The sequence below is a fragment of the Hippopotamus amphibius genome, chromosome 7 (assembly GCF_030028045.1).
Source record: "Hippopotamus amphibius kiboko isolate mHipAmp2 chromosome 7, mHipAmp2.hap2, whole genome shotgun sequence".
NCBI lineage: Eukaryota > Metazoa > Chordata > Mammalia > Artiodactyla > Hippopotamidae > Hippopotamus > Hippopotamus amphibius.
Window position 1 is genome coordinate 94,269,922 of NC_080192.1, and position 121,896 is coordinate 94,391,817.

Genomic DNA, 121,896 nt, shown 5'->3' on the forward strand with positions numbered 1-121,896 from the left:
GATGGGTGCATGGGTTTTGGCCAAACCTGGGGGCCCCTTTTCTGCCCAGACAGCAGGAAACTCTTCTAGCAGGCTAGTTGGATTCATTTGTTCTCTTTCTGAAGAATAGAGACACCACTCATCTTCCCTGGGCACGGTCACAGCCATTATCAGAGCTGGTTTGCTCCCCAGGGTGGGGCTTGAGGGTTTCCTGGGGACGAAGGTGATCTGTGCCCCAAGCTTTGTCAGCAAGTATCTGCCCAGCAAAGGAATGGATGGGCACTCTGGTATGTACAGGAATTCATGAGTCACTAGGTGGCCCCCTGGCTGACATGAGCGGGCCTTGCAGAATGATTGGGCAGTCCTGTCCCCTGTGGCCCCAAAGATAGTTGCTGTTCGACCTGTGAGGGAAGCCACAGGTGTGGTCACCACAGAGTGTTCAGCTCCAGTATTCACCCTAAAAGTCATTGATTAGCCCCCTACTTTCATTGTGACCATAGCCTCCCCGGGGGCCCAGGATCATGGAGCCCTGTCCTTCCTATCCTGATTCTACTTCGGCCAGGCCGATAAGGTCTTGGATGGCTGGCTCAGACTGGTACCTTCCTCTGCTGGGTTGACTGAACTTCTTTGACCCTTCAGCTGTCCCTCTATGATGGGGACATTCATTCTTCCAGTGTCCGGTCTCTGCAATAGATGCATTGGTCGCGACGTAGTGGCGGTCTCCTCTTGGCTTCCCCTTTCCACGGGGGAGCAGTCTGCTTTACTGGACCCGGGTTCCCCAGTGCAGCGGCCAGCAGGGACACCTTCTGTTTCATGTGCTTGTCAGCTACCTTTTGGGCTTCTTGGTCGCTGTTTACAAACATCTTGTTTGCGACTTCCAGCAGCTGGGTGGCATCCATTCCAGCAAAGCCCTCAAGCTTCTGAAGCTTACAGCGGAGTCAGCCTGAAATTGGGCCATGCACACCGCGTTGACCATGCGTTGGTTTTCCCGTGCTTCAGGGTCAAAAGGGGTATACACCTGGAACGTGTCACACAGTCTCTGATAGAACTCCGTGGGTGATTCATCTGGCTTTTGGTGCACTTCTGTTGTCTTGGACATGTTGGTTGGTTTTCTGGCTCCTGCCCTCAGTCCCTGCAGCAGGGCTTGTTGGTATTTATCAAGAGAGTCCTTCCTGTCCGGGGCTTTGAAGTCCCAGTTGGGTTGATCGTCCAGTGCAGCCCTCAGGGCCCAGGCTGCAGGATCTACTGTACCAGCTGGTGCCTGCCCTTGGAGCCATTTCCGTGCCTCTGACAGGATCCGGCAGCATTCCTTGGAGTTGAAGAGAGTCAGGAGGAGATGACAGCCGTCGTCCCAGGTAGGTTGGTGGGTGTAAAAAATGGACTGAAGGAGGTCAATCATTGCTTGTGGCTTCTCCAAATAGGACGGGGTGTGGTGTTTCCAGTTGAGAAGGTCAGGGTGCTGAAGGGCTGATAATAAAGGACCGGGCCTCCTGGCTGGACGGAGCTGTCCTCATTGACCTGGGGTGGGCCTCGGGCCTCTCACGAGGACATCTGCAGGGCTGTGGGCTTTTGAGGTGGTTGGTTGGCGGAGCGAAGTCACAGGCTTGGAGGGCGCTCTGGATTTGGAGGCAGTGGAGACACAGATGGCGGAGGGCTGTCTGGTAAAGGGTGAGGAGGCTGAATGGGAACTGGCGGAGCAGCTGGCATATAGGGCAGAGGCACAGGGGGCTCTTCTTCGGGGTCTTCTTGGTGGATACCCTTTGCCGGCTTTTCTTTGCTTGTCCTCGGAGCCAGTCGGGCCACGAGTGTCCTACACTGTCCCTGCCTATTTGCACAGAACCGAACCCAAGGAGGCAGCTGAAAGGTGATTTGCAACCAGGAATCTATGTATGGAAACTGGTTTGGGTGCCCGGGGGTCCCTGTCACCACTCAGTACACAGCCCTAACTGTAGGAAGGTTTAGAGGACCCTCCGCCGGCCATCCCACCCTGAAGGTGGGCCATTCTAACTCACAGAGGGTGCAGAGCTTTCCCGAGGTCATCTTAACCCCATAGTCTCCGGAAAAACCTTTCTTAAAGTTTTTCATCGTACAATCCAAAACAGTCAGCTTAGAGGAAGCTCCCCCCATGTTGACAAGTGTAATCTACCTCTTCGACCAGGGAGGAGAGGGGCGCGCACGGGAAGGGCCTTGTCTTAGGGCCTGATAACCCAGGTAGTGCTGATGTCACTACTCCTGGAAAGCCCAGTGTTCCCAGACAGCACATGTACGTGCCTCCTTGAAGATGGCCCTGATTGTTAAATGTCTCAGGGAGATAGGGCTGAGAGGAGGCGGGTTTTTTTGTCTTTTTTTGTAATGGGGTTTGTGGAGGAATGACTTCAGGTGGGGCTCCGGAGGGGGTCTGGGGTGACTGACCCTCTTGTGGGCACTGTGCAGGCGGTGGGAGCATAGCATGTGTACTCCTCACCTAAGTGAAGAGCCTGAAATCCTTGGGGAATCAGGAGGTTACGAAGGAAAGGTGACAGAGGAACACAGCCTCGTAATGAGAATCCGTCAGAGTGTGCCGCTCTGCACGGACTGGTCCAGGGGACCAAGAGGGAGGGAGGTACAGATCTGTCTGGCAAACGGGGCTTTTGGGGAAAACCTAATTTCTCAATAAGTCAGCTCAAAGAGTCAGCTGATGGAAGGGGAGAGTGAGCCATAAAATTTTAAGAAAATAATCTTGGCGGAGGGCCCTAGGGCAGAAGGGCCATTTGGACATACACAATTTCTAAATCAAATCAGTAATCAATTGTCTCCCCCCTTCTCTATCTGTCCCACCCTGTGTCGGTGTCACGAAAACAAACAAGGGTGGGTGCCCCCTCTAAAGAGGAGACTGTTCAGGTGCCCGCTTGGCCACGTCCTCATGGGGAACTTAGGTGCCTCTTAGCTTTGGCGGGCCAGTGCAAACTCCTGGCCTGGATCTGACTCTCAGGGAGGGACTGAGTCCCCCAGAGACAGACACCTCCCTGAGCTTTATGAGGTCACCATGGAACTGCAGGTTAGGGCCCACTCGGACTCCATAGCCATGAAGGCCTTGGAGCCACACAATTGCCCTGGAATGAGGACGAACCAGGATACTCACTCACATGCACATTCAGACCAGAGTTTATCACAGTGCCTCCCCACTCTGGGAAGGTCCCTAACTGGTGGTCTTCTTACTGAAGACCGTAGGAGGTGATCAAGCTCCTTTTCCGTCTGGAGACGGGACCTGACTGGGTTCTGTGCCCTGGGGCCTTACCTGATTCTGTGGCCATCCCTTGTGAGTTGGTCTGTCCCTCCAATGAGTCTGGTCAAGGCCTGGCCATCCAGAGAGTTAGAGCACTGGTCTGAAAGAGAACCTGAAATACCATCAGGTAGCGCACCTCCTCGTTTGTCTCAGAGCTCCTTTGCTCCAACTCAGCCGAGCCACCAGTCTGGTGGCTCAAGGGGCTGCCATGGTTGGAATCTTGCTGGGGCCTCCAGAAATGTTGCAGAAATTGGTCCATCAAGAAACCAAGCACCACATTTGGAAGGATGGAGAACTCAGGTTTATTAAGCCGGTGGCACCAGACGAGCTAACGCTCCAAAGTTCTGGGCCCCGAACTCAGGGTGAGCTTTACTCTTATAGTACACATGTTTATAGAGCATGGAAGTTTCCAGACAGAAACTTATAAAAGTAGGTGCAAAACATTCTATTTTTTAGCAAAACATCTTAAAGTTACATTGGATTGCTAGGTCATCCTGTTTTTTCTTGCTTTTCTTGGTGCAGCAAGCATATTTCACAAAAGCAAAACAAGCATGGAGTTATTTTTAGCTGAGTGTAAGTTTCTAACTTTCCTTTTCAAATCCTCTCCTTCTCTCCTCATTTCCCACAAACAATCACTGTTCTGATTTCTTTCATCATGGATTGACTTTGTCTGTTGTACAACTTTACAAAAATACAATCATTCAGTAGGTACACTTGTGTTTGCCTCTTTGGCTTAGCATCTTTTTGAAATTCATTCATATTGTTGTATGTTACAGTAGCCCATTCCTCTTTATTGCTGGGTAGTATTCCACTTTATGAATATATTTACTTTTTTTTAATCCATTCTCCTGTTAATAGACATTTAGGTTGTTTCCAGTGTTAACTATTATGAGTAAAGCTGCTATGAACATTCACGGACAACTTATTTTGTAGACATGTTTTTATTTCTTTTGAGTAAATTCCTAGAAGCATAAATAGTTGGGCCATGGGGTAGATTTATGTTTAACTTTATGAGAAAATGATTAACTCTGACAAATAAGACAAACAATTATATATAAGAATAGGACAAAGACTTGAACAGATTTTACAAAAGAAGAGATCCAAATGGACAATAAATTATATGAAAAGATGTTCAATTTTATCAGTTACCACAGAAAAGTAATTTAAAATTATAGCGTGACATTCTACAAAATTATAATGCAATACATTATACATCCACCACAGTGACTAAGTTAAAAAGATGGAAAATACCAAGTATTAGTGAAGAGATAGAATGACTAGAAAGAACTCTCATATGCTACTGGTGATGAGTGACAGAAATCAGACACAAAAAGTTGCTTTCTTTATGATTTTATTTACACAAAGTACAAAACCAGACAAAATTAACCTATGAGTTTGAAGTCAGCATAGAAATTATTCCTCTGTGGGAGTTATGGTAGTGACTGAAAGGGAACACAAGGAAGCTTTTAAAATAGTGGTGACATGCTGTTTCTGGATGTGGGTGCTTATGACACAGTTGTGTTTAGTTCATGAAAATTCAATGAACTCTATGCTTATTATACACGCATTTTTTTTTGGAGTCACTGCAGATCTGTTCCAGGCCACTGCAATAAAGGAAATATCAAAGTAAAAAGTGAGTCACGTGACTTTTTTTGGTTTCTCAGTGCATAGAAAAGTTATATTTATACTGAGGTCTATTAAGTGTGCAATAAAATTATGTCTAAGAAACCAATGCACATATCTTAATATAAAAATAACTTATTGCTGGACTTTTCTGGTGGCGCAGTGGTTAAGAAACTGCCTGCCAGGGCTTTCTAGGTGGCACAGTGGTTAAGGATCCGCCTGTCAATGCAGGGGACACAGGTTCAATCCCTGCGCCAGGAAGATCCCACATGCTGTGGAGCAACTAAGCCTGTGTGCCACAACTATTGAGCCTGCGCTTTACAGCCCATGAGCTACAACTATTGAGCCCACGTGCCGCAACTACTGCGTAGAGCCCATGAGCCATGGCAATGAGGAGCCCACGCACCACGACAAAGAGTAGCCCCAGCTCGCCAGAACTAGAGAAAGCACACATGCAGCAACAAAGACCCAACACAGCCAAGAAAGAAAGAAGGAAGGAAAGAAAGAAAGAAAGGAAGGAAGGAAGGAAGGAAGGAAGGAAGGAAGAAAGAAAGAAGCAAAGAAAGAAAGAAGCAAAGAAAGAAACAAAGAAGAAAGAAAGAAAGGAAGGAAGGAAGGAAGGAAGGAAGGAAGGAAGGAAGAGAGAATCCGCCTGCCAATGCAGGCGACATGGGTTCAAGCTCTGGTCTGGGAAGATTTCCACATGCCGCAGAGTAACTAAGCCCATGCGCCCTGGAGCCTGTACTCCAGGGCCTTCATGCCACAACTACTGAGCCCATGTGCTGCAACTACAGAAGCCCATGCTCCTAGAGCCTGTGCTCCGCAGCAAGAGAAGCCACCACACTGAGAAGCCCACGCACCTCAAGGAAGAGTAACCCCTGGTCTCCATAACTAGAGAAAGCCTGTGTGCAGCAACGAAGACCCAATGCAGCCAAAAATAAATAAATAAATAAAGACTTCTAAAAACACAAAACAACATTTAAAAAATAATTTATTGCTAAAAAATGCCTTAAATATAATCATAAAGAAAAAGTTTAAATACTGCAAGAATTACCAAAATGTGACACAGACACAATGTATGCAAATGCTGTTAGAAAAATAGCCCCAACAGACTTGCTTGACTCAGGGTTGCCACAAACCTTCAATTTGTAAAAAACGCACTATCTGCAAAGTGCAACAAAATGAAGTCCAGTGAAACAAGGTATGCCTTTATGTATAGAGTAATTCAATAAAAAGTTTAAAAAAACAACCTGACTACAACGCAATACCACTACATACCCACCAACAGAATGACTAAAATTAAAAAGACAGAGAAGACTAAGCTGGCGAAGATATACAGCAACAAGAAAGGTCATACAATCCTTCAGAAAACTGGCGGTATCTACTCATGCTAAAAATATGTATACATATGTGTATATGCAATAGTATGAATGTTACCCAGCAATTCCATTCCTAGGTATACATGCCAAAAAGAAATGTGTAGGAACTTCCTAGGTGGCGCAGTGGTTGAGAATCCACCTGCCAATGCAGGGGACACGGGTTCAATCCCTGCTCCAGGAAGATCCCACATGCCGCGGAGCAACTAAGCCCAGGAGCCACAACTACTGAGCCTGTGCTTTAGAGCCCGTGAGCCACAACTATTGAGCCCATGTGCTGCAACTACTGAAGCCCACGCGCCTAGAGCCCGTGCTCCACCACAAGAGAAGCCACGGCAATGAGGAGCCCGTGCACCACAACAAAGGGTAGCCCCCCACTCACCGTAACTAAAGAAAGGCCACACACAGCAAAGAAGACCCAACGCAGCCAATAAAATAAATTAATTAATTAAAAAAAAAAGAAATGTGTATATATATGTGTATATATATATATATGAGGTTTAAGAATGTTCAAAGCAGCAGTATCCATAATAATCCAAAGCTAGAAACCCCCCAATATCCATCAATGATACAAAGGGCAAATAAATTGTGCCATGCACACACCATCAAATGCTATGTATCAATGAGAATGAACAACTCCGGTTGCATGCAACAACATAGATGAACTTCACAAACTTAAAGTTGAGAACCCAGATATCAAAACATATGATTCCACCTATGTAAAGTTCAATAATAGGCAAAACTAATCTATGATGTCAGAAGGAAGATATGATTAACTTAGGGGCCTCTGTGACTGGTTAGCAGAGACATGAGGTCCCTTGGGGTTGTGATAATGCTCTGTTTTATGATCTATGAACATTACACAAGAGTGTGAAGTTTGTGGAAATTCACCAAGCTGAGCATTAATGGCCTGTGCTGTGTACTTTTTTCTGTATGTATATTACACTTCAATAAAAATTTACTTCAAAAATGCCCTCAGAGTTGAGATCCAATCTGGTCTAACCTTACTCACAGGTTACCTTGTCTCTTTGGGTCACTTTTACTTTTTTCCTTTCAGGATTACCAGAAATATAGTACTATCAAAAAGGGAAGTTCTTTTGTTCCTTGCAGCACTGTGAATATAATATATACATGTGTTCTAGAACAGTCTAGTGACAGCATTAAGCTATGTTATCAATGCAAAATAGCTGACTAGTTTGGAAAAACAGAAAAAATGCAGTGTTGCAGTGGCATATGGTATCTATCCCAGTTAGATAAATCATTAACCTAGGAGCTTTGTGGTACAGGGTATTTGACTAACCTTGCAAACCAACTCAGGGAGAAAAGTGAGGACACTGTGGACGCCTTCCTCTCTCAAGGAACCAGGGAAGAGAACTAACTTGGTGAGGAGTTCCAAGCATCTCCTGCCTCAGTCCAGCTGTTGCTTCCCTCACTAAGTATGCTTCCCTCTGATCTGTAAGGAAAAAAAAAAACACCTTCAAGAAAAGTTTTTAGGTCCTACTATATAGCACAGGGAATTATATTCAATATCCTGTGATTAAACCATAATGGAAAAGAATATTAAAAAAAAGAATATGTATAACTGAGTCATTTTGCTGTACAGCAGAGATTGGCACATTGTAAATCAACCATACTTCAATAAAAAAGAAAACTAAATTTTTAAAAAAAGGCTTTAAAAGGCTGTAAAGAAAAGTCCAAACAAAATATCCCTTTTTCTGGGATTCCTAGATGGGGCAGTGGTTAAGAATCTGCCTGCCAATGCAGGGGACACGGATTTGATCCCTGCTCCAGGAAGATCTCACATGCTGCAGAGCAACTAAGCCCGTGAGCCACAGCTATTAAGCCCATGTGCTGCAACTACTGAAGCCCAAGCGCCTAGAGCCCACGCTCCGCAGCAAGAGAAGCCACGGCAATGAGGAGCCCGTGCACCACAACGAAGAGTAGCCCCACTCACCGCAACTAAAGAAGCCCGTGCACAGCAACATAGACCCAACACAGGAATAAAATAAATAAATAAATAATTTGAAAAAAATATATCCCTTTTCCCCCCTCAATTAATTCATGGGAAACTTTCTGGGGGAGTTGAATGGGTTGTTGATTTATCTACTACCAACTGTTGAAAAATAATTTAAGGAAAGTTTGAATGATTTACCTTTTTCTTTTTCTTTTAATTAAATCACTGACCATAGGTGATTTGTTTTTAAATTTATTTACTTATTTATTTATTGTCTGCATTGGGTCTTCGTTGCTGCACACAGGCTTTCTCTAGTTGCAGTGAGCAGGGGCTACTCTACATTGTGGTGCTCAGGCTCCTCATTGCAGTTGCTTCTTTCGTTGCAGAGCAGGGGCTCTAGGTGCATGAGCTTCAGTAGTTGCGGCACACGGGGTCAATAGTTGTGGCTCATGGGCTCTAAAGCACAGGTTCAATAGCTGTGGCACATGGGCTTAGTTGCTCCGAGCCATGTGGGATCTTCTTGGAGCAGGGATTGAACCCGCGCCCCATGCATTGGCAGGAGGATTCTTAACCACTGCGCCACCTAGGAAGTTCCTGATTTACCTTTTTCTTAAACGAATTTCCCTGTCCCTTGGGGACGGCAATTCCTCCGTAAAGGACACGATTAGTGGCAGCTGCAATCAATGTAGATCATGCAGGGATGTGCGCTTACTCAGCTGGCAGGGGGCGCGCGGGAACGTTACGGAGGATTTCAATTCAATCAGATGGTTTCTGTTTATATCCCACTGTGGCTGCCAGATTAAACTACCCAAAGTGAGCTGAAGTGAAACTGCCTCAAAAACCTGGAGCAGCTCATCCCCGCTTAACAAAGTAAGCGGAAACTCTGTATTCTTCGAAGTTAGTTCAAGGTGATTGTATCAGTGAAAGGTGGTGGTGCATTTTGGTCCTTGCTGGGAAAGTGTGAAATCAGATACATATTGTAGGTGTCTGGGTAGTGGGAGCAACGTCAATTTTGTTTAGCTGCCTTACTTCCTCCATCCCTCTTCGGTGTTAAAAAGTCCACCCTTGAGGGAGAACAAAACAGAGAGCCAGCATTGGTAAAGAAATAACAAACGCCCAAAATAGATTCCTCCGGTATTTAAATTTAAGCAGTTATTCTCAGTTGTTCTCAATACCCATCCCTGAGCCTTTCATTACCTGGAAATAAACTGCAACACTTTCAGGACTACCACATGTTTCAAGTACCACTGGAAAAAAGCCTCAAATTAAAAAGTCCTCATCTGATTTCATTTTATCAAATGGTTAATATTTCTCAACTTCCTGCTAGCAAAATATCAAATGCTAGGCTAGCTGCTGCGCTAATTATTTTTAGTTGCTTTCTCAGCTATATAGGAAACGTTTGAAGACAAAAGTAGCTCCAATTTAGCTTTTCAAGAGAGTTGTTCAAACTCTCTCCCTGTCCAACCCAGGGTATTCATATGTGTCCCATGTGGTGTCTGGAATATGGTGCATTGCAAATAAATATAAATAGAAAAAATAAAATAATGAACATTAGAAGAAAATATGGGGGAATATTTAAATAACTTTGAGGATGGGGAGGTCTTCTTAAGCAGGACAGGAAACCCAGCGAAATTAAAGAAAAAAAAATAGACATGTTTGACTAACATTAAAATTAATATTTCTTTACAAGGCAAAATATATCATAAACAAAATGAAAAGAAAAAGTGAGGGAAAATGTTTGCAATGAAAATGACAGAAAATGGTAAATATCTTAATAAACTAAGCCTACTACAAATTAATAAACAAGACAATACAGTAGAAAAATGAGCCAGTGTATGAAAAAGTAATTCATGGAAGAGGAAATAGGAGAAGATGCTCAGTCTCACTGGGAGTCAGGAAAATGCAATTAATTCATAAATATAAGCATATGCAAGAAAGGCATAAAAATACCCAGTCTGTGAGTGGTTGCCTCAGGGCCCAAGGGGCCTAAGGGAGGGTAATAGACCTGGGATTTGAAGTCAAAAGGGATTTCAAATTTAACTGCAATGCTTTATTTCTTTTATTAAAATATATTAAGATTTAAGGGGAATGTAACAAAATGGTAACAGTTATCAAACTTAAGATGTGTTTCTTGGTGAACATGTATTTATATTTCTGTTGGGTGTATGCCTAGGAGTAGAATTGCTAGGTCATAGGAAATGCATATGTTCTAGTAATGTCCTGTTTCTTAATCTGAGGTGTTGGTTACAGGATGTGCTCGGATTATGAAAATTCACTGAGATATATACTGATGTGTGCACTTCAATAAAAAGTTAAACAACAAAAACAACAAAAAGTAAAGTTTAACAGCTTTATTGAGATATCTGACATAAAAATTGTATATATTTAAGGTATATAACTTGATGTTTTGATATATTGTGATACCATTTTTTTGTGTGTGATACCATTTTTAAACCATCAGATTGGGGCAAGAATAAATTGTGATAGATCAAAGGTATGAACTTTATACAAATTAAATCTGTATATATTTTTCCTGAGAAGCTAAGTGAACAAAGCAAGCTGTGTATAGACTGACCTCATTTCTGTAAAGATAAAAAATAAAGATAAAACTCCTTTTATATGCATTTGTATATGTAAAAGCAAGAAGAAAAGACTGCAAGTAAATAAATCTAAATTTTATTATGGAAGGGTACGATTAAAAGAGGAACGAGGCGAGAGATAATTAGCTTTTCTTTAGTCAGCTCTGTGTGGTCTGACTTGCTAAAACCAGAACTGCTTCTAGGTATTTTTTTATGCTTTTTTTTTTTAAGGTTTTAAGTTTTTTTAAAGTAAATTTATTTATTTATTTATTTATTTATTGGCTGCATTGGGTCTTCATTGCTGCTCACGGGCTTTCTCTAGTTGCGGCGAGTGGGGGCTACTCTTCATTGTGGTGCGAGGGCTCCTCATTGGGGTGGCTTCCCTTGTGGAGCACGGGCTCTAGGTGCATGGGCTTCAGTAGTTGTGGCACATGGGCTCAATAGTTGTGGCACATGGGCTTAGTTGCTCTGCGGCATGTGGGATCTTCCTGGAGCAGGGATCGAACCCAGGCATTGGCAGGTGGATTCTTTACAACTGCGCCACCTAGGAAGTCCTGGTTTAAAGATTTTATTTAAGTCTTTGATCCAGGACATCATCTCTCGCTGAGTTAGATTATATCCTCAAGTGTATTTTCACAAAGGCACATCAATCCTCTTTGCATATTTAGAATGCCTTTCTGCTGACTATTTTTATTGAGGTTTAGTTGCTGTACAATATATAAAAGTTTCAGGTGTACAACATAGTGATTCACAATTTTTAAAGGTTATATTCCATTTATATATATAATCTATATTTTATAATATAATCCCTGTGTTCTACCGTATATCCTTGTAGCTTATTTATTTTATGTATAGAAGTTTGTACCTTCAAATCCCCTACCCCTATCTTGTCCCTCCCCCCTTCCCTCTCTCCACTGGTAACCACTAGTTTGTTTATATCTGTGAGTTTGTTTCCTTTTTGTTATATTCACTAGTTTTATTTTTTAGGTTCCACATATAAGTGATATCATGCAGAAGTTGTCTTTCTCTGTGTGACTTATTTCACTTAGCATAATACCCTCCAAGCCCATCCATGTTGTTGCAAATGGCAAGATTTTATTCTTTTTAATGGCTGAGTAGTATTTCATTATATAGGTATACATGCCACATCTTCTTTATCCATTCATCTGTTGATGGACACTTAGGTTACTTCCATATCTTGGCAATTATAAATAATGCTGCTATGAACATTGGGGTTCATGTATCTTTTCAAACTACTGTTTTCATGTTTTTCAGATATATGCCCAGGAGTGGAATTGCTGGGTCATTTGGTAGTTCTATTTTCAGTGTTTTGAGAAACCTCTATACTGTTTTCCATAATGGCTGTACCAATCTGCATTCCCACCAACAGTGTACAAGGATTCCCTTTTCTTCACATCCTCGCCAATATTTGTTATCTGTGTTCTTTTTTATTTTTTATAAATTTATTTATTTATTTTATTGGCTGTGTTGGGTCTTCTTTGCTGTGCGCGGGCTTTCTTTTTAGTTGTGGTGAGTGGGGGCTGCTCTTCGTTGTGGTGCACGGGCTCCTCATTGCCATGGCTTCTCTTGTTGTGGAGCACGGGCTCTAGGCGCATGGGCTTCAGTAGTTGCAGCACATGGGCTTAATAGTTGTGGTGCACAGGCTTAGTTGCTCCGCGGCATGTGGGATCTTCCTGGAGCAGGGATCGAACCCATGTCCCCTGCCTTGGCAGGTGGATTCTCAACCACTGCGCCACCTAGGAAGCCCTGTTCTTTTTGATAATAGCCATTCTGACAGGTGTGAGGTGATAACTCATTGTGGTTTTAATTTGCATTTTTCTGATGATTCATGACGTTGAGCATTTTTTCATGTGCCTGTTGGTCATTTGCATGTCTTCGTTGGAAAAATGTCTCTTCAAGTCTTCTGCCCATGTTTTAACTGGGTTGTTATCAGAATTGTTTCTAGGTATTTTCGATTGAGAAATAATTCACATATGATAAAATTCAGCATTTTAAAGTGTATATCTATAATTCAGCAATTTTTAGTATATTCACAAAGTTGCATAAACATTACTGCTATCTAATTCCAGAACATTTTAACCACTCCCTGAATCCCCCCAACCCTGTTTCCATTAATAGTCACTCTCTATTCCTTCTGCCTTTCGGCCCTTAAAACCGCCAATCTACTTTCTGTCTCTATGAATTGCTTATTCTGCACATTTCATATAAATGGAGTCATATAATATGTACGTGCCCCTTTGTGCCTGGCTTCTTTCACTTAGCACAATGTTGCTGAGGTTCAGCCGTGTTGTAGTATGTATCAGTCGTTCATTCCTCTTTAGGGCTGCATAATATTCCCTTGTATGGATGTAGTACATTTATCTATCCATTTACCAGGAGATCATTTACATTGTTTCTATTTTTTGCCTCTTATGAATAATGCTGCCATGAACATTGTTGTGTACGTCTTTATGTGGACGTAGGTTTCCAACTTTCTTAGGTATATACTTAGGAGTGAAATTGCTGGGTCATACTGTAACCTTGTAGTTAACCTTTTGAGGAATGGCCAGACCATTTTTTCTTTTTTGACTCCTTTTTTGGCTGTGTTGGGTCTTTGTTGCTGCATGTGGGCTTTCTCTAGTTGTGGCAAGTGGGGGCTACTACTCTTTGTTGTGGTGCATGGGCTTCTCACTGCAGTGGCTTCTCTTGTGGAGCACACACTTGGTGCATAGCCTTCAGTAGTTGCAGCACACAGGTTCAGTAGTTGTAGCACATGGGCCCTAGAGCATCCGAGCTTCAGCAGTTGTGATGTGTGGGCTCAGTATTTGTGGCTTGCAGACTCTAGAGCGCAGGCTCAGTAGTTGTGGCGCACCGTCTTGGTTGCTCCACAGCATGTGGGATCTTCCGGGACCAGGAATAGAACCCATGTCCCCTGCGTTGGCAGGCAGATTCTTAACCACTGTGCCACCAGGGAAGTCCCCAGACCACTTTTTAAAGCAGCTGCATCATTTTACTTTTCTACTATCAGTGTACGAGGATGCTAATTTCTCCACATCCTCTATGACACTTGTTATTATCCGTGTTTTCCTGTATAGCCATTATGATGAGTATGAAGTGTATCATGTTTGTTTTTATTTGATTTTCCCTGATGGCTAATGATGTTGAACATCTTTTCATGGGCTTATTGACCATGTATGCATCTTCTCTGAAAAAAAAGTATATTCAAATCCTTTGCCTATTTTTCAATTCAGTTGACTTTTTGTTGAGTCGTGAGAGTTCTTTATATATTCTGTGTAGAAGCCCCATTTCAGATATATGATTTGCAAATATTTTCTCCCATTTTTCTTTTCATTCCCTTGATTAGTGTCCTTTAAGGCATGAAATGTTTTAATTTTGATAAAATCCAGTTTATTTTTTCTTTGATTGCTTGTGCTTTTGATGTCATATTTAATAAATCATTGTCTAATCCAAGGTCCTGAAAAGAACACCTATATTTCTTCTAAAAGTTTTATAGTTTTATCTCTTAACTATTGGTCTCTGGTTCATTTTGAGTTAATTTTTGTGTATGGTGTGTAATAGAAGTCTACCTTCATTCTTTTGCATGTGGATATCCAGTTTTCTCCAGCTTCTTTTGTTGAAAAGTCTATTCTTTCCCCCACATTGAATTGTCTTGGTACACCTATTGAAACTTAACTGATCATAAATGTATGGGTTTATTTCTGGACTCTCAATGCTACTCCATTGATCTATAAGGTCTATCCTTATGCCAACAGCACGTCTTGACTACTATTTAGGTAATTAGGAAAATAAACTAATAAAAAAATCTGATTGAATTTAGTCATGTAACATCAAAGGACTTATTAAAGCTTTCTCTGGGGATTTTATTGTTTTGAATTTTGTTAATCTCTGTATTAGTTTTCTTTTGCTGCTGAAACAAATTACCACAAACTCAGTGACTTAACACAAAACCAATTTATTATCTTACATGTCTCTAGGTTATAAGTCTGACATGGGTCTCACTAATCTTAAATAAAAGGGTGAACAGGGCTGAATTCTTTTCCAGAAGTTCTAGGGGAGAAGCTGTTTCTTTGGGCAGCTTTTTGCCCATATTCCTTGGCTCACCCCTTCCTTATTCTTCAAAGCGAGCAGCGGTGCATCTCTTTGACCACGCTATAGACACATCTCCTTACTCTTCTGCCTCCCTCTTCCACATTTAAGGACGCTTATAATTACATTGACCCACTTGGATACTCCAGAATAATCTTATTTTAAGGTCATCTAAATAGTAACCTTAATTCCATCTGCAACCACAATTCCCCTTTGCTAACTTATTCACAGGTTCTGGGGATTAGGATACAGACATCTTTTCTTGGGGAGGGGGGACCGTTATTCTGCCTACCACATTCCCCATTACAAACTTTGAATCATAACACAAATGTTTTTTAATGGTTTACATCAAAGTATGAGTAGCTTCAAGATCATACAGCAAGTAAATGACAGGGCTGAGAGAGGACACTGGTGTTTTAATTCCCTGTGTGGTGATCTACTTGCCTCATTTTTTATTCTAGAAATATTTATTGAGCATTTAGATCATGTGGCAGGCAACCTTATGTTGCTTTAATAAAGGCATTTTAGACTCAACCAGCTTGTTGGATTTTGAGTTCAAGATCTCCAACATTAAAATTTTAAAAATAATTTTGAAAGACTAATTAAGGATGACTGATTATTTCTAAAGAGCTAACAGTACAAAACTTACTAATCAAGTGAAGTCAAAAGTCACTCAATTCACAAAGATTGTGGTGCCAAGGCAGGAAATGCTAGTGAGGTTGGTAGGAAAGGAGCAAGGGGGGTGGGATGCAATCAAGGATGGATGGCCAGTCCTTGCAGGGATGCTCACAGAATGGATGTGTGGCTTTAACAAAACAAAACAAACAAACAAGCAAGAAAACAAACACACAAAAAACAGATGCTTTCACATCTAGGTGCTTTGTTGCTAGGGAAGAGCTTGAGAAAAAGGAAACTGTATCCACTCAATGGCAATAAGGAAAACTCAATATGTGACCTAAGTAGGGGGAAAAAAAATCCAACAAACTTGTAGAGAAGCATGTATTACAGACTTAGTTCATTCATTTACTCAATCATTCAACAAGCATAAACTCCAGGCATTGTGCAGGAGTCAAGAACATAGCTCGGAATGAGGCACAGAACCCTAAAGAAAGCACCTCCCGGCCAGGTCCTCCCTTGGTTGGGTGCTGCCCCTCAGAGGAAGGGCGGGCTGAGAAGGCTGTGTTCCTCCAAGCATGTCTCCTGCCTGCTGTGTCCTCTTCAATTCTGAGTGCCTCCACCGCATCTTCTTTCCACAGGGCATGGCTCTGCCCCTCTCCTGCAAGTACCAGGATAATCCTCAAACCATAATGATCCCAAACAGTCCCATTTCCCAGGCTGCATTTTTCAAATAACCATATCAGGGTGACACAGGAGTGGTATGCAGAACTGGAAAAAGCAGAGAGGGGGTATACAGGGCAGGGTGGGAAGGAGGAGGAAGAACCCTCTAGTTTCTGTCTTCTTAAAAGCGCAGTGTAGTGAAATGGGTAAAATCTGGTGCCTGGAGGTCCAAGTTGACTGGGTTCAAACCTGGGCTTTTCAGCTTGCCACCTGAGCACCTGAGCCACCTCAGACACATCCTCTAACCTCTCTGTACCTGTTTTCCCACTCATAAGTCAATATTGGAGGAATATTGTAGTTATTTCCTAATGCTGTATTCATAATATGGATAAAGCATTCCAGCAGCACTTCAAACATAATAAACGCTCTGTTAGCTGAAAGCATGATTTGGGGAGCCCTCTGCCACTGTGACATCAAGGTAGGTCAGCTCAGTTCTCTGTCTTCCTCTGCAGCTCTATTCCTGGTGGCTGGTGGGTAGCTCTCAGGCAAAACGCAACATACTCAATGTCTAACAAACTCCTAGGGACAACAGTCCAAATTCATACCAAGTGGAAAAAAGGAAGTTTGCATCAAAGGGACAAATCTGCAAATGTTTGCGTGGTTCCACTTGTGGATAACCTCTGAGGTTATTATGCAGAGTGATTTCATTCCTCTTTTGTCAACTTCCTGCTTCTAGACTTGGCCCAGGGGCCTACCTCTGCCTAACAAAACCCATTTCAGTGCCTTTCCAACAAGATACATCCCTTGGCAGCCCTTCTAGTATGTGCAAGCAGCTCATTTTAAAATAGAATGCTTTTTTTCTTTGGTCCTTCTACATTTAGTATTCAGTGTACTAAGTGGAAAAATAGAGTCATCACAGTCCTTCCTCCCATTTTCTTCCCTTCTCCATACCAACCCTTTTTTTCTGGGTCTCTTTTCTTCCTCTTTTATTGTCTTTGCTCTTTGTTTCCTTGAATTTCTCCTTATGACTCAGAATGGAGCTGATATTGTCCTGGACTTGATATTGTTCTGAACCAGACAGATGAAAGCCAAGGAAACCTTACTTTCTTTTCTGAACTTGTGCTTGTCTGGAAAAGGAGAGATGAAGAATCAGAGCTGGAGAGACAAGCAACAGACTCCAGGCAAAAAATTCCCGGAGCCAATTAGTTCATTTTTGGAGCAATCACTTTCTCGCTTCCCAGGATGGCCAGACTTATTTTCTCTTAGACTTGGAATAAAATGCATGATGCTGGACCCAAGTGTTCCTCTGGTCTTCAATCCAGTGTCTTTTATCTCTGGGTTTCAGGCTGTAGATGACATTGACTGTTTCATTATTTATTGTAAAGTGCCTGTCTCATCTTGGATCCACATATGATTTATTTTGTTGGTTATTATTTCCTGAGTCATGAGGGGAAGGGTTCCAGTGTTCAGGAAGCCCAAGAATGGATGAGATTTGCTTCACTGCTTAGCAACATCTGCTAAAAATGAATCTTTTCAGAGATATGCCCAAGGACCAAGTATGGGGTGGACATTTGCTCTTAACCTATAGATACCCTATTTATCTCAGTTGTGATTAGACTACGAACAGCATTTCAAGGGAAAGAAAATATTTTTAGTTTTTAACCACAGTTTATTTTGTGTAGGTAGATGTGAATAGCACCTTTGGGGAAAAAAAAGGGATAGATATGTGGTTAAAACAAAAAATCAAGTTGTCATCCAACTTTCTTTTTTTTTCCTTTAAATTAGTCTCTGAATTGATTGATTTGTGTTAGGTTTGAAAACTGAACTGATTTTTCACCAGTTCAGACAGCCATGTTGAGACTTGACCTCTTGATCCTGTAGAGGAGGAAGAATAATTTTTCCTCTACTCTTTTGAGTTCTTGGCTGAGACCCCTGTGATAAAAGACAGATTAATGAGAGAAAAGCAAACAGAAGTTGATTAACAGGTATACCTCATGTAGACATGGGAGACACCCAGGGGGAAAATGAGTAACTCTCAGAGGTGACTTAGAATTCAGGATTAAATTCCATCTTAGTAGGGAAAGGGGAGAGAGAATGGAAGTCTCTTACGGAGAGGAACTGATTTTTAGGAAAGATGAAGGGCCCTTAGAAGAACAGATGGGAGACAGGATAGCTTGTGACCGAGTCTAACTGGGTGTGGCTTCGACTTCTCGTCTCCTCTCGTGTGATAAGAGTCAATCTTCTTGATGAAACTCCTGGGGCAGGAGATTTATGACAACTGAGTTCCTTTTGGAGGGTCTGTCTTTAGGCAGATAAGAAAAGTCTGTCCCTGCATTTGCTATGTTTCAAGTGCCTTCAGCTCAGAATAATCAACCTAGCAAAGCGGCATGTTTTGTGGTGGCATATTCTGCTACCCTTCAACCCTTCATGGACTGGGGGCTTATTAGCTTGCTCATTAAAACAATCCAAGGGAGTTAGCAGACCCCTCTCATGATTACTCCTGTTTTAAGTAGACCGAGGAAAAACTAAATTATCAGTTCCACAAGCGTGAAGGAGAGAAACTCTGAAGTCAGAAGGACAAATCCCATGAATCGCTTTTCTCTCTGTCTCTTTACAGTTGGGTGAAGGTGAGCCTTCAGATGAGACGGTCTGCCGCTGTACCACAGCCACACTCCTTTCTTGGTTTTTCCCTCCCTCTGTGGCTACTCCTTCTTGTTTTTCCTCTTCTCCCAGAACTCTTACCCTTGGGGGAGCCCCAGGGCTCTTTTCTTGGCCCTGGTCGCTCTCTGCATTCATTCCCCGGTTATCTCACTCGGTCTTGTGACTTTACATTCCGCTCGGGAATGCAGGAGTGTGCATGCAGGAGTGTGCGAATGTGAAGCGACCAGACGCCTGCAACTCTCAAATGGTTCCTTTAAACAAAGAAAATACGAGCATATGTAAGTAGAGAAACATAATGCCAATGTGGCAAAATGTTAATTATTGAATGGAAGTAGAAAGTATATGTACTGAATATATGTACAATTCTGTATGTTTATAAACGTAGATGTTAAAAGAATGGATATAAGTAAATAAATAGCATCTATGTACTGAAAACTCCCAAATCATGTCTCCTGCCCAGACCTTTCTCCTGAACTCCAGACTCCTGTTGCCCCCTGACTTCCCCATTTGGAAGTCAAAGTAGTAAACCCCAAACTGAACTGATCTGCCCTCCACCTGAAAGGCTGCTCCATGGGTAGCTTCCCCATCTTATTTGATGACAGCTCCATTTTTTGTAGCTGTTAAGGCCAAAAACCTTGGAGGCACGTAGACCCGTCTTTCCTTCCCAGCCCAGATCCCATCCCGCGGGAAGTCCTGTAGGTTCTGTTTGCAGAGCGTATCCAGGAGATGATCACTTTCCCGACCATCTCTTTGCATCCAATCTAAACCGCTTCCAGCCCTTCTTTGGATCACTGCAGTGGTTTCCCAGCTGGTCGCCCTGTTTCTGCCTTGTCCCTCTCCATCTATTCTCAACTGAGAAGCCAGAGAGACTCTTTAAATGTGAGGTCCAACTGTGTTTCTTCTCTGCTCAAAAGCAGAGTCTCAGCCAGAGTAAACAAGGAAAGAAGAGAAGCTGAAATCCTTCAACAGCCCCGGGCCCTGCGTGGTCTCCTTCCTCTTCCCTCCTGGCCCGCTCTGCTTCAGTCACCCAGTCCCCCTCGCTGCTTCTGGAAGAAGCCAAAATGCTCCTGTCTTCTTGGGACTCTGTACTGCCTGCCACCCTTTCCTGGAAGGCTCCTCCCCCACACATTTACACCTCTTCCAAGCTCTCCTTGCAGTCACTTCTTAACAAAGCCGCCCCTTGTGACTGCAGCCTGCTCTCCACACAGCCTAGCTCCATCTAATCCTGCTCTCATTTCCCGACAGCACTCACCACATTCTCACTCACTCCCTGTTTCACTTACATACTGATCCCTGTCTCTGCCACTTGGATATCAGCTCGGTGAGGCTAGGGATATTTTGCCTGCTGTTACATGCCCTGTGCTGAGAATACTGCCTGGCCCCACATGGAGCCTGGGAGGCAGTCAATGTTTGTAGAAGAAACGAATTTAATGAATGGTGACACTTTGCTTGTATTTCTTGAGCCAAGAACCTATACTGTGAACTTTAATAGGTCATACATTAAAGTCAAAACTCTTTGAAGTTCTGAATCCTGAGCTAAACTCTCCTGTCACTCCAGTTTGTTCTTTATTTTCTTAATCCAGTGGGGCAAATCTGTCTGTGAATGGCCTCTTCTATGAACGATTTCATTGTTCTTTTTATTCGTTATGTTGCAATTCTTGGAACTCATATCAATTCAGCTGTTTCATTGATTGAACTTAGTGCTTCCTTAAGGTGAAACGACACTACTCAATATGTGAGAATCAGTGTGAGTTAAAGTCAGAGTAAGAATAATCTTCCTTTGAACTGGCAGAAATAAAACAATGTCCCGTGGGATATGAAGATGCACCTTTGATATGTATTCTCCCTAAAACTCACCCCCACCTCTACAGCCAATGACATGCCAAATTCTTCCTAAAAGTTATTGGTCCCTTGGACCAGTATGAAAAATTCTTTTTGATCACATAATAGAATGTTCTCAACCTTTCTTGCTGATTCCTTAAATAGGAGACGCAGAAGTATCATTATGCTCCCAGAAAGGGCTATTTATGTAATGCAACACCGTTCTTTTCTATAGTAATTCTGCTACTAAAACTAGTCTATTCTAGAAGACAGCCACACTTTTTTCTAGCTTGACCATATTCATAGACATTTTAAATGCCTTTCTTGGTTTCTCAAACTAAATCTTAAGTTTTAAATGGATGAAAGCCCAGTGGCTACTGAATAGAATAAGTTCACCTTATCCTTTCTACTCCATCTCTTCCCTTTCTATTAGGACATAAAAATTGGTGAATTCGGAGAGAAAAGACAGCTAATAAAGGCACTAAAGGGAAATAAATTTTACAGAAGTAAGTTGAACAGAAGGTTTACAAAAGATCTGATCCCTGAGAGAGACAATGGTAGCATGAACGTGGCAAAATCCTCACCAAAGTTCAATTGGTGAATCTGGGCAGAGGGTATCTGGGAGTCCTTTGCACAGTTCTTGCAGCTTTTCTCTAAGCTTGGAATTATTTCTAAATAAAGAGTTGTTGTTGTTGTTGTTAAAGGTTTGATCCTTTGGGGCTAAGTATTAGTGAATAAGGCGCCTGCATGTGTTAAGCTTCTAGCAGTTGCTGGGGATACATAAAGATGAATGACATTCAGATCTTGTCCACATGTTGTTCCCAGTCCAGAAGGGGAGAGAGAGACATGTAAATAAATGTCATGGGATAATAAAGTGGGGCATCTCTGTTTTGGCTTCAACTGAGGTATCAGTGAATAGATATCAGTGCAATGAATTAAGTTGATGATAAGACTCACCTCACCCCATGCAGAATTTATATAGGAAATGAAAAATAACTTGTCTTACACTTCCTAGACTCCTTAGTCAGTTCAGGGCTATAAAAAAGGGAGAGAGGAGAGTTGGAATGCCACCTTCTTAATCTCATGCTTAAGAGGTACTCCCAGTGGATACCTTGGAGGGCGTTCAAATGTGTTTCTTTAGAGGAAATAGACAGAAAATGAAAACCCAAACGACAGACGTAAGCCCTAACATATTGTTCATGTAAATAGTCTAAATAAACCAATTGAAACAGAGGGCTTGGTGGAGTCAAGTTCCACAAGAAACTCACTTCAAATATAACCATACAGGTGTTTCTTCCAGTAAAATGTGTTTCTTCCAGTTGATAGATGCAGAACTCAGGCCTAAGACATTTCAAACAGACCACAGAACAGGGTTTGAGAAAAGGGGGGTGCTGCTCTGATGGTAGGGTCAGGAGACTGCCCTGCATTGGAATCGCCCTGCACTTCTTGTGTCCTGTCCAGTAGGACTGACTGCCTAGAACAGAGGATGCTGGAGGGGTCCCCAGAGGCCAAGGGGCTGAGGATGGAGGCACATGTGACTCTCCAGAGGAGAGTCCATCCTCTTGGGTAGGGAAATGGCAAGGAAGGGGCCCACTCACCTCTCCCCTAGATCCAAACCCTGGCAGTAGTAGGGAAGGAAGGAAGCAAAAAGAGAGCACAAAGAAGATCTAAGTTGTCCATCCTAGTGCAGTAAGAAGGTATACCCTAGTTGAGGCTCTGAGTTTTGATTATTACAGGAAATTGGACATTCTGATTTCTGAAATGAGACTGTATTTGCGACTTAAGTTGACTGTAGGAAAAGCGAGAATAAGTCTATCTATTTTGTAAGACTGAGCAGGGGCATCACAGGCCAGCTGGAATTTTCAGCTAGTGCCAGGAGAAGAGGGACTCGATTGAATAAAAATGACAGCATTTTTATGAACATTGATACTGTCAAGATGTTATGGTTAATTTTTTAAAGAGAGGCATTAATATCATTATTATGCTTTTTAAAAGATTTCTCATCATTTAGAGATACATTCTGGGGTACTTAAAGATGAAATGATATGGAGACTGGTATTTGCTTCTGAATAATACTGTTGAGGGGAGGAAGTGAGTACAGGCATAGAGGAACAATTTTGCCGTGAGGTGATCATTGCTGAAGCTGGGTGATGACTGCCTGGGGATTATTATACTCTTTTCTCTGCTCCTGTATATGTGAAGTTGCCATTATAAAAAGCTAAAGAGAAAGAAGAGTGGAAGAGGGACTTCCCTGGGGGCTCAGTGGTTAAGAATCCGCCTGCCAGTGCAGGGCACATGGGTTCAATCTCTGGTCCGGGAAGATCCCACATGCCAGAGCAACTAAGCCCATGAACCACAACTACTAAGCCTGCGCTTTAGAGCCCGTGAGCCACAATTGTTGAGCCCATGTGCCACAACTACGGAAGCCTGCTCACCTAGAACCCATGCTCCAAAACAAGAGAAGCCACCACAATGAGAAGCCCACACACCGCAACAAAGAGAAGCCCCCACTCTCCGCAACTAGAGAAAGCCCCCGTGCAGCAACAAAGACCCAACACAGCCAATACATAGATACATACATACATACATACATACATTAAAAAAAGAAGAGTGGAAGAAAGAAAGTTAGATTTTGATCACAATCTATGCATGATGCTTGCTACTGGTTCAACGGGCGAGTTAAATATGTGACACCAAGGGCATAAGATAACAACAAAGGGTGATAGCTGCTTAAAAGAGAGAAAACCTCATGCAGGGGAGTTAAGACCACTTTACACAGGGGGCTATTTGTTTTGGGTCTGCAAAGTGAAGTAGGAGTTTCTAGGCCAGAAGTGGGGGATGACATTGCAGATGGAAGAAATCACCATGATCTGAGGCAGGCAAAGGGACGTGGTGTGTTCACAGGATGGCGGCAAGCGGAGCATGGCTGCAGTGAAGGATATGTGGGTGCAAGGTGGGGAGTGAATGGTCTGGTAAGGATGGGGCAGCTTTGGAAGCCTTGTGTACCATGTTGGGGAGCTGCTGCTGTATCCTATAGCAGATAGAGCAGAGCTTGCAGAGACTTTCAAACAAGAGAGTTACGTGACTCAATTAGGTTATATTTTAAACAGAGACTCTAGTGACAAAGAGAATGAAAAATGTCCCATTGGGCGGGTGAGGCCAGCGACAGGGAGACCAGTAGGGAAGTTACTGCTGCAATGCAGTGCACACAGGAAAAGGGATAATGGAGCCAAATGGAGTCTTATCAGAGCCCCAGGCATTATTTCATCCTGTCTTCTAATAATTACTCTTTCTCCTTGACTTTCACAAACATCCTAATTACTCCTCACTAGAAAACCCACCTAAACGCTCAAGCCACTTAATAACAACAAAGGCAGAACGTAGAAAATCCAGAAGCTGAAAGGAAAAGACAGGGAAGAAGATCAGGTAAACTGTGTTGGACACGTGTCCTGTCTTCTGCCTGGGCACTTGCTAATGTTCCACTAGGGACTAGGCACATAGCAGGCCATTAATAACTACTCTTTGGGGCAGCCAGATATTATTATGTCTTCTGAGGTAACACAAGGAAGTACCCATATCACCTATGATGTAGTCTAGCCAAAAATGATTAATTAGAACACATGAAACATTTCGATCTAATTTATAGTTTATGGGAAGTACAGGGGATCGAGGATCAAGCTAACATACACCAGCAAGCAATCAGACAAAAGCCAGGAGCTGGGAAAGCTGGCCGACTCTCTTCATTAAGGCAGTGCAATGCTGCAACAGACTAGGCTAGATTAAAAAAGATTTAAGGGGCAGAATAACATGATGGGATGGAAATCCTGGACTGAATCTTCTTGAACAAGGTGAGTGATAAAGACAGTTAGGGATCTGGATATTGAGATGAAATTTACTAAAATGAAAAGATAGAAAACATTGACTGAGAAAAGAATTAGGTTACAAAACAGTATGTAAAATATAATTTATTATGGAGTTAATAATTACAAAGATAAAGATTTTGAATGTGAGCTAATGTGACGATCTCTGGTTTTGATTTTTGCTTATCTGCCTTTCAGTTGTTTGACTCCATGTATATTACATCTGTAATAATAAGAGGTCATTTTTTAAATGTTAGAAAATATATATTTTTTAATTCAGTAGGCTGGAGTCAGCTCCATTTCCTCTCCCTATGATTTCTCACAGTTTATTCACTATAAAAAATAATACTGCCACTCAAGAAGACAATATTTAATTGGTTTAATTGTGAGGGGAATTCAACTTCATATATAACATTGTTGAGTTAGTTATTCATTGAAATTAATGACTGTTATACCAAATGATGTTTAATAGTGTGCAGACAGCTTATGCCCAGCAATTGCTTGGGCTTCCGTTTATGCTCCAGTGGCTTTATTTATTGTTATGTATTTGGTGACAATTCAATAAATACGTGTTGATTATGTGAAGGAAAAGTGAAGTTAGAAGATTTGCTCTTCCTTTTCCATTAGCACTACAGTTTGGAGACCAAATTGTGTGTTTCTATCCTCATTTTCATTTTATTCCGTGGTTGAAGCAGATGACCCAGTTACTGCTTCCTGATTTTGAAGCAATTATATGTAGGCATTAGTGCTATTGCTATTTTGACTTCTAATAATTCTATGGAGCAGAAATAGCAGTGGACTCACAGCTACCATACTTGAATTCTAATCCCAGTTCAGTCACGAGCTAGCTTAGTTTTTCACTTATTTGAACAAGGCTAGATGACATCTAGGGTTCTTTCTAGCTCCAAAATTCCATAATTCTAAAACATTGCATGTTTTTTCCAAGGTGAGATTCTCCAAGCAAAAACAAACAGACCAACAAACAACAGCAAAACCCCATATATATTGTGAGGCTTTAGTCAGTAGCAGTTTGTATGAATGGCATCCCATAATTTGCATATGATGACTTCATAAAGAGATTGAAATAAGAAATTATTGTTATTTTTTATATTTTCAGGGCAAATAAAAGCGGTAGGTTGCCTCTAGATCTACACATGATCTAGTAGATTCCAAAATAACTACAGTCTCAAGCAGACTCTAATAAACTTAGCAATATAAAATGACCTATTAACCACCACAGGGAAATACAAGTTTATAATTCAGGTTCGATAATGTTAACAAAGGTAAGATATCCATCTTTTATTTTCGTGGGCTTTGGGGTGAGTCTAACTTGTGTTTAAATGACAGTTTTGATACTCTGCTTCATTTTCCAAACATTCTATAGAGTTGTTTTGTTTTGTTTTATTTTTTATAAATTTATATATTTATTTATTGGCTGCACTGAGTCTTCATTGCTGGGCACAGGCTTCCTCTAGTTGCGGCAAGCGGAGGCTACTCTTCATTGCAATGCATGGGCTTCTCATTGCGGTGGCTTCTCTTGTTGCAGAGTATGGGCTCTAGGCGCAAGGGCTTCAGTAGTTGTGGCACCTGGACTCAGTAGTTGTGGCTCACAGGCTCTAGAGTGCAGGTTCAGAAGTTGCAGTGCACGGGGTTAATTGTTCCACGACACGTGGGGTCTTCCTGGAGTAGGGATCGAACCCATGACCCCTCCATTGTTAGGCGGACTCAATTACTGCGCCACCAGCAAAGTCCTTCTATAAAGTTTTTTACTTTTAATTTCCAAGACCATTCTCTGAATGTTTTCTTTTTATCCTAGTAGCAAACTGTTCTTGTTTCACAGTTATTGAGTGCCTTCTCCCTGTATCGTCACTGTTTCCAATAGTTTCTTTTTCCTGTTTGCTTGTCCTGGTCCACATCTTTGACACTGAAAGCTTTGTTTTGATGTCTGTTAATCCTCAGGTGTCTGCTTTTTTTTTGATTGGATTGTTTGCTTTTTTGTTGTTGAGTGGTAAGAGTTTATTAAATATTATGGATACTAGACCCTTATCAAATACAGGATTTGCAAATATTTTCTCCCATTCTGTAGGTTGCCTTTCTACTTTCTTGACAGTGTTCTTTAAAACAGAGATGTTTTAAAATTTGACAGTAATTTATCTATTTTTTGTTTTGTAGTTTATGCTTTTGAGGTCATATCTAGGAAACCATTGCCGAATTCATGGTCATGCTGATTTTCCTGTTTTCTGCTAAGAATTTTATACTTTTAGCAGTTATATTTGTCTTTGATTCATTTTGAGTTACTTTTAAAAATATGATGTGAGGTAGAGATCCTTTTTCTTTTACAGGTAAGTATCCAGTTGGCCAGGCACCATGTGTTGAAGGGATTGTTTTTCCTCACTGTTGGGAATCAGGCACACTTGCTGAGACTCAGTTGACCTTAGCTGTACGGATTTATTTCCGGAATTTGATTTTATTCCATTGATCTGTGTATCTGTTGGTATGCCATTTCTACACTATCTTGATTATTGTAGCTTTGTAGAAAGTTTTAGAATCAAGAAGGGTGAGTCCTCAGACTTTTTATTTTCTTTTTCCAGACTGCTTTGGCTCTTCAGGGTTTTTTACAATTCCATATGAACTTTAGGATCAGATTTTCCATTTTTGTGAAAAACGCTGTTGAGATTTTGATACTGAATCTGTAGATCACTTTGGATAGTATTGCCATATTAACAATATTGTTTTCCAAATCACAATCATAGGGTGTCTTGCTATTTATTTGTCTTTAATTTCTTTTTAAAATCAATTTATTTATTTATTTATTTATTTATTTATTTATTGGCTGTGTTGGGTCTTCGTTGCTGCATGTGGGCTTTCTCTAGTTGTGGCAAGCAGGTGCTACCCTTCATTGCCATGTGCGGGCTTCTCATTGCAGGTGGCTTCTCTTGCTGTGGAGCACAGGCTATAGGCATGTGGTCTTCAGTAGTTGTGGCACTCAGGCTCAGTTGTTGTGGCTCACGGACTCTAGAGCATAGGCTCAATAGTCATGGTGCATGGGCTTACTTGCTCCACAGCATGTGGGATCTTCCTGGAGCAGGGATCAAACCTGTGTCCCCTGCATTGGCAGGCAGAGTCTTAACCACTGCCCCACCAGGGAAGTCCCTAGTTCTGTAGTTTTTTTTTTTTTCCAGCAATTTTTTTTTTAGTTTTCAGTGTACAATTCTTATACTTCCTTGGTTAAATACGTTCCTATATATTTTATGCTTTCTGATTTTATTGCAAATGGAATTATTTTCTTAATTTTATTGTTGAATTGTTCCTAGTGTATAGAAATGTGACTAATTTTTGTGTGTTGATCTTATATTTTGTAATTTTGCTGCATTCCTCTGTTAGCGCTAATGGTTGTATGTGTGTGTGTGTGTGTGTGTGTGATTTCTTTAGGATTTTCTATATATATGGTCATGTCATCTGCAAATAGAGATAATTTTATCTCTTCCTTTCCAATTTGAATGCCATATATTTCTTTTCTTACCTAATTACTCTGGCTAGAATTTCCGGTATGATATTGAATAGAAGTGGTGAAAGTAGGCATTCTTGTCATATCCCAATCTTATAAATACTCTTATTTGCAAGTGTGGGAAGATGGAATCTCTGACTTGAAGCTTTGAGAGCATACATGGACCTTACTGACTGAAATTCTCTGTAGTTAATCTGGCTGGGCCAGTTAGTTGGTAGACCTTTCAGGTTTCTCTATTCTGCTAAATCTCTTGCCCCCTGCTTTCCAGCTTCCAAAACTGTGATGTGTTGTCTCTTCTCCCATTCTTCCTGTCCTTGTGAGTTTTTGCCTTTAAAAAAAATCACTTTAAAATGTATTATTATTGTTTTATTGGGCAAAAGTATTTACGATCTTTCCCTGGAACTCTGGGAATGAGAATAATAGGCTTTGCGACATTTGCTATCTGTCATTCCTGACTCAAGCACTCAGGCCTAATTCAGTTCCATGGATAAAATATGCTTTTCACTTTAAAAAAAAAACTATTTATTTAGGCTGCGCCATGTCTTAGATGTGGCACATGGGATCTTTGTTGTGGCTCATGGGATCTTCAGCATGCAGGGTCTTTTAGTTACAGCATGCAGCTTCTTAGTTGCAGTGTGCATGCATGCAGGATCTAGTTCCCTGACCAGGGATCAAACCCAGGCCCCTGCATTGGGAGCACAGAGTCTTACCCACTGGTCCACCAGGGAAGTCCCTGCTTTTCACTTCTTAGTAGACTTTCGAAGTTTAGAATGGCCTGAACTTTCTCCTTAGATCTTTTAATGACCCGGAGACACCGCTGAGATGACCTACTGGTCCTGGCAGGAGTTGTGTTGGACTGCGCCTTGGGAACACCAGAGTTACCCAGCAATGTGGAAGGAGCTAGTCACCAGCTAACGGGAGCCTCCTGTGTGGTTTCCATACGTGCTACTCTTGTGCTCCTTTTGCTTATCTGCACCACAAAATAACTCTAATTACAAAAACTACTTGTGAATTGGCCTTATATCCCATCAGAAAAAGCCCTTCTAGTAATCTAGCTCATTGGAAACTGTGGCACCAGGAAGCAACCTTAAGCAAAGGGCCTTAAGCAGAGCCATATTTAGACATTTGTCTTCTGAGCGTTCCTGGGACTCATTGGTTTCTCTGGTTTTAGTGTGTGGGCTCTGAATCCTGACTACATGTGAGAGTTATCTCAAACTTAAAAATAAAGAAAAACAAAAGCTTGTCCTTAGTCCTCACTCCACATGAATTAATTCAGAATATCTGGGGATGGAGCACAGACAGTGGTGCTTTTTTTTTAAAAGTCCTCTGGTAATTCTAAAGAATAGCAAGGGTAACAGCCCTGACTCAAGGGGCTACTGGAGGAAAGTGATTGGCTGAAGTTTTGGGGGCTTCTGCAGAGCTTATTAAGGTAGTTCCTCTAGATAGGGCCAAGCCAGAGGAAACCAGGCCACCTCACTTCAACTCTGAGAGTTTGGAAATGAAGCAACAAGATCTTTTGATTTTTTTCCTTCTGAGGAAATTGTTTGACCTATGCATGCTTTTTTTTTTTTTTTTTAAATTAATTAATTAATTTATTTATTTTTGAGTGGCACACAGGCTTAGTTGCTCCACAGCATGTGGGACCTTCCTGGAGCAGGGATCGAACCCGTGTCCCCTGCACTGGCAGGCGGATTCCCAACCCCTGCGCCACCCAGGAAGCCCCCTATGCATGCTTTTTAAGGACTTGTCCCTTGAGTGTGGCAAGGAGTGTTTAGGAATTGTATGACACTCTTGAGCAGGCAGTATAACATCTCTTAGCCTCAGTTTCCTCATGTATAAAAAAGAATCAAAATCTCATAGAACTCAATAAATAGCAGCTCTTCCATTGTTTAAAAAATAAAAATAAAATAAGAGGCAAAATAAGAGCTTAAAAATGGTACTATCGAGTTCAAAGATGCTACTGAAAAGCGGCTCTGAACATAATGTATCTGATTAGCACTGTGTCTGGCAGGGATGTTGCAAGGACAGTGTTGCGTGACAGTACTTTGCATACTTTGTTTCCTGCAAATCACCTGGGGATTGTGTTAGGATACAGATTCTGACTCAGTAGGTCTGAGGTAGGCCTGAAAGTCTGCATTTCTAACAAACTCTAGGTGATGCTGATGCTGCTGGTACAGGGACCACACTTTAAAGAGTAAAGCAGAGCACAGGTCGGCTAGCCATGGTATCTGCCGAAACTGACGGTCCTCCTCCATTGTCTTCCATTCAGGACTTTTGTGAGGGGTGGGGAGAGGAGGATACTGATTGGACTCTTGATGAGCCTCTGACTCAAGAGCATATCCACAGGCTGGGCTTCAAAATATAACCTGGCAGAGTGTAAGAGGGGTTGGTCATTAGCTGGGCCACTCAGACTAGGAATTTGCACCAAAGCAAAGGCCAGGCCCCAAAGGCAGTATCTGTAGCTCCCAAGGAGCCACATAGGCTCTAGAGTTCCATTCCATGTGTATCTAAAACACCCCTCCCTTTCCTTCAAAGAGCCTGGAAACATTCAGTCGCTCATCATTGGTTCAACAAGTATGTTTCGAGTACCTACTTAGCTCCAGGCACAGTTCTGGATTCCAGAGATACAGCAGAGAGCAAACCGAGGCCCCTGTTCTCAGGGAGCTTGCATTCTAAGGGAAGACTTCTTGCAACCAAATAGGAGAGCTAAATGCAAGAGGGAGCCCACCAAAGGGCCTCCAAGGTCACTCTGTCATGTTCTATTAAACACTTGGAATGTGTTTAACTGCGTCAAGGGAGCTTGTTATAGGGGAGACTGTGTAAGCCAAAAGTGTGAACACATTTTAGAAGGATCAGACAAAATAACGTATGATGGAATCTTAACTATCAAGGTATGAAGTATATATGCACTCAGCTTACAAAAATAGTGGGAGGTGCATGGAGGCACTCTTTAACTTTTCAGAATTGTACTTTAGAGAGCATTTGTTTTTAAACAGCTATCTGAAAATGGTTTGGGATAGGCAGTTGGCCCCCACTTTTATTCTGAATATTTTAAAAATATTTGTTTACTTATTTATTTTTGGCTGTTTTGGGTCTTTGCTGCTGCACGCAGGCTTTCTCTAGTTGTAGCAAGTGAGGCCTACTCTTCATTGAGGTGCACAGACTTCTCACTGCGGTAGTTTCTCTTGTTGCGGACCATGGGCTCTAGGCTTGCAGGCTTCAGTAGTTGCAGCACGCAGGATCAGTAATTGTGGTGCACGGGCTTAGTTGCTCTGTGCCATGTGGGATCTTCCCAGACTAGGGGTTAAACCCATATCACCTGCATTGGCAGGCGGATTCTTTTTTTATTTTATTTTACTTTATTTTGTTTATTATTATTATTTTTTACAATAAACTGCATAAATTTAGAGCGTACAATTTGGTATCCCAATCTCCCAATTCATTCCCCCCCAACCCTCCCTGCTTTCCCCCCTTGGTGTCCATATGTTTGTTCTCTACATCTGGGTCTCTATTTCTGCCTTGCAAACTGGTTGATCTGGACTATTTTTCTATAGTCCACATATATGTGTTAATATACAATATTTGTTTTTCTCTTTCTGACTCACTTCACTCTGTATGACAGTTTCTAGGTCCATCCATGTCACTACAAATGTCTCAGTTTCATTGCTTTTTACAGCTGAGTAATATTCCATTGTATATATGTACCACATCTTTTTTATATATTCATCTGTTGATGGACATTTAGGTTGTTTCCGTGTCCTGGCTATTGTAAATAGTGCTGCAAAAATAAAAAATAAAAAATAAAAAAAAATAGTGCTGCAATGAACATTGGAGTGTGTGTGTCTTTTTGAATTATGGTGTTCTCTGGGTATATGCCCAGGAGTGGGATTGCTGGGTCATATGGTAGTTCTATTTTTAGTTTTGCAAGGAACCTCCATACTGTTCTCCATAGTGGCTGTATCAATTTACATTCCCACCAGCAGTGCAAGAGCATTCCCTTTTCTCCACATCCTCTCCAGCATTTACTGTTTGTAGATTTTCTGATGATGCCCATTCTAATCAATGTGAGGTGATACCTCATTGTCGTTTTGATTTGCATTTCCCTAATAATTAGTGATGAGCAGCTTTTCACGTGCCTCTTGGCCATCCGTATGTCTTCTTTGGAGGAATGCCTATTTAGGTCTTCTGCCCATTTTTGGATTGGGTTGTTTGTTTTTTTGATAGTGAGCTGGATGAACTGTTTATATATTTTGGAGATTAATCCTTTGTCTGTTGATTCGTTTGCAAATATTTTCTCCCATTCTGAGGGTTGTCTTTTCATCTTGCTTATAGTTTCCTTTGTTATGCAGAAGCTTTGAAGTTTCATTAGGTCCCACTTATTTATTTTTGTTTTTATTTCCATTATTCTAGGGGGTGGATCAAAAAAGATCTTGCTGTTATTTACGTCGAAGAGTGTTCTTCCTATGTTTTCCTCTAGGAGTTTTATAGTGTCTGGCCTTACGTTTAGATCTTTAATCCATTTTGAGTTTATTCTTGTGTATGGTGTTAAAGAGTGTTCTAATTTCATTCTTTTACATATAGCTGTCCAGTTTTCCCAGCACCACTTATTGAAGAGGCTGCCTTTTCTCCATTGTATATCCTTGCCTCCTTTGTCATAGATTAGTTGACCATAGTTTATCTCTGGGCTTTCTATCCTGTTCCATTGATCTATATTTCTGTTTTTGTACCAGTACCATACTGTCTTGATCACTGTAGCCTTGTAGTATAGCCCTGGCAGGCGGATTCTTAACCACTGCACCACCAGGGAAGTCCTGATGCTTACATATTGAATATGTAAACTTGTTAGAAAGACAGTCTTTTTCTACAGCATTTAGTAGCAAAATGACAAAACCATGCCTATATGCAACCTGCAGCATTCTTAAAAGTGTTTTGTAAAGTAAGAGTTAATGCATAAAATGGAACAATTAGCAGTATTTGGAATTCTGATGTTCCCAACCTGTCCTTGTTCCCTGCTTTAGGAAGCAGTAAAGCATAGTAGTTATGGACATAGGTTTTAGAGTCAAACATACTTGAGTTCTAATCCCAGCTCTGCCTCTTGGGAGTCATGTGGCCTTGGGAAACTTACCTAACCTTCCTGAGCCTCAATCTCCTCATCAGTAAAATGGGAATAATAAAAATACTACCCTCACAGAATTATTATAGGGGTTAAATTTAAAAAGCTGTATGTAATTCAATACTTTCTGACTTTTATGAATCACTATACTTGCAAAAAAGTACTCCCATCTCCTCCCTGCACAGTGACCCAGCATTACTAATGGGAGCATTTTAGTAGTGTCTGTCATGACATCCTCCCCCATCTTCTTCTCCAGATTTGGATTCCCTTTATCCACTGCTGCTGTCTGTAGCCTCATGGTGGTACCCTCTGATTCCCATCCCTAAGCTGGTGTCTCTGGGTTTTCCCGACATTTCCAAGTTCTCAGAGCCCAAGAACAGTGCTGAAGCACACAGAAGGGGGAGGGAGGAGCCTCCTCCTCTTCCTTCCCTGTTACAGACAGGTCTCCCAAAGCCCCTGTTGAAAAGTTCCATCAACTTCTGCCTCTAACGCTCTCTCACTAGTGAGCTCAAAACCAGTCCAAGGAACTAGATGGATGCTGGAAACCCTTCTGTCTCCTTCCATTCCTCAATTCCTTACCCTCAGCCTCTCCCTGTCCCCAAACTTCCTCTCCACATCCTATCACAAAATAAAAACTCATTACATATGAATGTGTAACATGCTAACTGATATGAACCTGGGTGTAGCACTGCTGATGGAAGTAGGGTGCTATGCTGAGAGTAGCCAGACAATAAATGCCCTGTTTTATATGGAAGTGTTTGGATAGTGACTGCACTTCATCCCACATATGACAACTCTCTTTTCCAACTTTTAATTTCATTGGTTAGTATAGAGTATCATTTTGTACACAATGCACTCTGCTAGAGACAGACACTATTTTTTTTCTGTTCTTGACAGAACAAATCAATTCCACAGTGTCAGATATTTATTAATAGGGTTTTGGGCAATGAAAAGAAATGGGGTCCCCTTGCTTTCCCAGTGGGTGAGAGAAGCTAGATTCATTCTCAACTCTTAATGATCTGAATGGTTTTTGAGACTAATGAACTGAACCCAAGGTTGGCACTCGGAGGAAAAAGCACAGAGAGGGCAGTTTTTTTTTTTTTAATTGTCCAGATGAGCTTAGTGAGTTTACATGGACTTGATGTGCCTCAGCAGTTTGATTTCAGGCCTGACTGAAGTGGCTGGATTGGCCACAGTGCCGTCCATCAGAACAGCTGGAAACACATTCAACCGAATTCCGAGGAACAATGGGTGTGTCCCTGTGTATCACAGTAATGCCATGCCCTTTGCGCCAGAGAAAAGGGCTTTTTGTGGATGAGGTATTATAGTTGCACATTCTTTATGTACATCGTCTTTTTTATATTGCTAAATGCTCCAGATTAATTCTTTTCTTGTGACAAACATGAAATCTGTCATTTTTATCACTTGAAGTATACAGTTTGTTGGCATTAAGTGCATTGTTGTGCATATCATCACCCCATGCATCTCCAGACCTTTTTTTATTGTCCCAGAGAGAAACCCCGTACCCATTAAATACAAACTCTCCATTCCTCCTTCCCCCAGCCACTGGTAATCGCCATTCTACTTTACGTCTCTGTGAATTTGACTATTCCAGGTACCTCATATAAGTGGAATTGTACAATATTTGTCCTTTTGTGACTGGCTTATTGCACTTAACATAATCCTCAAGTTCATTCATGTGGAAGCATGTGTCAGTTTCTTTCCTTTTTAAGGCTGAATAGTATTCCATTGTATTTATATTTCACATTTGGTTTATCCATTTTGTCTATCTGTTGATGAGCATTTAGGTTAATCCCACCTTTTGGCTATTGTGAATAATGCAGCTGTGAGAACACAGGTGTAGGGCAAGCCGAAAGGTATATTTCCTACGGAGCACTTTTAAATTCTATCAAAGAATCGATACTTTGAAAATTACTTTTGCATGAAAAAATTAAAAAGAATTTGTGTAAATTCCTCAGATAATATAGTTGTTATACTTAAGAAAAAATGAAAGAAAATGTTATAAATCTAAAACAAACATAAGCAATTATTGAAAATGTTATAAAAATATCAAGAAATGGCACTCTATGAGTCATAATAGGTAGATGAATGCAAACCTGTTGTTAGATCTGTGAACCACACAGTTCAAAGATAGGTATCTGATCTTGGCTGCCTGTCTGCTTTAATAATTCAAGTTGCATTCAATATCCAGTCAGAGAAGATCATGAGTGAAATTTTTAATCAAATTATAGAGTTCTCTTAAGGCGAGAATCCTGTATTTTCTTTTCTATACCAATTCCAGTCCTTGGCTACAACTTTTGATCCTTGGGTATAAAATGGATTGACTTTGAAAACATATTTAGAGCAAACAAACTAGTGGTTCTCAATTGGAGAACTGTCTGAGGTGTTTGGCAATGTCTGAAGACAGTTTTGGTTGTCACAACTCCAGGGGTGCTATGGACATCTAGTAGGTAGAAAGCAGGATGGTGTTAACATCCTGCAATGCACAGGACAGCCCCCACAAGAAAGAATTATGTGGCCTAAAATATCAAATAGCAATAGCACCACTGCTGAAAAAGCTGGCACTTAACAGACAAGTAGATTGAACAATTACAATCAACTCAAACAGAACTGAAGTTTGAAAATAGTTGATCACAATGTGGCTGTATTTCCACTTCTCATAAAGAATACTGATTATGAGGCTCTGATATTTCCTCTCTCTCTCTCTCTCTCTCTTCCCCTTCAACTTTCCTTTTTTCCTTTCTTTTTGTAGTGACATGAAAGAAACGTGTCTACCATCTTCTCCACTCATTTTGGACTTTCAGCATTACTGTAAAGTGGTAGGAAGTGCGGTGGGAGGGAGGGGGTTTGGGTTGGAAGTCAGGCAGCCTAGAACCAGTCCTACCACCTTGAAGTGGAAAATATTGACTGTGTGACCATAAGGCATAGTTTTCCTGACCCTCTATTTCCTCCTCTCACAAATGGGTAGGGCTGGGTTTCCTCGTGGGCTCTGCTCCAGCTGCGCTGTGAGTTCACTGCCAGTGTCGCTTCTGATTGTTGCATGCCTCGTTTAGACCCATGGTGCCCAAGCCAGATATTTTCACTATTGCCACAGAAAGTGGATACAATAACTATACTGCCCACCCCAAAGTGTTTGGAAGGATCTTGTACAGTAACTAAAAATACTTTCAAAGAATAACAATCATATAAATGTAAGGTCTTAGGGAATGAAAGGATATTAAATTACCAAGGATGGCAACCCACAGATCAAAATGTGCATGGCTGGATCTGGGGGTTCAGGATGAGGCTATTTTAAATTTGCTTTGCTTTTTAAACTGAATCTTTGTTTCTGCTACCATTTAATTTTGGGAAAACAAAACAAAGGCTGCTACGGCCTTGAACTTTATCTCAGAGTAGTTTTGTTGTTGTTGTTGTTCCTTTGGTCACAGGAGAGTAAATTACGACAGAAAAGAAAAAAATTTAAATAATTGGGTCATCATGGCATGGATCCATGTGAGTCCTTCTGGGACAAGATTTAGTCACTTCGTAAATTGTGTATGGAGAGTGTGTTATAGATAATAATCCTGTGTGCCTCATTAAGCCCCAAATGCATGTCCTTGCATGAAACTCATTCCTTTCCTTGCCACCCTGACTAGGTGCATTATCTTTGCGGTTGTCTTGGGACACAGGTGCACCTGACTGAGAGTTAGGCAGGTGTGAGATGTGTCGAGAGGAGTGAAATTTTCTGCTCACCAATGCTGACAATCCGTGCTGTCGATTAACTACCAGAGTGCACTGTCTCTCCCCCCTCTCTCTCTCTCTTAATTAACTGGTGGATCAATTAATAAAAATTGCCAGATAAGAAAAGTAGCTTGCCCCCTGAGATTCTGGGCAATCTTTCATATTCTATATTTAAGGCTTGAGATGGAGTTTTACAAAATGCCAGCCTGTTCTAATTTCTTCCACCAAAACCATTTAAAATATATTTGCTTAGAATGAGCCAACTTCCTTTGATGTAGCAATGAAAAATAAGCATACACACACAGATGTTGAGTTCCCACCCTTCTATAGTAACTCATTTGCAAGAGACCTATTTATTGTGAAACTGGACAGTACGAGATTTGCTTCCTAAGACAGCCTCGAAGGGCAGTGCTATTCAAGGTGGGATCCATTGACTGCGACCAGTTGGCAAACTGTTTGTTACTTGTCCCTGACAACATAAGCATATAAATTGAGAGTAAGCATCTAGGAAGTTTTACAGCAATCTAAGCAGGTGATTGTCTTTCTAGTGCTTTATTGTCATTTCATTTGGCGAAAGCGACAGGAGACATTGGATTGGAAATGAAAAATTCTGGTCCTTTACTGAAAATACTTTGAGAAGTGCTGTTGTTGGGAATCTTTCAGCACTATGCTATCCTCTCCAAGGATAACTGTCTTCATAAATTTTTCATAGGCTACAGAATAATACTGTTCCGTCCTTCTGGTCTGCTCTACTTCGAAGTGTGAAGACACGTAACACCCAGTGTTTTCACCTGCAAATACCAGCTCTTTGATGGAGAACCAGTTTCCACTCCTTCTGCCCTTCTAGCCTCCTCAATCCCTTCCTGGTAGGACTCATTTCCTTCCAGATCTTCTGCAGTATAAAAGTGAGCCCTTCGTAAAGGTGTCTGTGATACACTGGCTGGGCCCCTGTGTTCAGAGGGTACTGAGGAATATCTCCTCTCTCTGGTGCCTCCACATTCCTCCGTCCCATTCCAGGAGGAGTTGTGTGTTGTTATCATTCTTGCATCAAAGACAAGTTAGGTTAGCAGAGATATGAGGTAACCTGTGAGATGACCTTCCCACATTCTGTCACACACTGTGAAGGAAGTGGTGCTGACGTAGGCGCCTTCCTGACCTCTGTTATCCTTTTAGCCCACATGCTCTTCCGCACCCTGAGAAGCACAGACAGGACCCTCTCAAGGCTCCAGGGCGCCTCTGGCAGGTGACATAGTATCTGATTAAAACTGATAGGTTTAGGGTCCCTTTTGTAGACCTATATCTGCTTTTTGGAAGAGTATGTGTGTATCGCGAGGTAGGGGGAAACTGGACACTTTTTTTATTAAAAACTTTGAAACCTAGAATTAACAAATGCTAATTTTAGATTTCTTCCAGATATTTATTTTTGTTTGTATTTTAAAAACTAACACATTAAGCTCTCCCCAGTCTAAATCTTTTTCCTTCCCTTCTCAGATATATTTACTATCATGAAGTTGGCAGGCACACTTTCTGTCTCTGTTTTTATACTTTTATTATTTTCTTTATTTCACTAAACACCTATATACACCATACAGTTATCTGTTACTGCATTACAAATCACCCCAAAACTTACTGGTGCAAAGCAACAACCATTTTGACTGGACTCAGCTGGGCGGTTCTCTCATAAGGTTGCAGTCAGGTGGTGGCTGGGGCTGGAGTCATACTGAAGGCTTCCTCACTCGCAGATCTGGTGGCTGAGGCTGGCTGTTGGTTAAGACCTCATCCGGGGCCGTCAGCTGGAACACCTACACGTGGCCTCTTCGTGTGGCCTGGGCTTCTTCACAGCACGGTGGCTGGATTCCAAGAAGACCAGGTAGAAGTTGTATCACCTCCTGTGGTCTGTGTTTGGAAGCACATGACATTATTTCCACCATAGTCACAGGCCCATCCAGATTCAAGAGGAGGGAACATAGACCCTCCCACTTCTTGATGGGAAGAATGTAAATGTCACAATGTTGGATGAGAAGTCTTGCTGTGATTATCTCAGAAAATACAACTGCAAGCATTATGTGCCAGGTACTAAGTGTTTTACAAATTGCACATATCCACAATCAAGATGTGATACAATTTTGCATGTTTTTAATCTTTTTATAAATGGAGGCATACGTTATATATCATTTTGTGACCTTTTTTGCTTAGCTTTATAGTTTTGAGCTCTAGCTGATACGAGGGCTAATTCATTTTTTTAATTGCTGTTTTGTATTGCATTGTAGGAATATATCACAATTTATTCATTCCCCATTTCCATATATCCTCATTTCTTAATTGAAATCATATAGTATGTATTACTTTGTGACATCCTTTTAAAAAAACTATAGTAAATGGTCAGCACTTCCCCATACCACCAAATACTCTCCTAACACAAAAATATTAGTGGTTACATTGTATCCATCTATCATACAAACGGATCTTAATCTTTGACTAAATCCTTAGAGTTGAAACTAGGTTGTTTGTAATTTTTCCCCTATTATAAATAAAGCCAACACAGCCATACATATATATAAGTATTTGTGTACATTTTTATTATTTCCTTAGGAAAATTCCTTATAATGGGAATGAGCAGATAAAGGATATAAAAATTTTGAGGCTTTTAATAGAAATTGCTGATCTTGGATCCACTTTTGTTTATTTTGACATTATGATCAATACCAGAAACACCTATGTATTCCTCATGCAACTTAAGTAAAACAATGCCAACAGTGGAAGCCTTCTGTATATACTTCCCATTTCATCCCCTTCCTCTTTCCAGAGGCCCCCACTCTGCCAAATTTGGTATTTGATATTCCCACATATTTTTATATTTATAAAAATTAATCTACATAATGGATATATTTTCAATAAGAATACATGTTTCTTATTTTTATATAAATGAAATCATAGTATATGTATCCTTGTGCCACTTTTTTTAAGATTTTTTTTTTTTTGCTGTGGACCATTTTTAAAGTCTTTATTGAATTTGTTGCGGTATTGCTTCTGTCTTACATTTTTTGGGTTTTTTAGCTGTAAGGCATATGGATTTCAGCCCCCCAACCAGGGATGGAACCCACACCCCCCGCATTGGAAGGCGAAGTCTCAATCATTGGACCACCAGGGAGGTGCCTCCTTCTGCCACTTTGATCAACATCACGTTTGTGAGATTTATGTGTATTGATACATGTAACTCAGGTTCATTGACTTTTATCCTCTGTAGTATTCCATTGATGGACATATCCTTCAATTTATTTACCCAGCAGCAGTTTGCCACACTTAGTTTGCCAATCTGATGGGTGTGAAGTAGAATCTCATTAGGGGTACCACATTTTTTAAAGCCTCTGAAAATTGGTCTTATATCCAGTGAGGAGTGTTGAGGTTGATGAAAATTATGCGAACATATCACATTAAGAAATAACTGAAGAAAATGAAGCTGCTTGATCAGAAAAATCAGATAACCAAAAGGGTTATGATGATGGTCCTCCAATATAGGAAAAGCAGTGAAATGGAAGGGAACTTGAGTTATTATTTGTCATTCCAGAGAACAAATTTACTTAAGGACTCCATTTCCCAGACATGGTCAAGCAGGTGTGAATGGCCAACTTTCAGGAATGTGGAGGAGCACTGGAAATCTGAGGAGTGGGGTTAAGGATGGACTTTGGGAGTCCAGTGATGCCCCTAGAGATAATGGCAGGCTGCTGGTTCTTTGGGAACATAGTTCTTAGCTTTTTGTCTCAGAGAGGTGTGACCCAGATGAGACAAGTTGGCTTAAGATCCAGCCCGGGGCCATCTAATCAACTTTGGGGTTTTATTTTACTCATGGAAAATGCTGAGAGTTTATTGATGGGGCTAATAGAGGGCATGGAGAGTAGGGTAGGAAACAGATTGTGGAAGGAGATTAGGAATAGTCAGTTGAGGTAGGAGTGGTTTGGGAGAGAGAACAGAGATGTCCACTGAGAATATAATTTTCAAAAAAGTTTAAAAACATGATTCTTACACAAATCTAAAATGAAAATGTGTCAAAATGTAATCAATTCATTAATTGATGAGGAAGCCAGTAAGATGGTAGTGCTGGCTCAGAAAGTATTTTGAGAGACCAGAGTTTATATAATCCTTTAAAAAAAAAGAATTTTAGAATAATATTGCTATGTTAGAGACAAAATTGGTTAATGTCCTACAGGCTAATAAACCATAGCTTTTGAGATTCCCAGATGTTGTGCTGGAGCTGGGTCAAACCAGCTGATTGTTAAATATTCAGGAACTTTGTAAGTAAGTCATTCCCTCTTCCCTCAACCAGTTTACTAGCATGCCATTTCTACTGGAAAGAAATTATTCACATCTCTAAAAGATGCAAATTAACGTGTTAGTAAGTAATTTTACAGTCTCAATCCTTAATAATAAAGAGCAAAGCCAAACACGGTACATTCTCCTCAAAAACTGAATCTTCCTTGGGTTGGCCTGTTAAATAGTGCTTCACCATAACATTGAAAGAACATGCAAGGACTTCCCTGGTGGTCCAGTGGTTAAGACTCTGCGCTTCCACTGCAGGGGGTGGGGGTTTGAGCCCTGGTTGGGAAACTAAGATCCCATGTGCTGTGCAGTGCAGCCAAACAAACAAAAAAGAACATGCAATCGCCCTCTTCACCTCATAGTTCTCATAGTTTGGGACAATTTTTTTAAAAAAATACTAATTTTCCTCCAACCTCTCTAGTTCCTCCTTTTTAATCTTCTTCATGGGCTTCTTTTCCTCTACCTTCCCTTAGATAATGGTGATCTTCAAGGTTTTATCTTCAGGGATTGTCCTCAGCTGTCTCTCTTTTCACTCCTCTGGATTCTTCCCCTTTTGCTGCCTAATTAACTACCTACCACTCATCTTTTAACCTGCCTCCCTGTACAATAAGCCCTCCCCGACTCCCCAGGTACGATCAGCTTTCCCTCTTTGAGAGCACTTACCACAATTCTAGTAAACAATTTATTGTGTGATGAGTTGTTTAATGTCTGTCTCTTCCCCTAGGCCATAAGCTCCATGACAGCAGGGAACACGACTATCTTTTCTACTTCCCAAATCCTCAGAGCTTAAATAATTACTTGTTGGATAAATGAATGTGTGACTGCATGAGTGGAGAAATAAACAGTGGTTCGATGGTGATCTTATCATCCCCTTTCATGGCCTCCATTTTCATTATATTGGTGACTGAAAAAAAAAAATGTATCTTGCCCATTCTCTTTCTCTTTTGAAACTGAATAATAAAATGATATTCAGGGAGAGTCTCTTATTATATTCTAAAACAAGCGCCAGAACACCAGAATTCCGTGTAGATATTTTGAAAATGCCAAATGTCAACAAAGGGGGCACATGATTCAGTGCATTGTTTGATCTAGAAAATAGCATGGGACTGCCCACAAAACGTTGGGAGACAATTCTCCATGGGTCACTCATGTTTCTTCATGTGTTGTGGGCAAAGGCACCAACAAGCTTTTGTTCTGCACTATCTTTTTGAGGATAGTGTAGCCTAGGAAGATGGAATAGGGTCTCCCTCCAGAGCAGAAGGTTTGTTTGCTATGAATTATAACAAAGATAGTGTCTTCCTCTGGGGCAAATCTTAGGCAATGGGTTTGCTTGCTGCCAATTATCCAAAACTGGAGTTTCCTAAGCTTGAGGTTCCTCTCCTGGAATGCATAGAAAGGGCGTCACTTGGCCCTTTCTATATCACCTACAGGAACTGGAGTCAGAGAACCGATGCAAGAAAATGAGAGTTCTCTGGCTACTGCTGAGTGATGAAGTGTCCTTTGTCGCTAACCCAGGAGATTTGTCTTTGGTCAGCCTCCACAAAAATGTGGCAGATGAACTTGTGAGCTTGCAAGTAGGACAAAAATCTTAAATCCTTCACAGTTCTTGACACAGCTATTTATAAACATTCATATTAACTGTCTGATGATCAGGAAGAAGCATTTTACATCCTAATATAATTGATTGTCACTTATATATAGATGCATTACAGTGTTTTGGTTTTGACTTAGAAGACTGATCAAGAGTTTGGGGTTGATGTGTAATTGATTATACTTTTTCCCCTTTAAATAATACAAACTAGGCTCCCAGTTGGGGTTTTTACAGAGTTTCTACTTTTCAGGAGAGCTTTTCTGCTACTGAGTGGAAGCTGCCTCTGCATTTCTCTGTACTGACAGGTATGTGGTTTTGGAAGTACCTTAATTCATTTTCTCAAGTGTTTAGCATGGCCAACAACCACCTCAGAGGCAAGAGCCGTGCATGTAATTCTTTTGCACGCTTCTCCTCCTTCTTATAAGGTTTGGTGCAAGTTTCTGCCCAAATGCTGTCGCTCTTCTAATATGGTCGGTTGTACTTTCCAAAGATTGCTGCAGTGATACCCCCACCCCACCCCCTTGCTCTTGTGCAGCGTGACCTTGTCCCTCCCTCATCAAGAGATGGAGTCTATTTCTCCATCTCCTTGAGTCTGGGAAGGCCCTGTGACTTCTCTGACAAATAGAAGGCAGCAGAAATAACACTGGGGAAGTTCCACCCGTTGTCCTTTATTGGCCCAACAGCTTCTGCTCCTGTCTCTTGGAACGTTGCATTTGGGCTCATAATTCAGCCTTCATGTTGTGGGACGCCCAGGCCACGGGGAGAAGAGAGCCTCAGCTGTGCTTCTGCCCAACATTCAACAGCAACCGGCAGCCAGGTAAGTGAGCCATCTGGGCTGTCTAACCTAGGTGAGCCCTCAGATGACTGCAGTCCCAGCTGACCTACAGCTGCAATTGCATCAGAGACACCAAGCAAGAGCGGCTGATCTGAACCCAGTCAAACCACAAAACCACAAAAGATAACAATAAATTGTTGTTTGGGGGGAATCTTGTTACATAGCCATAGAGAACTGGAACAAAGAGGCCTCTGAATAAAGAATTTCACTTGACCATATAGTTCTAAACCCATCCTCAATTGCTTAGAATCTTTATAAACAAGAAGCAGGTTTTATTCAAGAACTATGATAGCAGCTAGTACCTAGCAGACATTATCGAGGTCTTTTTATGAATTAATGAATGATTGGATATAAAACAAAAACCACTGTAAAGCACTGAATCCTGGATTTTTTTTTTTAAATGTTGATTTGCTCATTTACAAATCAAACACTTGAGAATTACTCTTCTTCCTTAATTTAAATTTATCTGGCTTTCTGGGCATGGCCAGATCTCCAGACCAGTATCAAAGACAACCTGTTTGATCACAAGTTTGAGTTCGTGTAGGAGGATATTCCAGAACTGGTTTTGCTGCTGTTGGGCAACAATTTGAATCTGATGTTATGAGCCTAGCATGGAGGCTCATTCGTCACCCCTTTTAAAGCTTTGGTAATGTTAGCTTGAGATTCTGGGGATACAGTCTTCAGATCTAAGAGCGCAACGTGTTTTTTGTCTCAGAAAAAAAAAATCACTCTAAACTATAGCAGTGGACAGCAATCTCCTCCCCACCCCCAAGCCAATTAGCTTATCTATGTGCCTCTATCCTCTTAATCCTTGTGCTCCAGCCTTACTGATCTTTCAGCAAGTCCTCAAATACACCATGTTCCTTCCTGACATGGGACCTTTGCATATGCTATCTTATTCTCTCACTCCCCACCTCTCTATTTCTTCCTCTAGCCAAACTCATCATTTTGCATCAATTCAAACACAAATTCCTCAAAGATGCTTTTTCTGACCTCTGCAGAGTAGGTGAGGTGCCCCAGTTACATGGTCCCATAACACCATATATTTGTGCATCACAACATATTTTGCAATTGTAATTAATAATTAATTGTGTAATCACTTTATTTTTCCTAAGATGCATATTTTTCACATAAGTCCATCCACATAGTTTACTCTATACATTAACATAACTTTACTATTCCTCTGCTGTCATCAACATAATTATACATTCCAGGAAACTTGACCAGGAAGATAAAAGTTACAAATGACTTTATTTTTGATCCCAGGACCTTCTTGAAAGACACATCAACTCTTCAAAATAAAGCATCAAATGACAATTTATACTCCAAGACTCTTTGAGCCTATTGCTCCACTAAACTATTTTATCATGATCCTTATCCAGTGCTAACCAAGACTTCCCTCTTTCCTCAGTGAAAGACCCACCTTAAACCAGACTTTTAGCGTTCAATAAATAGCCCAGTTTGGCCTTACCCCTCTTCAGATGCTATGAAGTATGTCTTAGTGTTCTCCATTACTTTGGTAAGCAATAAACTGAGTTTTGTCATAGCAACTCGTTGCCTTGGTGATATTTGCAGGGAGGCATTTTTGGTGCTAACATCCAATCAATGTACATGTTTAGCATTTTTTTTTTCTTTCAAAGCTGCTATTAAATCCACGATAAAAAATCAATGATGCCTTAGTTTTGAGGAAATACAGTAGTTGATTAATAGATCTCTCTTGAGAATTTACATTCTTTTTTTTTTTTTTTTTTAATTGGCTGCATTGGGTGTTCATTGCTGTGCCTGGGGTTTCTGTAGTTGCAGAGAGTGGGGGCTACTTTTCATCGCAATGCACAGGCTTCTTTATTGCAGTGTCTTCTCTTGTTGCAGAGCATGGTCTCTAGGCACGTGGGCTTCAGTAGTTGTGGTGCTCGGGCTCAGTAGTTCTGGCGCATGGGCATAGGTGCCCCTTGGCATTTGGGATCTTCCTGGACCAAGCCTCGAACCCGTGTCCTGTGCACTGGCAGGCAGATTCTTAACCATTGTGCCACCAGGGAAGCCTGAGAATTTACATTCTTTATGAGGACATAGACCTGGTCACTTTTGTTCATTGGTTTCTCTCTGTGTCAGAGCAGAATAGATGCTTAATATACAATTGTTGAATAAATGAGTGGATCAAAGAGTAGATGAGAGGCCAAGATGGATTTTATGGTGTGCAAAGGCAACTGTTACTGAGACTCCTGTGACAAAGTGACTCAGAAAAGATAACTCCACTTTCTTAGCATTCCACTCTACCCCAATTCCAGAGAACATCATGCAATCATACAGGATTTTACATGGAGCACTGATGGTGACCTCATATTGTCCTACAGCTGCTCCTCTGCTAGATCATGATTTTTATTTGCTCAGCCTACTTATGTAATATTGCCATTATATGATGTAGAAGTTGTCCACACAGGTTGCCATTTTTTAAAAGTAAGTAAAAATGAGTTCCTTGTGCATAATATGTCATTGCGGCTTGGCTAATTGAAGAATGAAGGGGAACAGAATATGCCAGCCCAAAATATGCCATAGTGGCATAAGGATTATTTTCAGCGGAAGGCAATAGAAAGGAAGCATATTTAAGAAAACTTCTCTACCCTCCCATAGTTGCCTAAAGGCAGGACATAAATTTGTAAAGATGTACCACTCTCTCCTCTCTACCTGGAAGGACAGAAGTTAATCATCAGAGACAATTCTAGAACCTTATCAGCCCAGAGATGGCACCAGAGGAATCTACATAACAAACCTTATTAACTAGCCCTTTTCTTCCATTAGTTCCCCCATACCTATACCTTTCCACAATTTTGCCACTACTAGAAACTCAAAGTCCTTCCCCTTCCTCTTGCCACTTCTCTAAAAGTTTAGTATTCTTTTGTTAAAATGTTAGCACCCATGTAAGTTACTCATCTCTGAATTACTATCTCTGAGTGTACCCATGTGTATGTACAATGCACGTGCTAATAAACTTCTGTTTGTTTTTCTCTTGTTAATCTGTCTTTTATCGGTCTGGTTTATGGGGCACTAGACAATGAACCTAAAATGAGTAGAGGAAAAAAGGTATTTTCCCTCTACAAGAGCATCACTGTTATACATATTAGAATATGTGACCAGAGGACCATGACTTGCTTTTCTATAGGACTAATCTAGAAACTTCACTCACTATACATTTACTCAGCAGTCTTAGGCACTGTGTAAAGTACTTTGAGAGACATAAATATTTTTTAAAAGGCACATGAAGAGCCTTTGTCCTGAATATAGTCTCTTGTGGAGAAAGATGACCAATACCTGTGTGTTCAATATAATTGACCATTTGTTAAAATATATTTGTTGATTTTACAAACAAGTCAAACACTAGATATTTATAGAAGATCTGTTATGGGCTGAGCCCTGGAGACACAAAGAAGTTTAAAATCCTCAAGAAGCACACATGGAAGGGTAACTAACAAAACACCCAGGCCAATAGTCATGACGGGCTCAGTGGTGCTGGTAGTGGAGGTTCAGAGGAGAGAGAGATCATTTCCCACTGGCTGGTTAAGAGGGGTTTTCTGAAGAGAAGGGAGACTTTAAGTTGCATCTTTAGAATGGGCAAGACTTAGAGAAACAAGGAAAGGAGGTGTAGCTCTGGGCTAGATGCCAGAGAGGGAGATGAGGGCAGAGGGAGTTGATGTTTTTGAGGTCTCCTCTGTGGCAGTCACTTTCACAAACATTGCCTTCATTTAATCACCTCAAAAAATGTGGAGGCAATGATGTCTCTGCTCTCAAGGGTACAAGTATTACGCTTACAACAATTAGAAAATTATAGAAGCTGTTAGAGAAGACAGTACTGGACTGAATATAATCAAGCATGGTTCAGCTCTTATTTGCTAGTGGGTTTCTGGGAGAGATTAGGTTTTAGTAACTGAGTCCAGAAGCCTGCCTAATTGAGATCAGGGTGGTACCTGAGAGCTGGGGAAGGTCAGGCTGTTGGAGGTATGCTCTGTTGTAGGTCCGGGTTGACTAGCTGAGCCCTTTGTCACCCTAGGCCTGGGGAATCTGGAATGGTTCTGAGAACTATTTACGGAATTTTCAACCTGATTTTATTCGACACACCTGTGGCCTGCCCTATTGATGGCTGAACACTGTGGTGGCCTTGGCAGCACAGAAATATTGTAAATTGGAGACAGCTCCACAAGAGGTGGAAGTCAAGGAACGAGGCATTCAGAGAGAGTTCTTTTCAGAGGGTCAAAGTCCTGGAGTTTGATATCCATGGCAGTACACTGTAGCCAATCTCTTCCTTTGCCCTTTCTTCCTGCTGACCATGCCTGGGTGGACAGGAGTTTCTTTTTTTTTTTTAATTAATTAATTTTATTGGCTGTGTTGGGTCTTCATTGCTGCACACAGGATTTCTCTAGTTGCGGCGAGCGGGGGCTACTCTTCCTTGTGGTGCACAGGCTTCTCATTGTGGTGGCCTCTTTTGTTGCAGAGCACGGGCTCTAGGCGCATGGGCTTCAGTAGCTCTGGCACATGGGCTCAATAGTTGTGGCTCATGGGCTCTAGAGCACAGGCTCAATAGTTGTGGCACACAGGCTTAGCTGCTCTGTGGCATGTGGTATCTTCCTGGGGCAGGGATCGAACCCATGTCCCCTGCATTGGCAGGTGGATTCTTACCCCCTGCACCACCTAGGAAGTGCTAGGAGTTTCTTATCTGTTAGGCTTCAATGCATTGTTCCTCTTTCTGGGAAGATGGACTGAGATTTATTTTTGAGGAGAAAGCAGAAAGATTTAAGTAATCCTAGAGCTTACTAATAAGGCAATTCTCTCCTGAGGACCCAATCAGTGAATATGTTGGATACTGATTAGGTATAAAGCACTATGCTAAGTGCTACTGGGGAGGGATACAGAGTTTGGTAAGGTGTGGTCCCTGCCCTTATGGAGCTCATAGCCTAGCTGCGAAAACTAAACATACATAAACTATTATAACTAATGGTATATAGTGCTGTCTGATAGAACTTTCTATGATGATGGAAATGTTCTATAATGTTCATTGTCTAATAAAGTAGGCGTTGGCCACATGTGGCTGTTGAGCATCTGAAATGTGGATAGTGCAAATGAACTGAATTTTTAACTTACTTTTAATTATTTTAAATAACTGTATGTAGATCATGGTTTCTGAATAGGACAGCTTTGTATGAGGCATTATGTGAGCATTGAAAAAAGAGCTGAGGTAAACAAGAGGGCAAAGGTAACCCACTTCAGGTTGATGTGGACGGGAAAGGCTTCCAGAAAGGGGTGTGATTCTAGTTGGGTCCTAGGAATATGTAGAATTCTGATAGAATAAGTAGAAGATAGTACCAGCTCCTGGGAATTTTCAGAGCACTGTTGGGGGTACTAGAGAGTAAATATTGAATAAAGTCCCCTTCTTGTTTTCATTTCATCTACTGTGTTAAAAAGATGATTGGGTTTGATGAGACCGTTCTCTTTTCTTCAAGTGCCCTCTGACACTTCCTTTCCAGGGGCCTCAGCAAATAATCCTGAGGGCAATGGGAAGAACACTAGAATGGGAGCTGGTCGGGGGGGGGGGGGGGGTTCTCTTTATCCTGTGCTGTTAACTCACCCACAGGATTTAGTTTTCTTGCCTAAAATTAATCGTGTTCTTTAGTAAATGTTCCCCAAGCTTCTCTCCTGTATCAGTGTTCCCTGTTTCCCACTACATTTTAGTGAAACAGGATGGTTCAGCCAATGCCATCCAGCTGCAAGTCTTGCTCAAGGTTGAGGAGACTCAGTGGCTGGGGGGTGAGGGGGTGGGGGGAATGTAGGAAAGCAAGAGTCGACATCTTCTCCACCTTCCTGTTTCGGAGGGAGAAAGCAGAGGCGAAGTGGTAACCTTGCCTCTAAACTCTCTCTCACCCCTAAGGCAATAGGTTGGGTGAGGTGAGGAAAGGTAGAGGAGGAGTAGAAAACACCTTAAACTGAATAGGGGATGAGCTGAATGTGTGTTATGAGTATACTTTTGGGGTAAAATTGGTATGGGGAGAGGGTATCTGGAGGAAGGGGCAGGTGGTGACAGAAGTTCAAGTCCTGGAAACCTTTTCCAACTTTACAATTTTCCCCTAAGATTTTTCACCATTGCTGCCCACTATCTGTATCAAATGTGGTACTTTAGAGCCTTTGAAATAAAGGGATGCTTCTCACACAACCGCTGGACATCTTAAAGCCAGAGTTCTGTCTTGACAAAAACTCTCTCCTTGGCCTAACTCTGGTCAACTTCCTTTGAGCTCTTTTCTCGACTAGGTCTCAATCTTGGCCTGTAAATACTACAGACTTTCAGCTTAAATGATTTTGTCTATACCGCCCACCCCACCCACTCGCCCCTATACAGCAAGAGATTTGAACAAACATCAGGATAGTTTTCAACAACTCAAGCCCACATCCTTAAGATGACCCCAGCCCCCCTTAAAATGCTTGCCTGAGAAAGCTTAATACTGCCTGGAGAATTTACTGTTTATTCCAGCCAAAACTTGATGACAGCCAGATAGGCCTCAGGACCCCCGTAGAGCAGTTACTTTACTTTTTAATTTTTTTAACTTTTTGGCTGCATTGGGTCGTCGTTGCTGCATGCGGGCTTTCTCTAGTTGTGGCGAGTGGGGGCTACTCTTCATTGTGGTGTGAGGGCTTCTCAGCACAGTGGCTTCTTTAGTTGTGGCGCACAGGCTCTAGAGTGCATGGGCTCCACGGCAAGTGGGCTCAGGAGTTGTGGCTCTTGGGCTCTAGAGCGCAGGCTCAGTAGTTATGGTGCAGGGGCTTGTTTGCTCCACGGCATGTGGGATCTTCCCAGACCAGGGATCGAACCCGTGTCCCCTGCATTGGCAGGCGGATTCTTAACCACTGCACCACCAGGGAAGTCCCAGAGAATTACTTTAGAAAGCTTGCAATTATAAATCCTTTTCTGGTTCCTATATCTTTGAAATGCAAGCATTCAAAGAGATAACTCTTACTCCTAGCCCAGTGGACAACTTGCTTTAACTTGCACCACTGCCTCCCCGCATAAAGATGCAAAAAGTTTGTCTTCTGCAAAATTCAACATCCATTCACGATTAAAAACTCTCATCCAAGTGGGTAGAGGGAACATACCTTAAGATAATAAAGGCCATTTACAACAAACCCACAGCCAACATACTGCTCAACAGTAAAAAGCTAAAAGCCTTCCCACTAAATTCAGGAACAAGACAAGGATGCACACTCTTGCCGCTTCTATTTAATGTAGTATTGGAAAACCGAGGCACAGCAATCACACAAGGAAAAGAAATAAAAGGTATCCATATTGGAAGGGAAGAGGTAAAATTGTCACTGTTTGTAGATGACATGATAATTTTATATAGAGAACCCTAAAGTCTCCACCCAAAAACAATTAGAACTAATCAATGAATTCAGAAAGGTTGCATGATACAATCTTAATATACAGAAATGCATTGTGTTTCTATACACTAATAATGAAATATCAGCAAGACAAAGTTTAAAAAAATCCCATTTAAAATTTTATAAAAAAAAACCCAAAACCCACAAAACCTAGGAACAAACTTAACCAAGGAGGTGAAAGAACTATACTCTGAAAACTATAAAACAGTGATGAAGGAAATTGAAGATGATTCAAAGAAATGGAAAGATATCCTGTGCTCTTGGATTAGAATAATTAATATTATTAAAATGGCCATACTACCCAAAGCAATCTACAGCTTTAATGTACATGCTATCAAAATACCCATGACATTTTTCATAGAACCAGAACAAATTATCCTAAAATTTATTTAGAACCACAAAAGATACTGAATCACTATGTTGTACACCTGCAACTAACACGACATTGTAAATAAACTATTGATATGGTCTTCCAGATGTGTCAGTGAACAAACCCAGATGGTGCAGTCATGTGGACCAACCCCCTTATCACTCCTCAGTGCCTTTCCCTTAGCACACTCCAGCTTTTCAAAACCCGTCTTTCGTTTCAGTGATTGTTGACTTCAGCTCACACTGGGCCCTCTTCCCTATTAGGGTAGTTATTACTGAACAAAGTCTGTCCTAACCGCTTTAACTAGGTGTCTGGCTTTGTCTGTCTTTGGCTATCTTCTGGTTTTTTGTGCTTGTTCAGAAGGAGGACAGTTTCTGGTAGTTTTAGTACTTCCACACCAGGGCAGCTTTACTCTGTCTGACCTCAAACCACACAGCATGGACTGTCTTCCTCCTTCTCTACCCGACTCCAAGCCCCTCTTCCCTGGCTCTCTGACTTGGTTGGGGCCTTGTCCCCAAGCTGTTAGTTAGACTGGCTATATCTGGGCCACTTTTAGTCCCTCAATTCCCTTCACACCTTCAGATTGTCCTCCTCTCTGGAATCTCCCCCTCCCTCCCATTCTACAGGCAATTGTCCTAGGTCAGAACACATCATTTCTCTCTCTCTTAAAATTTCTTTTGTTGAAGTATAGTTGATTTACAATGTTGTGTTAATTTCTGCTGTACAATAAAGTGATTCATATATATATATATATATATATATATTCCTTTTCGTATTCTTTTCCATTGTGGTTTATTACAGAATATTGAATATAGTTCCCTGTGCTATATAGTAGGACCTTGCTGTGTTGTTGTTTTTTTTTTCCAGTCTATATATAATACTTTGCATCTGCTAATCCCAAACTCCCAGTCCATCCTTCTCCTCGCCACCCCGCCCCCCCCATCCCCCTTGGCAACCACAAGTCTGTTCTCTATGTCTGTGAGTCTGTTTCTGTTGTAAGGAACACATCATCTCTTGCCTAAATGAATCTAATTACCTTTTAACTAATCTCCCTACCTCCAATCTCCACATAACTCCAGAGTGCTCGTTTTAGAATACTGAGCTGATCACTTCACTTTCCTTCTTGGAAACTTTCTTGGCTCTCTGCTGCCTAGTGAATAAAGTTGAAACTCCTTAGCAGGTATTTGGGGCTCCCCATGATCTCACCTTAAGCCAATCGTCTCCCACTTCATCTCCCGTGAAACCTGTGATCACCATTCCCCAAACACATGGGTGTCTTCACATTTCTAAGCTTGTGCTCACTTTCCTTCGTCATTCTGGGGTAAATGGTTCCCTCTCCCCTCTCTCTCTCCCAATGATCACAATTTTATTCTTTTTCAAGACCTAATTCAAATAAATACCACCTCCTTCATGAAGGCATTCCCAATAGTTTGAGATGAAATTGTTTCCCTCCTCAGTACTTCCACCTCATATCATTTTTTGAAGGTCAGGTTTATAATCTGGGTATAATTTATATCCTATTAAATTTACATTTTTAGGTATATAGTTCTATGAGTTTTGACAAGCATATACAGGTGAGTAACTAACCATCACCACAATGAAGCAATAGAATATTTCCATCAAACCTAAAGTTCCCTTGTATCTCTTTGTGGATAATCCCCTCCTCCCATTCCTAGTTCCTGGCAGTCACTGATGATTTCTGTCCCTATACACATTGTATCACTTAAATTTATTTTTGCATTTTCCCCTCTAAGCCTTGTTTGTATACACCTCTTTCTCTCAGTACGTTGTTATCTTGCAGAGAGCTGTAATCATTCACCTTTGTATTTCTCATGGTTCCAAGCACAAGTTCCAAGCACATTTATTACGTGCCAGGTTATAAATATTTAATAAAAGAAAAAGGGAAGAAAAGGAAAAGAAGGAAGGGAGGAAGGAAAGGAAAGAATGAGCCAAAGAATAAGTAGACAAATGGCCCTAGGAGAGTTCTGATTTACCAACAGGGCGAGCAACAGGGCTCATGCTAGTTTAATGAATTATTGAGTTATTAATCTGAACTATAAAAGTAGCTACTCTTAAACAGTTAATATAAATATATTAAAGTTTGACTCAGCAAAACTCACTTCTGGGAGGAAGTCAATGTAAATGACATATAAGGTATAGCATGGCGGGGGAAATACCCACCCACCACTGCCTCTGATTTCCTTGCATACTATAACATCACAACTATGATATGAGGCATTCTGTCCTTGGTATACAGCAGGTACACTTAAAACTTTTTAGGGAGAAAGGTATTTACCATTTACCAAATGCTCCCAAAGTCATTGTACTACATGCTTTATAATGTTTTATTTAATTCTAACAACTACTCTATTGCTTAGGTTAAAAGTTACTAGTTATTTGTTGGGAAAGGAAATAAATAATTAAAGGAAGTGTAGGGGTATACTTCCAAGGGGAGGAAAAGGTTAAAATTTTCATCTTTGGCTCATGATGAATTCTTCAGAGATTTTCTGAGTTTTCCTTCTGTGAAATCACAATACGCAGGAAGGGAGGAGAGTCTAGGGTAATAAACACTTCTTGATGGCTATCACTGATCCATTCAGGGTACTTCTGATATGTTGACCATGTTCATTTCAGAAGCCAACATGATGAGAAGGAATTCTAGTGTGCTGTTTAATGAGGTGGTTAACTAAAGCACATGCATTAAATCTGTGGGTTAAAGAGTTGTAGTTAGTAAATGGGTAGAAATAAAAACTGCCTTCTTTCCATATTCTGGTGTCATGGGAATTTAAAGTGATCTTGCAATCAGTCTTTGCAAATAATTTTCTCGGTCCTTAGAACAAGTTGGAGGATAAACTTTGGCCAATGTATTATACTATGCCCTTTGTAATTAAGTAACCCAAGATAATGTGTTAAAGTTTAGTGGAGATTTAAGTTCCTGAGCTGATTAAAGAGACCTGGTAAGACAATAAGCTTTTTTAAAAATGTGTTAATATTACTTCTGGAGTTTCCAGGCATTATATAGTGATGGTTTGCACTATCGGTTATCACTTTACAATCTTGTAGAATGGCTCAGAATTAAATAACAACTAAAAATAAGTACAGTTCAACCCGAAGGCTGGAACCAGGGCAGGAAGATCACGATTTTTTACCTGACACCGGGTTGTGTCCCGTCCACGCAACGTGGAAGCATTGAAAGGTATTGGGTTAGTGATGGAAATGTTTCAGGAAGATAAGTCTGGATGCGGGTACAGACGGCATAGGGCAGAGAAGAGACAGAGGCAGATAGTACACTCGGAGGCTGCTGCCATATCCAGGCTGAGGTGATCAGAGCAAGGCTGGAAAGGGAATGGTAAGAAGTCAAAAGAGAAACTGGTAGTGCCTGCGGACAACACTGGTCAATGACCAGACCCAGTGGGGTTGGGTGAGTGAGGAAGAGAACTGAAGGAACGGCTTCGTGTTTTCCAGAGACCCAAAGTTTTCCGCAGAGGCCGCTCAACTCTTCCTCCACCCTTAGAGCGGACGTCCTGGGACCGGCCGGGAAGCTCAAGCCTCAAGCTGGTCAGGTCAGCAAAAGGCGTACAGAAGGCAAGACCTCTAGTCCTCCTTCCCTCCAACTAGGCACTCAGGCCGGCCCTCGCGTTCCGAACCCTCTCTCCCCACCGCTCTGCGTCCCCTGATTCCCACCCCCTTCTTCTGCCGGCCGCCGGCACAGCCCTCGGCCCCTCCCTTCCTCCTCCCCCGTGGGGCGCTGACTCGCCCGGCTGCCACGTCTCACTGATGACATCACCAGGGCCGCTCGGCCTTAGCCAATCCGCTAGGGGGAGTCCGAGCAAAGTCCTAGCCAGCGAGTCAGCGGGGAGGGGCGAAGGGAGGGGCGGTGCGGGGGGGGTTGAGAGAGGGGGGAATGGGGCGGGCAACAACCCCTCAAGTACGCGTGCGCCAGAAACGCGGGGCTTGGCGGGAAGCTGAGTCCCGGTCGCGGCGCCACACCGTCGTTCCCCAGCGCCCGCAGCCACCCTCACAACTCTCTTTCCCGGCATGCCAGGCGGTACGGCCGCCCTTTGGGCTGTGTAAAGGCCCTCGGACTAAGGCTTTCCTATTTCCTGGTTCGCCGGCGGCCATTTTGGGTGGAAGCGATAGCTGAGTGGTGGCGGCTGCTGATTGTGTTCTAAGGGGACGGAGTGGGGGGAAGACGTCTGCTCTCCCGGAACAGCCTATCTTAGTCCTCTTCTTCGACTACCCGTGGCGCGGAGAGTCAGGGCGGCGGCTGCAGCAGCAAGGGCGGCGGTGGCGGCGGCGGCAGCTGCAGTGACATGTCCAGCATGAATCCCGAATAGTGAGTGCAGGAGAGCACCGGTCGGCTGGGTCCTTGGGCCAGCTTGGGAAAGCTTAGAGGGGGCGAGGAGGGCGGAGCGGGGGCCTCGGCCGGGGCGAGGTGAGGGTGATGGGGCAGGAGAGGCTGGCGGCCGGGAGTCGGGCCCCATTGTCTGACGGAGGAGGGGCGGTCGGGGGGAGGGGTCGGGCCGGAGGGGTGAGCGGTCCGGGCTTGGACCTGGTCTGGTTGGAATCCTGGCCTGTGTGCCGGGCCGGTGCGGAGGAACAGTCTGCTAAGGGGGTTGGGGCGTCGGGGAGTCGGTGGTGGGGCCGTGGGAAGGGGTAGCTTCTCTTGGAGGCAGTGACTTTTGAAGGAGGGCCTGTTTTTGAGGGGAGGGAATGGGGTGGGAGAACTCTCCTAGAGGGCACTGTCAGACCCTGCGCCCGCGCTCCGCGGAGCTGTCAGAACCGTCGGGGTGGAAACCAGCTTTACTTGTAAATCTTGAGCTTGTTGGCTCTCTTTTACGTCCTCCCCGCCAGGTTGCAGGTAATATGGATGCTTTTCAGGACTGCGTGGGATGGAGGGGAATGAGTGGATGGTGAGAAGCGATATAAAATTTTTAGTTCTCTTTTTTATTTCCTGGAGTTCTTTACGAACTCAGAGGGCTCACTGCCTTCTCCAGAACCTGGGCATTTATGACATTTTTTTGTTTGTTTTTTAGAGGACACTAAAGTCATTTTGTCATGTGTAGGTCAAGGGAAAAACAAAACAAAACACCAGCATTAAAAGCTAGGGACATCTTTGTAATATTACCAAATAAAGGGAAGACTTTGCTGTCAAGTTGAAAGAGAAACGAATGGGCCCTATGACAGATCTGTAGGTTTTGGATTACCTACTTGAATGCTTGCAGATAGGGAATGAGGTTTCATGACGTGTCATGAAAAGTTAATGCATTTCTTTTTCTTGCTTACTCAAGAAGTCACCACAGCAGATGTTACACACCTGGCACCTTTCCTGGGAACTGGTGGTGTTCACTTTCTTTGGGAAGACTTTGTTGGGTTCTCCTTAATGGCCCTTAAAAACACCCTTCTACAGCCTGCATATTGAAATAAGTGAATAATTGAAGGAGATTTAGTTGGTATTCCTCTTCAGTGTCAGAAGGCTTTGGGGGAGAGGGGGAATTTTTTAAAGCAAAGATCAGTATTTGACCTAAATGTTGAGTTTGTTTGCTGCTTTGGTCAGCTACTGCTAAACATTTCCCCCAAAGGTCCACCCATGGGTTTAGCTGACTGTCATGTGTGTGTCACATGGCTCTTGCAAAATGCATTCTGACTTCAAGTTTTGTAATACTGTGGTTTGACGCTGAAATGTCCCCTTTTGTTCTAAACAGAAGCCATGGTATTCTATTAAAATTTTATATACTTTGAGAAGTTGAAGATAGTGTTCTAATAGTGTCGTATTTGCTATGTTGGCAGTTTTTTTTATCAAGGGCTCCAAGGACAAAGTTGGTTTTGCATAATTGGGCAGAGTTGAATTTGAGGTCCCTAATTTAGTAGTTTTTCTGGCAACACCAAAGTACATGGATTTTCCATTTTATGGAGGTTTGTCTTCTGTTCAGGGAGTTTCTTAAATTGGCTATGTATATTTAGTACTGTAATCTTGAAGATTAGTTGAATAGAACCATGGCAAATGATTTAGACCCTGAATTTGTTTCTCCTTTTGTAAAAGAGGATAGTAGTCTTTATTTCTGTCAGGGTAGTTGTGAGGCTCAAGTGTATGTAAGATAATTTGGTAAACTGTAAGAGCATTCTGGGTAGTGTACATCATTGTGTAAGGCATTCTAGTAGTGCTAGGGTTTAGAAATATAATCCTTACCCTCAAGGAACTTATAGTGGAATATAAAAAATAGATTTTATATGCGTTAAATACCAGTAGATATGGTAAGTTCCAGATGCATGGCATGGATTGGAGCCACAGGGTTTTAAAAGAAGGTGTGGGATTGTGGTTAGCTAGTAGCGTTTAGGAAACCTTATAGAAAACAAACCAATAAGGAAATTACTAGCATTAGATTTGGAGAAGCAGAGGGAGTGAGAAGGGTTGTTTAAGAGGGAAGAAGAAAGAATGGTTAATAAATGGCAAGGATGGTAATTCTTAAGTAAATAGAGCGCCAAACCATCCTTTCTTTTGAGGACTCTAGATTAATGACCTCAACAGAATCAGTCCCAGAAATCATTTTTATGTTTTTATGCCATTGAGTGTGCCAGTTACCTGGGCTACTGTATTTATATTCTAGACTGTCTCTTAAGTAAAATAACCTAGGAGTTTGGGAAAACCTTTGGAAAAGCACTAGTGGAAAGTACTAAAGGTGAGAGGAGGTGGTATTTTATTACGGAAGGTCGCAAGGGCAAACAGCAAGCAGATTTTTAGAAATCTAACTTCCGCAGTTTCTTCTTTAGGTCTTTAATAAAGTTTGTTACCATCATAAAAGTAATTAGAGAAAAATTGGAAAATAGAGAAAAGGAAATTCTTAGACACCAAAACACAAGTCCATTTGCTTTAAAACCTTGTTCTAAACATTAAAATCGCATTTTTTCCTTAAAACTTTTAATGGATGAGTGCCTTTCATGATTCCACAGTGTTATCCTAATAGCTAACATTTATGGCCACTTATTATATGCCAGGTACAATATTGTACATTATAATACATGTAAATTATAGCATACACTTTATATGCTAATTTGAAATAATGGTATACTAGATAACGTTTACAGGTGCACCCTAAATATTCCTTGTTTTGGTTTATCTTCTGCTGTTTATCTTACTCCTTTTAGAAATTTTCAAAATCTTTATGGGTGGTGATGAATTTGGTAATGAAAAAGTGTTGACAAAAGTTTGGTTCTCTCAGAATGAACAAGATTTTAGATTTATATGGCTTGACATGCAGTTACCTGTTGGTAGTTTTATTACTGAATGCTTTTACTTTATCATCTTTAAGTTGTAAGCTTTTGGTTTGGGAGTGAGAAGAATAAGAAATATGTCAATCAGTGATTAAACTTTAAGCATTTTCTTTGACTACTTTACATGTTATTTGGCTGATTTGGGAGAAATGATGGCCCTGGGTTATCTTTTTAGTAGAAATTAAGGGTAATGACTGACTCATTTGAATTTCAGATACTACAAACAAAAACAGAATGCAACTGAAGTAGAATCTCATCAGTGGAAAAAGCAGATGGAAAGAATCAGAGCTTTCTTTTTTTTTCCTGGAGATTTGGAGAAAGATTTTGATCTTCCTGAGCTAGGTGGTGAAGCAGGCAGTGATTATTTCAGCACACTGGTTAAGAAATACTTAACATTATTCTCATACCAGAAGCATTTTTCCTAATCCATTAGCTCCTAGTGGATTTTTTTTTAGTGTCAAGAAAATCATTTTGGCCACTTCATCTATAAGGAGTATGTTAAGAATAAAATATGTGTACCTATTATGACTATACCAGTTAACTACAGTAGGAAGAACTATATGCAGTCTCTTCGGATTGACTAGTTTAATGCAGAAAAATTTTTAAAAAAAATTTTTTTACCTTGTTTTTAACTTTTTAAAAATATCATGGCTTAAGTTTTAATCAGTCTCTTAAACTTTGTTTTCCATCATGGTAGACTCAAGAAACTTTTTTTTTTTTTGCCAGCACTCTGCTTTGAATAAATCTGTCTTAAGGATTTGAAAGTACAAAAGAGTTAATCAGTTCTGTTGTCTGACAGTGTAATTTCATTAATAAGTATATCATTACTGCCTTTTACATAGTTTTTAGTTAGAGTGTTTTTTATTAGAAAAGAAGCAGAAATCAGCTAAAAATAGGTTTTCTTTTTGTTGGTGGCCTTGATGACTTTTTGGTGGTGTTGGTAGTGATTTGTGAAATTCAAAGAAGTTTAAAGAGGAAGTATTCTCACTATCCAGAATGTGATTATTTAATGTCTGTAGAGAATCAAGATGTGTGATTCTTTGGGTGATGTAAGTTACCAATAGCCACATAGACTTTCCATCTTAAGAGTTTTGTGTGAATGGGTGATCTTATAGGATCATTTAAAGGAACTGAAATTTTGCATTTAAAATTTTCTTCTTCCTTTTCATCATAATTAGGTTAAAGTATAGGTTGCTGACAGTTTCTTACATATTCAGGTTTGGTTTTTGGGGGTGTTTTTTTTTGCTTTTTGTCTTAAAGATGGAAGAGCTCCCAGGATCAAGTGTTCTCTTGCTGGCTGTTCAGTGGACTTTTAAAGAGAATTTTGCTGAGTAATTTTATTTCTTTAATATTTCAGTTTTTGTTTTGGAAGCAATCTTAGTGGTTTAGCTAAGTGATTTAACAGGTGGTATCATCTTGTTAGATTCATTTCCTATCAGCAGTCCTTTGGCTGTGTATGTATGCTTTCTCTACTTGGCAGCTTTTAACTGTTCATATATGATGGTTTGCTGTTTGTAGTTGTAATAGTTAAGTTTCATTTTTGATAGTTAAGAATAGCTTCCTTTTGCTAATGTTATCTACTCTTGTCTTTTTCCTAATATATGAGAATGGAGTTAAATAAAATGCTTTTTAAGATTTTGAGATTTTTAAAGATTTGCTAAAAAATACTTTGTGTGTTTTAAGATGAAGAGAAACTGAAAATGGGTGTAGGATGGCAGTGCAGAAAATATTTCAGATGTGTAACTTACCTGCTTTTTACCACTGTTTGTTTCAACTACATTTTGGAGTTTTAATAAGAGATTTAGGCAAAATGCTCCTCCCCCCTTTTTTAATCTTACAGAGAGAAGGGAGCAGTCAGACTATTCCGCTGTTTTCTTGTAGAAGGTGGGGCTGAGAACAGATTGCTTCTTTGATATTTGGAAGAAAATGTAGGGAAGAAAAGCGAGGTCTTGGCTTTTCTTTGGAACCACCCTGTAATGTTTCAGATTATAAAAGGGAATGGTGTAATGATATTTGGGGGAAAAAATAATCCTGAGGCCTTAGGGAGCTAGAGAACAAGTGTTTGTTGGTTTGTTTACTGACTTAAACATGTGAAGAAATAGGGTACAAAGGAGAAGTAGGAAGTGAAATTTTCCATGATACTTTTGTGACTGATGGCTCAGTTGGTCAGAACACCCCACTGTATTAAATCCAAGGTTGTTGATAGGTTCCAGTTACAATTATTTTGTTCCATGTTTATAGATTCCCAATTCTGATAGGTAGTATTACCTTTGCTCACAAAGGTGGCCACTCTTTGGAGACATTATTTTTAATAATAAGAGCTACTATTTAATAAGTGCTTACTCTGTGTGCCAGCTACTTGGCTAGGGTCTTTCCACAGGGCATTTTATGCAGTCTGCACCTCAAACTAGTGAGCTTTACAAATGAAATTGAGTGAATTATATAATTGAAGTCTTCTGGGAACAGTGATGGATTTAAACTTATCCGAATGTATCTTCTTTGTATAACAATAATACTTAAGTGGAATTATTCCTTGTCTTTGCTACTCTGCCCATAGATATTTTCCAGTAACTTGATTTAGGGCAGTTATTCTTATCCCATTTATGGTCATGTACCCCTAGGAATATTTGATGAACCCTGTGGATCTGCTCCCTGTGTGTATACATACTCATAACATTTTGCATGAAGTTGCAAGCTGTTCACGTTCCCTGAGCTTGTTCGTGAACCTTAAGTTAAGAATGCCTGATTTAGAAGACCGAAAACAGAAAAGAGAATGTTCGCTACCATTCTTTTGAAATGTGGAAACCCAAGAGGGACAGTTTAATTTTAAATCTGGTATCCTGAACTAATTAATTTTAAAATGCGAGGTTTGGGCATGGCTTTATTTTGATGACCTAGTCTGTGCCCCCCCCCTTCTCCCCCTCCTCCTCTTCTTCTTCTATATTTATTTATTTGGTTGTGCCAGGTTTTAGTTGCGGCATGTGTGCTCATTAGCTGTGGCATGCAAACTCTTAGTTGCAGCATGCATGTGGGATCTAGTTCCCTGACCAGGGATTGAGCCCCAACCCCCTGCCTTGGGAGCTGGGAGTCTTAACCGCTGGGCCACCAGGGAAGTCCCTTTTCTTCTCCTTTCATTGAAATGCTAACCTGTTTGTTTCTCATTAAGTTACTAATACATGAAGTATTTCCAAGATTCTTGAAACAAAGGTACACTAAGTTCACAGAACATTAGTGCTCACGTTAAGAACAGTGTCATCTCTGCAGTGTCTTTACTACCTTAAAATTCATATGGATGTAATTAGGATAAATGCCTAGCCAAGTGTAATATGTAATATAAGCTTAATTGAATTAGTTGGGATTTATGAAAATAGTTAAATAGCTGGATTTATAAAAGGACATTTGAAGCAACTTTGTCAAATATACACTGGAGAATTATTTACTGCTTAATTTCTAGGTTGGTGGCTGCCATCTGTCCTCATAAAGAGCAATTGGGTTCATCACTTACTAAAGCTAATGTAGTCTGAACTCCAAAATTTACCATGCTCTTTATCATCTGAGTATATATCATTGAGGGAATGTGGTGAGATACGAAAAAAACCCAACAAAAACCCACCCAGCATTTAGAGTTGTAAACCCTAGGTTTAAGTTCAGACCACCGTTTACCTGATACAAGTCATTTATGCCTTTATTTCTTTATAACATGTGATTAGTACCACCTCAGTTCTGAATCTCAAGAGTAAACTGTACAGTGCTATATGCAGGAGTTATTTGACATGTGTATTCTAGTGATATTAGAATATATGTAAATGGCAGGTGGTTTCAGTTTTAATGTTTCTCTAATACATTTAATTGTCACACATAAATCTCTAACCTTGTTTATTTGAAAATTTTTTTCAATACAGATATTTAAAATCTTCCAGTGAATGTCGTCCCCCTCCCCCACCACACAATCTGATTTCCCTGGACAAAAAGCTTGGGAAAGAAAACAACCAGCCCTTTCTTTCTCTTTTATCAGTTAGACTGTGCTAGGAGTTAAGGGGTTTTTATTTTTAATTATAAAACACGGACTTTGTTCGCAGGTGCTTACCAGGTGAGTCAGGCTTAAACAAACATAATCAATTTAACAGTATTAGCATGAATTAAATATTGTATTTTTGAAGAATAGGATGGCATAATAGTGCAAAAGATTTGGGGAAGGGGCCTAGGATTCCTATTATTAACAGAAAGTTTTAGTTACGTTGATTTAGCTGGAGAGGACCAGAGCACTGAGGAGGACTCTCCAGGAGCTCTTACTAGTCAGAAATTCTGCGTATGTCCATTATTTCTCCCAATCCTATGAAGAAATAGTGTCTTAATTTTACAGGAATCAGAGCCAGAAAAGAGTTAAATGGCTTGCCCAAGGGCATTCAGAGTAAGCAATAGAATTGGAATTTTAATTCAAGAGCCTGTGATTTTACAGTCCAAGTATGCTGTTTCCAGTTTACTGTGTGTGGTTAACTTCTAGAAATTTAAAATTAAGCCAGTTAATTAGGTGACTAGCATTTTTGTGGTCAGTTATGTCTAAAATTTGTGTTTGGAGAGGTCTTTTTAGAAATGTTAAGGGTTTGTGAGGTATGTATTGTGAATGGGCCTTTGACTTTCTTCACATCTGTGTTGGGTTGATAGTTAAAGCTTCTCTAGGCTTGAAGTTAATTATTGTATCCATTCTCAGTTTTGCTACCCTCATGACTATGCTTGAATACTTATACTTGGGGCCTTAAAGTCATGGATGTCTTTCTGTGAGAAAAGCAAGTAAAGCAGAGAACGCCTTTCTCTTGCTGGAGAGGCAGGCACATTTGCTGCAGAACCATGTTACCGTTTTGTGTGTTGCTAGACTTTGGGAGTTGTGATCATAGTACTTAAAACTGTTAGCTGGTAATTTTTACATTTTTACTTCAGATTATACTGGTAAACTCCTGTGATACTTTGTCACCCATCATCTGCACAGAAACTTTGGGTTTGTACAAAAGCATAGCTTCAATGTTTTTGTCTGTAGCTCTTGAAATTTTTCATCAGGTTACATCCTGATTTGGAGGGAGAAAGGAAAAATAATTGCCACTTATTGTGCTCCTATAATGAACCAGACACAGTGTTTTAGAGGCAGTGTTTATAATCTTGACCAGAGCCTAATTGGGTGGTAGAGAGTGCTAACTGAACCTTTTTACAGAGGAGGAAATAGATCCTCATGGTGATAGGTGAGTACCTTACCTTAAGCTCTTGTAGCTAGTATGTGATGGAGCCTGAATTCAAATGCAGGTCTTTTCAGCTGTAAAACCCATGCATGCTTTGAATGGTAAGGAGGTAGTGGACACTTACAGCTCCTCCCTCCTTGGTGTGTTTTTCACCAAATATTTGCTGTTATCTACGTTGTAAGACCATTTACTCTTTTATGGCTTACCACTTCTTCAGAACAACCAAAGTTTCCCTCATTTGCAGAACTCCAGCTTTGGATATTTTTGGAACACTGTTTTAAATAGAGCTAAAGTGGAACCTGGAAAATTAATCTATTGTCTCTAAATATTTTTTTTTAATGTAGTTTTAGGAGTCAATTATGGGGAGAGTTTTTTTAAAATTGCTTGGCTATTTTCTTAAATATGGAGGAAAGACTGTTGCCCTCTCAGATTCTTGGTTCGTTTTTATTTTGACTAACAGGCTGCTTTGGCCGTAGTTGAAGGTTTATTTAGTTTTTTAATTTAATCACAAAAGTAATATGTGCTCTATAAAATTCAAATGATATAGAAGTATATGAATTAACTAAAAGTTCTTACCTCTTTTCTCCAACCTGATGGTCAATTTTGAATTGTGTTTTGTGGAGCATACTTAAAGTGAGTGAAGAAGAAAAGTCGATGTCAAACATGATTATAAATCATTCCATACCCCAAAGGCTAATAGACTAGAATGTAGTTTAAAAGTGGAGTCAGGGACTTCCTAGGTGGCATAGTGGTTGAGAATCTGCCTGCCAATGCAGGGGACAGGGGTTTGAGCCCTGCTCCAGGAAGATCCCACATGCTGCGGAGCAACTAAGCCCGTGAGCCACAACTATTGAGCCCATGTGCCCCAACTGTTGAAGCCCCTAGAGCCCATGCTCTGCAACAAGAAAAGCTATCACAGTGAGGAACCCGAACACTACAATTAAGAGTAGCCCCCACTTGCAACAACTAGAGAAAGCCCATGTGCAGCAACAAAGACCCAACACAGCCAATAAATAAATAAATATATAAAAGTGAATTCAAGTTTATTTGGCCGCTATATCATAATCATGATTTTGTTTTAAATTTGTTATGTGAGTTGAGTTTTAGGCTGTTTTTACGTATGACTTTATAAAAAGATAAAAACTGCTATTCTTATCATGAAGTGAACTTATTCTAGGTGAAAGAACAAATTTAGGTTCCATTGAACTTTTTAAAATAGCAGGCCTTTTCTAAGGTATACTTATAGCTGACATTGTGAAATTTGTGTTTTGGGGGTGCTGTTTGGATAAAAACAATCATATAGTTTTCCACTGTTTACTTTGTCTTCCTTGATATGTGTTTCTGGAGGATAGTTGAAAGTTGTGTTAATGTCAGTCAACTTTCTCTTGTAACATATTTATTGACAGTTGAACTATATCTGATAATCCAAATTTTATTTCATAAAAGAAGAAAAAAAAGTTATTATTCATCCAAAAAGTTGACTTCATGTGGCTGTATTGGGAATGTGCCAGTGCTCTCTGCGTACAACCTTGACCTACTCTACGTACTTAGATGTCATTTGTGTTAGGACAGGTATGCTGAAAGAACTTGTAAGGGTGTTCAGTTATTGAATAAACCATTGATTAAAATCTTTTCCTCCCCTCAAATAACATTTTTTTTAATAAAGAGATGATCAGGTGTAATCCTATAATTTAAAAGTGTCCATTTTTTTCCCCAAACCTTATATGTGTATACAATTTTTTTTTGAACAAAAATGGGTTATACTATGGGGACTTCTCCTGTGGTCCAATGGTTGGGGCTTTGCCTTCCCGTGTGGCGGGGGGGAGTGGAGGCGGGGGTGCGAGTTCGATCCCTGGTCAGGGAGCTGGGATCCCACATGCCTCGCCGCCAAAAAAAAAAAAAAAATCCAAAAGCATAAAACGGAAGCAGTATTGTAACACATTCAGTAAAGACTTCGAAAATGGTCTGCATCAAAAAAAAAAAAAAAGGGTTATACTAGACAAAGATGGTCTATAATCTTTTTATGTAACAATATATCATGTAATAGTCTCTTGATTATAGAATTCAGAGTAGTATTTTAAATTCAGCAACAAGCAGATTTATCGCATACTTCATATTTTATGTATGCAGTTTGGTAATTTCGTGAAAAGGAAAACAATTTAGTAACTTTTTAAAAATATTGTTTCATGCTCTCACAATAGTGACTTTTTTTAAGGTATAGAAAATGTTAATGCTTACACACAAAAATGGCATGGGTGTCACGATTATGTTCATATCATAAATAATGGAAATAGAGGATCTACAGTATTGCTAAAGTAGACCAGGAGCTGACTTAAGGAGAAATTGATAGCAAAAATAATTTTTCACTTGCTATTATCTTTGAGATCCCATCATCCAGTTGTTAAAAAGCTGAATTTTCCCCTTTGCATCTGGCCTTAATCTATGTCAATCTTAACTGTCTTACTTTCTCACTGAATTATCTCCACGTTAATTTTCTCAAAAAATACTTGTGCCTCAAAAGCAAAATTTTTATTTTACAGAATCCAGCATGATTTATGATTGTTGATTTAACTCGAGAAAACACAAAATATGTCTCTCAGAACTTCCCTGGTGGTTCAGTGGGTAAGACTCCGTGCTTCCAATGTAGGGGCCCCAGGTTCGATCCCTGGTTGGGAACTAGATCCCACATGCCGCAACTAAGAAGCCTGAATGCCACAACTAAAAAGATCAAGTGTGCCAGAATGAAGATCCTGCATGCCACAACTAAGACCCGGCACAGCCAAAATAAATAAATAAATATTCAAAATATGTCTCTCATGGTTAAAAAATATCAGGGGCTAGCTTTTCAATGAGATTATACTTATTTCACTAATGTCCTCATAATTTGTTTTTCTGAAACCTTTTTATTTTGAAATAAATTTAGATTTACAGAAGAGTTGTAAAAGTAGTACAGAGAATTCCTGTATACCCTTTACCCAGGTTCCCGTAATTTTAACATATACCATGGTACATTTATCAAAATTAAGAAATTAACATTGGTAAACTGTGAACTAAACTACAGACTTTCATTCCAATTTCTTCAGTTTTTCCACTAATGTCATTTTCTTGTTCCAGATCCTAATCCAAGATACCATGTTGTATTTCATTATTGTATCGTTAGCCTCCTTCAGTCTGTGAGTTTCTCAGTCTTGTTTTTCATGATCTTGACAGTTTTGAAGAGTTTAGGCACTTTGTAAATTCCCCTCAATTTGCATTTGTCTAATGTTTTCTCATGATTAGACTGGGGCTGTCGATTTGGGGAGAGAGATCACAGGTGAAGCACTCTACTCTTTACATCATATCAGAAAGTACATGATGTCAATCTGACTTATTGCTGGTAATGTTCACCTTGATCACTTAGTAAAGATGGCATCTGTCAGGTTTCTTCATCGTAAAATGACTATTTTTCCCTTTCCACACTCTGTTAGAAACCAGTCGTTAAGCACCCACACTGGGGAAGGGAATTTAGCTCTATCTCCCGGAGAAAGGAGTGTTCAAAGAATCTGTGGGCATATGTTAAAACCACTGCAGTGGGGCTTCCTAGGTGGCGCAGTGGTTAAGAATCCACCTGCCAATGTAGGGGACACGGGTTCGATCCCTGCTCCAGGAAGATCCCACATGCCATGGAGCAACTAAGCCTGTGCACCGCAACTATTGGGCCTGTGCTCTAGAGCCCGTGAGCCACAACTATTGAGCCCATGTGCCACAACTGCTGAGGCCCACGTGCCTAGAGCCCGTGCTCCACAATAAGAGAAGCCACAGAAGCGAGGCGCCCTCGCACCACAATGAAGAGTGGGCCCCCACCCCGCTTGCCGCAACTAGAGAAAGCTCATGTGCAGCAACGAAGACCCAACACAGCTAATAAATAAATTAATTTATTAAAAAAAAAAAAAACAAAACCACTGCAGTAATAAATACTGGGGGGGGGGGCAAATTTTGAGGCCATGCAAAATATCCTAATTCTCCTTGAAGTTTCACCCACTAATTTTAGCATTCATCAGTGGATCTTGCCTGCAGCAGTTAATCTACCAGGGATTTTTCTATTTCTCTCATTCCTTCTACGTGTATTATTTCAAATCCTCCTGTAAGGAAGAGTTGTCTCTCCTATTTATTTAGTTAATTATTTATACCCTATGAACTCATGGATATTGATTTTATTCTTTGGCTTATAATCCAGTACGTGATTGTTTACTTTGTAGCTCAAATTGTTGCTTTGGCCATTGAGGTTGGTGTCTGTCCTTTTAACATGCCATGTCCCTGTAAATTTTTTTTCCCTAGCATTTTGCCCAAAATGTTATTCAAGGATGGCTATAGATATTCTTTAGCTGTTTCTCACAGTGAAAGAGACCTGATTAAAAACGCAAAGTTAAAGGGTTCTCTGATCTCAGCACAGTGCTTTGTAAAAGGCACAGTGTTATATTTTGGATGAATTAGTTTACCTTCACACAGATAGATATGTTAAACATAAGAGTGGGGAAAACCAGACTCCAGACTACTTACGGAAAGAAAGTATGTAAAGTGTCATTGTCATAGTAAATTAGACACGAAAAAGACGAGAGGAAATTCTGATTGGGAACAGCGGGTAGGATTTACTAGAACAATCTGATTTAGGAGAGGGGTGATTACAGTTGTACTTCTATAAAGATTTCTCAACTGATATAATTCAGTGTTTTCACTTAGGTCAAAGTTATATTGCAGACTGAAAACTTAATCCAAATTCTTGAGAATAAAAGAAAAATACATTTAAAGTCTTACTATTTGCTAAGTTACTCTTTTTTAATTTTTTTTTATTTATTGGGTGCATTGCGTCCTTGGCTGTGCACACAGGCCTTCTCTAGTTGCAGCAAGCGGGGGCTACTCTTCGTTGCAGTCTGTGGGCTTCTCATTGCGATGGCTTCTTTTGTTGCGGAGCACGGGCTCTAGGCTTGCGAGCTTCAGTAGTTGTGGCACTCAGGCTCAGTAGTTGTGGCACACGGGCTTAATTGCTCCTCACCATGTGGGGTCTTCCTGGACCAGGGATTGAACCCGTGTCCCCTGCATTAGCAGGTGGATTCTTAACCACTGCTCCACCAGGGAATAACTTTGCTAAGTTGTTTTTTTTTTAATTTTAAATTTTTTATTTTTTACGATAAACTGCATATATTTAGAGTGTACAATTTGGTATCCCAGTCTCCCAGTTCATTCCCCCCCAATCCTCCCCGCTTTCCCCACTTGGTGTCCATATGTTTGTTCTCTACATCTGTGTTTCTATTTCTGCCTTGCAAACTGGTTGATTTGTACCATTTTTCTATAGTCCACATATATGTGTTAATATATGATATTTGTTTTTCTCTTTCTGACTCACTTCACTCTGTATGACAGTCTCTAGGTCCATCCATGTCACTACAAATGTCCCAGTTTCATTGCTTTTTACAGCTGAGTAATATTCCATTGTATATATGTACCACATCTTCTTTATCCATTCATCTGTTGATGGACATTTCAGTTGCTTCCATGTCCTGGCTATTGTAAATAGTGCTGCAATGAACATTGGAGTGCATGTGTCTTTTTGAATGATGGTGTTCTCTGGGTATATGCCTAGTAGTGGGATTGCTGAGTCATATGATAGTTCTGTTTTTAGTTTTGCAAGGAACCTCCATACTGTTTTCCATAGTGGCTGTATCAATTTACATTCCCACCAGCAGTGCAAGAGCGGTCCCTTTTCTACAGTTAAGTTATTCTTGAATCTTTGTTCCAAAATTCTAATCTTGAGCTAACTTTAGATTTGCATATTTCCAATCAACATTTTTACCGTATTGTTTTGTAGATTATATTACAGAAATATCTTTTTAAGTGATCCCAAATCTGAATTCTCTTGTACATCCTGTATATTTAATTTTAGAAATAAGGTACTACGGGAGTAGGTAATTAAAACGTTCCATTGCAGGTAACATGCTGTCGATCCACTTTCCTGGTGTGTGAATTCAATAGGGCAAAAAGTTCGTTACTTGATTTTGTTTGCCATTCTCCTCCATGTCTCTTATCGTATTAGTGAAGCTGATGGTTTGGAAGAGAACAAAACGGCCTTTAGCAAGATATATTGTGGAACCGATTGCTTAACTCTTCCTATTATTTACAATGGCTCGGTGCCTTAAATTATCAGAAACTCATAAATATATGTTTAAGAATAACATTGTAAAGTTTTAACAATGTTAATTGCAGAGGGTAATTTTTAAAAAATTGACTACTAATTTCTTTGAAATCATAATGTAACTTACAACACAGTTAGAAGCATTTGTGTTTTTTCCAGCCTATGGTTATTCTGAAAGAGAGAAATTGATCTTTAAGGTAATGAATGATACCACAGGCAACATCTGTGGCCCAGTGCTGTCCTTTACTGTAAAAGGGTACAGTACCACTGATTCAGGGGATGTTTATTGAGTGTTTACTGGATGCCTGGCACTGTGCGCAGAGATATTGGTAAATTCAGGGCATTTTTGTGTCAAAATTTCTGTTAAAAACTAAGTAACTGTAGTAGTACCAGTGGTGTGATTTTTCTTAAAATGTAAATTCATAAGGTACTCATTGCTAATGTTCAGTGTTCAGCATTCTTAAGAATTCATTTGGTCTAATTAAAGAGCGTTATCAATAGTACTGAAGTCAGTCAGCAACTATACTGACTAATAAAAGTTGTTTGGTATTAGGTAGCAATAATTTATTAAGGGTAAATTTTTATAGTCATTATCCTCACTATCCCTTGTTTTTCTTTAAGGTCTCAAACTGGAAAGGATATTAGTTATTAAGTTCATCCTGTGCATCAATCAACCCTTCTTAATGACCCATTTAAAAGCTTACTTCCTTCTATGACCTTTATTTTGCTGCTGACCAGGGCACTTCGGATTTTTAAAAAAATTTTTTCCTTTAGGTATAATTAGGAACAATAAGTGTAACTTGGTAAAATCAGAAAGCTGTTTTAAGTAATACATATCACTGTATAAACCTAGGTAACAGTTGATTAATATTCACAGAGATAATCACTTCTAAACATCTTGCTTACATGTAAATATGACAATTATAATCTACATTTCATTTGCAAGTGATATTTGGATTTCACTTTAAGTGGATAGCATTTTTTAAAAACTAAATCACAAGAAAATTAAGGATCATATATATCTTCTGAAAAAGAAATCTTTTAATTCTGGATTTTTTGTCATTTTGAAATTGCTTTAAAAGAACATAAAGTGGTCAGAGGTGGGAAGAATCTGTGAGAGATTCCGTTGGAGACCATGCACTGACCATCTGTTGTCTTCATGTTCATCCCTGGGAATGGTTTTTGAGTTAGGTTTGGCAGTGGTAAATGTATGTAAAGAGCCTAGGTTTCAGTGTTTTCTGAAGAATGCTTTAATACAAGCTTAGAATGTGGGTAAAGTTGTGCATTTACACAAACAGCCTGTGATTTTATTACATCTCCAGTTTAAAATATTTATAAGAGACAATTTCAGAAGTTAAAGGATCTGTTTTTTTAAAGGAAGAGAATTCTAGGTGGATGCTAGGGAAGGATCATAAAAGCCCTTTGTTGGAGGATTGCCATGAAATAGTGATTTAAGTTTGGAATTTGAAGGAGAGATTTGCTTTGTTGGCAAGAACAATGGAAAGTTAACTCCCTGTATTCTAATACTGGAAGAGTGGGATTTTTCTAGCATAAGTCTCTTATGCCCTCCAAGAATGCATATCACTCATGTTTCTTTTCATTCATTACTTGGAAGTGGGAGTTCACTGGTCTTAGAGATCATGGGTGGCATTGCCTATCTTATTTTTGCATAATTCTGTCATGTTCAGTGATTCATCAAAAGGGGTCCTGCTGTTTGTTGCAGTTGGGTCTTCTGTTAGGCCATTCATGGGCTTTTTAGGAGCTGTAATATTCCTCAGTGAGCTCTTATTCTTGGCTGTGTTTTTGTTGTTGTAAAACTTAAAATACAATATGCTTTTTATTAATGTGATTTTTCTTTTTCTCTTTGCAGTGATTATTTATTCAAGTTACTTCTGATTGGTGACTCTGGAGTTGGAAAGTCTTGCCTCCTTCTTAGGTTTGCAGTAAGTTGAAATCACAATGCTTTTAAAGAAATTAATGCTGTTTATTTTTTCTAGGTAGACAGAAGATTAAACAGTTTAATTCAGAATAATAATTCTCCCAGAATTTATATATTACATGTAAAGCCTCCAAGTGTACATTCCCAGTGATATCTAGACTCTTCAATAGAAGAAATGCTATTGCTCTTAAAAGAAATTCAAGCAAAGTGTAGTTACAGAGTGTCTAATACTATTCTGGAAGGTCAAACAATGTTTCATTCCAACATAAGCAGTGAGGTAAGGGGAAAATAATAGGTCTGTGTTGAAAGTGACTTAATGGAAAACAAATCTTCAAGTAAAATTTAAGTAGAATAAAAAGAAAAGACAGGGCCTGGCATAGTGTTCTGTATGCTGAAATTTACAAACTGATAAGTAACTTGCAACTTAGTAAATAAAATCCACCATCTCATTCATAGTCTTTATCAACTGCCTTCAAATTCAGCATGTTTTCCTTCTCACTGTCTAGATTATTGGCTTTTAAGGGTGTGGATCAATGGGGATTATCAAGACCCTCTTGGGGTACATGAGATCAAAACTACTTCCCTGATAACACTAAACCATTAGTATTTACTAAGTAAATAATTACTTCGTAATAGTACTAAGACAAAAGACATTCGCCTTTTTTCACTCTGCTAATCTTTGCTCTGATGATGCAAAATTAGTGGTGGGTAAAACTGCCAGTGCCTTATTAGTACCATGTTGAAGTAGTGCTGAGCCCCAAATTATGCTCACAGTCATGGTGTTTACCTCTGTTCGCTCACAGAGGGGACAAACACCATTTTCACTTAAGAGTGTCTTTGATGAAACAGTAAAAATGATTAATTTTTTTCATACTTTTTAAAATTGAGGTATAGTTGATGTACAGTATTCTGTGAGTTTCAGGTGTACAGCAATTCACAGCTTTTAAAGGTTATAGTCCATGTGTAGTTATTATAACATACCGGCTATATTCCCTGTGTTGTACAATATGTCCTTGTAGCTTTTTATTTTATATATAGTAGTTTGTACCTCTAAATCCCCTACCCCTATCTTGCTGCTCCGCTTTTCCCTCTCCCCACTGGTAACGACTAGTTTGTTCTCTATATCTGTGAGTTTACTTCTTTTTTGTTATAGTCATTAATTAGTTTTATTTTTTTAGATTCCACATATAAGTGAGATCATACAGTATTTGTCTTTCTTTGACTTATTTTAGTTACCATAATACCTTCCAAGTCCATCCACGTTGTTGCAAATGGCAAAATTTCATTCTTTTTTATGCCCGATTCCACTGTATGTATATGTGTATGTATATATCGTCTTTATCCATTCAGCCTCTTTATGGACACTTAGATTGCTTCTAAAAATAACTAATTTTTAAAAATCTTGATCCTTGACTGTTCTTTTTTAAATATTCTGTTGAAGAAATGAGGAGTACACATAAAGCAGTTTTACCGAAGACTGGAGTATCTTGGTTGTCTCAAGGGAAAGACAAGCACCTGCATAGTTGTTTTCATTGTGAGCTAAACTAGCTGCTTTTTTCATTGAACATTTTTTTTTTAACTTGAACAGCTAACAAACTATAATTATGTAGAATTGAGTATTAGGTACACATTTTATCAGATGACCAGACATTGTCACTTCAAGGAAAAATATCTGACAGCATTTGGTGTCTGTAGTAAATTCAAACTTTTCAAGGGAAAAATAGAATTTTAGAAAACTTAAAATTCACCACTGCAAGGTCAACAGCATCTCAAATACTTAATATGACTTTTCTGATGATATAAATGGTATTAATGAATCTCATGTATATATATACGTAAAACTTCACTGTATATAATAGTTAAAAAAAGAGACCATGGAAGTACTAGAGTAAAACCTAGGTGGCTCTTTAATCTTGTATGAAAGTTATTTTTTAACATAGAAAAAAATCAGGAAAGAAAGGATATTTAAATTTGATTGCATTAAAATTAATGTTGAACACATAAAAATGTTAGAAAACAAATGGTGCTAGCAAAAAAAACCGTGAGGAATGGGTGATATTCTCAATATATAAAGCACACTTACACATTAATAATAAAAGGATGTTTGTCCTAACAGAACTATGAGCAAATACATGAGTGGGCAGTTCACAAAAGGAGAAGTACAGATTGCCAATAAATATGAAAAAATGTTCAATTTTATTTGTAATTAAAGGACTTTAAAATTAGATATTACTTAATTTTTATTAAATTGGCAAATATTAAAATTAAGAATAATTCCTAGTATTAAATTAGCAATTCTAGGTAGGTGGGAAGAAGCTGGCATCTCTTGAGGAAAATGGCTGTAGGCTGAGGTGTTTGTACTTCAAAGAAAATCCTTTGCAGGATGCTTACTGATCTAAGTCATAGGTTTTCATACTAACTGCACAGTAGAATCACCCAGGAAGCATTTTAAAAATACTGATTCTCAGATCCCCGAAGTAGAGAAAAGCTGCAAAACGTGTGATAAAGAAATGTATAATAAGCTTTGGGAGCACAGAGGGAAGAATCTCTTTTATTGCCCAAGGAGTTGGGGAATGTTTGGACAATCAGTATTGCCTGAGCTCAAAACTGAAAAATGGATAAAAACTGCCAAACTTCCCTGGTGGCACAGTGCTTAAGAATCTGCCTGCCAATGTAGGGGACACAGGTTCAATCCCTGGTCCAGGAAGATCCCAGTGCTGGGGAGCAATAAGCCCATGTGCCACAACTACTGAGCCTGCACTCTAGAGCCTGAGAGCCACAACTACTGAGCCCACATGCTGTAATTACTGAAGCCCACGTGCCTAGAACCCATGCTCCACAACAAAAGAAGCCACTGCAATGAGAGGCCCACACACCAAAATGAGGAGTTTTGCCCGCTCTCTGCAGCTAAGACCCAATGCAGCCATAAATAAATAAATACATAAATAAATAAAAATTAAAAAAATAAAAATTGCCATGTCACCCAGGGGCTGGGGGGAGAGTAGGGGGATAATGCTTGGGAGTGGGGAGAGTAGGGGGATAATGCTTGGGAGTGGGGAGAGATACCAAGAATGTGGACAGTAGGAATGGCATATGCAGTGGCTCAGAGGCATGCAGGTGAGGGTCATGTAGGGGTTTATAAGAATTCTGACAGCATTTATAAGGATTTCTAATAAAGATCTGGCATGTATGAGTGCTAAATGAATGTTTATTGCATTTATTTTGTTCTGTCCACTTTCTATAGTATCTGATGCTTATTAGACAATTAAAAAAATAAATTAAAAGAATACCTAATGATGAGCATTTTGACACATTGCATTCAATGCTTCAAAAATACCCTTTTACCCAGTGATTCTGTATATGCATTTATGTGAATGTATGTAAAGGCTAAGTCAGCATAGCTATCTCTAGCCACTTGGAACTCTCTCTGATCACATTTTACAGTTTTCTTTAGTGATCTTTGTTTCAGTCTCATGTACACATCAGATTCAGCATTATCAAGACTTCCCCACACTTCATTTAATCCTTTCTCCCCTTCTCTTTGTTGGAGTGCCACAAATGCAGATCCCAGATGTGTCATTTTCCCCTTATATACTTCAATATGTATTTCTAAGAACTGGACATTTTCATATAAAATAATTTGTTGACTTGCAAAATAAATTTCCCTAGTTGCCCAAGAAGTGTGGGTTATAATTGGTTTGATTCACGATTCAAAACGTTCACACAGACTCACAGACATAGGGAACAGACTTGTGGTTGCCAAGGGGGAGGGGAGGATGGGGAGGAATAAGGAGTGGGAGTTTGGGGTTAGCAAATGCAAACTACTGTATATAGAATGGAAGAACAAGGTCCTACTGTGTAGCACAGGGAACTATATTCAATTTCCTGTGATAAACCATAATGGAAAAGAATACAAAAAAAGAATGTGTATATGTTTGACTGAATCACTTTGCTCTACAGCAGAAATTAACACAACATTGTAAATCAAGTATACTTCAATTAAAAAAACAAACCATGGTTCATACATTCCATTTGGTTGTTCTGCTGCTTAGTCTTTCAGAGTTTTTCCAACGTCACTTTTTTTTTTTTAATTAATTAATTAATTTATTGGCTGTGTTGGGTCTTCATTGCTGCCAGCGGACTTTCTCTACTTGTGGCCAGTCGGGGCTACTCTTTTGTTGTGGTGCACGGGATCCTCAATGCCATGGCTTCTCTCGTTGCGGAGCATGGGCTGTAGGCACGTGGGCTTCAGTAGTTGCGGCACATGGGCTCAATAATTGTGGCTCATGGGCTCTAAAGCACAGGCTCAATACTTGTGGCATGTGGGCTTAGTTGCTCCGCGGCATGTGGGATCTTCCTGGAGCAGGGATCAAACCCGTGTCCCCTGCATTGGCAGGTGGATTCTTAACCACTGCACCACCAGGGAAGCCCCTTCTTTTTTATTTATGTATTTTTCTTGTCGTTTACTATTTGCAGAAACTGGGGAAGTTGTCCTGTAGATTGTCCAACATTTTAAATTTGTCACTTTGCTTCTCTGTGGGGTCTTTAAGCTTGTTCCTTTATCCCTCATGTTTCTGTAATTGGAAGTAAGCCCCAGAGCGGTGCTATCCTTTTGGAAGTTACTAGTTCCTTGCAACTATTTAAATTTAAATAAAATAATATTGAATAGAATAAAAAATTCAGTTCTTTGTTCACATGGAGCTACTAGCTACTGCATTGACTATCAGCTTATAGAACCTTTCTGTCATCAAAGAAAGTTCTTTTTGACAGTTTTGCTCTTAATAGATTTAGGCCCATCTTTGTTGGAGGAACACTTCCTAGGTGCTGCTTTGTGCCTGATGAGATTGTGCACTGGGTTTAGGTGGTGAAAGCCTGATCTCTGCATTCACATATCTTTTTCACAAACTTTTTCACTTAAAGAAAAAAACTGAGTTTTGTTTCCATTATGAGTAAAATATTATAACAGGTACTTGAAAAAAACAGGTGTAATTTTTAAAAGTTAAACTTTGGTTAAACATCGTTCACATAAAAACTTGTACACAGATGTTCACAGCAGCATTGTTAATAAAAGCCAAAACGTAGAAAGCAGCCAAGTGTCCATGAACTGATGAATGGATAAACAAAACATGGTATATCCATACAGTGTACTATTTTTCAGCCATAAAAAGGAATGATCCATGCTATAACGTGTTGAAAAGTTTATGCTGAGTGAAAGCAGCCAGACACAAAAGGCCACACTGTATAATTCCATTCACGTGAAATGTCCAGAACAGGCAAATCTGTGGAGATATAAGTGGATTTGTAGTTTCCAGAGTGCAGGGGGAAGAGTAAGAAATGGCGAATGACTGCTTCTGGGTATAGGGTTTTCTTTGGAGGTGATGAAAATGTTTTGGAATTAAATAGTGGTGATGGTTTCACAACCTTCTGAATATACTAAAAACCACTGAATTGTACATTTTAAAGGATAAATTTTATGTATGGGAATTATCTCAATTTTAAAAAAGTAGTAACTAAAAAGAACTAAGAAATAAAATTAACTTCTAAAAAAATTTCAGGAGAGTGACATGATCATAGCTTTGTGGTGAATAAATTGGATGGGGAGTGGGGGTGGAGGAGCAAGAGTTCCACTGATTAGCAAATTAGAAAAATCATTCATAATCATTGAAAATATAAAACCTGTTCTATATGATGTATGTAAAGACTTTTGCCAAGAGATGTTTGGAAAAATTAAAGAATAGCTATTAAAAAAAAATCTTAAGAAACCCAAGCAGCACTTCGTCTTCAGAACATGAACTGAGTGCAAGAGCAGAATGGAGTGGCTGTTCTCAACATGTTATGCCTTAAAATTTTATCAGCTTTGTAGATAAAGGCTTACTTTATATTTTCTTATTTACTCTATTGAACATTCATTTTAATTGTTAACTTCTTCCCCTTCAGGATGATACATACACAGAAAGCTATATCAGCACAATTGGTGTGGATTTCAAAATAAGAACTATAGAGTTAGATGGGAAAACAATCAAACTTCAAATAGTAAGTAATTTTTGGACTAGAAATTTTTTTTTAATTATTTTGGTAAATTTAGAATGTATTTGTTATTTTTTAATATGTTAACAAAATTAAAGTATCTTAAAAGTCATTCATCCATGACAGAGTGGTAGAATAAGAATTGTTTAGATTAAAAATGATTTAAGATTACCTTCCTCATTGAATTTTTTATTCATAAAGCGGGGAAATACATGTTTTAAATCAAACTTGGTCCTAGTTCTTTTTCTTGTGCTTTTATTAGTAGGGCCTAAGGGATCTAAGTTGAAGTTTACCTTGTCTTATAGCAAAAGTATATTGAGCAATTTTCGTATGTTTTTTTATTGGGCTGAATACTGTGGAACATTAGAAGAAACCTAGGAGAGGTTCTTCATATGTAGTTTAGTTGAAGAGTGTTTATTAGATGGTATGTACCAACTCTGTAGAAACAGAATTTTATTGGAAGGGAACTTAGCTTTTCTTACATATTTTACAGCTCAGAAAATGAAAGCTGAAGAGATTTAATGACTTGCCTGCAGTTACTAGCAGAACCAAGCTCTCTGTTTTCAATATTTCATGTCCCTATGCCATCCTTACCCCCTCATCCATCCTTATATCCCCAACCCTGAGTTAAAAATAGGCAGTTGTAATAGAAACTTAATGCGGATGGGTCTGGGTACTACCAGTGTGGACATACCTATCGTCTTAAAAAAAAATCTCTGGGTATCTTTTAGAGTTGGCTCTTAGTATGAGGAAACATAGAAAACAAGTGAATGTTCTGTTTATGAAATTGATAACACCCTGAACTGGAAGGAGTTCTGAATTTGGAGTCAGAAAACTTGGATTTGTTGTCTTCATTCTGGTATTTATTAGAGTCATGGGTTTAACTTACTTCAGCCTTTTTCCTGAGACTCAGTTTCTTACCTCTAAAATGAGTGTGATGATGCTTGATTTACTAATAAGAACCAAATCTATAGCTCTGTATATATGCTAATGTATGCAAAAGCCCTTTGTAAACTTTTGGGCAAAATGTTACTGATCATATGACATACCCAGACAAATGGATATTTGATAGTTATTTTTTTAGTTGCTCTCTTACGTGACTCTGATAAGGAAAAGTACATTACAAAAGAATTGTGGATATTGATAAAAGTGAACACACTTGATATCCTAAATTAGGACTTGCTAGGATGTAGTTATCAGAGATAGCTTGAAATAGTTTTTACCAGTGAACAGATTATCTTCCATATTGTTTTTTCCTATTATATGTAGAGTGCCAACTTGGCACCATAAAGAATATTTCAGAAAGAAGCATGCAAGCCTGTAACTACTGATGTGAAATGAAGGTGTTATGTGTGATCATTTGTCTTCATAAGATTTGGGTATATCTTTGTGAAACATTTATATATTGCCACTTTCCTGTGGCTGGAAGGGATCTTACAGGTCACTCAGTCAGTCTTCTTTCATCTGTAATAGGAATTTCCTTTCTCTATCTGGTACCTTTTTTTGAACATTTCTGAGAAGCTCACCATTTTTCAAAGCAGCTAGTTCCATTTATAAATAACTTCTAATTGTTAATTCTTTATTTTGAGCCAAAGCCAGTTTCCTTTAACTTCTGTCTCTTAATCCTTGGCCTTTTGCAGCTGCCTGATAGAGATTAATTTCTTTTTTATTGGCAGCTTGCCATTTAGATTGATCTTACCACAGTCTTCTGCCTCTGAAGTCAGTCATGCCTTTCTGGAAGCATGTTTTCAGAACCGTTTACAATTTGGGTTACTCTTACATTTTATAAGTGCCATTTATTAAAATATGACTCCTAAAATCAAATGCAAGATATAATCCAGTCAGTATGACTACATAGGGTAAATTCTCTATTGATTTGGACTCTGAATTTCTTTTTTTTCATTCAGACTTGAGGGACTCATGCCATATTCTCATTATTGGCCCATACAGGGACATAAAAAGAAAGCCTGAGTTTACTACATTTGCTATCTCAAAGCCATTTTACCTGCTAGTTTGGATCTTAAGGTTTTTGTTTTTAAGCCCTACATTTTGTGACTAGGGCATTAGAAATCTAAATGCAGGATTTTACTTTTTAACCTTGTTACGTTTCATCTTGCCTGGTTTGAATTACCCTTCCAAGTTTTCTGGGTCTTTCAAAATGATTAGGTTTATCTAAATTTTAATTATCTATTCTTTTCGTGTTCAAGTGTGCCGTCTGGGTCTTTAACAGTTAGTGATTACAAAACATTCAGCAGTGCAGGGCATGTACAGAGTCCAGTCCCATACCATGAAAGTCCTCTTTCTGTGATGGTTTATTCATTCACGAAGCTTTATGGAGACGCTTACATTACACAGGCATTCAGATAGATTCAGGGTTGCAGGGATGAATGAAACATAGCCCCATAGGAGAAGATCCCATTTCAGTGGGAGAGACAAACATGGGAAAACCAGTTAACCCTGTGATTATGAGGGGTAATGAGGATTATGTACATAAAGGGTGATCAATTACAGAGGAAGGTACTGTTAGGATATAGAGTCAGTAGAGTTTTCAGAGTGGCAAGGAGACATTAGAAATTTTACTCTCTGGATGTCATTGCTTAGCTACAATTCTTTGTTAACATTTATTCAGAAACAATTTCTTCCTGTTCTAGTGCTATCTTTGTGAAAAGTTTGGTGGGCAGAGAAGAGAAGGGAACTAATATTTTATTGAGCAGCTTCTATAATCAGACGTTGTGCTAGGCATTTTACAAACATTAGTTCATTTAAACTTAGCAATTCCATAAAGTGAGTGATATCTGGGATATATAGACGAAGAAACCATTAGGTGACTCTTCCTAGAGTTAAATAACCAGGAACCTAAATTTGATGTTTTGTCACGTTGGCTTGACTCCAGAGGTCATGCTCCTCCAAGGATATCCTGAAAGACTTGAGGCTTCTTACTGATGCAGTAGATCTAGATAGATAGCCTCCCGACTCTCATAGGCTAGTACTTTGGACAAGAAAGGTAATGAAGCTATGGTGGCTTTTGTTTTAGATGAACAGTTGTTAACATGTCACCTTATTTGCTTCATTATCCCTCCCCCCCCAGTATGTCAAAGTTAATTATAGACATTATGACACTTTACTCCAAAAATTCTAATTATGCATCTCTATTTTACTATGTAACCATCATTATTACTTTAACAAAACTGACACTAATGCCTTAATGTTACCTAATACCCAGTATGTATTTAAATTTCTTCAAAATTGCAACTTACTTTTAACAGCTCTATGTTGGCTGGGTCTTCAGAAAGGAAGTGATTTCATTGAGTGCTCTTGAGCCCCCCCCCCCCTTTTTTTTTTTTTTTGCTATTTAGGACGCTAATGGGGATCAAGGTCAAGTTCACAGATATATTCCAAAACTTTACAATTCCTTCCCACTAAAAGCTGTTGCATCTTGATCTCCACTTGTTTTAGGCTTTAAGTCCATTTTTTGTATTTCTTTCCTTAATGATAACCATTAAGTAACCATTCTTTATTTCCCCATCAATCAAGATGTTATCTTTTACCCCTACTTTTTAGTGGGGTAGGTAGCTTTTCTAAACAAATTTTTTTAAGAATTGGGCATTGTCTAGGAGCAGTTTAAACAAAATTCTCATCGCCCTTGTTAAGATCATGGCTTTAAAAATATAACCTAATCTAATTTAATCATGGCTTTTAAAATTGAGTTTTCCTGATATTTTTAAGTTTTTTTTATCCCAGAACTTTAATGTAGCAATGTATTTGTTTCCAGTGTTGGAGCCTAAATGGTTGAAGTGTGGTAAATTGCTCTTAAAATGAATTTTATAAAAGTATTTGGAATCATCTTCCTTACATTGTTTTCCCTAGGATTAAAATAATTGTTCCTGAGATGGCTAAAGTGCTATCTTGACTGGTAGTTATCTGAACTAGGTCCTCTCAGTGCTTTGCGTTATAAATTGTGCTAGCAAGTGATTTTTGTCTTGTGTGTGAGAGATGTACTGTGTTACAGGGGTGTTAGACCAGTAGCTTTCCTAATATCAAGTCAGCCTATCTTTGCATTCATACTAGCCTGGCACAGTGCTAAAGGCTGTAGAGAATATGAAAAGTATGACATAGTTCCTGATCTCAAAGAGCTTATATTTACAATATTGGTGGCATTACTGTAAGCTAAATTAGATACTACTTTCTTTTCTAGACCTTCAGGTATTTGGCAGTTACCCTGCAGTTTAGTAGTGTGAGCACAGAGAGCTAATGTTTCCATATCAAATCCTGGTAATCCACAACTATGTAAACTAAACTGTTCTCCCTCCTCCCCTCCTTTTCCCCAACTCTGTTTTAATGGGATTGTTTGGGTTTCTTGATTGTTTTATAATAGTGGGACACAGCAGGCCAAGAAAGATTTCGAACAATCACCTCCAGTTATTACAGAGGAGCCCATGGCATCATAGTTGTGTATGATGTGACAGATCAGGTAAGTTTCAGGAGAAAATTGTGTTATACTGACAGAGCAGTAAGTTACTATTTGATAAATATCAGACTGCTTTACTTTACATATAAGCTCTCAGTATTATTTATGTGGCAGAAAACTTTGTCCGCCCCTAACAAAGTGAATGACATAAAAACTTTGTTTTAAACCAATTTTTTAAGAAAAGGTATGTTGTTTTTTTTCTCCCCTACATCATTTGAATACTTAATGAGTCGGTCAACCAAATTTTCCTATTATTTTCCTCTAGTAAATAGAAAATTTGGTAATTGGTTTTACATTTGCTTTCAAGGGACCCCAGTTATATTTATTATCAACTAAATAACTGACCATTTTGTCTAGAGTTTGTAGGGAACTGGGATTGTTTGGCTCATACTGTGGTCCTGATGCTAAGTGTTAACAGGAATTTGCCTGGTAATTAGACCTGTCAGAATTGCCAAAAGAAAAATTAGGGGTTTCTGCCTGTGGAGTATGTGGTTCAGAAACAGGATGAGCTCTGAGGAAGATTTTAAGAGGACAGTGAATATCTAAAGATTAGCTGTTGAAAGAAGGTAGGGGAATGTGCAGATAGTGTGAAGAATGTGGTCCAAGGGCCATAATCGTTTTGATCAGAAAATTAGAAAATTTCAGGATCCTTTTTTTTGCCCATCAAAGAAAACAATGAAAGAGTAACTTTGAAAATTAGAATTTATAATTCTTGTAGCAAATGTTAAATCTCATGTCAACTATGAAATCATAGCTAATTAGGAGAAAATTAGAATTATAGACTTCAGATTCAGTACTTTTAGGAGTACTGGGTGAGTGATATCAACATGAGAAAAAAAATGTTGCTAGTTTTTAAAACCTCAAGTCATTACCTTGTAATATTTAAAAATGGAAAATTTCTTCCCTTAAATATGACTATGGAAAAGAAAACAAGTATCTTTACTTTGGACCCATTTATTTAATAACTTTTGACATCTCTGGTAGTTAACACTTAGTAGGCTGTCTTATAAACCAAAATTTTGTCACGTTTCAAAAACCAGCTTTTGTAATGCATATAAATGGCATATTCCAAAACAGATTTGCCTGAGCTGTAGTTTACTCCTGAGCTGTATTTCCTTCTCAAATAAGGCATTTTCATCCTCAAGCCTTCAGATTCTGTTTTCTTATTCATATAGGTATGTATCATCATTTTAATGTCAGTTCACTTCTTCCCCAGCACTGGAGTTCTTTTTTGGTAGCTAGATTGTCTCACTAGCTCTTCTTAGGTCAGGAGAGACACATCTGTTTATCACTTGCTTCATTAGGACAGTGTGTCCAGAAGTATATTATCATTCTTTAAAATGTCTGTCTTTTTAGGAGTCCTTCAATAATGTTAAACAGTGGCTGCAGGAAATAGATCGTTATGCCAGTGAAAACGTCAACAAGTTGTTGGTAGGGAACAAATGTGATCTGACCACAAAGAAAGTAGTAGACTACACAACAGCAAAGGTATGTTTAAAGTTTGATTTTCAAACTGGATTGGAAGGTGCTGAATTTGAATTATATATGGGTATGGAGTCACACAATGGCTGCAACCACCTTAGTTTCAGAATACATGCACTAGAGTACTTTGACAGTGATAATTTGTGCAGTGTCTGTTTGGATTCAGTAAACTTAGTCCATCACTCCCCATTTCAGATGATGAAATGCACTAAGTGAAAAAGACTTTTCAATTAATTGTGCTGTATATATTCTCTTAGGAATTTGCTGATTCCCTTGGAATTCCATTTTTGGAAACCAGTGCTAAGAATGCAACGAATGTAGAACAGTCTTTCATGACGATGGCAGCTGAGATTAAAAAACGAATGGGTCCTGGAGCAACAGCTGGTGGTGCAGAGAAGTCCAATGTTAAAATTCAGAGCACTCCGGTCAAGCAGTCAGGTGGAGGTTGCTGCTAAAATTTGCCTCCGTCCTTTTCTCACAGCAATGAATTTGCAATCTGAACCCAAGTGAAAAAAACAAAATTGCCTGAATTGTACTGTATGTAGCTGCACTACAACAGATTCTTACCGTCTCCACAAAGGTCAGAGATTGTAAATGGTCAATACTGACTTTTTTTTTATTCCCTTGACTCAAGACAGCTAACTTCATTTTCAGAACTGTTTTAAACCTTTGTGTGCTGGTTTATAAAATAATGTGTGTAATCCTTGTTGCTTTCCTGATACCAGACTGTTTCCCGTGGTTGGTTAGAATATATTTTGTTTTGATGTTTATATTGGCATGTTTAGATGTCAGGTTTAGTCTTCTGAAGATGAAGTTCAGCCATTTTGTATCAAACAGCACAACCAGTGTCTGTCACTTTCCATGCATAAAGTTTAGTGAGATGTTATATGTAAGATCTGATTTGCTAGTTCTTCCTCGTAGAGTTATAAACGGAAAGATTACACTATCTGATTAATAGTTTCTTCATACTCTGCATATAATTTGTGGCTGCAGAATATTGTAATTTGTTGCACACTCTGTAACAAAACAACTGAAGATATGTTTAATAAATATTGTACTTATTGGAAGTAATATCAAACTGTATGGTGATAAGTATTGTTTTAATTCTTATGGCTAAAGGGAAATAGAGCCTTGCATTATACTCAAAACAGCCATTTGTGTGTGCAACCAGGGCATTGTAGGCCTGTCTTAGAGCAGCATCCAATATGCTTTCCAGATAATATACCCAGTAAATGACCTAGGCAGGCTTCTGTGCTGCATAGGGATTTAACCAAGCTTAGTGGTTCAGGGAGATTAAATTGTATGAAAATAAGTTTAGAATGTATGCTATCTAGCCTGTTATCTCTGACCCTTCTCTAAAACCATGTGAAATGGCTTCATTGATCAACATCGTAATTCTTCTGTGGTAGAGGTGGAAAGCAGCACACCTTTCCTAATTGGCAGAGGATTAGACTAACACATGTGCTAATATTGTTTCTTCCATGCTTGGAGTCAGATATCAACTCTTCTATCCTCCACAATTGTGTATAACTTAGGTTGGAGGAAAGTTAAAGCATTGACATAGAAAGCAGGAAATTTACTATTTGCTCTAATTTAGAAATTATATCCCTTAAAATTAGGGAAAACAGGAATGCTGGGTGGGAATGATAAATGAGAGAAATATATTTATTTCAGTCGAATTTTGCACATGTGAAAATTTTGTTAACTAGGACCTTAAAGAGCCTAGGGTTGGTTTTTATTGTGGGAAACAAAAATCTTTTGCTGATAACACTGGCATTTTAAGGTGATAGAAGTCAAAGATTGTTTCCTTGTGGTTGAAATAGCAGCCAAAACAGTCTTTACTTAGGGGCTTGGGATGTGGCTGTTGGCAACACATTTTATGGTGGGGTCTTTAATTCAATGATAAAATTTAAAACTAAAAACAAGCCAAAAATTATAGGTTTCTTTATTTTCACTAAACAGGCAATTGAAATACATGGTACAAAAATAAGTGGTAAGATTATTGTAAAATGAAATGGACAGAATAAATATTCGATTTAATTTTCCATCTATGAGAATTTCACAATAAAATCACAGTTTACTTTGTATTATAGATGTGCTTGTTGGATCTATTCATCCTCACATAAGGCAACTGAAAAATTCCTCAAGTTACCAATTGTTATTTGGGTGAAGATTTTTTTTTTTTTTTAATACTTCAGAAGGTTTGTTTTTTTTGCCTTATCAACACGGTATACAGGGGGAAAGAATTCAGAAACTTTTTTAAAGTAGATGATACAAATGTTAGACAATGTGATGCAGTTCGGTTTTAACACAGCAAGTTGTTCAAACTGTCAGGTGAGTTAGCAAAAAAACATTATGTGAACTTGAGATGTAAGCATATTTACATACTTATTTGGTTTAGAAAATTCTAGTGTTCTTTCCCCCATAGCAGTCAAGACTGGGGCTTACTGCAAGATGTTTCAGCATGCTGCACTACTTACTATTATGACTTTGCCAGTAAATGCGATGTTGGGGGAAAAAGAAATTCCCATTCCTACCCCCATTTTCAAGTAAAAATATTTCAAGCTACTATGGGCTTCTAATAATCTGTTCAGTCAGTAAAGGGCATTATTGCTTGCTGTATTTTAAATATAAGTGGCTGCCATGAATTAGCTTACTGAAGTGAAGGGTGTTCTAAACCTAAGCAGTCACAATCTCTGATGGAATCCTTGCAGAACGATAGCCATTCTGGTCTGAGCAGTAACTTCCTGTTCTTTGACTTTGGACCAAAATTTCCTTTAACATGTGTATGTTGCCACTGCAGCATATTTTACACCAGCCCGCCCTTATGTTCCCATTTAAGCTTCAAAACAGCCCTGTATTGACACTGTCTTCTATTTGGAAATGAGCTTAGCCATGGAGCTGCAATGAGAATCCAGGTTTTGAAACTGCCAATCCAGCTCCTAGTACTGCCACTTGACTGTGGACTTAAGTTCTACTAATTTAAGGGGACTACTAGGAAATTATACTCCAGGTAAACTCAGGATTTTGTAACTACGTGATATGTCACTGTAAGCCACTGCTGTCCTTAAGGCTAATGTGTACCACAGCGCACTGGCCAGCCTGGCTACTTGAATCGAACCTGGCTGTGTTTGCTCATGGAATGCTGCTGGCAGCATCTTCCTAGTCGGAAACAATTTCAGCTTGAGTTTTAAGGGAGGTCTTAAATGTCTTACAGCACTGCTGAAGACATCATTAACAGTTGTGTTGATACTCTTCAGTGGCATTCACAACTAGGTCCAGAGCAGACACCCTTCAGTCACACCTTATTTCAAAGGAAGTGAACAAAAATATCTTAGATCATCTCTAGGTAAAAGCAGTACTTTGTTGGGAAACAGGGTACTTGGAAATAAAATATTCTGTGAAAACTCCTGTTAGCTGAAGCTGGCTATAATTATTAGGCTGAATGGTAGAATGGCATGTTCAGCATTCAACTGCTATAAAGGACTATCAGCCAGTGTGTTTCTATAGGGTTGTCATCTTCAATTTTTTTGCCAACCAGTAAGGCTTACTTTCATGCCTGTCAAATGTTGGTAAATGGGTTTAATAACCAAGGGCTATCCTGTAACACACTCATTGGAAAGGCATGTACCAATTTATAGCCACATCAAAGAGAAGGTGAAATATATCAATTTAAGAACAGAGGCCATTAGATAGGCCTTTTTAACCAATTCTAGGCTTTTAAGAATATTTTACATATATCATGATTTGCTAGGAAAGTTCTGTTTTTTTAAATCTACGTATGGAATCAAGATTAAAATAGAGATAGCAGAACCACAATACACAGTTTAGTTCTGATCATGTCCTAAGCATTATGATAAATCATACCAGAGTAGCAGAGGCACTTGAAATACTGCATTTTATATAGCTACCATTGAATTTTATATAGTTATTCTTTAAATATTAGAACTTACAGCTTATTTTCCAGTATAAAGTCTGAGAAATTTTAAAGCAGAAAAGCCACATTTAATCACAAGATTTTAGTTCACACAGAGGTGGATGAGATGGTGTTAAGATTATGTGGCTGAGCGCCCAAAACTAAAGTCCTAAACTTCTCTTAAAGAGGGTAATTTTGTATTAAATGTTTTATTCTGAGGGGATATCAGAAGTCTGCTTTATGAGAATAACTGTTCTAATGTTACCTTCTCTGGGTTCAGGTGACTTGTTCACTTCTTTATAAACTTAAAAGATCTGCGTTTCTTAAGCCCCCTCCTCAAATGAGAATCTGGAATTTGAAAAAAAAATCTTTATCTCACATATTTAAGTGTGAAGAACCCTTTCCGCAAGTCTTAGCCTACTGTAACACTAAAAGTAAACGGGGAAAGTGCTTTCCTCCTTCCGTGTTCATTCATAGCCCAATAAAACTTTAAGTGCTTTTTTGTTTTTGCAGAATCTGTGGTTACCAGCAACAGCTGATCATTTTACTTAAAAAAGCTATAGAATTGGCTTTAAATGGTTGATCCATAGATTTTTTTTTCCCTACAGGTTACATGTCAACTCTCAAAGCAACAAAGAATTCCCCTTTTCCCTCTCACTGTCGACCGCCTTAGCTTCTGTAGTTAACCTGACCGTGTGATCCTATCCATGCCCTTCTCTGACCTTGGACTGCTCTTCCAAGGAAGAGTAGGAATGAAGGATGCCTCCTCCTGGAGGTACCCTTAAGGCAGATAATTAGTCCATAGTCTGGCTAAAGCTCAATGGCAGTTCCCTAAGTCTCTAACACATTTTCCTTTTAAGATGTTAGTTAGGCAGGCAGATGGAGCCCTGAGCACTTAAGATGATAAAAGGTATCCTAAAAGCCCAAAATAATTTGTAGAGGTTCTGTGTAGAACCTTCTGTTGATTTGGAGAGTTCACTGAAAGTCTCTTCTGCAGTCTTCAAAGAGGGATTTATAAGCCTATGTTTCATTTTATTAAAAGACCCAAGTTCCTGGCCCACCAATCACCTTTTCAGTCTCTTGGATCCTCTTGCATGCCTGAGAATACCAAATATTGGGTACATTCTTTCTCATACCAGCCTTCTTTAAATGATCTCAGCAGGTGGACTAGTTTAGGAGCTCTCCACTTTTTTACTGGACAGAGGGAGAGGAAAGACCTGTAAGCCTTATTCACATTATTTTATCAACAACTGCAAAGCTACGTGCTCTTTGTAGAGAAGCACCAAAGGAAAACAATTTGGAAGGATTCATTTTAAATAAAAATAGTAACTCAACAGCCCTTACTTCAGGGAAGAGAAAGGCATTTTAAAGCTAGTGCATTAGAGTTAAGTTTCCCCCTTGATTTTAGTATTGAATGGCTCTTACAGGGACTTCCGGAAGTTTCCCAGTAGCCAGGTTCTGGCTGACAGATTACATCTTTTCCTGAGAAGATGCCTGAAAGAGAGAAGCATTTGTTACAGGCAGAATGCTGCAGAGGGAGGAATGACACCGCAGTCACCTGCATTCACTCTAGAATTTAAATGACAGCTGCTCAGATTTATCTAATTCAAATACAGGGACTCCCTGCTCTTGACATACTTGGATTTATCCTTTACCTTCTTTTGTCTACAGTGAATCCTCACCCAGGAAATCTACGGTTCAATGCCAGATTTTGGCTGCAGGAGAGGAAGTTTCAGAGAAAGTATGCTCCAGCTGCAGAATCACCACCTTGGGCAGTGGTAACCCCACAGTGGGCAGCAGTCCCTCTACTCTTCTTGGCCCCTCTTGCCTATCTCTCCTGTTTGACTTTTCCAGAGATAAAACATTGCACTGTTAAGTCTGCAGGGCACGGTACTCCCATCTGTCCCCCTAGCCGTTTCCAGAAGGGAGTGGTATGCAAAGCTGGCAGAGCCTTTTCAGGGAAAGGTGGTGTGGGGAGCTGCATTAACTCTGGGTCCCTGTGGGGACTTGGTGCTGTTGAGAGTTGCTTAGAGATGGGGCACCAAACGAGTTGGGGGAGAAAAGTCTGCAGAACAGAGGAGAAATGTACATGTGCAGACATTAAAAAGTAGGTATAGGTACATTTTGCAGTCGTTCTCATTGGACTGGGGGACGACGGGGGCAGTGATGGGTCTGCATTAGAAAATGGAAGCCTTAGAGCACCCTGGTCCTCAGCAGGTGCAGGACTGATACTGAGTAATGGAAAGCACCACAGTGAGCTTTCATCATCACGGGAAGACCCCACACCTTCCTGGCAATGACAGCATCTCCCCTTTTCAGTTTCAGGGGCTTCTCCCGGCCTCTCATTTGTTTCAGTAGCTCTTAGCCACAAGCTTCTAAGAAACAGCCAACTGTCAGAGCAGGAGCACTGGAGTCCAAAGACATTTTCTTCTCTAGGGTTGCTCTACTTACCAGACCAATCCCCTTCACACTGGCGCTCCTCTGTGCTGCTGGCGTGTTGTCGGGGAGGAGGGTGCAGCCAGCCAGTGTGTCCAGAGAGGCTAAGATGGTGTCATACAGGCGATCTGCATGTCTCTCCAGCTCACTGGGCTGCCGGGAGATCCTCCCAAGGACGTCCTTTAACACTAACAAGTGAGGTTTAAAGCAATTAGGCCAAAGAGACAATACAAGTGTATTTTCAAAAGAACATACAAGGGTGTATGTAGCACTCTATATAAAACAGGAACATGGCAATAGTTCCACAATATCCCCTTTTTTTTTTGACAGTGACTCTCCAGAGACTGTATTGCACTGGAGGATCTATGTTGTTAACTTCTGATTAAAGCTGAGAGGACTATTTCACTGGTTCCACTTTGGAGTTACATAATTCACAAAAAGACACAGAGACATAGTTGTTTGGTGACTGGTGGTATCTGACTTTTAGAGATGAGACCCAGGGCACACACCCAGGTCCTGTAGGACAGAAGTCTGAAACAAAACAAAACAATATGCCAAGATTAGGACTCTGCGTCCTGCCTACCAGGTCCTATCAGCTTCTGTTGGCTGTGGGACTGTCATTTAGCACGTATATGGGTGATCTGGTGATGTCATATGGGAATGCTTGTGAACCCTTTTTTGTGGGTCCTAAATGAACAGACTTCAAAAGAAAATTACCTGAAAGCAGGCTAAGACAAGATGGTTAGTGAGGCCAAGATTCCATACCCTACAGGCTAAGTGTTCATTTGAGGAAGGAATGGACCAGGTTCACAGTGCATCACACACAGCAGGCTTGTTTTTTTCTCTTAAAAACTTGACTTCCTTTGTTAAACACAAAGGCTGCTTTTGCTTCCTGTGCCTTTATCAGCTGTGTTCACACTCTCCCTAGTTTCCTGCCACAGCTGCAACATCTGCTAGCAGAGGAAGGGAGAGCGGAAGCTGCCTATCTGCAGTGGATGCTTATGGACGGGTGGAAGACGGAACGGGCTGGCTGTGTCGAGGTCAGCGCCCAGGGCAGCCACATCAGTGCAGCATCATCAGGGCAAAGTGCCAACCTGACAATTTTCATGAGAGCCAGCAAGGCAGGCAGAGGAATGCAGCCAGGGCGCTCAGCACAGCTCCACTGTCAAGGCGAATGGGTTGATTTCTCCCCTCCACGTTCACCAGACATTTGCTCTGTCCTCCTGTGAGTGGTCAGTGGAATTCACGGGACCTTTATTTTTTAACTTTTATTTTAGAGTGTTAGGAGATTTGGTTGGGGCCAAGTAAAAGGAAGGCTGGAAACAGTGATAAAATTATCTTTCTCAGTTGAGACTTCAATGTTTTAATTGAATACATGCATTCAGGGGCCTGGTTCAGCTTGATGCCAACCAGCTTGATGCCTGGTTCAGGCTTGATGTTCAAGCCTGTTCAGCTTGATGACTAGGTTCTAGGTTCTAGTCATTTGATCCAGTATAATGAGGAATTAGGGTGAGACAGGATCATCAACTCATGTACCAGAGTAACCAGGTCAAAATATTGTGAAAACCTGCCAGATAGCCATTGGAGAGGCCTTTGGCTGGAGGCCAAGATGGGCACATTCTGAAGGAGTTAATTTGACCTCCTGTCCCTAAGGTTGTACTTGTGGCTGAGGAGGAAAGCAGGCTCTGAAGAAGCCTGGGGACGGGGGACGGGGGGTGTCCGTGCTCAGGCTCCACTGGCTCTGAGAGCGTGCTCTGAAGAGAAGAGCTGTGCACCTAGCTGCAGAGACTCTGTGAATGCCTAGGGAAACTTGTGAATTTCACAGAACAGCCAAGTTCCTGATTATTCCAAGCAGGGTGTCGATCTGAATGAGCCTGGATACAGATCTACAAACCAGAGAATCCCCAAAAGCCTCTTTTTTTTTTTTTTTTTTTTTTTAACCCTGGCTGTGCTGTGCAGCTTGTAGGATCTTAGTTCCCCAACCAGGGATCAAACCCAAGCCCATGGCAGTAAAAGTCCTGAGTCTTAACTGCTGGACCACCAGGGAATTCCCTAAAAGCCTCTTATTTGGGCAGTAAAATACCTCTAGACTCCTTTGGAGAGAAGGGCAAAGTGGTTGTTACTACAGATTAAGTACTGAGAAGTATTATTGAATTGATTTTTAAATGAAGGTTCAAGAACCAGTGGCTTGTAAGAAGCCCCCTGTTACACATGGCCTCCAGGAAGTTTCCTGGTATTGAGCTCTTCTGTGCTGCTGGGTCTGGAGGTGCGGAGTCTGACTGGGGAGTCAGCGCACAGGGCTGGAGCCAGGCTGCCACTCCCTGTGTGGCCCAAGGCAAATTCACAGCTCTGAAATAAGAGTAGTAATAGTATCCATCTCACAGGGCTGTGATTAAATGAAAAAAACTGGTATGTCAACTGCTTTCAGCACAGTGTCTTGCACACAGTATTGAAAATGCTTGGCGTACTGAATTTCTGCCCCCCAAAAACCAAAAAACCCTACTGCAAGAGAACACCAGAAGAGCCAATAAAGGCCTCCTGCGGGCAGGGAATTGCCAGGAGGTCACATAATACACAATGGGTAAGTCAGGCTCTGCTGAAAACCTTCCAGTGGCTCCCTGTCCCATCAAAAGCCCTCACAGTTTTCAATCTTGGTGGTTTTCTCTTCCCAGGGGACATCTGGGAATGTCTGGAGATGTTCAGGGTTGTCACAACTGGGGAAGTACTACTGGCATCTAATGGGTAGAGGCCAGGGATGTTGCTAAACATCCTGCAACAATAGGAGAACCCCCCCTCACAGCAAAGCATTACACAGCCCAGAGTGTCAGTGGTGCTCAGACTGAGAAACTGTTTTCCACCACCTCCCTACCAGGCACCCTCCCACCACTTCTGGTCAGGAAAGCCACCTCATCCTATCTCAGACCAGTGGGTCCTGCCCATTTCTGCTTATGCTGTTTGCTTCCAGTGTAAACCCCATTTACACTCCAAAACTGAGGCAAAATACAGATAGGCTCTCTCAGCACTTGGTTTTTCAGTCTTACAGGAAAATAGGGACTGCTTGGGGGTGGGGGTGGGGGGTCCATCAGTTCACTGCTTTACCAGCATTCTCCTGGCTCATCCTATCACATCTGCCCCCAGCAAGGGCAAGGCCAATCGTGAACCCCTGCGCCCTGCACGCTGAGATGTACTCTCGAAGTCTGTGATTTCACACCTTTCTAACCGGGGAACCCATCCTGCAGAGGGGCTCGAGCTTAGTTTGTGCACTGCTATCCACCTGTCCCCTCTCATCAGTTCCCCTCTTCCTTCAGTCTCCTCCCGCAGAACAGCCTGACTGCTCTCAGATCCTGGAACAAATGCTTCCCCAAAGCAGATAACCAGAGAGGGGTCGAGCCTGCACTGTGAAAGGAAGGGAACCCTGCGGGCTCCCCGCTGTGAACACCCTGGCTGAAAGCCAAGGACAGGACTAAAGCCAGCATTCCCACCCAGGACACCGCCAGGGAAAGATAAACGCGGACGCTAAAGAGCACCGTTCTTGCAGGCTCAATGGTTGCGGGGCCTCAGTGATTTGAGCGGCTGACAGATGGCTGTGGGAGCTGAAGGCAATGGATGTGGGTGGGAGGGACTCTTACACTAGCGGCTCCTTCTCAGTGACTGGCTCCTTCTCTACTGGGTCCTGGACTTGCCCTGAGAGGGGTTAAGCACTGGCTACGTATAAAAACTCAAGCATCTCACCTGGGGTATTATCCAACAGGCACTGAAGTAGAATCTCTCCTTTCTGTAAGACGCTCTCCGTCAGAGACTGGTGTTCATCTATATCTTTTTTAAATTGCTTAAAGCATATCAAAAGAAAAAAAAAATTTCATTACTACCATTTCATAAAAGTTATTAAAAATGATCTCTTGTTCAGCAGCTGGATTCCCCTTTAACCCCAAGTAAACAGTACAATAGTTTAACTTCACCTTTTTGAGCCTAAGGCAAACACACAGTCAATCCTTTTTTCTGTTCACAGTTTGACAAACGAGGAGTTTTCTTTTCCCTGGCAGAGCCTGGCTCATGAACAGCCTGGAGTCAGGGTTTCCTGCTTGTGCTACACCTCACAGGGTTCTCTTTAGATTTACAGGCCTATGAGAGTCACAAAACACGCTGTCTTCTATGCTAACGGACCTGGTAAGAGCCACAAGAGAGGCGTCTTTAACGTGATCACGGGCAGCTACTGCCTACCCCCGCATCCTCCCTCGATGTCCTGCTCTCTGTGGACCTGAGGCCTTGGGAAGGCACCAGGGAAGCTGAGAGTCTCCTAAGCAGCTCATTTCTTTCCCCCTTGCAGTATCAAGCCTTGTAGCTGTTTCTGGTTTTTCCTTTAGCTGCTAGGATGTGCAGTCAAGTCCATGACCACCTCTGTCGTACAGGGTGCAGACATCGGCAGTTCACACTTTGAAGCTGCCATTTTACTTTAGGGTTTACGATACTCCCGTCTTCAGTTTTCCTTTGCCCTGATACCTGTACTTATTATTTTATTCTTCAGCATTCTCTGCAGTTTATTTGCTGCCACAAACCCACTGTGTTATTAAGACAAAGTATGTAAGATAGACTCATAAGTGAAAATATGTGAACACAAGTGTGTGCACTTATATTAGGTATCTTAGCAGGGGTCCAGGTAGCTCATACATATGAGCCAAGCACCATTCTGTGTGGGGAGGGGTTGACAGTGTGGTCCCACTTTGTGACACAGTTACGTGGATGACACAATTGGGCTAGGCTTCACTGATCTGCAGGGGTAACTCTCAGCCCAGATCTCAGCTCTACTCACAAAGCAATATAGTTGTTTGTGACCAGCCTGGAAGTGGAGACACAGAAGGACACAATGAGGGATGAAATGGAGAGAATGGAGTTGTTCTATGTAACACCTGCTCTGATGGCAGTGGGGCTGAGGCACTCTAGAAAGGCCACCCAGCTGGATCCAGCTGGGGCAGTTTCCAGGCAATGTCCTCTCCTCACAGTGGTGCTGCCCCTGGACCTCCTGGGGGTGGGCCCTGTACAGCTCTGCACGTACTCTCCCAGGGCGCCACACGGGGGGCCCTCACACCTGGTCTTCCTCTGCTTCCTCAAGCGTATTCTGGGACAGGAACTCTGGCAACCTCACTCCACACAGCAGGAAACAGCATTCCCACTAGGGTAGGGCAGCTGGCCCACCCAGGCAAGGCCCATTCCCTAAATTTTAGTTGGCGCCAAGTTGGAAAACAAAAGCCCTCCCTCCTGCCTGGGTGGTGTGGCCCTGGCTCAGGCACAAGTAAATCACACACGCCTCTATTCAAAGAGCTGTCCCAGAAAACCCCTTCTAGACTAGCACCAAGTTCAGCCCACAAACACCACCTCAGCTCCTTCAGAAGAGGTGAGAAAGACTTGGCCAACCAGATATCCTAGAAGTCAGCAGGTAGTTCAGTCAAAGTTAATGTTTATACTTAGGGTAACTGATGCTTTATCATTCAATTCAGAACACTTCTGAGAATGAAGGGGGACCTACTGATAATTATGCCAGAACAGCCCAAACTGTCACCCAAAACACACCTGTTATAAAGTCAGTTAACCAGAACCCACAAAGAGATTTTTAAAATAAAAAAAGAAGCAACCTCCACCCCCACCCCTCAAATACCCTGAGAAGGAAACTAGGTCATATTTTTTGTTTAAATACCACCAAAATGTCTTGTGCATGTTCTGGAGTCAGTACAATTTCAGCTCAAATCCTTAAATACCAGTCAGTATAGTCCAACAGAGCTTTCTGTGATGGCAGAAATGTTCTAAATGCTCTGTTCAGTATGGCAGCCACCAGTCAAATGTGATGACTGAACACTTGGGATGTGGCCAGAACAACTGAAAAACCTGATCTTTAATTTTACTTAATTTCAATAGCCATGTGTGGCTCATGACTTCCTAACAGTACAGATCTACGCCTATCAATCCCTGAGACATTTGAAAAATCATCGCAAATAACCCTGAAGTATTTTTCATTGAGGATAAACAAAATGCACTTTCTTCTAATTCTATTTGGCCTAGGAAATAACCCATACATGTTATGGTTTTTCAGCATTAAGAATTTGAAAAGAATCTCTGATTAGATTTCAGGTAAAAGTCAATGGACCACAACATATAGAGCATCAGTTATTTGAACTTTTACTTTCTAATCAGGTAATGTAGCCACCACTCTCGTGAGTCAACAGTCAGAAGCCAGGACCATATATTACCCGGTAAAGCTGCAGAGAAGACTTGAGGCCTGTAAGGCTGGACCTGGGTGCAGTCAGGTGGTCAGTAGCGTCTGCCACGTTATACAGCCAGCAGATCAGCTCCTCCAGCTGACAGCAAAATGTCTGTGTAGACAAATAACAAGTGGTGTTACCCATGGAACCACTGTTTACATTTTCAAACGCTAAAAATACCTGGGGGATCCCAGAACACAGCCTGTGCACCTCTCCAGAGCATTCCCCGCCAAGGCGTTGTCTCCTGTCTCCTCCATGTCTGTCCCCACCCTGTGACTCCAGACCTCCGCCAGGGCAATACGAAGAGCTCACCTGGTTCTGTGCCCCACTCAGTCTGAGAAAGGCCAGCCCCGTATGTAGGGAGAGGTGCTCAGGTGAGGGCAGGGATGGGGACAGCCCAGAAGAGACCTGCCTGACACAGACCAGTTCCTGGGTCACCACTGCCACCAACTACAGAACTGCCCCGGACATAAAATACATGCCATGATCATGACTGACCTGACCCTATACCTGAAAACGACTGATTAAAACTGCTTGTCCCTGTTCTGCTCCCTCCTGCCCAGGGACCCAGGCCCCTAGACTCCTGCCACCCATTGACCAGGGGCAGCTGTTAGCCAAGCATTTCACTCCATGGTCTCTGTCAATCTTTCACCACAAAGGAGGGCACATGCTAACACCTGTCCTACCTGCTCCACAGTACAAATAAAATCGCCCACGGGACACCACGGGGCAGGTTAAAGCCCTCCTCGAGAGCTAGAAAACGTCTGTGATGTCGCTCCCGGGGACACAGCCCTCGGGCTGGCTGCCCTGCAGACACAGCACTGGGGCGCTCAACCGGGAGGCAGGCCATGGGCTCTCCGAGTGTGTGGACAGCCATGCTCCTGAACATCCTTGTGTCAGAGACTGTGCAAGGCCCTCAGCATGAATTCCTTCATTCACACGACATCCCAAAGAGGCAAAGCTCCACATTCTACAAACAAGCAAACTAGAAACAGAGCCAAAACTCACATCTGCCTGATGCCCACAACCCTATTCCACGAAGTATTAGCTCCATCTCCTGACAGTCTTAGGTGGTCCACAAGAGACGATGTGCAGCCAAGAAGTCCAGGAAATGGTGCATCTGCTACCCCCAACTCTGCAGTTACACCACTTTATCAAACTGAAGCTCTGAGAAGTCCTTCAGCCACGACGACACTTTTACTGAGCCCATGTGTCCTGAAGGCATCCGAGCACAGGTCCTTCCTGCGCAGAGTACCTCTTAATCCTCAAGGTCAAGTGCTCTGGGGAGCAGCCTGGGATGGTGGTTAGCATCTCAGGCTCCAGCCCTTGCTAAATGTGAAGGGGCAGGTTACCTAATCTCTCACTGATTTTTTCTCCAACTATGACATGAAAACGGCAGTAGAAAGTTGTGAGGATTAGACGGGGAAAGGTGCAGTACAGTGCCTGGCACTTAAGTGCTCAGCGTTACTAGGTTTTATTATGAGGTTAGTGGAGTGGGGGAAGAAAGGAAACGCCTCTGAAATGCTGAGTTTACCTTCACACACTGCATGAGCGACTCCTTTCCCTGCTCTCCTCCCTTCCTGGGCGGCTGCCCTTCAGCAGCTGGATCCAAGAATGCCCTCTGGTCCAACATCACCGGCAAGGAGACGCGTGTTCTCAGTGGTCCAGAGGAGACCCCCAGGGCCTGGCTGCTCAGCAGGCCGCCCTCCCTCGTACGGCTGAAGGAACGCAGCACACAGTGGTTCTGGTCCTCAGGGCTCCGGGACCCTCGGAGCGCAGCCCCAGAGGGAAGCTGGCTTTGGCTGGAGTCCGACGAGAGGGAAGCTGGCCCATCACTGTCTGACACGTCCAGGGAGCTCTGGCCCTCAGCAGCGTCCGGGGGCAGGGGCACCAAGCTGGGAAGGGAACCTAGATACGAGACCACGCTAGAAACCCGCGTCAGCCGAGAGGGCAGGGCCAGATACTCGTCGTCACTTCCCACCTCCTCCGATGCTTTCCATCCAGACTCCGCGCAGGCAAGGCGCCCGATGCCCTGGCCAGCCCCCTTCTCCCTTTCCAGCCTGGGGGAGGGCCACCTCCTGTCCCGTGTCTTCAGGTGGGGAGAGCCCAGCTCAACGTGCTTGCCCACAGGCGGCCGGTCCTTCTCGCCCCTCAGGGCTGGCTCTCTGCTCTCCCAAAGAGTGCCCCTACTGCCTGGGGCTCTGGGGGTAGATGCGAGGGGGCTACAAGATGCCAACCCTACGCTGCCCTGCCTCTGGGGTACTCCAGAGGGCCACCGCTTACAGCTCGGCTCTCTGGGCCCAGAGGATGGCAGGGCAGCGGCCTCTGCTGGGGGGCAACTGTGGGAGACATCAGTGGGTGATTTTAGGGTGCTTGCTGGGGAGACGGAGAAGCTATCCAGGTCTACGCCTGAGTCCTGCAGGATGGGGTCAGCCAGCACCCGGCTGTCAAGGTGCCTTGGGGGCTGAGGCCCGGGCCTGAGTGGGTAAGTATAGTCCAGCAGGTCTTCGTACTCTTTATTCGGGTTCCAGAGGGGGGAGTGGCGGTCAGGGGAGGGAGGCAGGGAATCGGGCAGCACACAGGCCCAGTACTCGGCCTGGAAGGAGAGGCGCCTCCTGCCCAGCCCGGAAGCATCACCCGCTGAGGACACTGGCTGGGGCGACCGCTGGAGCCGAGGCCCTGACCCCACCACCGAGGGGGTTGACGGCGGCACAACCAGCTCCAGGGAGGAGGAGACCTTGGCAAGGGAGCAACTCGGAGGCTCTGCCTTTTCCTGGTGACCCTGGAGACTGCTGCCTGGGGATGAGGCAGAGACGCTGCAGCTGGAAGACTGAGATGCAGGGGCCCCCGGGCTCACCGCGGACCTCCGCCTTGATGGGAATGGGAACCCTGAGACGTGAGACTGGGGGCTGAGGTCCAGCACCTGCGGCGACGCCACTGGGGACGGGTCATCTTCGGTATCAGCATCATGTCCTGAGCAAAGAGCGGTGGCTCTGGGAGCGGTGTGAGTCTGAGGTAGCTCCTCCGAGGCAGAAAGCCTGGTCTCCTCCATCTGCAGTGACAGAAGGGAAGGAAAAGGTGAAAATAAGCAAGCCAAATTTCTTTCCTCGAGGACAACTCAGGAGTTTTCTTTGGGGACCCAGATGACACTGAGGAAAGGTCTTGAATGGAAGAGCCTGCTACCTGGTGCAAGAATCAGACAGAGAAAGTGTGGGGCTGGTGGCCGGACACACAGCTTGCGCTAAGGAGCAGACTGTCCTCACCGAGCTGATCCTACCCCCAGTCCTTCCCAAAGTCCTTCCTCGGCAGATGCCTAGCGCGTGAGCAAGCAGTACACAAACAGCTCTGTGGGGCTGGAGCTGGAACACACCACCTAGCCCTGGGGAGGCAGAGCCTCCAGCATTCTGTCGCTGACAGGACACACAACCAAACCCGGCAGGTGAGCCGCCCACCAGGCCCCACCCGCTCAGCTCACACCCAGCAGTGACTCAACAGCGGCAAAATGAGTCATTCACCTCAGCCTTTTCACTTCGGATTTTTAATCTGCTCGATGAAGAGCCTGCCCCCAAGAGAAGCAGAATAGCACAGAGGTGAAGGGCATGGGCTTTGGAACCAGACAGACCTGAGGCCAACTCCTAGCTGCCAGTTTCCAGATGTACGACTTTGAGACTCACTTCTCTCACCTGTAAAATGGGGGTAGTGATAGGACCGCTTCCTCAGGACAGACACATGGATTAAACAAACTCAAGGGTCAAAAACACAGGGTGAGAGCTCAGCAAGCAGCGTTACAATAAGCACCAGACGTGCACTCAGGAAAGAGCCCACCTCTGTGTTTGCTCATGTGCTGCCTGCCCTCACTGCATCTGGCTCAAGCACCCGAGCCTCGCACTGCCCCTGGCCCCCAGGCAGGCGGGCCTAGCCTGCTTTCTCCCGGTCAGCTCAGGACCTCCTCACAAGATGGGGCTCCCGGGGGGGGCAGCACGTGGCAGCCAGTGCCACGAGGACACGGAAGAGATCACAGCCGTTCCCATCAAAGGCCTTGGCAAACAGAACACAACAGGATGTCAGAGCTGGGAGGGACAGGTCAGTCAGGTAACCGTCCCCACTATACTGATGGCCTGGAAGATCTGGTGATTTGCCTGAGGTCACAGAAACAGGCAGGACTCCCTGCTCCACGTGCCTCCCACTGGGCAAGGCTGCCCTGTAGTCAGAGAGCCCCCCCCTCCAAGTTCTCCTCGCCCAGACACTGCTGCCCACCACAGGGGCTCCAAGGTGCTGCCAGGTTCCCTGGGTGCCAAGGGGATACAGTCTCCGAGCCCTCAGGAGCCCACAGCCCTGAACCCTCCCTCCCCACACCTCCTCTGGGGCTCTGTAAAGCCTCCACATCACCACGTCAAGGCAGGACATGGCTCCCCTCATCAGGGCTCCCCGGCCCAGCCCTCTGGGCAGTAGGTCTTGGCCACAGCGTCCCTGATCCTCAAAAAGGCACCTGTCGCACTCCTGAGGAACAGGAGACGCTGTGGACAGAGCCCCCTGCTGGCCTCAAGGCCCAACTCTCCAGGTGAACCTGTAAAACAGAAATTATCACACCCAAGCTCCCCCACCTCTCCACCTTGTACGGGGGCTGGGAAAGCATGTAAGACGCTGAGACGGTGCTGCAAGGGACTCTCAGAAGACAGGATTAAGTAAAGCTACAGCCCCGCTTGCCTTAGTACCTACCTGGCTTCCCACAGAGTGCAGATCTCCAGTCCCCAGGCCAGCAGGAGGAAGCAGGCAACTGAGAGCAGGCTTAGACCCACCCGCTGCCGGCTCCCTGCTGGCCCTGTTGGCCTGTGGCTGGCAGGCTCCGGAGGGGCCAGGGGCGGCCCCACCACAGCAGGCAGGGGCAGGGAGCCCCTCGGCACCCCCGACAGGGGAGGCAGGCCCTCCCTCAGCTTCCAGGCGAGGCAGCTGCTCCCCATGCACAGGCCCTGCGGGGTCCAGCTCCTGCTCCCTGCAGCTCCACCTCCCACAGGATGGGGCCTTCATGTCCGTGGCTGCCTCGGCCTCTGCCTTTTCTTCTCCCAGGGCCATTGAGATGTCCCCAAATCTGGATTCTGCTGAAGCTTCAGCTCCTACAAAATGGGAAAGGGAGAGAAACTTTCTGTGACCAAGAAACCCTGTTTTCTTTTTTTTAAAGATGAAGACAAACATTTTGGGGGCCGAAAGAACAAATGATGGCTATTTCCTCAAAGAGAAACAGAGGTCTGGCTTTTCCTCAGCTCCAGACCCTTCCAAAGGGGACACAGGAGCACGCCATTTTGTCCTCTGCTGTTATGTGACTTGGAGCAGCCCCAGCAACAGGTACCCAGGAGGGTCAATGCAGGTCCAAATCAGAGCCAAGGTCTGGTCCTGCCTAAAGTCACCTTTCTGTCCCCGTCCCTTTGGCCTAGCCCCACTGGGTAACAGCCCTGGCCTGGGCCCTCCCTGTGCCAGCCTTGCAGCAGTTGTTGTCACAACAGCCCCAGCAGCAGGTGGCCCCAGCCTGGCTCTGACATCTCTACTCCGGGCTGTGGCTGAGCCCAGGGGCTCCCACAGTGCCCGCTCTGCCGGCGGAGGAGTGGCAGCCGCAGAAACCACACCCTGGACTGTGCAGCAGGTGGGCACTTCTCATTCCAAGGGCAGCCAGTGACCAGAGAGAGAGCAGCAACTCTCCTCCGGCTGACCTGCATTATGATTAATTGGTAACTGAGGGAAGCCGTGGAAATTCAGGTGGGTGACAACGGTAACGGTCACACTGCAGCATGCAGGTGACAATGAGAGAGGAGCACACCAGGCAGGCGGCGGGCAGAACCAGGGTGAGCACTCAGGGCGAGAGAAGGAACCATCTGGGAGCTGGATCTGAAAACAGAACGGTTCCAACAGGAGCTTCAGGAACCACAGAGGGAGACCCTCTCAGCCTGAGTGTGCACATGGCTGGGAGCCCTGGCTGGATGGGGCCGGGACAAACAGTGGGCAGGAAGAGAACTCCGGGGGGCTCTGGACAGGGAGGAAGGGCAAGCGCAAGCGCCCAGGATTTGGGTGACCGCCTGAAATGCACTGGGCCAACCTCAAAGCTAAAACCTGGCCAGAAATAGCCTTGTTTCCTCAGAGCCGAGAAGGCAGGTGATGGCAAGAGGAGGTGCTGGTGGCAGCAGGGAAGCCTGAGAAGGTGGAGGAGGCCATCGATGTTGGCTCCTCCTGCTCGGCCCTCACGCTGGGAAACAGCACTGTGCCCGCAAAACAAGAGTGTCCTGCCCTGCTCGCCTGGTGAGGCTCCAGACAATCAGAGGCGAGCCTAGAGCAGAACACGCGTCACATGCACTCTCACCAACTCGTCCCGGCCACCATGTGCGCAGGGACTTATCAGAATGACTGTCTTGAAGTGGTCATGTATGGTCCAAATATAAAACACACTATGCATGTAAGTCTGCTTCCAACCTTGTCCCCAGTGCACGCGGGGCATGAGGACAACGCCTGTGCACACTGCACGCCGAATGTCAGCCAGTGTCATGGGCGGCGGGCAGAATCAGTGCAACAAGTCACCTTACGAGGAGCAAAGGAGTCCAACAGAGGAGGAAAAAGCTGCCAATTTTTTATATAAACCAAGGAAAACATTTACCACTAGATATTCCCACAAAAACAGGTAAACAACCTAATGTTGTATGTGTTTCTGATCTCTTGATGTATATGAGACAAACACAAAAATCGATTTCATCCTTCCCCCTTTTTACATGAAGTAGCAAACCACAGGACACGCTGTTCAGAAACTTGCTTTTCTCTTTTTTTTTTAAATGAAATATCTTCGAGATCTTTCCTTAGCAATACACAGACAACGCTCTCTCTTTTCTCACCACTGCCCAGCGCTGTACTCCACCGTAAGGATGCACGCTAGCTTATTCCACTGGTCCCCTACTGGCAGATATTTACGTTATTTCCAACCTTTTGCTACTGCAAAAAATGCTGTGATGAACAAGCACGTACACACAACACTGCTCAAGTACCAGCACACCCACAGCATCAAGAATCAGAAGGAGAACTGCTGAGGTGAAGGGGACCCGCACGTGTACTTCTGGCATGTGTTCCGGGTGGCATTAATTTACACTCCCACTGGTGGCCTGAGAGAGTGCCAGTTTCCCATGGGAGGCAGGTCCTCCTGTCCTCATTTTCACAAAGGGGGAAACGTCTCAGAGAGTGTCAAATCCAGGCCTGTGTGACTCCAGAACCCAAGCTCTTTATGAACCAACTGGGGAACAAGTTACAAAACAGACACATGAAGTAGAAGAAGGGAGAGGCTGATACAGGGACAGAGATGAGTGGTGACCAAGTCCTGCTGAGAACCATTTTCCTGGAGCCATACCCTCACCTACTGGCTATTTAAGAAACTGCACGTGAAAATGATTACTGGCAAACTGTGTTTATATGAATAAGCTGAGCCCACAAGCTGGAAAAATTAGGTGAAGGCTGAACCTAGCCTGCAGCCCCCGATTTCTACTTCTTACTTCATCTCTAGAGTTGGGCCATGATGAGTGACTAGTCCCCTGAAGCATGTGATCATAAGACAGGGGACTGGAATAAGATGATGCTTGGGCAAAACAGGGTGCAGATAAATGATCTCTGTTTTAATGATCTATTTTTGATCTGTCTTGTCTGGATCTCATTATTCAAAAAAAAAAGAGGTATCCATTCATTCTGGTGGTGAGTGATGAGATAGAATTATAAGGTATTCAGGAGACACCTCTAAGTAACTTTCAAGTATACATACAAACCTGAACTAGGTTAACAGTGCCGCCAGAGGCCCTTCAGCAACCAGGAAAGAAGGTCTGAAATTCAGCGATTTTGATGGAAATGGTACTTCTGAAAAGACAGATTATAGGTGGTTATTTTCTCAGTCTGGATATGCAGTCCCTTTACAATCTTACTTATTAATCTGCCTAACAAATCATGCTGGGAACTTCCCTGGTGGTCCAGTGGTTAAGAAACCCCCTTCCAATGCAGGGGACACAGGTTTGATCCCTAGTCAGGGAACTAAGATCCCATGTGCCATGGGGCAACTAAGCCCACACATCACAACTACTGAGCCCATGCACCACAACTAAAGAGAAGCCAACGCACCGTAACAACCCACGTGCTGCAACTAAGATCCGACGTAGACAAAAATAAATATTTTAAAAACCCCAAAAAACAAATCATGCTATATTTTCCCTGTGCCACACAAGTTTTCTTTAATGAGAATTCAGACAGATTCATGTGAAAGAAAAAAAGTCCATGAGTGTTCATTCCCAATTCTATGTAAAGTACTACAGAATGCAACAAAAAGGAGACACCAACTGTAATAGAGATAATCAGGGAAAACTCCCTGAAGTAACGACTGCTGAAGACATCAATTATGTCGAAGAAAACATCAGCCTAGCAAATGTGTAAGCTTTGGTTTTCTAGGGCTCAACTCCATCTGCATCTGTCAGGTGGGCACCTGTAATAATGCATGGAATTCCAGCCTTCATCTCCACAGACTCTAGATGTTACACACCATCATTCCTTCTAGCCCTCTGAGGGTGAGGCTGGAGATGGGGATTCTGCTTGAACCCTTCCAGTGAGAGACCGCTTACTCCTTTCCAAAACACCCAAGGGAATGCTCAGATGAAAACAACCTGCTATGTTGTCAGTAGCTTCAAACAACCTGCTACTCAGTGGGTCCTCTGTGCTCTCTAATCACACATTTTACAGTGTTTCTGGAAGCTAGCTAGCAGCTCCTTGGTGGGCAGAGGCCTCAGTCAGCTTCCTTCCTAACAGGGAAGCAACAGGAGGTTGGACACAGTGACTGTAGAGCTCTGAGCGCAGAAAATGAACAATGAATTCAAGCCTCCCATATGAGAAAGGTCTGCACATACCAGTTCAGCCCTGTGCTTGGCCAAACCAAGAAAGAACACACATAAGCTTCAGGATGTCCTAGGGACCACCTGGAGTTTGGTATTAAAATTCTCCATTAGTTTCCAGGACCTGCAGAGGCCGTATGACCTACCAGATATAATTAGGAGTGATGTAGGCTTGGCTAACTCTCGCCCTACAGTAAAAGTACAGGGTCACACTAACTGGGTAAGCCTGGACTCCTGACCCTTCCTGGTATCTGCTGCACCACCCTCGTGCAGGCCTGTTGCAGCTGCCAGGACCTCCTCCCACTTGTTCCTGTCCAGGATAAAGAACAGAGGACTGTGAAGTGTGTGTGTTGGGGGGGGGGGGGGGGGGAGGGCACGTGGAAGAGGTAATGTCCCTCTCTTAACTAAACCATTCAAATGTACAAATGATCAACGTATGAAGCAATCCTCCTCTGATCAAAAAGACTTTCCCCAGGATTCTTTAAATCGCAAGCTCCCCTTCCAAACAATCTGATTTTTACCAACTCGGCTCAGGAAGCTGGGTTCTGGTCAGGACCCCTCTCTGTACACAAGCACACAGACAGCACCTGTACCAGCCACGGAAGCCAGGTGCTGCCTGACAGAGCCAGCCCTACCAGTTCAGGGACCAAAGCCTTGGAGCTCCTTGCTGTTTCTGCAGGAGGCCACAGGTTCAAGTGGTCAATGCCAGGCACATAACGTGGCAGAATCTGGCCAGAGGAGCACACAGAGAGGCTCTCAGTGCTGCTTTTTCTCTGGGAACAAGAAGCTGCCCACACGGAAAGGGGGCCAGTGGGAAGGACCCAAAACTGTCAGGTTGCTGGAAGGCTTCTGGGGGAACTAGATGGATGGCAGAAAGGAGCTCAAAGGCAAAAGCCAGTCCAGGCGTGGGAGACAGCATGAAAGCAGGTAAAGACATATGTGGGGGAGGCCAACAAAACGGGCAGTCACAAGAGGCCCAGGCCCGCCTCAGAGTGGGGTGGGTGCCAGGGATGCTGTGGCAGGAGATTTGAGACTGGGAGGCCGATGGCTAAGAGCCACTGCCGTTTCACCTGCTCCTTCCTTGACTGTACAAGCCCTGCAGACCCTTAGTCCTCCACACCAGCCCTGTCTTTCCCTGAGGGGCAGGTCACCCTGAGTGCTCTGGCCCCCTCCTTTGCAACTGAAAGCAAGTAAAAAGGGAGAGCAGGCTCAAAGCTATGAAGGGGTAAATGTGCCTCCCACAGCTTGGCAACAGGTCGACACCACCTTCAGGATCCTTGGCCCCGGCAGCCCTTTTCCTTCCCACCCCTTAGGGCAGCTTCCTTACCTTTTGCTTAGCGTCAGAGCCCTCCAGGGCCCTAGGAGGTGCAGTGGGTCTCTCTAACCAAAGTGGCAGGAAGGTTGCCACCAGGCTACTCTCCCCTCCTTTCACACTCTCCCTCAACAGCTGGCTGACTGACTGGGGCCACAGAGAACCTCACAGCAAGGCGTTTTCTAACTTGTCATGAGATGTCTTTGGATGCCTTTGAAGAGATGCAACTGCCACATCTACAAGGATCTTAACTGAGCTTCCAGCCACCCCTCCCCTCCACCCCAAGCTCTCGGGCCTCCTCAGCAGTCAGGAGATTGTTGCCATCCAACAAAGCTCAAAGTATAAGGATGATGGGCACTGAACATGTCATTCAACTGGACACTCTGTTCCCACCAAAAAGCAAGGCCAAAAAACAGCCGCCCCGTTTTTAACAAAAATCATATCTACTGTCTGAAGAAGCTGGCCCTGGACCACTGGATGCAGTTCCACAAGCCATTGCTTTTGCTGTACTGACAGTTTTCTGTTGAGACTGTCGGGCTACATCGTATGAAGATTGATAAGAATCTTACTGAGTTTCTGGAGATGCTCTTAAGAACACTTCTCTTTGGAGGAGAATTCTCAGGTCTCAGTAATAGAAACAGCTGCTTCACTGAGCAGCCAGTTTGTTTTTACTTTATATAGGTACTGGCAAAAATGATTCTAAAAAACTTCTCCTCTCCGCTCTTGCTGCTTGTAAGCTCGGAACCGAATCAGCAGTCCCACCCAAGGAAAATGTACAGCACAGAGCGGCACTCACCTTGTGTACTTACCTTTGACTTCTCTTAATTTTCTTTTACCCTATCTGCCTCAGTCACTGTTATTTAAAATACTGTTACACTGAAACTATTCTGGAAAGATACTTCAAATCATTTTTGGAACAAAACAGAGGAACTGTTAAAAACAGGAGGGGGAGGCAGGGGGAGCTCCTAAACCCAAGACTTCATCCCAATAAAGAAAATAAAGCCTGTTTACGAGTACACCTAAAAAGCAAATGTAGATACCTATGTTAGTACCTTTCCACTCAAAGCGTTGTCCACGGAAGAGCAGCATCTACATCATCTCAGAGCTTGCTGGGAATGCAGATTCTCAGGCACCGCTCCAGAGCTCTGGGATCAGAATCTACAGTTTAGCGAGCTCCCCAGGTGTTTGGCAAGTACAGTAATGTTTCAGAACCACCAGGTTAGTCCGCCTGTTTCAGCACCCTGAAAGGGAACCAGAATGGCTCTACAACCATTCTACAAGTGCCTACTTATGCAAGGCATACAAAAGAAGGAAATTTAAGGAAGAAAACCTTAAGGTCTTTCCAACAGGACATTAGAAAAAGCTCACACCTTGTGGCAGGTTTTTTATGGCTAATTATAGAAGGTCACAACTGGAAGGGCATCTTCAGAAAGAACAGTATTCCCTAGAAAGGATTCAAGATTCATGTGGCTACACGAAAAGCAGAATGAGAGACCGGAATTCTCCTGAGAGAGTTAAAAGTGAGAAGAGGTATGGTCTTTGTTTTGGAGACTCCAAATAATTTAAGAGAAACTGACATGCCAAGGGGACCTACAGCTGGAAGGAAATGGACAATTTAGCCTGTTTCCTGTGACCAGAAAGTGGTACAGGAAAACCTGGAAGTGAGGCAACATCCCCCTAGTGAGGCAACACCACCTCTAGTGGGTGTATCTGCCACCTCAAGCTCTGGCAAATAGATATAGAGCTAACAGAAGACTTCTTCCACTGTTCACAATGTTTGGGAACAACTTTAAAGATAGGAGACAGTTTTTTCATGAGAACAGATTTAAGTTAAAAAGAGAGAAGCCACTTCAAGTCCACCTCCATCTGAACCAACTTTTTCTGTCAGCCACATCAGCCCCCATCTCCTCTGCTTTCACATGACCATTCTGAGTAACAGACCATATGAAGAGTGCGTGAAATACTACTGTAATACTTGGCCTAGCTGTTATCTGGCACTCTACCAATTTCCAGTGGGTGGTGGTCCTCTAAATGCATAAACAAGTAGTCTTCCATGCAATACCTTTACAGTGGGGGGAAAAATCTGTAATGGTTTAAGGGATTTTTAAAATCAAGGAACAGATAAGGACCAACAGGCAGACAGAACCTGAAGGCTCAAATGCTATACAGATATTTAGTATTAGTGAATCTGCTCAAGTATGTTTATTTTTATCCTAACAACTGCTAACAGCTACCGAACATTTTCTTTGTGCCAGGAACTATGCTAAGCACTTTATGTCAATATTTTATATAATCCTCAGAAATAATGGAGTAGGTCTACTGCCACTCCCATTTTACAGAGCAAATTGAGCCCTGCAGAAATTCAATAACTTGTCCAGAGTTAGTAACATGGCAGAGCTAAAGTCTGATTTGAGTTAAGAGCCAGAGCTCAACTGCCTCCCTCACCTGTAAGAATAACTGGCCCAACAAGTTAAAGGAATTAAAGTTTTTATTTTGTCAACTTGTGGCTACACCATTGATTTTCTGTGTTCTTTCTGGCTTCCTTCCATCACTGAGCGCCTTCTATGTTCCAAGCGTCGTGCTGGGGGCTAAGGAAACCACAATACAGTGTGATGCATAAAATCAGAGGCTACGGAAGGCAGTCCAAAGGAGGGAGTGATTATTAGTAGTGAGGTGAGGGAAGAGCATTAAAAAGTTTTCCAGAAGAGGTGAAAACTGAATTATTTGCTCTTTTCTGTACTGGGTGGCCCAGAACTGATTAACCCAGGTGGTGGAAGGAACAAGGATGAGCAGGGGTGACCTCTACCTCTCTTAACCAAACCCTGTACCGTTGACTTCTTGACCAAACACATTTTGTCATGCATTTTTAACATCCTTCACGCCCTAGGTCTAGGAACCTAAGGGTATTTATGAATGCCATTTATCTTCATGCCCACCTTCTCACACCCACTGCAATGAACTCTCAGTGACGTCCCAATTTGCTCTGGCACTGGCAGATTTCCGCTCATTTTTATTACAAACAATACACCGAACCCGACCTAATCATTATAAAGGGCCTGAAACAGGCTTCGGACTTGTGCCCCTGGGCTAAGAGCCGCTCCAGTGATGACAATTGGAAAGGGTGGCCCTTTCAGGCAAAAAAAAAAAAAGTGAGACATATTGCTTTTTCCCTCGGCAGCGGGGCTGCTGCATTCAAGGCGACCAGAAGGCACCGTTCGTCTCCATCTTAACAGAGGGAATGACCCTGAGCGGGTGAGAGAGGGTCCCCGCGGCAGCGGATCCGGGAGCAGCGCGGGCCCCCGACTCCCGGGGCACCTGGGCCTGGCGAGCGCGCGGGGTAAACAAGACACGCCCGGGGCAAGGCCCCGAGGGAAAGGGAGTCCCCAGCAGCCGGGGCAGCCCCGCGGTGCAGCTGCTCCAACCCGAGGATGCGCGGACACGCGCGCTCCCGCGGCCCGGCCTCGCGGCGCTCAGCCTCTACCAACGCCGGCCTCCCACCTCCGCGCCTCGCCTCCCCGCCGCTCACCTCACCCGCCGTTTCGCCTGCAAAATGGAGGCCCGGGCACCAGGCGCCCCCGCCCCCGCGAAGCCTCTGCGCCCTTCCAGGCGCGAGACGCGAGGCCCGGCCGCCCGCCCGGCCCGCCCCCGCAGACCGCAAGGCAGAGGGGGCCGGGCAGCAGCCCCCGGCGCCGCGGACCCCCGAGCCTCGCACCCGTGCGCTGGCCGCTACGTACCGCGCCTCGAACCCTTCGGACTCCTGGACCGGGCCGGCGGCTAAGGAAGCCGCGTGCGGCGGCCCCGAGGTGGGGGTCCCGGGTGGACACCGCGGCCCTCCCGCCGGAGCCCTGAACGCCTGAGGCGGGACCGAGCGCCGGCCACGCCCTTCGGCCCCGCCCTTCCATCGCGCGGAGGACGCCTTCGGAAAGGCGCGACCAATCCCCGCCCTCAGTCCGGAGGCTCGACCAATGCACGACCCGCTCCTGCAAGAAGAGCCCACCCCTGGCACCGTCTTGGCCTATGGGGGCCCGGACCTTCTTCGGTCGGCAGTCCTCTCTCGCCTTCCGCGCTCGCGGCTCCCTTTGCGCGTTCGCGACGAATGGGGTCGCGAGAGGGCGTGTAGTCCCGGGCAGCGAGGAGGGGTGGGTTCCCTGGGCCCCTTTCTTCTTGCTAGTGGGCCGCAGCGTTCGTTCGTTGGTTTTGCGCGGAGCGATGGGCAGTGTTCCTGGCGCGCAGCTGCCGGGGAGGCGGACCCGCAGTCTTTGTACGTCTGTTTACGTTCGCATCTAAACAACCAGGCGTGTGACCGAGGCCTGAACAGGTGCCACGGGGCACGAGCACCGGAGGAGGGCGTGCTCCCCAGGCCGGGTGGTTGGAGTCAGCTTTAGAGGGCAGGTGGGACTTAGGCAGGCTTGGAAAGGGTGGGAGGGGTGTGGTTAAATGAGCCAGGAGCTGCTTAGCGACTCTTGGAGCAGCCTGGTCCTCTGGGAAATCGGTGATGGAAGTTGAGGGGAAGTGGGATCCAGCTCTTGGGAGGCCGTGATGCACATCCCCTTCCACCACCTCCTTCTCCCCTCTGCTCCCGCCAGCATGAGGCCTGCGAGCCAAATGGCACAGCTCTTTAGCTTGTAGCGCTCAGGGGAATCGCACCATGCTGGGAGGGGAAAGGATCCCATGGTAACCAGTGTCACACCGTTCCTGCGTTCTGATGCTTTTGCCCAGCAGCACTTTCAGCCATCTGGCATACATTGAATGCCTCACCACTTCATCAGACAGGCCTGTGAATGTCTGAACCCCAGCTGTGGGCAACTTGAATTCCAGAGTGCAGATTCTTTACCATGGAGCTTTTGGATCTCAGACAGTTTAGGAGATACAGACTTAAGTTTTCCAGAACCTGTCATGATAGCTGGAGGTTTTGTGTAATCCAAGAGCTGCAGACTTTGACAGCAAGAGCAGAAACTAGTCCAAAGATGTTTTTATTTGGGCAGCACATTGATTTTATTTGCTTTTGTTTTTTAAATGAGAATTTAAATCCCACAAACACCACTGCTGTATTAAGTAACAGCCAGCCTCTTCACACATTTATTACCTGCCTGACATTGGAATATGTTTATGTTTGTGACCCCTGATCTCTGAATACCCAGAAGACTTCTGGGGGTGTCACCTAATTCCACTGGTTGAGACTTGGGTCTTTCCCAGCCAAGACAACCAGCTGGACAAAGAATGGGGCCAAGTCCAAATGAGTAACCAGGTCAAGCATAGAACCAGGGCACCAATTCCAAGTGAAGGGTACTTGAAAACAAAATCAAGGCCAAATGAATAAACTCTCAAAAAGCCAAGGAAGTTATGGGTGGTGGAATTTGAGTAAGCAGACTATGAGCAGAAAAGTAATTCTGAAGTTAGGAAAAAAAAAAAAAAAAAAACCCAAAACCAACACAGTACACCTCTGCATGTCCGGTCCCAGATCAAATCCCTCCCTGGTCTCCTCAACCAGATGTGCACTCTCCCTCCTTTGAACTCTGCAGCACTCTGTGTGTACCTTGCCCATAGCCTTTATAATTTTCTACCCTGTATGGTTTCCTTGTCTGTAAGAGGGCATAGGATGGGTGACTCCTGGGGTTCCTTTCAGCTATGACATTCTATACTTTTCTGTTGTGAGCATCTTTTGCTTTTGCCTGACAAGAAATCTTTCCTTTGAGGAATTGCCTGAAATCCCCTGAAAAGATTATTCTTTAGGGGGCATCACATTTCTCTGGACCCCCAAGGCAGGAAGGATGGAGAGCAAGGAGGCATGGAGCCCAGGCCTGGCCAACTATAGTCTCTTTTGTCTTCTCCACAAAGATGTGACCCAACCTGAGATGGTCTGAATCCTTGCCTGGAATTTTAAAGAATGAGGCTGGGAGAGAGTTTGTTTCTTTCCTATGGTGTCTCTAAGCTTAAGCAAAGTAAACTTAGAGCTGTGTGTGGTTATATTCCTTACATCAGAAGAGCTAGGGGACCAGGTCTGGAAATGGTAGAAATCCAGGAAGGTCAGGCAGCAAGATACTCAGCAAAAGCCACGCTGCTCCAGCTGCTCTGGTTAGGGTGTATGCCCACACTTTTAGTGCCGCCGTGAATTGTTTTTCAACTCTTCTTTGATGTTAGTTATTCACTCAAGATTCAAGTTTTGGACAGGACCATTGACTTGTCTAACTGTAGGTCATGTTCCTGTGTTCTAACTGCCAACAGGCAAGAAGAGTTCTGGTTTCTACTGTGGCTTGTACTGGACCAGTTGGCTTCTAGGAGGCCCAGCCTCCTTCCAAGACTCAGAGTAGGGGAGCTCCCTCCAAATTAAAAGGATATTCAGGTGCTGGTAGCCAAAAGGACCTCCACTATATTCCATTTCTTAGGCTGTGCAATGCAACCATCTCTCCTATAACAACAAAAATGCACTCATGCCCTCCCCAATGGAGAACAGTTCAAAGTCTCACAGTTCTTGTATCTGGCCCCTAATCCAAGTCTGCAGGTGATGGTGCATTTGAGACAGGCTGGGACCTGGGACTTGGGACCCTTTACTGCAGAATGCAAAGAAACCATAAGGGACTAAAAATAACTGTATGAGCAGTTGGGGCAAATTATGAACAACAAGGTACAAAAAGGCCAAAACTCAACTGTCACCTCTGAGGTGCCAGGGGCAAAAGCAGGGAAAAGCAGGGTTCTATGCATGATCCCTGCACATAGCACCACCGGGGGGTGGGGGGCAGACCACTTAAGTCACCCCTCTGGCCCCCACTGATCCACCCCTACCTTCACCCCATTTAAGGAACCAAATGGAGTGAGGAAGGGAAATGTTTACTTGTTTTGCTCCCTCATGCTACAGCAGGAGTCCCAATAAAGCCTGGCCTGAACTCCTCATCTGTCCTCTTATCAATTTCTATTAATTAAAGAGTCCAAGAACCCAGGTTGGTAACACATTCTTCTTCTAAGTTTTCATTATCATCCTATCTCAATGTTGTAATATATAGACTAAATTTTGGAGTTAACTATCACTGATAAACTTTAAATACAATAATGAAGAGAAGGAAAATGAAAAATTAAAAAAAAAATAGGGAGCAACTACCACACAGCACTCAACATGAATTAAATATCATTTGGTAAGCAACTGCAGCTAAAAAGAACATAAAAAATTATATACTGAAAAGCTCAAAATAGAAATGGAGACAAAACGGAAAGCTGAGAAATGAGGACTGACTGATTCAGAAAAGAAAAAGAAGAAAAAATAATAATCTTGAGATATGAAAACTAAATTATATGGTGTCTAAGGGAAAATGGGTTAGACTAAGAATTCAATAAGGAACATTGAGAAAAAAATTAACACAGTCAGGAGAACCAAAAATAAATTTGGAAAAGAAGTAAACAATCAGAGAAAAAGTGAGAAACAGAATATAGACAAAGAAGAGCCAACATATGTATCATCAGAGTCCCCAAAGAAGAAAAAAAAACCCATGAAATGATAATACAAGACAATTTTCTGGAAATAAAATAAGACATGAATTCCTCAAAGGGACCAAAGGTATCTGGGGAAAAGTGGACTCAATATCATTAGCTCCAGGGAAATGCAAACCAAAATCACAATGAAATATCACTTCACATCCACTAGGTTAGCTATAGTAGAAAAGACAGGTAACAACAAGTGTTGGTGAGGATGTGAACAAATTGGAACTCTCATACATTGCTAGTAGAAATGTAAAATGGTGCAGCCAGTTTGGAAAACAGTCTGGCAGTTCCTCAAAAGGTTAAACATAGATTTACCATATGACCCACTCTTAGGTATATACTCAAGAGAGCTTGCAATATATTCACATAAACACTTGTACATGGATGTTCATAGCAGCATTATCCATAATAGTCAAAAAGTGGAAAGAACTCAAATGTCCATCAACTGATGAGTGGATAAATAAAATGTGGTATGTCCATAAAATGGAATGTTATCTGGCAATAAAAAGAATGAAGTACTGTTGTATGCGACACAACATGGATGAACATTGAAAACATAGGTGGAAGAAGCCAGTCACAAAAAAACACGTATTATATGATTCTGTTCATATGACATGTTCAGAGCAGGCAAATCTATAGAGGCAGAGAATAGATTAATAGTTGCCTAGAGCTAAAGAAATTGGGGGGAATGAGAAGTGACCACTAATGGCTAACAAGCTTCTTTGTGGAGTGGTGAAATATTCTAAAAGTGATCGTGGTGATGACTGCACAACTCCGTGAATAAACTAAAAACCATGGAAGTGTACATTGTAAATGGGTAAGCTGTATGGTAGGTGAATTATAGCTCAGTAAAGCTTAAAAAAATGGATACAGGAGTCATCCTCAAAGAGTTTGTCATTGGCCAAATTTGGGACAATTTGCACACTAGAAAGAATAATGTTAATCAATTATAATAATTTTAAAAATGAGTCCATTGTAATTCTCAAACAAACAAAACAAGAAAATGGGGAAGAAAAAGAAAAGTTCATCTTTACAGAGTGGTAAATATACAAGGAATAAGAAAATAGACAATCACCATCTGCAACCCCAAATGTAATAATTAACCAAGTCAAGGACTATTAGTAAATGCTAAAACTATTGGGAGAAAGGTTGTTGAGAAACAGGATATTCACACAGACTCCAAGCATCATCCCATGGATTACTTACTAATTACAAGAGGAAAGTTATGCAGTCATAAAGGGTAAATCGAGCTGTCATCATCATAACCAAGTGATCAAAATTACTAATAATGGGACTACCAAATGTGTGTCTCCGAAGAAGTATTTTTTCCAGAAATATTTAACCTAACTTCCCACTTACAGGAAATATAGTGGATACTCGGACAAGTTTAATACCACCATAAGGAAATAACTGTCTCCAGAATATGGGACTTTCTACAGAACAATTGGCCTAGACGCTCCAGAAATGTCAAAGATATGAAAAAATGGAAACAGATGGCATTGGAATGCACTGTTCTAAATTAAAAGAGATTAAATAGATAAAACAATATGGGAGCCTCAAATGGATACTGGAGCAGAAAGTAAAAAGAGCTATAAAAGATTTTGGGGGGAAGAGTTGGGGAGAGTTGAATTTGGGCTATTAGATGATATGATAGAACTATTATTAAATTTGGGGGAGTGATATAGCACTATTATTAACACTGTAGATATATATGAAAGTATCCTCCTTAGCAGACACATGCCGAAGTAATTAGAGGTGAAATGTCTTAATGTCGATAACTTATTTTTGGTTAACAAAAAAAGTCTATGTATGTACCTATATCTATATAAAGATAGTAAATTTAATAATCAATGAATCCGTGGTTGGTAGCCTTTAAGATGGTATGCAATGAACCCTATCCTTCCCCCTTCACCCTTGTGTAATCTCTTTCCTTGAGTATGAGCTAGATTTAGTGATTGGCTTCTGCTTGTGGCAGAAATGACAGGATGTCACTTCCGTGATTGGGTCACAAAAAGACTGCGGCTTCTGTCTTGGACTTTCTCCCTCCCTCACTGACTTGGATGGAAGCTAGCTAGCATGCTATGAACCAGTGGTCCCTAACCTTTTTTGGCACCAGGGACCAGTTTCGTGGAAGACAATTTTTCCATGAATGGGGGTGAGGTGGGGGCGGGGGGATGGTTCAGGCAGTAATGCAAGCGATGGGGAGCAGCGGATGAAGCTTTGCTTGACCGCCGCCTCTCCACTCACCTCCCGTTGTGGCCTGTTTCCTAACAGGCCGTGGACCGAGAGTGGTTCACGGCCCGGAGGTTGGGGGACCCCTGCTGTGAACCACACCATGGAGAAGTCCCTGTGATGAGGAACTTTGGGAGGCCTCCAGCCAACAGCCAGTGAGGACCTGTGAGACCCTCAGTCCAACAGCCTGTGAGGAACAGAATCCTGCCAGCAAGCACACGAGTGAGCTTGAATGCAATCCTTCCCCAGACCAGCCTTCACGTGAGTCTGAAGACCATGGTTTCAGGCTCATGAGAGACCCTGAGCCGGAGACTCCCAGCTAAGCAGTGCCTGGGGCCCTGACCCACAGAAACTGTGACATGATAAATATTTGTTCCTTTAAGAAGCTGTTTTGGAGTAATTTGTTTCACAGCGATAGAGAGCTAATTCACTACATAAAGGATCTATCCATTGCGCTCTTTCAATATTTCTGTGCATTTGCGGTTTTTCTCACCGCAGGGACAGTTTGGCCTGCACACGGCTGTTGGCACCATGGCGCTGCATATTGAATGCTGCCACTGCTGACATTTGATGCTGTGGCAGTAAATTATTTCTCAGCTGATTCACTAGCAGGATTGTCCTGTGCCCAAGCTCCAGCTTTCAGGTGTGGGGCCAGAAACTACCTGGCTTTCTCAGCTTCCACAGTGGAAACTGTGTTCCTGCCTTCTGCCAGGACTCATACAATGGGGGGGTTCCTCTCAAATAGGGACGTTATTCAGATGCTGGCTAGGCGAAAAAATAATAATGGGGGGGAGGAAGAAAAGGGGAAAAGGAAGAAAAGCAAAGGAGAAAGGAGGGGAAAAAGAAGATGGGTAGGGAGGGAGGAGAGAGAGAAGAGAATAGAAAACATCTCCTATACTTTCTTCTGCTCCCCAACTGTCTGGAAAGCTTACCTGCTGTAGGGGAGAATGAGATCCACGGAGAGTTAAGATGACAATTTAAATTCTTTGGTACTCATTGTAGACAAAGAATGTCGCCTGCCATTTCAGTAGACAAAGGATGTGGAGGCTATCAAGCCATCAGCTACCAGCTGTCCCTGTAGGTGTACCCTTAGGGGAATTCAGGATGGATAAAAACAGGTTGCCTGCCACCAAGCCATCAGCCTCTGCAGCCACCTCCAACAATGCACCCTGAGGGGATTCAGGATGGAGAAAAACAGGATACTAGCCCTAGGTAGTTAAGGTGCATATCAAAGGAATAACTTCAATAAGGCCGACTCTTGCATCTTCACATACTTAGAAAAGGGCTAAATCCAGTAACTCAAGAAGTCTGGTTTTCTTTAATTAGCAGTAATCTTTTGATGTTCTGACTACCTGGGGTTTTGTTTGTTTGTTTGTTTTGCAGAAACTTCTGTATACCCTGGCTCTTCCCTTATCTCTCCAGAGTAGTCCCTCAGAGCTATCTGAGAGGTTGTATCCCAGGCTCAACTCCTCAGGAAGTCCACTGAATAAAACATAATTCTTAACTTTTGGATTGTGTGTTTTTTTTTCAGTCAGCATCATTACGGTAGCTCGACTACTGCCTATCTTCATCTCTACTTTTACTCTCCTGCCAGAGTTAAGCTCATCTGTCTGTGTCTCTTTAAAGCCCCCCAGAGAGATAATCTGACTGCTTGGCTGGTATCACTACCTAATAGAAGGTGTTCTTGCTGCTCAGTGCTTTCACGTGACGCTACTTCAGCAGCACTAGATTGGCTACTAGCATACAATGCCCGTGGGACAGACATCCCTTGTGGGCTGAAAACAAAAAAAGCACAATGTAAGGTGTGAATTAAGTTTTATTTGGGGCAAAATGAGGACGATAGTCCAGGAAACAGCCTCTCAGATAGCTGTGAGGAATTGCTCTGAAGGTCAGTATGCATGTGATTTTAGTGACGGCGTTACCTGCACTCAAGCACACATTTTGGCAGAAGGTTGCTGCTAGTCGTGAGGAGCAGATGGTCTCTGTTAATGATTTTAGTGCTTTTCGAGATATGATGAGATGTAAGAAATTGGGCTCGTAAAATCTCCTCCTGAAAATATCTAACTATCTGAGGGTCTGTTCTGTCAGTGTTTCCCAGAGCACAGAGCACCTCATTCCTGATCTCCGCCCTGAACTCCCTTCAGGGTGTGCCGAAGGTCAGAGACTGAGGTGGCCAGTGACTTCTTTCTCACACAACCAGACGGCGAGTGACAATTTTTTTTTCTTTAAGAACTTTTATTGAGATACAATGGGCATACAATAAACTGCATATATTTAGTGTACAATTTGATATTTTTTTTCTTATTAGTAATGTATATATGGCAATCCCAATCTCCCAATTCATTCCCCCCAACCCCCCCCCCGCCCCACTTTCCCCACTTGGTGTCCATATGTTTGTTCTCTGCATCTGTGTCTTTATTTCTGCCTTGCAAACCGGTTGATTTGTACCATTTTTCTATATTTTGCATATATGTGTTAATATATGATATTTGTTTTTCTCTTTCTGACTCACGGCGAGTGACAATTTTTACTGGGCACCCTCCAGTCCATTCATTTGCCTCTGAAGTGGTACCAGACACTTTCCAGAAGAACCCCTGAACAGGAGGCTTCAGCAGGCATCTTGAGGCTTCTGGAAGGGCATAGTGTCCGGGAAGGAACTTTGCTTGGCCTATACACTCCATCTCGCTGACAGAAATAAGATATGCACAGAGAAAGCTGAGTTGGGGTAAAGGTTGACTTTGGACATAAAGTGAAAGTGAGATGTCTAGGTGGTGCTGATTTGTGGCCACTTGGAGAGACATGGAGCTGAAGTTGAGAAGTCAGGGCTGGAGGTGAAGATGAGATCGCTGGTCATATAGACATGTCAAAATTAATAAGCAGAAACCTCAATTAAATAGAGTTTGGAGACCAGAGTGGAGAGCTCTCATGCCCTTCAACCATATGAAGAAGAAAGACTCCTCTTCTTTCCTGGCAAGGAAAAGCCATGGACTCTGTTTAATGTAGTCCTTCCCACTTCCTTCCCCCCCCCCCCCCCCCCCCCATAAAAGTGTTCTCCTTCCCTTGCCTTGCACAGGGAACTTGCACAGCAGTTGCAGACCCTGACTTGAAAATTTTGGCTGATCCCAAATAAACCCATCTTTGCTGGAGAAGTATCTGGCAATCTATTTGTTTTAGATTAACAGACATGATATAGCAAAAGCTACAGACAGAAAAGAGATCTCTATAGGCATGCAAGAGATTGGAAAGCTGGAAGCACAGAGGGCCATTGCTGTAATAATATCTATTCCTTCAACCATTTTCACCTCTTCCTCTTTCTCAAGCAGGTAGCTGGCTCTATGTCTACTTCCCTCAGGGGAGGTTTGTGGCCAGAGGAAAGAAGTTGCTTACAAAACATTCCCTTCCTGGCTTTGTTTTCAAGAGTCTAACCCCGCTGAGGTGACTTAGTATACAGTGGGGCGAGGATACAGGAAATGGCTCTGAGGGAAACGTGAGTGGAGGCACTGGTGGGTTTTCTCCAAAATAAAGGCTGTCCTCCGGCTAGAGGAAGGGCCCAGGCTCCTGCGACAGCCAGCAGCTGTGCCCTGCTCCCTGACAGCACTCCAGGGGCTGGGAGACTTCAGAGGGAACAGTGAGGGGTTCCCAACCTCACCAAACCTCCACATGCCCCAAGGGTGACATGTAAGCTAGTGGCTTCGAGAACTGAGGGAACCAGGTAAACTGAGGCTGGGGACCTTGGCAGGGACCAGGGATGACCCATAACTTCAGGGTCATCCAAGGACCTCCCAAGGATGGCCTGAGACAGACTTTCCTGTTGTTTGGAATTGAAATTACTTGATTTATGTAATTTATTTCATAATGGAGTTTTTAAAAACTTGGAGGGGATGAATGTCCAACATCAATAATACTGCCCTGACCATCTTTGTGCACTTAGCTTTTCCTATCCATGGGGTTCTTTTTGAAAGGTAGAGTCACAGAAGTAAAAGAATTACTGATTGAAAGGGTACAGACATTTTTAAGGCTCTTGATACATATCACCTAAATGTCCTCTGGGTGGTCTGTGACTTTTCAGATTTAGATTTTAAAACTAGGACCTCTCCTCAGTGGGGTGGGGAGGGGAGAGACTGGAAACCTGTCAGGAGGCTACTGAAGTGTTTCACATGAGACATGAGGAAGGCCCAAAGTGAGATTATGGCAGTGGGCAGAGGGGAAGGGGAAAGAGGGAGGGACAAATTCCAGTGTCATTTAGGAGGTGACATCAGTAAACCATCTCTGCCTGTCGGTGAAGGAGAGAGAGTAACTAGGAACACCTTACTAATTAACAGTTTCAAAACCTGGGTAGATGAAAACCTTATCGATCAGGCAGCAGTGTGCTTTCGGGGAAAGAGCCTGTGTCATGCATCTAATTGACCTAGTTCAAATCCCAGCTGCCGACCCCCACTAATTAGCTGTGTGGCCTTGAGCAAGTTACTGAAACTCTCTGAGCCCACATGCCTAGATTTCCTCACTTGTGAAATGGCCATAGGAACATATGCCAGTCTCCTGGGTTATTGTAAGGATTAAATGTGAAAATGTTTTTAAAGCATCTGGTCTATTATGGCTTTGCAGAAATTAAAGAAAACTGATTATATGGCTAGAAGAGGATGTAGAGACTTGGAGAATAAAAAATATATGTGGTTTGAGAGAAACTGTGTTTAAGATGCCTGCATGAGAGTCCATGCAATAGACTTTATCTTGGTGTACTTTTTTAAGAGACCCAAATGTATGAGAAGGACTAGAAAAGAAGGGGTGGTGATCCTGCTGCCCTTGGGCAGTGTTGCAGTTCTCATGTGTGACCACAAGGTGAAGGCCATTTTGTGCAAAAAGCTTCTTAGACTGTTGACTGATGGGGTGGGAGCGCCATATTCATCTGCCAAACATCCATGGAGCATCTTCTCTGTACTGGACTCTGCCTTCCAAAAGCTTCCTGACTCATATACTGGGGGCTTAAGCTTGGTAGGAGGGCAGTGAGTTTTTCTTTTTACCACTGTAGGGTTTTAGACCTTGATCTAATCAGGAAAGTTTTTCTTCCAGGATGGTCACTGATACAACTGACCAGGTGCAGTCAACTGCAAAACTTAGTTCCCTAAGAGCCTGAATTACTTTTTTTGTTTCTAAAAATGCACTTAGAAAAAAGAAAACATTTAACAGAACTCAAGAGATTTCTTGGGGCTTTCTACCAAAGCTCTTCTCTCCCTTCCATTTCTTTAAAAAAAACAAAACAAAACAACAATAACAAAACGAGGACATTGACCTGTTTGAAAAGGGCAATTCTGACCGAAGGCACAGATCTTCCCAGTGGAGTGTTGGGGAACGGTAACCGTCTCCTATCTAGAGAAAATAAAATTCCTAGTAATAGGA

General features: G+C 42.2%; 2 protein-coding genes across 7 annotated transcripts; one reads left to right on the forward strand and one right to left on the reverse strand.

The window, feature by feature from the left end:
- Positions 1-55,489: 55,489 nt before the first annotated feature.
- Positions 55,490-85,060, forward strand: RAB1A (RAB1A, member RAS oncogene family). Its single transcript, XM_057740677.1, has 6 exons — positions 55,490-55,730; positions 71,937-72,009; positions 77,943-78,038; positions 82,408-82,503; positions 83,857-83,988; positions 84,240-85,060. The coding sequence occupies exons 1-6, from the start codon at positions 55,708-55,710 to the stop codon at positions 84,435-84,437; spliced, it is 618 nt and encodes a 205-aa protein (XP_057596660.1). The 5' UTR covers positions 55,490-55,707; the 3' UTR covers positions 84,438-85,060.
- Positions 85,061-86,145: 1,085 nt separating this feature from the next.
- CEP68 (centrosomal protein 68) lies at positions 86,146-110,662 on the reverse strand. 6 transcript variants are annotated; one of them, XM_057740674.1, is made up of 10 exons: positions 110,529-110,662; positions 107,847-107,939; positions 104,376-104,463; positions 101,308-101,702; positions 98,123-99,640; positions 96,577-96,699; positions 94,067-94,163; positions 90,350-90,522; positions 89,324-89,392; positions 86,146-89,092 (listed from the first exon to the last, which is right to left on the reverse strand). In XM_057740674.1, the coding sequence occupies exons 4-9, from the start codon at positions 101,659-101,661 to the stop codon at positions 89,369-89,371; spliced, it is 2,289 nt and encodes a 762-aa protein (XP_057596657.1). In that variant the 5' UTR covers positions 101,662-101,702; positions 104,376-104,463; positions 107,847-107,939; positions 110,529-110,662; the 3' UTR covers positions 86,146-89,092; positions 89,324-89,368. The 6 variants fall into 6 exon arrangements, with proteins under 6 accessions (XP_057596657.1, XP_057596654.1, XP_057596655.1 ...); XM_057740671.1 differs by having other exon boundaries at positions 86,146-89,392; XM_057740672.1 differs by having other exon boundaries at positions 86,146-89,392; positions 107,847-108,035.
- Positions 110,663-121,896: the final 11,234 nt, after the last annotated feature.

Coding starts and splice junctions, on each gene's coding strand:
- RAB1A (XM_057740677.1), top strand. CDS start 55,708: ATGTCCAGCATGAATCCCGAATA. Junction 72,010..77,942: donor GCCTCCTTCTTAGGTTTGCA/GTAAGTTGAAAT, acceptor CTTCCCCTTCAG/GATGATACATACACAGAAAG. Junction 82,504..83,856: donor TGTATGATGTGACAGATCAG/GTAAGTTTCAGG, acceptor CTGTCTTTTTAG/GAGTCCTTCAATAATGTTAA.
- CEP68 (XM_057740673.1), bottom strand. CDS start 101,661: ATGGCCCTGGGAGAAGAAAAGGCAGAGGCCGAGGCAGCCACGGACATG. Junction 99,641..101,307: donor TGCACTCTGTGGGAAGCCAG/GTAGGTACTAAG, acceptor CTGTCACTGCAG/ATGGAGGAGACCAGGCTTTC. Junction 96,700..98,122: donor CGCTCATGCAGTGTGTGAAG/GTAAACTCAGCA, acceptor TTGTCTACACAG/ACATTTTGCTGTCAGCTGGA.